Source organism: Aulonocara stuartgranti (assembly GCF_965226115.1).
Source record: "Aulonocara stuartgranti genome assembly, chromosome: 3".
NCBI lineage: Eukaryota > Metazoa > Chordata > Actinopteri > Cichliformes > Cichlidae > Aulonocara > Aulonocara stuartgranti.
Genome location: NC_138941.1, coordinates 45,527,801 through 45,649,696, shown reverse-complemented (window position 1 = coordinate 45,649,696; position 121,896 = coordinate 45,527,801). Strand labels below are relative to the sequence as shown.

Genomic DNA, 121,896 nt, shown 5'->3' with positions numbered 1-121,896 from the left:
TTTGTATATACACCTACATTTACATATGTCCGCACCTTTTATATGTCCTGCTCGTGTTGCAACTTCGAAGTGACAACATACCTCACGTGAACAAAATGGCAGAATGTGATACTGTGACCTTTGTCTTTTGTCATGATTTGGAAACTCTCTGAATCAAATTATTTTACAAGCAGTGACCACAACACACCTGATCAATTACAACACAGTAAAACATAATGTTACATATCAGTAAATACAATTAAATGAATATCACTTTTTAATATATAAAAACTTCACCCAAAGCTGTAACAGCAAAACATAAATGAAAGAGAATAACACGAATTAGAAAAAAACGTTGATGCGTGATCTCCTTAACTAAGCACAATGTGTTCATCCCCTTGGTTTGTTTCCAGTTAGTAAAACAAAATTAGGATATGTAAAAACAACAACAATATATAGGCATTGAATAAATTAATCAATTTAAATCCCAACACAGTGATATATATATTCAAAATACATATTTACAACCTATTAAAATAAAAGAGAGAGAGACAAAAAAAAATAAGTCCTAAAGGGAAAAAGTTTCTTGAATGAATTTTAATTGACTGTTAGCATTTCATGCTGAAAACTTTCACAATGTCCACCTCTTTTCTGAGCTCACTCATATATAATTGTGAATTTTCCATAAATAGACAAGTATTTTAGTAGGCTAAAACTTTTGCAGCATTTAGTAAGTTGATATGCACTTGGTACATGGAAATCCAAATCTGACATCATTTGTGACTGATATGTTAAAATACTATGTGCCGGTGGCTACAAAGGAAAAAGCTAAGGGAAAAGAAAAAAACAAAGCACAAAAACAACAAAAGGGTGCAGCACAGCAACATTTCGGTTGCTGACTATGAATAACCCCAATTAAAACATTTAAATTAAGCTATAATCAGGAGCTAGATCATCAGACAGTTTGATTTTTTTTATTTCAAACTACTAACAAACTACCACATAGTTTTATTTCCATTGCTTACTTAAATTCTGAGAGTGAGGAAAAAAACAAAAGCCACTTAGTCACATACATCTAAATCCACAAACTGCTGTTGAAAAAGCAGTTGAAAAATAAATAAAGAGAAAAAAAAATCTTCTAATCTTCGTTTGCTGACTTTTTTTGAACAACATTGGAAACACATGCCAAAAAAAAAAAAAAAAAGATCTCTTCACAGGAAATGGTAAGTGGCGATTAAACATTCATGGCCGATAATTTCACTCAATTTAACACTGAAAGACCATTACCCACAGGTCATAGCAGTGAGTACAACTGCCTCCCCTTGCCTGACAAAATGCTCATGGTTCAGGTCTGATAGATGCAGTGGTCCCACTTTGTGTTCAACAGGCTAAATCAGGAGGGCAGCCACCGCTTCACTTGGGGTCCGGCCTAGTCTGGACTCTGAGGGGAAAATCCACCCAGAAATACTTTGACACTGTTCAACTAAAATCCATTTGGTGATACTATTCATTTAAGAAAAAGTTTACCAAAAACACGTCTACTTTACTTTCTCCTTGTGTGAAGGTTTGAGTTTAAAGCAATACAACCAGTGAGGGTTTTTTGTTAACTCAGAAACCGGCTGATGTTGTCAAAAAGTCAAAAATGTAGAAGTCACTATCATAAGTTACTGTGCTAATATGGTATGGTCATTCGAGAAGCTTCTTCAGTTCTAGGGTCAAATGGTGGAGAGCCCCAGATTTAAATCCAGACTCTCCACCAGGAGCTTTTCCAGATGCTTTTCTTCCCATGCTCCTTAGATTTAGAGTTTTTTCTTCTGTTTCCTGTTGTCTTCTTGAGTTTCAGTGCATTTGACTGCTCAGGGCCACCATACAAACAGCCATTATCTGTCAATATTGGTTGGCCGATATATCACAGCACTGCACACACAGAGTGAAAACTAAGCAGAATCAATGATTGAAAACTGATTACAAGTTTTAGACAATGTTCATGACCATCCACTGTTGAATAATTATAACCTCCCCCCCCCCCCCAACCAAAAATAAATAAATAAAAAAATTAAAACGTGTTCACAATAATGTCAGTGTCATAAGTTTCATGTTGGAATGGGGCCACAATCCTCGGGTGAACTTGAGTGTGTGCACCAGATTTCCTGTCAATCAGTTCAATAAGTATTGATATACTTTACTATGGACCCAACTGGTGAACGGGACTGAACGCATAAAAGCTAAACCTCAGATCGATTTAACACGTAGCGTATCTATAACAGTGTTAAAGTATTTAAAGGTGGATTATTCCAGTACTATAAAAAGCTTGATCTGCCCTTGATTAGCTGGATGCTTTATATATAAAAAATAAATGTCCAGCGTTGGTGGTTAACCTCAGCATATGATTGCATTCATTAAAGGACTTTTGACTAAGACTTGGCTTGCTAAAGAGCAGAATGAGAGCTTTACAGTATAGTTGGTCTAACAAGGTATAATTCCCCAGTTTCAAACAATGAACATTGGAAAACAAACACTTTTCTTTCCAAACACTGCACAGTTCCTTAAAAGTGCCACTCCATCCAGTACATACATCATGCAATGTCAACACAAGAATATCAGGATCTTTGTCAAACACCCTGACTAGTCACAATTAAAGAGCTCAGTTCCTTAGATTAAGCGGTTTGTTGGGAGGTTATGTTACAGTGCAGTTTTCCTACAGACATAAATGCATAGGATACAAATCAGTCAAACACTACAATAAACGTCAAGCAATACAAAAAGAAAAGGAGAAATAGAACAGAAGCAGATCACAAAAACTGTGATCGAAATAAAAGTCTTGGTCATTGGCACTGGGGGTCGGAGTGGAAGGGAAGCGGGGCGGTAGCGGGGCTGGAATAAATAACTAGTCATACACTGATAAGATTTATATATGGTTGCCTCATTTTTGGATCCTACAGCTGTGAGGACAACAAAGACAGGTGCAGAAACAGACCACAAACATTCTGTACACACTAACACTGAAGTCCTTAGCAAATTTCAGAATAAAAGTAGCGTCACTCTCTAAAAAAAGTGAGAGCCGTTTGGTGATCGACTTGACGTGCGTGCGCCTCGCACACAAACTCTCACAGTTCTGGAAAATTTTTAGGGGTAAACACAAAGTCTGCTAAGGCTTCATCGTGGGGATAAGAGATACACAGTGTTCAAAAGAGCAGTTATTATAGTTTAGTTTCAACAGTCTTGCTAGCGATTGTGTTTGGTGCATGGCAGGAGAGGCATAGTCAGCTTAGGTTAGGTTATGAGCCGCTGTGTGCATTAGAGATCCTTGTCACAATTATGTACACTTAAATAAATGTATGTGTTACTGTCACATGCCATGTTTTTTTGTCTTTCTTTCTGATGCTTTCTGCCATTCTGCACCTTGACTTGAACCTTTATTTTTCCCAGAGGCCTTAACTTGTCTACCAGTCGGAGAGAAATCACATGCGGGTCAGTTATTTCCTGTGCAACAAATGAAACGAAAAAAAATTACTTGTATGTATAAATACCGCATGGGAATCTTTTTACATAGTATATATGATATCTTATATATTCTGTTAAAATATACTTTTCAGTTTTCTAGAGTAGTCCAAAGTTTGTCTTTCATCTTACTTTCAACTCATGATACTGATTACTTAAAATTAGGGTGAAAGTCGGCACAGACAGTGGAAATTTGCTGCTAGTCGAGCTCTCAATATATTATTTCTGCTATATTATATTGTAATATATTATTTGTATATCAACGTCTCTAATCAGCTCATACAAAAGATTTTCATGCTAACAGGTGATGGAAAAAAACTTCAATAATATAGAAATGACTGCTATAGATTTTATATCTAAATAACTCTTGCTATGACTGTGAGCTAAAGGCAGATATTGGCTTTTCCTATGTAAATCAACTTCATAAAGCTTCCTCTAAAATACTAAGACTTCATGAAAAATGATAAATAATGATTTATTTAACAGTATAGCTCCATCCACACAGGAGGCGATTTACTGATGATTAGTCGCTAGCAGTCAGCATGTCAAACAGTGATATCTTGAGCTTGAGCTAAACTGAGACAAGTTTAACTTAAGACCTGCCCACTTTGTGCAGCAAGCACTTTTTCCTCCTTTTTTTCCCACTTTGAGTCTCTGAATGTGACTTTCTATGGTTGTTTCCTGTGTGGACGGGGCTGAAAGGGAATGAATATAAAACCATTAGCTGAATAATAGTCAATTAAGTACTTTTTTCTGGATTTGTTTTTAAAATGGCAACAATGTGGTAACTTGATAACTGTTGTTTTTAATAAACTATGATATATTCAAAGGCAATAGTTACACATCTGTGGAAATACGGTGTTTCGTTTTTCACGGTTTCTTCCCAAATTTTTGAAGCCATTCACAAATCCAGGTTGCAGTGTAGTGTACCTACGAAATGCTAACCAGAAGTGAATTGAGAATTATAATAATAAGATTTTCATTAGCCAGTTTGACAGTAATTAGTATGCAAACGTCTACCTTGATTCCTTGCTTCTTTGAAACAGCACCAGTGCTGCTTATCTACCTAATGTTATTAGGCTAAGATATTGTCTATGGGTTGCCATGGTTGCACAGAATAAATTCAATCACCTTATTATGACATTAGATGACACAATGTTAGCTGCTCTAAATAGAGGTCAACAGTAACAACATACCCAATTTCTGGAAGTGAATTTCTCATTCATTTTCTCCATAGATTTCACTCAAAAAAACCTTCTAGTCTTCTCAAATGTATTCTTATTCATTTTTTGTCGGTTAGCATAGCTTGGAAGAGTACTTTGTTCCTGATTGCAATAACTGTCCTGGTGCTTTCTTAAATTTTGTGTTACTCAGTAAGGAACCTGATGTTCATGGGTTTAAACACCAACAAGTATCTCTTTTCCATGACATCTTGAATAAAGCAGTTTCTATTGAAACAAAGTTGATGTAATACAGACTTCCTGTTCCTACAGGAGCACACACCATCGTTTCATACTTGTACCTCAAGGTAAGCCTCCTTTGGTGTGTTCCATCTTTATGGCTCGTACTCAAACCCACTATGGAGAATATGAATGGGATTTTTACTCCGTGGCCTCACTGTTGTGCTTTATAGAACAACATAAAAACCACAAAGGTAATGCCACAAACAGAATATGTGCAATAAGATCACCCTCTCTATAAGGTACCTTCAGTAGTACCTGAGAACCACTGCTACTATGACTTCTCTAAGGTTGACTTCTCTTGAGCATGGGTTAAAAAAGTCGGCAAATAGAACAAAATAAAACCTGGTATGCACATGCCAAATGTTAAATAACTGGTGCTGCTGATTCATTTGTGTAACATGGAGGCATTTGTAGCAGTGACCTAGCTAGCTGGCGGAACAAATCGGCTGCCGGATTCATGTTTAGCTAACACTGGGTTTGATTAGCTTAACTTATCTTAAAGATCTGAAAGAGACTGAAACATCCAGTCTGACTCTGTCAAAAAGTTCTTCGAAGGATTTTAAATTTAATTTGTTAGGCTATCGACAGGCTGTCCACTCCAGTATTCCCAGTCTTTATGCTAATGCTAATCTTCTTTTAAGCAGCTTAAGCTGCACATTACATGAACCCTGTCACAGAAATGAACCAGAGGAATATGTTATGTATGATTACTTTTAATATTTAATTGCTTTAATCGCTGCAGTTTTGATTTTAAAATTACTTCTGATAATGCAGATTACTGTTTACATTTCTTACATGGTAGTTCAGTAGTTTTTACACAATTGTTTGTGACATTTTGGCTAATTTGCACATTCAAGGCAAAAAAACAATAGAAACATTTAACTAGTGGTTAATTCTGTTAGTCTAAGTATATTGCATTATACCTATAATCCATATACACCTTTAGTATTTCTGTTTCTTCTTCTTTAAAATTAGATTTTGGAAAAAATAAATGAGCCATTGTTTAGTTTAGAGGCAGGGGGTTGTAATTTCTGCTTCCTCTTGGGAGGATGTAGTCTTTGTTTTAAATTTGACAACCTTGACTGTCATGCACACACAGATGGTTGCAATAAACACAGTATCAAAGATCACACTCATTCTGAACTGACCCACTCAGTGCCTTAATCGGGGGCAGACTTTGGCTCTCTCTCTCTCTCTCTCTCTCTCTCTCTCCACACACATACTCTGTTGGTCCGTCTCCAGATTTCTTCATGTAATGTCTTTTTTTCTGCAGCTTCCAGTCTCTCCACAGCTTGGGAAGAGTCTGCGTCACTATGATCGGATTGGTTGCTTGTGTTGGTGGCGGCCTGCGTGGTTCTGGTATGTGGTAATGCAGGGAAAGGGGGTGGGGGTACGTGGCTGGATGTGCGAAGGGGTGAAGAAGGAAGGGCTGGCCAAAGACGGTTGATTGGATAACTGGAGTGCCAGGAGTGAAGAAATCAAGGTGCCAAGATCAGGGCTGGACTTCGTGACCTCATGCTTTTTTAGGGGGTGGGGCCAACTTGATGATCTCATCTTCAGATGGCTGGCGGATGATGTCTTTATTTCACAGCGGAGGGGTGAAATGTTGGAAAAAGAGAGTTGAGAGAAAGAAAGGGTAATCATAAGAAACCTGGTCTTTCAAAAGGTGCAAGACAACAAGTATAAGACAGCACATTAAAAACAAATGATTTAAGTCTTTTCTCACGTAAAGTAAATGCTTCTACAGATATCCGACTCACACAGCTCGATTTATAGCTGTTTATAGCTATTGTTAAGACTAGACTCAGTTTCAGGCATAAGGAACGTTTTCTGCTGCTTCGCGTTAACACAATACACAGCATCAGAATAAACTTTGATTTCTCATCAAAAATGTGCCGACAACGCTAGAAAGATTTTCCACCAGAAACTTGTTAAATGTTATGTTTGAAGTCCAGTGTGCCAGCTCAAATTTGGGCATACGAATGTGAATTCAGTTTGCTATTTGCCTAATGCAAAACAGTATAATTTTTAGTTTTCAACTAATTTTTAAAAAGATTTCTAAAGTATTTGCGTTTTCTTGTGTTTGTGACATGCACCGTCATAAAAACCAGCAAAAACAAGCTGTCCATGTCCTCACATCTGTCTCCCTGTGGGATTGCTCCTCTCTCTGATTCCTGTTCTTCTGTCTCTATTCTCTAGTAATAACACAAGTTAGCAAGCAGCTGTTAAAAGTTAGCAAACAAAAGTTGCTTTTTTCTAAAAGATTCTAATGTGATTTACTTTTTTTTGCAAAGTGCTAAAATTGAAAACTCCCAAATAACAATGTTAGTTATGTTCTATCTTTAAAAATCTAATTTTGTACTTAGTAAATGAGTACTGCCAATTAAGGGCAGCTAATGTCAGTTAGTGTCTTAACATTATGTCCTTACATTATGTGTCAGTTTAATGAATTTGTTCATCACTATACAAACAGCAGGACTAAGAACATTCATGACATTTTTGGTGCCTTTTATTTTTACTAAGTAACATCCAGAAAAGAGAAAAATATTGAATTAAAGGACATATTTGAAGGCAATTGGCAGCAGCTGAAAGCTTTAAATTTTTGTTTTTAATTTAATTTTTTAACTTTTTATTGTAATTTAAAAGTTTCATTACAGCAACGATCTGAAAAGATTACATTTTTCTTCTTCTTTTGCCTGATAAAATCATTAGTTATGTCAGTGTCACATTTTTGTAGCACTTTGATTATTAGTAATTAAACAAGATGAACAAACTTCGATGGAAAGATAAAGAATGATGATGATGACGAGGAAACAACAAGACTTATTTGACCATTGTCCTCACATTTTTATGTTGTTATAACCTCACTCTATTACAAGACAAAAATATTGTAATAAACTAAACAAAAAACTAAATAAATGAATAGGTAGAGAATGGAAATGAACATTTTCAGTTCAACATGAAGCCTCTGAATTAATTTAACCTCTCAAAAGCTGACAGGTTATTGCAGTCTATTGGAAATTGCAGTCTGTTTAATACCAGCAGTATATTTCAACCTCATAATTAAATCTGTGTCTAAAATGTTGAAAGTAAAACATGAGATTTAATTTAAAAATAAAAAAGGGGAAACGGAGGAAACTGAAATGCGGCTGATACGACATAATAGTTACTTTATTTCTCACATATTGGTCTTCCAGTAATGCTGAAGCTTTAGTTGTGACTTTACATATTACTGGTTAATGATTACAACATCAAGTATAACCATGTAAAACACGATTTCTTTTTAATCTATTTTATGAGCAGATCAGCCCGTTTCATACATTTACTGAGAATGAAGATCACTGAAGAAGCTGTTCAGGCAGTTATTCGGTTGAGCCACTAGAGAGCAGAACTAGATCAGATTTGGGAGAACATTAAACCAAACAGGGAACAATCTTTCAAATAAACAAATTCAACTTTCTCAATTTTTAAGACAGAGCGTGCTACCTTTGTATTTCTTGGCCGAAGGGATGCGTGTGAGCTTGGTGTCGATCTCATCATCCTCAGAAATCTTGAGCACTTTGGTGCGATACTCGATCACCCTTGTCAGCAGGTCCGGTCGCCGTGAGATCTCAAAGATGTGTTCGATGTACGACAGGTTATCTGCATTAGGAAGCATTATTAGAGGAGATTTTTTGGCTCATAAAGGTGTTTCTGACATCAATTTAAGCCACATATGAAAAGAACCATAACAAGAAGTGGATCTAATTTATGTCTCTCACCCTGGGCCAGCTTGTCATTCTTCTCCAGGTAGCTGAACCACTCTTTGGAGGAGGTGATGTTGTTGCTCTGGTCCTCAGGGATGTCCTCCTTGCAGGCAGATTTGAGCTGCTCCAAGTCCTCGTTGGTGATGTTTTCAGACAGGTCGCTGAGCAGAGAGCTGTACTCCGCCATGGTCTGGTCACGGGAAGAGGGAAGAGAAAGAAAGGTGAGAATTGAAATAATGTTAAGTTGCAACGATGGCAGCGCGAAAGAACAAAATCTACAGCGATGAGAGAAAGAGGTTCCTAAATTATCTCAATCTAATATTGCTGTGTGCAGCAGCAGCAAGCAGCCCACCTACTTCCCAGACTTCACAATGGAAAACAGCGAGAAAAACTTAGCTGATGACAATAGCATACCGTCAGGGTGGGATGGAAAAGCACAAAGACACAGAGTCATCTCCTTTCTTTAAGGTCATTTGCTGCCAGAGTTTGGTTTTTAGCAGAGAGTTGGAAGAGGAGACTGACTGAAGAGAAAAAACAGGACCAATCTGGACAAAACACAGACTTTTAACCATAACAAGAAGGCCCCAAAGGGAAGATCTTTTAACCCAGAGGAGGATTTTATTTAACATTCAGTCTATTTTTCTCCACCACAAGTCGATGGATTTATTTTGATAATCTTTTTATTTCATATAGGTTTCGCAGATCTCCCATTTGTCCAGAAAACGATTAAAAATACATCAGAGAATATCATAAATGAAGATATCTGACATGTAATGATAACAATGAATATGGGCACTGCATTTTATTCGGGGTCAACACCAGCTTCTTCTTGCAGGGTGTAAAATATGGATGCAAAACAAAAGCACTTCTTACTCCTGCTTATGCAAACCTTTGTGACTGTCTCCCCCTAGTGAAATGACTGAAAATGACAGTTTCTTTGTTTGTTGGCTTTTCTGTGTGTTTCAGTTCAATTCAATTCAATTTTATGAATACATCGCCAAGCCGCAACAGCAGTCACCTCAAGGCACTTTATATTGTAAGGTAAAGACCCTGCACTTATTCAAGGAAAACAGAGAAAACCCAACAATTTCAGGACTTTGAAATTGTTGCGGCTAAACATGTGACTCCTGGTTTCGACTGGGGAGGAGACCAGAGGGGAAAAAAAAAAACAGTTTGTGAGCAGGATTCTACATTCACTGGCCAGAGAAATAGGTACACCTTGCAAATACCACCGTGGTCCTCCTTTTGCCTTCAGAACTGTCCTAACATTTCATGGCAAAGACTCAACAATATGCTGCAAATACTCCTCAGAGTTCGGTCCCAGTTGACATGACAGCATCACAATCTGTTGCAGATTTGTCAGCTGCACATCCATGATGTGGATCTCCTGTTCATGCTTTGATGTTGTACACTAAACTGTGATTCTACCATCTGAACGTCACAGGAGAAACAAATCGAGAATGAGACCGGGCAACGTTTTTTCAGATCATCTGTTGCCTAGTTTTCACGATCCTGTGTTCATTACAGCTTTTGTTTCCTGTTCTGAGCTGACAGGAGTGGCACCTGGGGTCGTCTTCTGCAGAAACTCAGAGAGAAGAGGGGTTGAGCAGGTGTACCTAATATTATGGCTTATAGTGTATACCCAGATTTGAAAGGAAAATGTCCTGGCACTGAAATGACAGCCAGAGCTCCATCCCCCCCACCCAATATAAGATATAAGCTCCAGATCAGAAGTAGAGGACATCATCTTATGAATCGTTTGCTGTGAAATCATGATCCACACACTTTGGGAACAGCTGACACACATTATTATGTAATCCACTGGAGCTACGATGTAATAAATATTCATTCTGGGGGGATAACGTGAAATTCTATAAACAGAGTCAAGACAGTAATTTTTTACATCTCTATTTACACTTAAATAAAGCTGTGTTTCCTTATGTTTTACTTCAATACCAGTTTGAATAACAGATTTTGAGGCTAACAGTTTTGACTCACAATTTTTCCTTCTCCTAACATCTGCTTCTTTTCAGCTTTGACGTGAAATGTAAGCAGTGGTCAGAAGATTCAGTACACAGGCATGCTGTGGTCAGAGATCACACCAGCGGCAAAGGAGCGTGCGTTTTAAGGATTTTAGGGTTAAGGTTGTTCTTACAAAGACATAGTATGAGGGTATTTGTTTTTGTGTGTGTCAGTGTGTAGGAGTGGGTGAAAAAAGGGACACCCCCCCCCCCCCCTACCCCCACACACACACACACAAAGTAAAACAGAGGCATAAACTGACAGTGTGTCAGACATGTTGCGCAGCCTGTTTGCTCCGCTCAGCGCCGCTGGTTTAGAGGAAGCAAAGAAAGTGCACCATGAGGTCAAATGCAAGCTTTTATAGTGAGACTGTAAATCATATCTCGGGTTTATCATATTTGGGTCGAGGGATTTGCACGCACTTTCATATTCAGATGACTGTGTAGCGATGATCTGCATGAGGTGAAGAGAGAGGGAGGAGCAAACAGACATATTTTTGCAGGTGCTATGTTAAATCATTTATATTTATATTCATGAATCTGTTTTTGTGGGAGCACAGTGGTGAAGCGCTTAGCACTTCACCAAGCAGGTCCTCCTATCTGGAGCTTGCATGTTCCCTCCAGATAATCCTCCTGCCTCCCACAGGCAGGTGTGTCTGTAGGTGTGAATGCGGATGTAAATAGTTGTCTGTCTTTAAGTGTTATCCCCACAATAGTTTAGCAGCCAGTCCAGGGTGTAACGTGCCTCTCAGCCTTTGACACCATGGAAGCTCCAGACCTTAAACTGGAAAAGCATTCATTTCACATTATATATATTTTAACATACACGTATTATTTTTGTCCTGATTAAACAAATGATGATTGAGTCATCTTAATTCTTAGGTAAACTAAAGTTGTCACAAGTAAGCTCACTCTTAATTGTTGCAGCTTACTTATAACATGGTTTGACATTTTTAAATGCCACACACACACACACACACACACACACACACACACACACACACACACACACACACACACTTAATTCTCCCTGGTTTGCACTGTGAAGTCTGGTGACAAAGATAGAGGGGCTGAGACATAGTGAGCTGCCAATGCTAATTTTTCCAGCATTTTCCAACCAATCACATGGCTGCCTCAGGATTTCCAAAGTCCTGGAGAGATTCCTTCGTCCCTGAGAGAGTTTACTGAGGCTGCAGATTAGCTTTGTTGAAATGATTAAGGTCACCTAAAAAACAAACCAAAAAAAAGTCTCTCTGGGAACTCGACAGGATCTGTTGTTTTGCTCTGGGACACTTTGGGCAACTTTGGGGAGTTAGACAAGTTGTAGCAGGGCCTTCTATAAATCCTACAAGTGCAACATAATTATACTTAAAATTAAACATGAACTGTTCATTTGATATCTTTCTGTCCCATCCCCCCCGGTCGCTTGTCCCTGGGATACATGCAGCTGGCGAGAAGCAGCAGCTCTGTGCAGTGCATCATGGGCACTGGCACGCAGGTCTGTCTGCCTCTGATCCCCTCAGTCTCATCACAGTGAACACGGCATACAGAGAGCCCAGAAGAGCTCCATGATCAGCGGCGTGACCTATATAACGGTGCTGCTGCCTACCGCTGCCACCAGAGGGCCCCCACTCGCTGTGGAGCGTTACATAGCGTAGAGGCAGCTTTGCTTGCTCAAGCAATAGCATCTCACTGCACAGCAATATCATCCTAGCCTCATCAAAGGGGGCGTTATATTTGTGCCTGAAACTACAACACCACATGCACTACTTTCTAAGCTCGATCATTCAGAAAGTAACCTGTTACCTTTTATGCACACTAGAAGAAAAAAAAGTAGAGTCAACAGCTGGTGACTTGATGAACAGATACTGACAGAGCGACTAAGTCTTCAAATCAGCACTCGATGTGTGGGCCAACGCAGAGCCTCAGAGCAAATATGATGGCTAATGTAATCGTCCCAGAGGCTGATTTAAGGTCACATTTGTTTGTCTGTTCTCTAATGGCTAATGGTTGCATTTGGATTAGAACCCTGATCTCAGCCTCGGGGCGAGAGCACAATGATGACAGAGCATTTCTACAGTGCGTGCATGCTTGTGTGTGTGTGTGTGTGTTATTTCAGTCTTAAATGTCATATTCATCTCCTCTCTAACCAGAGCAACTTGCTCAATCAACACAAAGCTCTGCGTGGGAGAGAGCAGGAATATGCACCTTAACTCCACTGAATACAATGAGGGTCTCAATACTGTGTGTGTGTGTGTATGTCTGTGTGTGTTTGTGTGTGTGTGTGTGTGTGTGTGCTCAAGTGAATGCATGCTTGTATGCTTCAGCTCATGAGCTTGTGAATTGTGCCCATGACAGAGGGAAGCTGATTGAAAGAATGAAGGTTGTAGTTGTGTGTGTGTGTGTGTGTGTGTGTGTGTCTGAGCCTCCTCTCTCGACCCAGGTCGCCCTGCCTGCTCCCTGTTTTGCACCACAATGGACTGGCGCTGCTTTTGTGTACTTTTATATGAGAATGGCAAAACAAAACAAGAATGGATGGAGTGGCTACATTTAGTGTTTCTATCCCATCACCCCGTTTACATTCCTCTGACTCTCTGCTGCCTTTAACTCTTATTCCTACTGAAAATGTGCAGTCTTGGGCTTGCTACAGACAAATAAAGGAATATTGAATATTGTCATTTTATTGATGTGTGCCCTTCTTACTCTCCCTAATTTCTTTTCTTTCTCTTTTTAGCTCCCTCTGTGCTCTCAGCGATCACCACCTTATGTTCGTTCAACTATGGAAGCTCATTTCTTTTACTTTATGCAAGATAGTTAACTTTCCTAATATTGTAAAAATTGTGCCAAATTTATTAAATTTTTGCAGCTGATTATAACAGTATAGTATGCATGACCTATTTTGCACTCTAATTGTTGTATAGGTAGGTCCAGTACTCATGTGAACAGTGGTACATGGGATCTAGACTTCAGGCAGCCATTGCATTAAACATAATTGTTTTTGATTAAAATTTTTGTTAGTTTTTCAAATTATTTTTGAGTGTCTGAAAATGAGGGACTGTATATAAAACACAACTGCTTCAATGCATACATATTGTAACATAAAACTGCTTAAATTGAAGCTGAAAGTCTGCAGATGTCAAATGGTCTCAATTGCATGTTTTTCAGTTGCTGGATAAATAAAAAATAAAAGTCTCAGTGAACATGTTATGCTTTTTTATTAACTAAGGATGACACTGCTTTCTTGGCTCGTTGTTGCCTGACAACTGATACAGAAACCATGACGATGAATGAAACCACCACTACTGAGCTGAATGCCACAAAAGATCAGGTTTCTGCTACTGATGAGTCCCTGATTTCCCTGTAAAAGAGTAAAAGACTGTTTTTCATTTATATATGTGTAGTATTGCAACCATGCTCCAACCACAAGAGTCTGTTAAAGCCTCCCTGACTGCAACCCCTCCCCTTTTTGCTTGGTTTCTCTGGGACGAGCCTGACACTGCTTCCATACATAGAGACCCACTGTGCTTCACATTCTCATGAACACAAACATGCTTTTGTCTGCTCGTTCCTCTGTCTGCTGCCTCTCGCTCGCTCTCGCTCTGCCCGAGTGTTTGCATGTGAAAGCGCGAGCAGGAGGAAGAGCTGTCACTGAAATTATAATTACAAAGTCCAATAGCTCTGTCAGCTTATTTGCTGTGTGCACTGTCACTACACTTAATTGTTAAAGAGGCCTGCAGGCGATCTTGAACAAGAAAAACTGATTTCTGGAACAGAAAGCTAGACATAGGTTGTCTGACGGTATTTTTGGAATTAAAACTCAAGTTATATTGCGAATATATGGAAAGTAATTAGTGGCAAAACATTTGAATGAGCAGCAAATCTAATTTAGCTGTAATCAACTATGCAAAGGGAAGATTTGGACTAGCAAAAGGAGGTTTGGAGCTTATGTTATTAAAAGTTACATTGCATTAATATTGTTTGTTATTACATGAATAGCTGAACATGTTGAGAACGCGTTGCATCAGTATCACTGTCAAGAAATCTGCCTGCCTTCACTTTTATGCTTACTAAGTCACTGCATTCAATTCCCCCGTTTCCAGTCTGAGTTGAGCTAACCTAACTGGCTCCTGGCTCTGTTTTTTTTTTCCGTGGACAGCAAAACAAGCCCGTCACAGGAAATGCAAAACAATCATTTGAGGCATATAAACAAATTACAGGAGCAGTCTGAGATTATTCAGTAGACAGAGCGGATTATTTTACCCTATGGCTGTTCATGTGTGCAATCATCCAAACTAGGCAACTTTGAAAACACTGTGCAAAGGAGGCCCCGGAGCTTAGTCGTATCTAGTGACACAGGCTCTCTTATCCTGTATGCAGACATGTGTAGCCAAAAGTCCAGAGCGTTCAGCCGTCACTGAATTTTGCATGAATTTCAAAACGTTTCACCTTGTTTTGTTTCCAAGTGTCTGGAGAGCGCGACGCACACTGCAGCATCCTAGAGCTGTAGAGAAGAAAGACACTTCTATTTTGAGAGTTGAGGCAAGTCGTGAAGTGAAGCTCATCTACGATACCAGCAGATCAGCTGATCTCTGTGCCGATGACTCAGCTTATACCCTTCTACCCATCCAATTGGCAGATCTCATGCACGTCACCAGATGTAAGTTCCTTTAGAGTGTCTGTGCTGTGCCTGATGTGTGTTCTTTACTTATTTTATAGCTACAATTAAACTTAATTAAAGTCTGTTTCTAAAACGCCAAATCACAACATCAGTTGCCTCAAGGTGCTTTATAGGGTAAGGTAAAGACCCTACAATAATAGAGAGAAAACTCCAACAATCAGATGAACCTACTATGAGTAAGCGCTTTGGCAACAGTGGGAAGGAAAAACGCTAAAAAAACTTAAGAGGAAGAAGCCTCCAGCAGAACCAGGCTCATAGAGGGAAGTAAGGCAGGATAAGAGACACATTTTGGAAGAGAACCAAAGATTAATAATGATTAAATTCAATCACAGCGCACAATATAAATGGCCTCATATGGAAGGATTCTTCTTTTAGCTATAGCAATGGACAAACTTGCAGTCAAGGATGCATTTTTGGCAGCTGATGTCCCTTCTCGGTGTTTACTGAATCTATACAAAAACAATTCAAGCCATAGTTTGGTCCTGACTGCTCTCCCACAGCTCTCAGTGTGAATAGAAACCAAGCAGCAAGGCTTCTTCCACTTCATTACGGTTAACTGTTAACCCCCTCTCCCTGCCCACCTCCCATAGTCTGCTGTGCAATCAGGTCATTATCCATTCAGACACAACATACTGCTCACCCACTACTACTGTTTCTCTTTCTCCCCCCATAAATGTTCGACAACATGCGTGCGCACGATTTGTCCTGGAGTAGACACAGCAGCAGCTGATCGGTATCTTGTACCAAAACACGAGGCAGCATGTGAGAAGACAAAGATAACGACTGATACAAACGCAGAAGACCATGAACTGAAAGCTGCTGCTATGATTTCCATTACAGGCCTCATTTTCTTCCTCTTTCTCTTTTTTACATTTGCTCCCTTTGTTTACACACACACACACACACACACACACACACACACACACACACACACACACACACACACACACACGTATACTGTATATGTATACCACAACCACCCAAACTCCATTCACCAATGACATCACCATGGAAACCAAGCCTGGCTTTGCCTTTAGGCCTGGAGACTGTTACCTAGCGACAGGGCCGAGACCCCCTCTCCCCCTCCTCTGCTTCAACTCAGTTCGTACATTGAATTAAATGTTTTTTTATAGTACCAATTCATAACGATGTCATTTATCCCAAGGCACTTTATATTGGAAGGTAAAGACCTAAAAATATTACAGAGAGACAAAGTCTCTTTCAGAACAAAAGCCTACAAAAACACATGGGTGATCGACTTGTTAAGGAAAAAAACCCTTCAAAAGTTAACGTATTAAAAGTTTCTTTTTTTAGTCCATTTGAAATACAGACAGAGACCAATACAATACAGGGGAAAAAGTTAGCACTATGCATTCAGACACATACAAGTGAGCACAAAGAGACATCGTGAGGATGCTCATCTCTTGACTGTGACCTTGTGACAGTCATACGATCAATAGACATGACACACACGTCTCCTGTGTGGCTCCTTGTATCAAAGGCAAATAAACACACACACACTCTGTCCATCTCCCTTTCAAATACACACGCAGGCACAAACACAGCGCACACACAACTGTGCTGGACTCCAGCTTGGAGACAAGCCTTTAGATTTTACCATAGCAACCGAACCACAAGGATTGCAGCTCAAAATCTTTCTGACAGAGATCTGGAACAAGAAACAGACTCCGCTCTATGCAATTTATTCAAACTGTGCAACTGGTTTATCTTTGCCAGCACTCCATTTCCTCCCCCACCCCTGCTCTCCTGCTCCTTCACACAGATATTGCCTTTTGTCTTTATTGCTGTTAGTCCCCCTACATCTTCATCAGTTGTATGAATTGGTTACCCCTGTACAGAGTGTATTAATATTAAAATACTTCACATTCTTTCGTTTGTTTTTTTCTAATGAATGTTTTTTAATATGTTAACACTAATGAAATCGCGATGACTGCTGGTGTGTAAATGCTGCAATAAACTCACTGTTAGCTTGTGAGTTTGCCAGATGGTAATAAGTTTATGATACATCTCAAACCTTTGGGTTGCAACTAATTAATATTGTCATTATAAAATAACGTGTCCGTTAGTTTCACGAGTCACTTGATCAAATATTTAAATTAAATTTTAACATGAATATTTAAATCTTTTGAATAACCACAACGCCAGTGATATATTAGCTCAACCAGCTCATGGTCCATCGGTTTCCAGGCTTCTTGCAGCTTAAAATAACAAATGTGACCCCAGTTTTGAACACAATTTGGGTAAAGACCCTGACTCCCAAGGCATAAGCTCATTGGCCTTTCAGAAAGATGAGCTCAAAGAAAATTATCGACACTTGCACATCAAAATCTCACAGATCCCAAACAGACATCCTGAACTAGTTTTTTATTAGTATGAGTCATATGAGTCAAGGCACTCTCAGGGCACTACGTGATACACTCATGGTCTGTTTTCTATTGATTTGTATCTCAGAAGTTAGTTTTTCAGTTCATAAATGCTAAATCATGTCCATAAAATTACAAAAAAAAAATCTATTTTACAGTTTTAAAAGGAGAAAACATTCACATTTGGAGGTTGGAGAGGTTGGTGGAGGACTGAATCATTTCAGTGTTCACGCCAAGTCGAACGAGTCATACACATCACGGATTTTTACACACCATTTGTATTATTTTCAATCTGTTATTAATTCAAAACATCTTACATGCCTGCGAGTAGAAAAAGATCGTGGTTTATTTAAATTCTTTTAAAGCTGTTTTCTTGGTTGCCATGATCGTGCATCTCTTTTTGTCTCAATATAAGTGCTGCAGACAATAAATATACGTCCCGTTAAAGTAGTTTACTCATGGTCATGGAGACTGCACAAAAAAAACCACAAACACACAGACAAATATTAGTCTGGGCTGACATGATATCAACTTCAGTTTAACTTGTTGGTGGCAATGCAGTAATTCTAATAATCACTTTGCTCTGCAACCATTCCTGCGCTGGAAAGTGTGGAGATCAGACCACCATCTATGCTCTGGGAAATCTGTTCAACCACAAGATACACAGCCGCAGGTTACACACATGAGATATTTGAAGTGAGTGAAGTGGTTCCACGTTTGTAGATGTTGTTACCTACACCAAGCCAAGAACTTGTTGTCTGCTAGTGTCAAATTCACTGTGCAGACATTACAGTCATCCAACTCTTGGCAACTCTTAGTTGATGTGAAAGATTACTTTTGAATATTAATCTTTCATCTATCAACTAAATATGCTTCTGAAATTACGATACAGTACATTAGCATCTTTCTCTCCAGTTGTAACGTCTATGTTTGCAATTCTTGAGTTAGTTTCCCAAAGATCATATTGCAAAGTAGGTTGTCAGTCATTCCTTGTCAAACTTTAGGCCTCCAGACCAGTTGACGACAAGCTAGCAAGCATCAGCTATTAAGCTGTATTGCCCAACTGAGAGTGGTTGCTGTGAGTCACAAGGTGAACTTAGTTGCAAAGCGATACACAATGCTGTACCAAAAACCTTGTCATCAATAGTTTGCATGGATGCCAAGGAGAAGGTCTGGCTTATAAACACCCACCAGCTACTTATTAAATGGTAGTGAAACAGTGAAAGGTGCAACACAAGTTAGACACAGAGCCCGCTCACCTTCAAAGCTGCCTTTGAATGTGTGTTATTTTCAGCCACAAGGTACAACTTTTACTTTGAAAGTAAAAATTTCCCATTTCCCTAACCATTATTGAGTATTTGCACATAAAATTGTGTTTTCCGCGTAAACAATTGGTGACTGCGGCAATTTGCTAGTGACCAAACCAAGGTCACAAGGAGGTTTTTTGTGTACCGCCCTCTTTATGACCTCCGGCAGCAACAACCAGCAAACTCACCCACCCCTCAGAAACCTCTGGTCCTCTCCTAGAAATCATAGTGGCAGGGACATAAATATAATAAAATAAAATAAAAAAACTAATTGCTATCACTTATCTTATCATCTTGTTTTACTCAGGGAGGCAGAAGAGCTGGTTTCAGTCTTGTTCATTACCCTGACCTTTGAGGACCTCCCCTCATCTCTTTCTCTCTCTCAGGATTTTTTTCTATTTCACTTAGATGCACTGAGAGGCAGAGAGTAGGAGTCCCGCCCACTCTCCATCTTTAAATCTCTCATAAACAACTTTACAAAAATCTCTTCTGCGCTCCACGTAGAGCAGCGCCTATTCTGACAGAGCAACGGCTCTTATTCCAAAAATTATATAATTACATGACGTAATCTCTGTCTAATTTGAGCAATGCTACTTTAAAGCATACCAAGGTTTAAGTGAGCTTAAATGCATTTCTTTCATATTGTCTTTCCCTCTCTGTATATCTTGTTTTGTTTTTTTTTCCACATCTCTCAGTACAGTAAAGCATCTTCCATCTCATATGAGCAGGAGGAGGTAAGGGATCAGGGAGTGGGAGGCAGAAGAGCTCACAGTTGCAGGTCACAGCAAATGTCCGCCTCCAAAATCTACATCTCAGGTCAGAAATCTCCCTCCCACCCAAAACAGATATAAATTAGCATCTCTGAGCACATAGCTAATTACTTTGTCTTTCAAGCATTTCACTTCAACCCACCTGCTTTGGTGTTGGTGTGTTTTTATTCCTATATATCTGCACTCACTAACTATGGATTAAAATGTAAAAACATTAATAAAGAAATATGCAGAGGAATGTGGGCACAATTATTTAATCCGTTGTTTCCGGTGTACAAATTTGCACTCATTCTTATGTTGCCATTGGCTGATTTCCCAGTGCAAATCAACCTATTTACTGAAGTGACGACATATGTTACCAACAATAAGCAGGTGCTAAAGCATGCGCTCATTATTAGGCCTCACACACTGTTTACAATCAGTTTTGATTCTTGTGTTGCATTTATCAAGACAGGGTCCTGTGGGACTGTACAAGTTTAACATTATGTTCAAATATAATAGATGCAGTCATATGAACAAAAACAAAAATAAAAATAAGTAGACCCGATGATTCAGCAGCGTGTAGAACCACCTTTAGCCTGTCACACAGATGGAGCCACTCTTCTTTACAACAGTGCTTCACTTTCTTGAGGTTTGCTGGCATTTGTTTATGCAGGTCCTAATACAGCTTTTGAGTCAGGCTGAAGTTGGTTTTTGATCAGGCCACTGATTCTTTTCTGTTTCAGTCATTCTGTTGTAGATTTGCTGCTGTGCTTGGGATCATTGTCCTGATCACTGGGTCAATTTCAACCAGACAGATGGCCTCACATTTGCTTCTTGGATACTTTAATCTACAGAGATATTTATGGTTGGATGAGTGACTGAAAGGTGTCCAGGTCCAGTGGCTGTAAAACAAGCCAAAATCATCACTCCTCCACCATCATGCTCAGTTTGTGTTGATATGTTGTGTTTGGCTTTCTCCAAAGATGGTGCTGTGCATTATGGCCAAATCTCCACTTTGGTCTCATCCTTCCAAAGGGCATTGTTCCAGAAGTCTTGTGGTTTGTTATCATGCATTTTTGTGAACCTAAGCAGAGCTGATGATCAGTTATTTAAGTGCATTTGATTAGCAGCTACTTATGCTCTCAATTCTTGTGAAAGCAGGTTTTACATATGTATGAAAGATGTTTCCTCATGTGAGCGGAGTGATGAAGTCATTTTGAGTGGAGACAGAAACAAAGTAGCTTTTCTGTTTGTTTTAGTATTTTACTGGATGTGGTTTCTGGTATTTGTCATCACCAGTGGTGCATGCAGAAGCTTTTTAGTAGGGATGGCACAAAAAAACACCCGAAAAACTCAGCTATTCTCCTATGATGTAATTGTGAATCCAATTGAAAACTATCGATTCTCATTTTAGAATTAACATTAATATCTTATATAGAAGATATACAGGGAGTGCAGAATTATTAGGCAAATGAGTGTTTTGTCCACATCATCCTCTTCATGCATGTTGTCTTACTCCAAGCTGTATAGGCTCGAAAGCCTACTACCAATTAAGCATATTAGGTGATGTGCATCTCTGTAATGAGAAGGGGTGTGGTCTAATGACATCAACACCCTATATCAGGTGTGCATAATTATTAGGCAACGTCCTTTCCTTTGGCAAAATGGGTCAAAAGAAGGACTTGACAGGCTCAGAAAAGTCAAAAATAGTGAGATATCTTGCAGAGGGATGCAGCAGTCTCAAAATTGCAAAGCTTCTGAAGCGTGATGATCGAATAATCAAGCGTTTCATTCAAAATAGTCAACAGGGTCGCAAGAAGCGTGTGGAAAAACCAAGGCGCCAAATAACTGCCCATGAACTGAGAAAAGTCAAGCGTGCAGCTGCCAAGATGCCACTTGCCACCAGTTTGGCCATATTTCAGAGCTGCAACATCACTGGAGTGCCCAAAAGCACAAGGTGTGCAATACTTAGAGACATGGCCAAGGTAAGAAAGGCTGAAAGACGACCACCACTGAACAAGACACACAAGCTGAAACGTCAAGACTGGGCCAAGAAATATCTCACGACTGATTTTTCTAAGGTTTTATGGACTGATGAAATGAGAGTGAGTCTTGATGGGCCCGTGGCTGGATTGGTAAAGGGCAGAGAGCTCCAGTCCGACTCAGACGCCAGCAAGGTGGAGGTGGAGTACTGGTTTGGGCTGGTATCACCAAAGATGAGCTTGTGGGGCCTTTTCGGGTTGAGGATGGAGTCAAGCTCAACTCCCAGTCCTACTGCCAGTTCCTGGAAGACACCTTCTTCAAGCAGTGGTACAGGAAGAAGTCTGCATCCTTCAAGAAAAACATGATTTTCATGCAGGACAATGCTCCATCACACGCGTCCAAGTACTCCACAGCGTGGCTGGCAAGAAAGGGTATAGAAGAAGAAAAACTAATGACATGGCCACCTTGTTCACCTGATCTGAACCCCATTGAGAAGCTGTGGTCCATCATCAAATGTAAGATTTACAAGGAGGGAAAACCGTACACCTCTCTGAACAGTGTCTGGGAGGCTGTGGTTGCTGCTGCACGCAATGTTGATGGTGAACTAGGGCTGCTCAATTAATCGAATTTTAATCACGATTCCGATCTGGGCTTTCAACGATCATTAAAAATGACTGAGGCGATTATTAGCCCCTCCCTCATTTATCCGCGACACCTTAAAGGCCGGTCCGTGAAAATATTGTCGGGCATAAACCGGTCCGTGGCGCAAAAAAGGTTGGAGACCGCTGATTAAGAGGACCCGAGGGAAGCTCGGAAAGCTAAGGAGAAGTTATTTGGAGAGGAGAGTGACTGCTGTTGGTTGAAAAGAGAGGTTAAAAAAAAAAAAAAACTTCAGTGGTGTTGCACACTATTTTATATTATTTTTTAAAGTCATTGTTAACCCTTTAAATCCGGTCAGAGCAGCACGCTCCGTTTTGTGTAACTATTTTTAAATCCCTGTAGAACCTGAACCACGTAAGCTAACGCAATAATTTGTTTTGCATATGAAACCGGAGGAGTTGTACTTACATCTGACGCCATCAGCTTGTCCTCGGTCACGGTTTCCTTCCACATATAGCTTTGCAAAAATTGCATAAAAAGCGCTTGCAGGAACAAAAACATAATATTCCAGAAACACGCTTTGCCGATCCGATCAGCTGTTCGTAACACTTCCCACAGTGAAACAGACGTCAGCGCGAACTGTCGCATGTCCGCCATTTCCTGGCCGAAACCGGAAGTGACGTCATTTTTGCGGAAATGTAGTTTTTTACTTGTAGGCCTTAAAAACCTCTACTGGTCATGTTTGACTTTTCTGAATAGTTTCTGGGATGCTTAGAACTCAAATTGCACTGCTGGAAATAGTTTATTTTGATGCACATGCTGTTTTCTTTGCAAATTTGCATCATAGGATTGTTTTTTTTGTTTTTCCTGCAGTAAATAAAAATTGGTGTATCTCCAAAATAAAACTATGAAGACACTCAAAATAAATTTCCTGTTGTTGTAAACTATTTTTTGCAACTTTTTTGTATTTAAAGTTTTGAGGGATAAGCCTCTTAAATTTCTCCAAGTAGAAATATATGTAAAAAAACAAAACAAAAACGATATTAATTTTTTTGTAGTTTATTGCACTTTTTTGCAATTAATGTAGTTACTATGGACTTAATGCATACATATTATTAAAATATGGGCTATAACAGTTATTTAGCAACTTGAAATGCTCCCACAAATGGCACTACAACATGTAAAAAAATAATATAAGCTCTGGCGGACTTGGTTCTATAGTAGGTCTTAAAGGGTTAAATAAATATCGTCAAATAATCGCGATCTCAATTTCAGTGAAAATAATCGTGATTATCATTTTTGCCATAATCGAGCAGCCCTATGGTGAACAGATCAAAACACTGACAGAATCCATGGATGGCAGGCTTTTGAGTGTCCTTGCAAAGAAAGGTGGCTATATTGGTCGCTGATTTGTTTTTGTTTTGTTTTTGAATGTCAGAAATGTATATTTGTGAATGTGGAGATGTTATATTGGTTTCACTGGTAAAAATAAATAATTGAAATGGGTATATATTTGTTTTTTGTTAAGTTGCCTAATAATTATGCACAGTAATAGTCACCTGCACACACAGATATCCCCTAAAATAGCTAAAACTAAAAACAAACTAAAAACTACTTCCAAAAACATTCAGCTTTGATATTAATGAGTTTTTTGGGTTCATTGAGAACATGGTTGTTGTTCAATAATAATTCTGCACTCCCTGTACAAAGCCTACTTTATTCTCCTTTTTTGTCTTTAATCGAGACTGTTATTAACAAAATAAACATAATGTTCTATTTAACAACATTTAAACATGAAGCAATTTGTTGTTTATTGAGTGAGCAGATTTACAATTTGAATTTAGTAACCGCAGGAGACACCCCCTGATGTCCATGAGAGCGAATGCAAGATTAAGATCGGATGCGGTAACTACATCCATCTTTTACATTGAGTCTTACATTTATAGATAAACTATTGTCTGCCTGCAAGAAACTATCACAGTGAGAGACAGGACTAAGCACAACAAGAAAAAAAAAGAGCTCCCAAAATCAGCAAAAATGACTTTAAAGAAAACCAAGGCTGACAAACTGGGCAGCTGAGAGTTCATGTCAGTGGTTACAACTGCTTTTACTGCAGTCATGGCCATACCAACAAAACTTTGTGGCATGGAGAGCTCCAGAACATGCCTTTTTCTCTTTATAAAAACATATATACATATAAACATCCCAAAACATGAAGAAATCAGACACTAAATACTAAGTATGCAAAAAAAAAAACTGTCATTATACAGCTTCATGATTGGAAAGGAAGGCTGCCACTTTATAGCCAACATGACTGTTATGAATCACATAAATACAAACCTAATGACCAGTCTTAAACTTGCTTAAAAAGTTACTCAGGAAGTAACTACAAAGAATGTGCCAGCACACAATAAAAGTCTCATGCTGTAAAGCCTCTATGAGCCACTGCAGAATCTCTATGGCGAGTAAGAAGTCAGAAATTGATCAGTGTTCGATGCCACAGGCATTAAACTGAGCCAGTCTGCCTCTCTGCATGTTTCTTATCCAATATTAAACAACAAACGGCCATCCCCGGCAGATGGCAATCAAATAAGGAGGAAAAGCTGTCCGGTCACTGCAGGGATCACCCAGCATTCGCTTCGCATCGCCATACAACAGCTTGATCCACCGCTGCTACACTGCAGCATCCTGTTGAGCTACAGAATGATACCGTACTGTTAACACGCGGCTGTTCCTCCCTTTATTTCATTTTTACTGAGGTAGTTGTGGGCAACTTTAGTAGTAATTCTCCAACTGTACTCATTTTGGTTCATGTTTGATCAAACAGTTGTTGCAAATCTACTGTTCCCAGTGTTTCCCAATCAGTAATGAACATGTGAGCCACATGTTGCAACATGGAGATAATAAAAAAAGCTGTTGATCAGATGGGTGACACACTGGTAATTCTTTTGCATAGATATCCAATTTCATCACTTTATTCATAATCCCAGCTACTGTCTAAATGATAGTTAAGTATTTACTGAAGCAGAAACAGATTTACCTTTGAAGTTAAAGTACTTGTAAAGGGTCTCAGAACTAGGGGTGGGCGATATAAACGATATACGATAGAAACGATATAAATTTGGCCAACGATAGAGATTTTGACTATACCGCTCTATCGCAATAGCACATGTTGATGGCGTCATCAAGCTGCGCCTGTTTTGGTTGAAAGCATTGCAGCAGCTACAACCATTATCATCCTCAAATTATGGCGGGCGACAGTCATAGCAAAGAGATGAAGCACTGTTGAAATATGGGGAAAGCCAAAAACTGCGCTTCCCCCACTTCAGTAACATTGATTCATTAATGTTGAATTCTCTCTCTATTCCCGTGTTGTTGCAGTATATTAATAACTAACCTAACCTAATAATCTCAGTTGTTCTCCTGACTGACGTTTGCTCCGTGTATGGCATCCTGCTATGCGATTGCATTTGTCCTTAACCACCAGAATCCCTCACGTTAACTTTTATCAAGTGGAAAAAAAGTTGGCGTTCATCCTCCAGCTTCACTGTGCTAATGTTATGCTAACATAGCTGTGTCGCTAGCAATCAGGTAGCACAACATTATATACCAGTAGAGCTGGGCGATAGAACGATAACGATATGTATTGCGAAATAACTTTTTCTTGATAGAAAAATGAAACTATTGCGATAGACCTCATCTCTCTCTCTCTTCCTCTCTTATAAAAAAAAGGTCAGCCAATACAAATTAAGCAGCACAGAGCCGAACCAATCACAGCCGCAGCGTCACGTAACTTGTTACGTACAGCTCAAGTGCCAAGCCGCACGTGTGTATTTGTTTGGGAAGCAGCCAGCCACCGTGTGGCCGGGTAATGGAGGAAATGAGTGTGCTGACTAGAGAAAAATCAACCGAGAGCTTGGGTGACCAGGTTACCGAAGAGAACACAGATGACGGTTCCAATGGCGGAGAGATTGTCGAAAGGAAAGGCCAGAGAAGTTCTGTAGTGTGGAGGTATTTCGGCTATTTGAAGTCTGACAAAAAACAAAGTAACGTGCACTGTAAATTGTGCCGAAAGCATGTTCCCACAAAGTCTGGAAATACAACAAACCTTTTTTATCACCTGAAGCAGTGCCACCCACTAGAGCACGCTCAATCTCTGACTGAAAGTGCTAATTCGTCATCGAAAACAACCAAGGGAATCCCTGTGAAGCAGCAACAGTCAATTGAGTCGGCTTTCTCCAGCGTCTTATCATAGGACAAAAAAGCTAAGAGACATAGCAACATAATGAACGATAATGAAGGATTCAAGCAGCTAATTAAGGTAATGGATCCTCGTTACCAACTCCTTGGACATAAACATTTCTCTCAGACAGGGCTTCCAAAGCAATATTAAATAAGTTAGTCAATTTTGTCTCTTCTTCTGTAAAATAAACTAAGATTTATTTTTAGAATTAATATTTTGTTTCTAAGTGGAATTGACAATTTAGTAGTCTGTTTCGTTTGTTCTATTTTGAAACTTAAACGCTTTAGCGGCTAGCTTTTGTGTAGTTTGTAATATTTGCCTTTATTTATCTGAAACTGAAGCCTCATTTTAAGTACATCTGCCCTGTTGAACTTATTATGGGAAATAAATATTTAAATCAAAACAAGTTGCTGATTATTTCACATTTTACTTGTGAGCAACAGCACATTTAAATCTTACAAATATAGTTATTTGGCTTGTATCGTGATAGATATCGTTATCGCCTGAAATGAAAAAAACATATCGTGATATGAAAAAATCTTATATCGCCCAGCTCTATATACCAGGTAGTCCAACTTCAGTAACCCTGCAAACACCACTGCTGTTTAGTTTTCTGTCTTCATTTATGTTGGAAGTGATAACAGAGCTGTACGTTTTAATTAGTTTCAAAAATCTCTCAGTCAGAACATGGTATGAAATGTTTAGGTGTAAACTAGCGAGCTAACTTCCTCTTAACTTGTAACTCCGTTAAATTTAATAAATTCTGTTTACATGGATGCATGGATGTTAAACTTAATTATTACACCTGGTAAAGCAGCATCGCTGATGATTTTATTAAAGATGAAAGAATTTAGACTGTTTTTAACTCTTAGTGTTCGTTTGACTTTGGGACCTGAAATGGACGGAGTTTTGGATCCAGGTTACTCCACGAAGCTCCTCACTACGGCAGCCGTAATGCTCTGACAATCCATCAAGCAGTGCGGCTTACCAAAGTTGTACTAAAACATTTATTAACAGATTTCTGCACGCAGAAATCGGTTCGAGGTCAGTAAGCACAACCAGAATTCATACATAAGGCACACTCTCGATTTTTGAGAAAATTAAAGGATTTTAAGTGTGCCTTATAGTGTGGAAAATACGTTATACAGAAGAAAAGAATATATCGCGATATATATCGTTACCGCACGTGCTTCAAATTATACCGCAATATGGATTTTAGGCCATATCGCCCAGCCCTATTCAGAACTTTAATCCCACAACCTGACAACATGTATTCTGTGGTTAATATATGTGTGCTAAAGTCTGCTGTCATAGCGTAACCATTCAGCCATTTTCCAAAAGCGGCTAACACCAATCTCAAACAATCAGTTAAGGAAAACACATTTTTCCCTAGCAACAAGAGGTTGCCAGGAAGTCGCTGACTGGTCTCCTGTTCTGTATGACTGAGGATATATAAGCCATGCCGATTCATGACTTTTGCATATGTCAAAGCACAAGCGCATTAGCACACAATGTAAGGTTAACTTGCCAGGTGTCAAATGGCTGATATTATTTCTATGCGACTATCCACTGACAGACTTTGCAGACTGGTCGCTCCAGTTAACTGAAGCTACACTTACTATAGCATGGCCCATGTATATGTACCACAGTTAAACTGCAATGATGTTACGAGATATTCTTCAACCTGCTTTAAAAAAACAACAGAGATATGGGTATCATTTTAAACCTAATACAAGCTATATGTACTCAACTGTATAGATAACTAAATTAATAATAAATAAAATATTTTTTTACAATTAGTGCAATAATACGTGTGCAAAGTTCAATATTTATTCAGGTTAAAGTATATCTCTTGAGTAAAACGTCCGAGCTCTGATAATGTGCCTTTAAAGTCAGCAAATATTATACATTTTGCTGACATGGATTCTGATCACATTTCAAATATGAAATGGATTCAGTAATGGACATATGTTTTATTCATAGCAGACACTGTAAGATAACAGTCTAATGGTGAAGCACCCTGTGTCTCTTAATCCAATTAAAAACTGATTTTTCCTCTTTTCGAAAAGGAAAGCAGATTTTAAACCAAGATGACATTTATGTGGCTTCTACAGAGATTATTCTTTATGGCCAAGAGTGGCACTGCCAACTGATACACACACACACACACACACACACACACACACACACACACACACACACACACACACACACACACACACACACACACACCTTAAATTAAAATACAATCCTTCCACTGAAAGGTCAAACACAGTGCTCCAAGGTTGTGCCATCCATCCCCTTTCTACACCCACATCTTTCTCACCCATCTCTGATTCTTTCTCTGTCCTTGTCTCAGTTTCCCTGTCCTTCGTTGCCACTCTGTCCTTACTTTTCACTTAGCGACTACATACTTTTTTTAGGCCTCCAAGTGCTCTTTATGGCACAGACACATGATAGTCTTTGAAGTCGTCACCATCACAGGAGCATCTTGCTGCCGGGAAACATTAGAATTGATTTCTGACCGTTAATCTTACTTTGATGTCTCTTTTGCTGGGAACATTGCCCATGTACCTCACCAAATAAAACACCTCGTGCACACCATCACTCATGTCTGATCCCTCCTTCAAACGCTTGGCTCGTTTGTTTTTTCTCATCTTGTGCGAGTCCAACTGTTTCTCTCTCAGATGTCCTGTTTGTTTTTGCGTGCTTTGGAGTGAATCCCACCACTTCAACATAAGATTAAGCATCCTCTGGTCAGTCATATTCCCTCATTGCACTCTCACCATTCACAACACAGGTTGGACGGTGAAAACAGGCATGCAGAACTGAAAACGAAGAACGCAAAGACTGATAATGTGAATGGAATTATTGGATGAGAGCGGTAAAAATAAAGAAGGATAGAGAAAAAAGAAGAACACTCGCTTCTCTTCCTCACAGACGGCCTCATGTCCAATGAGGCAGCGGGCACTGCCAGCACTTATCAGTTCAAAAGCCCAGAGCAAGAGAGATGGAGAAAGAAGGGGAGAGAAATGGAGGAAAGGAGGAAGCACTAATCTGGAGAGAAGCAGTGAAACGCCAGAGAATATAGGCCACTGGCCTATTTTCATTGAGGAGAAAAGAAGATTTGCCGAGTGTAAAAATAGCACAGCTGATTTCAATATCTTTTTTTAAACAGTCCGTCAGTTTGTCTTAATGTTTTAACTACCCTTTTCTCACTGATATAAGTTGGTGAATCCACCTGCACTGAGTATTTCTTCTTCAGTCACCTTTCTCACTCACTGTGTTAGTAGACCTCTCTGCACTGAATCATACCTGTTATTAACCTCTGTCTCTCTTCCACAGCATGTGTTTCATCCTGTTTTCCTTCTCTCTACCCAACTGGTCGCAGCAGATGGCCCCGCCCCTCCCTGAGCCTGGTTCTGCCGGAGGTTTCTTCCTGTTAAAAGGGAGTTTTTCCTTCCCACTGTTGCCAAAGTGCTTGCTCATAGGGGGGTCATATGATTGTTGGGTTTTTCTCTGTATGTATTATTGTAGGCTCTACCTTACAATATGAAGGGCTTTGGGGTGACTGTTGTTGTGATTTGGCGCTATATAAATAAAATTGAAATGAATTGAATTGAGACCTGAAGATGATTTTGAACACGTTGTCTTAATTTCAACAAAAATCCTCAGCATTTTCAGGTGGCTTATGAAGCAGGTAGGTCTCAAAATCTTAGGCATTTCTCAGATGCTAGGTTTTTTTTCTACATTTGATACAACATAGTTGATGGATTAGAATGAGTGTCAATAACTTCTCAGCTGATGTGCTTGGTAAAATGTTGCAAATAGGTAACAAAAAGTTTAACATGAGAAGCATTGAGCTGTTTTGTAAGAGAAAAAAAAAGAATTGATAATTTAAAAACCACACCTCTAGCTGTGAGCCTGGCATTGCAGTGTTTTAATTTATCTGTTAAAAAAAAAAAGAGCAGATCTTGGTTTTTAGGCATGAGGTAGACAATATAACTGATGGACATAGCTCCCATGTCTGAAAAGTAAGGCCAAAATATATAGCATATATTCTAGCAAAGTCTGTGGAAAGAAAAGTCCTCAAGTCTCTCGCTCAGTGACGCCAGAAAACAATTTCTTGGTCTCAATTGAAAGTTTTTGATTATATAGAATTAAACATGAAGTTTTGTAAACTAAGGTCATTAATAAGAGTCAGAAAGAAGGACAAAACAGGGAATGATCACTGGCTACCAGCTGATGAGTGTCTCAGTCACACCTGCCCCCCTTCCTTTATCACATACTACCAATGAGTGACGTCCTGGTGGCCATGTACATCTTTTATTTTGTCTCTTCAAGTCAAAATAGACAAAACCTCTGAAAATATGAATGGAAGCTGACTCACAAACTCTTGAATGGTGAGATTGTTACTGTCAAGAAAAATAAAGCCCACTCTCAGCCTTGCATTAAATCCTCAGCTGTTAAGGTTACCACGCAACTGGTCTGTATGTGTTAAAGCCAACAGATTTGATAAAAAATGAGGAAATTGAATCTACAGTGCGCCTCAGAGAACACATTCTCTGATTAAACTGTTGCAAAATCAAACCTTCAAACAACAACATGTCCAACCTGAATGAGACTTCATGACGAGAAGAATATGAAGCTGATTAAAGCTTTTTGCTTCCTGGCCTGATGGTTAAATCTGCTGGAGTGTTATTAAACCTGCTATGTGAAAAAAACAAATCTAACAACAACATTTTACACCCGTTTCCTGGAAGATCTCCTTCCATCTAGCATTTCACCGTTAATAACGGTAATAGGATTAAGAAAGAAGGAGCTTTATTAGTTGTCTGGGCTGGATTGTGCTGAAGTCTAACGAGTCAGTTCCCCGAAAATGCAAATGAAAAAGTATTTAAACAAATATAGTTTTGGTTTTTCTTTGCCCGGATCAACCGACTTTTTGTTCGTGTCCTCCACAACCCTCAAAAATTTCATCTAATACTCCTTAAATAATCCTCCGTTTACTCTGGATAATCCAAAGGGATCACTCCAAACCGCTATTTTGATTTCCCTCTCTCTCTCTCTCTCACTCACTCACACACAGGTTTCCTTTTTTTCACAAAATTTGCACAAACTGATTAAGCTTCACAGAAAATCTAATTTTGCGTCCAGTATTATGATTTACTTCTTAACAACACAAACATTTGCACTTTAGCACGCGTGCTAAGGCTGAACACAACAATTTATCAAAAGCATCCAAACAAAAATCCTTGAACCTTTTTATCCATGTGCAACACAACTTTGTACTTTTTGAATGTACACAAATTTGCATTTGTATCTACACGTATGCATTTATATATTTATGTGTATGTTGGTGTTTTTACTTCCTATTCTTCTACAGAAGAACAGCACTAGAGAGAGTTTGAGTGGGCAGAACCAACAATCAAGCCTCCCAAGTGACACACACACACACTCTGTGGGCACAGTGTGGATGTGTCCTGCATACAGATACTCCTTATTTTTTGGCTCAAGATTGTGTAAAGCCACAGGGTGAAGGTCACCAAACCGAAAAGCACAGGAGACAAATAAACTGAGTTTTTGGTGAGTGAATACTGGGAGAAATTCAGAATGTGAAAATGTGAGAATTGCTGCATGCAGCTGCATTTGTTGTTCACTGGTAAAAGAGACTGACCAGATGCTGTTTTCTCAAACATACACACTGGTAAGTGTACGCATGCAAACCTAATGATAGCAAATGCATACATGCAGACATACACAGCATTATCACAGCACCATATCTGTGAGTGAGGAAATAATTACGGTATATTAGAGCAGACTGACAGGAATCCATTGCCACTTTTCATAAAGTGTCAGAGATGCAAGCGTTAAAGCGGTCTGAGGCTTTCAGATGAATGCGAAAACAAGGCATCTCAAAGAGTTCAAGACAGTGTGTTGTGTGCTGCAGAGACCTGGCTTGGACTGACCAGTCTAAGCTTTACTTCCTGCCATCACCATGGACACACTTCCTGGCCCTGGGTTTGGTGCAATGGAAAAAGAAAACCACTGCCGCCAAGGGAGAGTGCAGACAGAAAAATAAAGAAGGAAAGAATGATGAAGAGAGTGAAAATAGGAGAGTAGAAAAGACATAGGGAGGACAAAAAGAAGAAAAAGCAGCTGCTGGACTTCTCATCGGAATTAAAACTGGAGTTAATCCCATATGTTTGTTCAGTGTCTCCTATTTCCCACCGGCTTGTTTTTTTATGAGGACATATTATGAAGAAGGCGGATCTTGGACCACGCTTGTCACACTGCACTGATGAAGATGCTTCAAAAACATCCAAAGGCACAAGTTTAGGCAGAACATAAGACTTTGAGTGGTAGCAGATTATTTTTAGATAAAGACTGGAAATGAACCTTTAATTCTGTGCAGAGGAAACCATCTACCACATTACATGATATACAGTCTTTTAAAGCCCCCTTTTTACTGCAGGCAATGCTGTATTTCAACAGCTTGTATAAAGTGATCGACACTGCTGTAAAACAGTTGGATGATATATAATATAGACCAGCTTCTATTCATCAGGCCTCTGGTACGTGTGCTACAGACAGTGTGCAGATTGTTTGTGAAGAATGGAGTTGTATAGAGTCTGCTAGACATACACTGTTTCTAAATTGCTGCATGCATCTTTTTCTGTCTTGTTTTAAAACAAGTAGAAAAGGATGTGTATTGGACATCACATAGATCAATAATAAAGTTCAGTACCAAGTTGAAGTGCATCAACAATCAAATGGTAATGAAATTTAAATCCCGACAGCCTAGTGAAATGAGAAACAGAAGTCTATTTTTAATCTCTCTCTCATCTGAGATTGTTAGTCGTCACACTGGAGTAAAAACATGTGACAGACATATAAGTTACAACAACTATACCAGCAAGATTATAAAAATCCAGATATTGTCTATAGTTGTCCATCCATCCATTTTTGTCGCTTCACCAGTTCATGACCTCGGGGGGAGATCTGGAAACCATCATTGGGCAGGTTGCTAGTCTTTTGCAGGGCAAAGACAGACAACTATTCACGCTCACATCCACACACACACAATTTTGAATTGCCAATGAACCAAAGATGTCTTTGGACTGTGGGAAGAAGCCAGATTACCGGGAAGTAACCCAAGTGGGCTAACCTTTATCACAACATGCAAACTCCACACAGAACGGTCCCAGCCAACTATTATTTTCCCTGCTGTGTTAAAATTCACAAAATTAACCAAAAGGTTAAGTGCTAGATCTGCCAAAGACAGTCAGATTATAAATCCACAATGAGTCTGAAAAACTGTGAGTAAGAGCTTTTCCATCCATCAGCTACAACCTGAATGCTAACAGCGTTTTATTGTACGTGCATCACCATCCAACCCCTCCAGGGTGGTCAGGAGTCACAGAAAGACAAAACAGAGTGAGAGAGAGAGAAAGAGGGAGTGCTTCTTCCTGTCAAGGGAGCTGCCTTCCACTTAATCTAAATTCTAAATGGCAAACGTTTCATTGTGGCTGCAGGGAAAGACCAGATGGCCATGACTAAAACCAGAAAGAGAGAGACCAAAAAAAGATGTGGTATGAAGACATGCAAAAAGAGATACAGCCAGTAGGAGTCAACAAGAAATGAAGATGGACGTGATGAGGTAAAGGTAATAATCAGAGCATCTGCAGAAATACCAAGAGTGGATTATCGAGTCCCCACGATCACACAAAGGCACAGTTGTGCTACTTCGAACCAAAGTCAAGACGTACCTCATGACCCAGTGACCCTGCGGCAGGCAGCAGTCATCCAAGCACGGCGACAAAAGCACGATCTCACACGACACACCGCCACAATGCTGAGCCGCCGTCAGCTCTAATTCTCTAATCCATTAAAACCCTGCTTCCATGTGGCTGAGCTACCTTAAGCAAGTCAGTTACCTTCAGCACCCCTTAAGTCGGCACAGTCAACAGTCATTACAAGCCGTTTATGCTTTAGTGTGGTTCTAAGCTGCCGGTAGAGCTGGTAGTAGTGTCATTTTCTTTTGTTGGGTGTGTTGTTAACTGCACCTGTCAGAAGCATTATTCTGAACATGGCTCCTCTGCTTCGGAATATAAATTCTGGTTCTAGTTTTTATTTAAAAAATAAAATAAAATAATGATAATTCAAGTTAGCTTGCTTTAGTTTAGCATAAAAATAGAGACAATAAATTAACTGTTATATGTTATGTGTTTTTCTTATACATTTCTGTATGAATAACATAAAACAACAACAACAAAACACCTACTGGCTTCATAGTTAGCCATCTGGCAGCTAGCAAAAGGGTATATCGGTGGTATCTTCTCTTAAAACTCTTTACAAGAAAACAGATAAATGATAAATCAAAATGTAAAAAAAGGAAAACAAATCAGGTTTGAGGTTAAAAATAGATATTTACGTCCATTTTGTCACAGGTTTGATAAAAAAAAAGCTGCTTATGCCTGACAGCGAGAAAGCTCAGCATCTACTAAAAGAATCAAGGAGGCGCTAAATATTAGCAAAACAAACCACTGTAGATGTAATTTGGCTCTTCTGTTGCATGCGATCAGTGGACTTGACAGACATTATCATTTGAAAATTATTAACATAATTGCGCACATAATGACCTGCATAATGTCATTGGGCTGAGACTCTGTTAGCTGCAGCCAAAGTATGCTAATGGTTTATCATCATCATCTGTTCAGCGAAGCTGGTTTGGAGATGAAGGGGCATTTTGTTTTGCTAATTTCCCGTTCTGTTGACGGTACCAGACAAATCGTCTCTGGTGGAATATTTATTCAAATGGGACCATTAATAGAGCCATTCTCCATATGCAAGATTCAAATTGCATTCACAGGTTTGCTTACATAAAAATACTGAATGTGTCATATGATTATTATGTTTTCTTTATAAAAGCAAATGCAGTGACAAGTCTGTTGACAGAGTTTGAAAATCTGTGCATAATTTGGTGTAGTTTTATGGATCTCTTCATTAATGCAAAGAAGCGCCACGTCAAAGCACATTTTTTTAGAAGTATGTAATCAAAGTTGCAGTATGTGAACAAAAGTATTAGGCAACACCTCTTAATTTATTCAACTGCATTTTATTGTATTTTATTAATATAGCACCAAATCACAACAACAGTCCCTTCAGAATGCTTTATATTGTAATGTAAAGACCCTACAGTAATACATAGAAGATGTAAAGAATCAAACAACGCTCCTGTTGAGCAAGCAGTTGGGAAGGAAAAAAATCGTTTTAACAAGAAGAAACCTCCGGCAGAACCAGACAGCCATCTGCCGTGACCAGTTGGGGGGATGGGAGGAAGTTGGGTGTTTTCAGTCCCATTGCCACAGGTGTATAAAGTGAAGCAACCTAGCCATGCACGTCTGCCTTTACAAACATTTGTGAAAGAATGAGCTCCACTAACATCAGCACAACAACTGTGCACCGGGAGCTTCATGAGGAGCAGTTCCTGTAGGGCTAATGTGTAGGTGGTCCAGTACTGCGATCCATATAGTTTAATAAACAAGACTAAGAATATGGCATATGTTCAATGCCAGCTAATTTTTTGACATTTCTGACAGTTTTCAGCATTTATTAGTACATTATATTATATTGAGACAGCTCTTTATAGGTTATAAAAATGTCATACCTACAATCTTCCAAGTGCCAATGACTTACAAATCCAGCAACATAAAAACAAATGAAAGAACAAATTTGAGTCATATAAGACAGAAAATCAGAACAGCTTCATTTCTGAGAAGCTTGAAATAATAAATATTTGTTCAAATGACTAATAATCATCACTTTGATGTCAGTTTACTTACTTTACTGTTACTGACTGCATAACAATAGAAGCCTTTGTCTATGGCCGATTCTGTCCTGTCTGTCTGTATTAAGCTCTAACAGTCCATCATCTGCAGTCATGTCATCTTGTGTATATCTGAAACTGTCAGCTGTCGAACAAAATAAAAATTCAAGAAAAACAATCTAAGCAAAAGTAATTTAACACTCTTAGTAAGTATAATACTTGAGTTAATTACATTCTACCTTGGAAAATTGTACAGCATTAGGATTAGAAACCACACGGCTTATTAATTCTTACTTTGTAGGAATTAACTGATTCACACAGTAAGAGCAGAGTGAGTAGAAGACTTTTTGGATCCACTGCTTTTAGGTTATCCGTGACCCACTGCACCACACATACTGTATATTTGCAGGAGGGGATTATGATGTTAGATAACCATGTATACCGTATCACTGAATGCGGCATGTGCTGCCAGGATGCCTTAGGTAGGATGAAGCTGTGTGGTCCGGCTACAAGGCCGACGACTTAAACTGCCTCCAAACGTCAGACTTGATGACAGCCTCTTGCATCATGCAGACCGAGAGCACATCCCTCGATAGCAATAACATGATACAGCTCTGAGTTTGTGAGTCTGGGCTTGTGCCTCAGGTGACAAATTTAGGATTTGAGGGCATTTTCAATCTTATAACACAGCAAATAAAGTCAATATTTCCAGATTGTATTGTATTTTTTAGCTGTAGCTAAATTTTCCCCCTTAAACAAGAGCAAATCAGGCACTTGTGTTGGTTACATCCAATTGTCACAATGTGCTGGAAGAACTGTGGGTCTTATTTTCTGACACTGTGAAGTGTTTTATAAAAAAGCTCCAAACGAGTAAATGGACTGGAAATAAGTGGAATAATCTCGCTTCGCTGCCTCTCTCACCTAATGAGGTTTTAGGCCTGAATACACGATTAAATGGCGATTTTTAAATGTAAAATTATCACTGAAATGCAGCAGAACAATCTGGTACGTCACGCGCTGTGACAAGTTCACAGGCACAAATCCTCTGGTGTGTCACGACATCGGCGGCAGAAGCCACATATGAAAAATCATGGAAATGTATTTGTGTCGTCGATGCTTCATTAGCGTTAGGGCTTTACGGGAGATAAAAATATCTCTGTGCCTCTGGGAGGAGAGAGGACGAGGAGGGGAGGGGCAGAGTGTGTGCATCAATGTGTGTGTGTGAGGAGATGAAATCAGGATGCATAGGGGTTTTTTTTCCTCCCCTCCTGCAAATGTCAGTCTGTGTGTTTGTGCACGACCGGGGTTGTAACAGCCACGTCGTTCAGAGCAAAACTTCCAGGCAAAAAAAAAAAATAATGTGACAAAGGGTGCAAAACCACGAGCTGACGTCAGCCACTTCAGACACTCGACTGTGAAGTCAAGTCAGATATATCTCCTCACCTCATCGCCGCCACCTTCACACACACTATCCTCCTCACTTCTTCTTCCTGCTCCTTCATCAAAACAACACTGCAGGCTTTTGTGAGAATGTATGCAGCAGTGCATGAAAACATGCCGGTGAGGATGAAACAGGGGGAAAAAAGCAACTCTGTAGCTAAAATTTGAAAAAAAAAGGTGATTCGGTCTAATCATATCCATATACATTTCAATTTTTATTAAACCATTTAGCTTAAATACCTTCAAATATCCCAGATTTTTAAACCTGTGCAAAAAGCTGTTAAGCACAAATACAGGAAAACTGTATCACACATGCATATTTTAGACCTGTTCTGACTAAATGAAAGGACTAAACTGAGTATCATTACACCAAATTGAACCGGTTTCAGATCCATTCATTTCACTGTGACATGCAGGAAAATTATGGTGTAGAAACCACTTTTTTTACCCACCAGCTTTAATGTCTAAAATTGTTGCTTGAGCTGAAAAGGCTCCAAAATGATGGACTATTTCAGTCCTGGACACTCAAAGAAGAGCAAAATCCTGTTACAAGGTGAGTGATGGGGTGAACAAAACCTCAATCGCATTAAAGGTAAAAATACACAGGTGTGTCAGCAGCAGTCACCTTGCATGAAGTGAAAGGCAGTTGTACGCCTTTCACTTCATTTGTTCAGACTCTTCTTATATATGTAGGGAAAACTCATTTTTAGAAGAATGATTTTGTTTGGTAAAGCCCTTCTCACTGACCTACGAATCACTCTGGCATTAAAAGGCACCTAACTCAACGGATGAACCAGAGTTGTGTCTAAACATAACAGACAATTCTGTACAGAACCAATTTTGAATTGTATTTTTAGGCACTTAGCAGCCTGTTACAAAAGCATGCCATGTGTGCCCAGTGTCCAATATGTGTTTCACTGAATCTATGAAAAATGCCAAAGATAACAGAGTTTGACAGTATAAAATAGTATTTTTTGGACCAACAAAGAGCTGCAAGCTGAAAGCCTGGACAAGTGGAGGACAAAGATGAAGTGGAAGGTATAAAAACTACAGCAGAGGAACAGTATCTGAAAGTCATATCCTTAAGAAATGGAAAAAAAAAAAAATCGAGCAAAGACCTGACACGGGCCCTCAGAGCTAGAGGATACCAAATTACATGAGATTTGGACTCAAAATCAGTGGCAACACTTCTGACTGGGTGTCTACAGCCATCTATAAAACACAGTATGTTTTACAAAGCTTTGGTTCATGTAGTTCAAGAATGATGGAAATATTTGGATCGTATGCTAAGATAAGACATGCAGAAACCACCAGAGGGGTTTCTTGAGGTTCACATCAAATCCAGAAAAATGACAAATAAACAGGATTGTGAATTTTGCCCCAAAAGGTGCAGTTCTTCCTCTGAGAAAGCTAGAGAAACAGGTGGCTGGGTACTCAAGCAGGAAATTTAATTAAGAGCCAGAACTGTTCAGACACAGTCAGCCTGCAGCGAAACACTGTCAGATGTTTTGATTGGTTGTCCAATAATCAAGAAAATCAGACAGAAGTCTGGCTGCTTTCTTACATTCAGCTGCTGATGTGTCTGACTGTGCATTTCTGTGTGTGTGTGTGTGTGTGTGTGTGTGTGTGTGTGTGTGTGTACTGAGTCGTGAGCACAGAATTAAAAAGACAAGCGGAGTAAGACCTGAGGGACAAGAGGATGAAGAGGAAGAGGTAGAGAGGAGGGGATAAAAGAGGGACCAGGCAGTGCTGAGACGCTGTGACTTATGTGTAGGACACGTTTATTGACCAAAGAGGACAGCAGAACGGCTACTTTATTGGTGCCTCATTTCCTCAAGAGGTTAAAGGTCACACAGCATGAACTCATTATTGGAAGAGTTAAGAGGTGAGGAAGAACTAGAAGACTCTAATAATTTTTAAAGTCTCCTTTAATCTTGAAATCCCCACCGAGGACCCCAGATTTCCCAGTAAGTGCAGTTTATAAATTCCAATTGCGATATGAAACACATTATGAACCATCTTGATGTAACAGCTGCGCTCCTGAACCTTTCTTTCTTCTCGGTTATTGAGAAAAGCAGTTGGTAATCTCTTCACACCGCGCCTCATCTCCAAACTGCTGCTCAAGCTCAGCATCAGACAAACACCTCATCGTATTATCTTTGGACTAAAAAAAGTCGACTCATGCCAAGTCCTAATAACAGCTATTTGAGGTGGTACTCAACAGTAGTAGAAGTCCATCAAGGCAGCGTGACAGCTGCTCATACAGGCGTTGTATGAATAATATGGAAACTAACAAAAACACCTCAAATGCATCACCTTGCTGTATGAAACTGGCGCTGACTGCTGCCAGCCCGACTTAGCTCAGTGCCCTTTCGTTGTAAAATATTACTGTTCTGTTGTCGTAGTCTCTCTTTCTCCTAAACTTAAGTTGACCCTAACCATGTGTTGATCTTACCTAACTAATATATATGCTTCAACCCCAAACCATCTCGAACAGTAGGCTAAATGATCAAAGCACTCCAAGGTACTCGCTTTTCAATTAAAATTGAAAATGCCTTTACAGCACGGTCATGTTTCACCTAAAAAACCCTAGCTCCTCATTTTAGCGAGTTAAACAGAGTTCATGAAAACACTGGCTCTTGTTAAGAGGTATTCCATCAATGTTAACTTTCCACTTGTGGTGGACGGTAGGCTTCCCCCTGGGGTGAGAGTGGAATGCTCCATCAATAGCAGGGATCTTTAAAACCTGGACAACAGCCCAAACGGACATCAAGAAAAACAGTATCAACCAAAGATAAAATGAACGCATCTACAGTCAGATGCAGTTGGGGTTTTTTTGGTTTTTGTTTAAAAGGAATAAAATCCGTAATTTATAAAATTTTATAAAAAAGCTTCCCTTTGGTTAAGTCTCCTTTGACTGAAACCTCTTTGTATGGAAAAAAGACATTTGGTCAACTCCAATAAAATAACACAAGTGATTTTTTTCCCTTTTTTTTTTTTTTTTTGATAAAATCAAGTTCTAATATTTGCTTGTATGGTCCTATTCTTTTTATTCTATTTCATTTTTTAATGAAAACATCTGCTTTCACATCATGAACTCCACATAAAGGCTGAAAAAAGGAGGATAACAACAGCCTGGCTCAGACCTGATAATGGACTCACTGTCCTCACATTTTTGTTGCCGTCTCTTCTTATTTCTTTACTTTACCCATTTACACCTTCTCATTCACTCCACCATCACTTTCCTTTTGTTAATGTTGTGCTGCTCATGTATTTTCACCAATTATACTTTTATTTCCTCCTCCAACGTTTTCAAAAACACAGTCTTCGCATTATTTTTACACCTTTGAGAGAAAACAAATCCTTAGGATAGAAATTTGAATACAGAAACTTATGCTTCATATTATGTGTAGGTCTTTTGTTTGTATGGTGATGAACAAATTGACCTTTATGTTTATAAATGTCTGTCCTCCAACATAGTGGCTTTTCTAATAGCTCTACAGTGCAGTGGTTTATGCATACACATTTGATCCTGGTAGAAGACACAAATCTGCCATAGATATCCTGAAAATCAAACATGTGGAGCCTGCTGTGGTCAAGAAGTTGAAACTTGAAGCTTCTTCTATTACTTGACATTTCCTCTAGGTCTTTATGGGAATGGTAAAATTCCTTTCTTGCTCACAGTTCATTCAACTTTATGGAAGCATTTTCAGGCATTGGTCTAAACTGAACATGTTACTGAAAATGTAATGTGATTACTTAAACAAGTTACACCTGACACTGTTTAGGATCTTGCCAAATCCCTTAACTAACCTTTGGAGTAGAAGACAACCTGCTCCAACTCCTGAGCCGTGGCCTGAATTCAGTGAAAGAACAAGACGAATTATTTCTTATGCTTTGTTCACACTTCCTACTTGTTGTTTTAAATGCAGGCTGGTGATCAAAGCCCAACACTTGTGTCTGCATAACGGGCATGAGAGTTTAACTGCCCACAACTTCATTATCACTGCAACAGTGCAGTGAAGTATCAACCAACTGTGCACACATAAAGAAGGCCAGGCAACCCTTCAGGTACAGTGTAGCTATGAAACACACAGCATTGCAGTGCAGGCAGTCAGTGTGTGTCTACTTTAGCATAGCATAAAATATTGCACCTTGTTTTCTTGATTTGCACGAAGACCAAAGTGTAAAAATGTTTTTGTTTTATAGGAAGTGGTGGGCATATTTTTGTCTGAGAGCAGCAACTAGTCAATTCATCACTTTGTCAGTTGTGGCAGTAAAATGTCAACAATGCTGCTACGATGGCTTTGAGCTCTTTATGTTTTAAAAACTTAAGAAGCAAAAGCACCTCTGTCTGCTGGTGAAAACACTTCAAAGGCTGCATCCCACATAATCTACAACAAAGTGGGATGAGATTCTTGCCCTGATATTTCTGTTGTGGAGGCCTTCTAGAACAACAGAAGGCATCTGGAGGCGAGCGCAGCTTTGGACATGATGTGGCTATTCTACCTTTAAAAAGCAACACCAGGCCCTCCGCCACACATACGGTGCACTTCCTCTCTCTCTTCTTTGTGTCTCTCTCAGCAATATGCAAACAGAGGCAGTGAAACAAGCACGGGGGCCAAGCGACACACACGCTGGGTCAGAATCACTTATGCAGACATGCAAAGCAATGCTGATAAAAGGCCCACTCTGACTTTGATGGTGCAGGCTAAGTTCCCCACTCACTTTGCACACTGCACCTTTGCATAAATAACTCCAAGCTGCAGACTGAAAAAAAAAAAGATCAGTTCCTGTTTGGCTCCTGTCTGATCCCAAACGGAGAAACTACATGGAAATATGCTGCTGGAGCATTTGGGCAAGGTAGTAAAGAAAGACAGGAGAGAGAAGCTTGTTGCTCATGTCTTTGCATATAACGAGCTGGCAAATTGTAAGGTTTTTTCTGCTTGGGATTCACTAAAATACATACTGGTTTTCTCCAGCTAGCATCCTACACTTCATCTGCTGCACACTGTCCCACTGTGTGGGTGTATTTGCATGTTTTCGTGTGTGTATTTGACAAACACCTGCACAAACCCACAGTCTCACCTTTATCAGCCCGATATGAATGTGTGAACATTATGCCTTTGTAAAAAAAAAAGTTGGCTTTCCTGTTGTTGGCCTGTTGTATTTATGACTGTGAAGCATATGTCGTGTTTAGACATGAGCATTAGCGTGAGACTCCCGGCGTGTTCAGTGGGCTTTCACTATATTTAACTCAGTTTCTGTCAAACTAGAACGTGTCCGCACAGAGGTGATGAACACATGAATATATCTACTATATTTATAATGAAGTTTCCCTGACCTCGATGGTTTACTACGATAGTTTTTCTTGGATGTCACATAAATACAGTTACAGTGGTGGATGCTTATATTCATCACTATCCATTTTTAGGCTGGAACCTCCTGTCATACATCGAGAGGCAGACAAAACTCAACTGAACTGATTTTAAATCCAGAACCTTCCTGCTGTGATATGCAAGCGCTAACCACTGTACTACTAGTCCTTCTTGAATCACATGTTAATCATATTTATATTATTACAATTAACCTGTTTGAGCCAAGAGCTCCGGATGCTTTAAACACTAGTCTTGGTTTGGCATGATGATGTCATAGACAACTTTGGCTGTGAGCATAGAAGCCCCACCCACTCACTGCTCAAACGTTCTGTTTATGAGGTGCAGCCAATGGAAATAAAACCTAGCTAAAAGCTTGTTTCAGGCAATGAAGTGCAAAAGGTCCGTCCATCCATCCATCCATCCATTCATCCATCCATCCATCCATCCATCCATCTTCTTCCACTTATCCAGTTTAGGCTACTGAGGAACTGGATACTGAGGAACAGTTGGGATAGGCTGGTGCAGACTCACCCTGGCCAGTTTGCCAATATATCACAGGGAAATAACCAGGGACTATTTTGAACTGTGAATCCTGCCAATCAACCTGAGCTCTAGTTGAGTCCAAGCATAAAAAGAGTTTGAGCAGAAGATACAGCTCACCCAAACTCTTTGCATCAACCACCTTAATGTTTAAAGGCTTCAATGGTAGCTCTAAAACATGTGTAGTTTCCTCATTATGAGGAGCTGTGGCTGCTTCATTTGGTTGCTATGATGTTTGCATAGTCCTACGAATCAAAACATGAACCACGCACGATCCGATGCCAGTTCCAGCAGAATAATGACATCTTATTTGTGTTTTTCAAACAGAGAAGGATCACAGATGCCAATTAATTGTTTTAATAACTCAAATACAAGATTTGAAGAGTGGCTAACAGATTTTCAAAATTTTGGGTTGTCGCAGATATAAAACTACAGGAGTGAAAACAACACGCTGGCAGGCACACAAAAGTCATACACATATGCACATAAAGACGTACTCCAGTAAAATAGTTTTTTAAATACAGATTTTTCTGTTAATTTAACTCAAAAGTCTGTCCTCTACACACGAGTTTGCACCCACAAACACAGATGCACAGTTGAACAGCCAGCCTGGGTCCGGATGCTGGCATTCTCCACAGTGATAATGGGGCCGTATCCCACTGTAATGCACAGTTCACTGAGGCTGGCTCTCCTCCAGATGGAGAGGCAGCAAGGAAAAGGAACAGGATGCCATAACCTCGGCTCACACAGTGGACAAGAGCCACAGCTGCAGACGCTCACACACATACACACACCGAAGCGCACAGGCCAGAGCATCATCAACCATCAACCCGCATGGATGCTTGCATGTATGAAACACAGAAACAGACAGCCACAAGCAGGGGCATGCGATTAAAGACACGACAGAAGTGGTGCAAGAGCACGTCAACATCACGTTCATGCGCACGCTCACATGGAGCGCACTTCACGGAGTGTCGGCTGCAATCGTGCAGCTCCACTGTGTGACAGGAGGAGAAAGTAGGGGTGGTGGAGGAGCTGGAAACGGCGGAAAAGTGGGAGGAGGAGAAGCTGCCTTTTGTTATATTTTCAGCATGACAAGAAAGGCAGAGGAGCCGCGATGTGTGAGAGGATTTGTCGCTGAGAAGTAAGAATGTTATTCCGCCCCGTTCTGACCCGTTTAGGCGAGGAAGCCAAAAAGCCTCTTTTTATAGGTCTGTACCAGAGCTGGCTCAATCCTTCAACGCAGCAGGGGAGAAACTGAGGTCCTAATGAGATCTTTTTTAAATTTACATTCAGTTACTAGGATTTATTTTGGTGTTTACCTTCAACCTTCAGCTTTCTCACTGATGCAAGAGCATATTTCCAGAAAATGTTCGTGATCCTCGTGCATTTTTGTTTCTTCTCACAAACATATCTCGCAAGCACAAAAACCAAACACCGATCTGAGAACTTGCGTTACATAATAACAACTGCCACCTTGATTTCCTGCAGGAGCCTTAAGTTTACTGGCTGCGGCATGAATCACATTTTTCATCTGTCTTTTATCTGTTGTAAGAATGCTCTAATCTTAGAGGATACAACAGTGCTGCAAAGCCAACATAACAGGCTTTTCAATTTCAAGGTTTTATTTATGACAGGTTAGATTTTGTTTTTTTGTGTCCATTAAACTGTGTTTTAATTCAGCGATGAAGTTTGTGCATGAGTCTGATAAGGCCTCACTGACACAGGTCTGCAGACTGGTTGGCGAGCCCCTGGTAACCTCTGGTTGCTAGGGAAAAATATGATTTCCCTGGTGAGTGACTTCTGATAGTTGTTTGGTGAAACTGATTGCAAAGTGGTAGCAACAGTTGTACTTGGTAGCAGTTTACCATGGCCCACTGAGCTTGCATGGAAGACAATGGCTTGTCTGCGAACACTTGAGGCATTAAAAAAAAAAAAAAACTCAGATTGAAAGTTGCTCCTTGCCACTGCAACACATTTCAAAAGGTGAAACTTTTACTTTCTCCAACATTCTCCGTTTGTGGTTTGCAGAGTGAGTGTTTGTGGATAAGTTGGCCTCTTCCATTCAATTATGAGCAAGTGACCAAAACAAGCACAAGGACATTTTTGGTCCTCTGCAACTGATTTCACCCAGCAACAGCCAAACTCCAGTTACCAGTTGGTGATTACATATTTTTCCCTAGCAACTGGAGGTTACTGTGGGGGTAGGTGCACATCTGTGTGACTGTGGTGTCACTGAAGAAATACAGATTACTCTTAATCTCGGACAAATCTCGGAAATCCTAATTTAACAGTTACTGTAACTAAAAACACAAAAGCTGCTGCAGCCCTGAATCTTGTAGCAAAAAAGATGTGAACATCAGAGAAGAGGTAAAAAGAAAAGAGAGGATGGAAACTAAAAAGGGCCGGATGAGGTGCAGGTGGAGGAAGGGGAGGAGGTGGGGGATAGTATGAGTCATAGGCCGTTACAACCACAAGCCAAACGGTGGCGAAGAGACAGAGACACGTGCGCACACTCAGAAACACACTGAAGTAGAGGAGAGGAAATCTTTAATGGCAGCTTCCCTGTCTCTTTCACTAACATGGACATGGAGTCAAATGGTCAGGAACTGTGGGGAATGGCTGTCTATATTGGAGTCACTGACCCCTCATGCACACACACACACACACACACACACACACACACACACACACACACACACACACACACACACACACATGCACACCTACACACACACAAATGGGCTGGAGTCCCCAAACAGTCCATTAGAGATTAAACAAGTTGTTCAGTCTATGTTTCAGACTCCAGGCGTGACTCAAAATTTCAAATTACTCTGCCGGCTCGTCTGCCTCCTCTCCTCTTCCCCGCCTCTTTCAGGCTTTCTTTCTATCACTCAGTTCGCTATATTGTTCCATTAGTGGATTAAGCGTGCTGGTACTGGGGAGGAAGATAGGTGCAATTCAGAGAAAATGAAACTCAGTCCATCAACCTGCATCAGGGGAGACGCAAGACTGGGGTACTTTACCTGCCAGCCCTCATCACCTCTTCACATTACTGCGTTATTATAGATTTCTCTAATAAAACAACACAATATATGAATTCACTGCAGAACTCCTGAGTGCAATTCTAGGATTTAGGGTTTCTCATCCGCGTTATTGAGGGAATAACTAACATTTAAATGAGTTGGCAAAGCCAGACTACAGCAGCTACAGAAATATTTAAAATCATGTTGTGCTTGCGACCTGGTAGTTATTGTTGAATACATCATGCTCTGTGAGGGTGGCGATAGATGGGAAATCAGAGGAAATCCACCTTATTGGAAATCTACTAAAAAGTCGTTACGTTAATAAGTCATTATAATTACCATGCATATCACAAGTACACACCCTCCTCTAACTTGTAGCCAACTTAGCAGGCTGTTATCATCCACTGTAATCAGGCAAAAATGCAGGAGACCTCTAGTGGTTTTACAAGGAAATGCATACAATAGCTATTGTTGTAAGCTAGTAAATAGAGCTTTGTGACATGTGCTAACACATGTCCTGTGATCTGGCACATTCAACCCATATCAACTAAATATCACATAAACAAACAAAGAAAAAGTAATGTCATCAAACTTGTGCCCACAGTTGCAAGAGGAAGGTGAAAAATCGTCAACTTATTGCAGAATTTTATTAAGGCAAACAAGTGCTAACACAAACCTAATGCTTTCACTCAGCACACTGAAAAGTCTTTTATTCTGTCTTCCTCTCCTCACTCCTAACCGCCCACTGCAGACAGCAGCACCTTCCTGAGCCTGGTTGTGCCAGAGGCTTCTTCCTGTTAAACGTGAGTTTTTCCTTCCCACAGTCGCCAATTTGATTATTGGGCTTTTCTGTATTATTGTAGGGTCTTATAGTAAAAAGCACCTTGAGGTGGCTGCTGTTGTAATTTGGTGCTATATAAATAAAACTGAATTGAATCAGATGAACCTTACTGACGCCAATGGAGATATGTGTAGGGCTTAGAAAAAACTAGGAACATTGGAAAGGGTTATTTAAATTCATCATCTGATACAAAATTTCATGAAAAAAGGTGAAGCGCTTGAGCTATCTCAATCTGCGCTGACTTATTTGACTGATATTTAAAGTAAAAGTCTTACTTTAAATGGGAACTTTTTTTACAAGCACGATTTTTAAGAAAACTTCTGAATAAAGTAGGCAATTATTTCTTTACTATGTTTAAAAGCTTCATCTTCATCGGCTGTGCTCCCTTTAGTTTTTGGACATAAAGAGCAGCTATGCAGCCATCAAAGCATCCAGAATTACAGTGAAGCAGCTGCTTCAACCCCCTTGATTAAAAAACACATGTTAACTACGATAAGTAGCAGTATTATTATGAAACATTGATAAATAGTCCCTCGGTTACCAAACCGCCTGCTTTAAAGCTCTCAGCTCTTGCTGTAATTATCAGCATCATTGAAATACAACTTTCATCATGGAGACTGCTTGGATTCAATTACTGCTTATGCAATACAACCATTAAAGTTCCATTTGCTCTCCTGCACATGCTTGTTGTCCTCCTAATGTGAGACTAGATGCTGTGTAAGGTCTTTAAAAAGGAACATAGGAGGGTTATTAATCGCCTGTCTCTCATTGGCTGATTGTGTTGATGCTTTCATTCACAGAAACCCAGCAGCAACGACGTGTCTGTGCTTTGCCTTTCCTGCTAATGGTTTAGTAAGATTGACTTTACCGCTCAATAGTTCAACTTCTTTCCAAACGCTGTCTGCCAAGAGCCTGCGCACAACATGAGCAGCAGTGCATGGCGCTGATGACTAAAAGGGTTGTTTGTAATAATGGAGTGCACAGAGAGTAGAGTGTGAGACAAATATTGAACTGCATGTTGGAGGCCAGCTATAAGGTCACTATGGCTGTGAACTACACACAGCGAGAGTCCACTTACACGGCAGTTCTGTTTGAAAACTGAATCGTGGAAAACTTTATTGCAGCCAACACATATCAGATGAGTTAGGGGGCAAACTCACCCACTCCTCATTCCTTACATATTGATGCTTGCAAAAAGACCCCTCGGCGTCATCTTTGAACACACTGGTTCGGCATCAGTTTTCAAGGTTGATGCATAGTTAATGTTGGAAAAGAGCATGCTGTAGCACATGAAACTTAGCAAGTAGTTTAAGTACCAAAACCTTCGCTGCCAGCACCGCAGTCTCCTCACTGACAGAGTTCTGACTAACTTGCTAAACACCCATCAAAAATTCCCCCCTACTGTGAAGTTTATTGGGCCTTATAAAAAAGGCCCGCCATGTCTTGGCTCATGTCAGGCTCACATCTTGGCTCAGTGTATTGAACTGCCAACGCTAAAGGACATCTTGTGCACATCTCTGTGACAACATCTGAAGGCATGGCAACATTTGGGATGACAGCCCAGGGCCTCAAAGTGAAAAGTAAAAAATTACTCTAAACCATTTCACATCCTTTAGTGGCGCGAAAGCAAAGCGGAAACTGATTTTTCTGCAATCAAGAGCATATACAACTAGCAAGATTGCTCAGTTAGTGGGTATAAGTCCTCCGTGAGAAAGAACGTGTAATTGCTTCATTAAATTATATTGCAGCAATTATATTACAAGCAAATACCTGCAGATTTTCTCTAGAGTACCACACAAGGGCAAATATAATATTTACTGTTAGTTGTATTTAAATAAATAATTCATTCAGCGTGTAAGGATATCAACACATTATATTCACTGGACACTTCATTACAAACACCTTGCTAGTACTGGGTTGAACCGTCTTCTGCCTTCAGAAGTGCCTCAAGCCTTCATGACATAGATTCAAGAAGCTGCTGCAAACATTCCTCAAAGAATTTCGTCCATGTTGACATGATGGCAAAACACAGTCGCTGCATATTTGTCGGCTGCACATCCATGATGAGAATCTCCCGTTCGACCACGTACCAAAGGTGCTTTTTTTTGCTGATGGTAGAGGCCATTTGAGTACAGTGAACTGTGACATGGTGTGTTATCCTGCTGGAAGCAGCCTTTAGAAGATAAGTACACTGTGGTCATAAAGGGATGGACATGGACAGCAACAATTTAGGTAGGCTGTGGTGTTTAAATTATGCTCAGTTGGTAATAACGAGTTCAAAGAGACAGGGAAATATCCTGTCCACCATTACACCACCAGCAGCCTGACCTGTTGACACAAGGCAGGATGGATCCATCCTTTCATGTTGTTTCCTGTTTCCTGGTCTACTCATCAGACCAGGAAACATTTTTCTAATCGTCTATTGACCAATTTTTTTAAATTGTAGGCTCAGTTTTCTGTTCTTAGCTGACAGGACTGGCACCCAGTGTGGTCTTCTGCTTCAAGGTTTGACATCTTGTGCATTCAGATATGCTCTTGAGGTACTGTTACAGGGCATTCTCCTCTAACCTCTGACATCAACAAAACGTTTTATCACAGAGAACTGCGGAGATGGTTGTGTGGGAAAATCCCAGCAAATCAGCAGTTTCTCAAATATTCAGGCCAGCCCATGTGCCACTAACAAACAAGTCACGTTCAGTTACTTCAAATTAAATCACCTTTCTTCCTTATTCTGATGCTCAGTTTAAACTTCAGCAGGTCGATTTGACCATCTCTGCATGCCTAAATGCATGAATTGCTGCCATGTGATTGGCTAATTATGTTCAGGAGTTGGACAGGAGTACCTAATGATGTGGCCAGTAAGCGATTACAGCAGCTCTGAGGATTAAACTTATTTTCCAGCAGAAGAATGGCAATAAGTTTTGCAAGGTTGTGCATGTAACTGAAAATAAAAAGCCATAGAGATTTATGCAGCTTTCCTTCTTTTAAATGTGAACTTTTCTGTTTCTATGAAAACATTCTTCCAACTAATAAATAAAAATGTCATGTAACTCACCGATTTGAAGAGGTTGTTAAATTTTGAATAAGTGCTGGGATCAGACCAAAACTAAACAACAAGGGCAGATGTGGCTTGCAGGCAGCACGTTGCTCACCTTGTGTTTATCGGCTCCAAAAAGTCGTGAAAAGGTATTACATAAAAGCTTCTAGCCGGGTCTTTGTGTAATGGTACAATGCATTAGTGCAGACTGCAATACCTCGAGCACTAGGTGGACTCACGGGTCCCCAGAGGGTTACATAAACAACGTACCCAGAACAAGTTTGACGCCTGCATCGCATTTTATCGGTCTCATTTGAAGCGGAGAAAAGCTACATCCATATGTACGCGTGTGTGTGCGCATGTACTCTGAATTTTTTATCTCTGCAGCAAGGAGGTTAACCTGATTCCCGAGGCCTTTTCAACCGCACGTGAAGTATGTGCGCGCACAATGAAGAACACATGCATAACAGCTGACAAGGAGACAGAAGAAACAGCAGTAAGGCATTCAGAGACACGTTCGGGGGGCTCTAACTGATTCATTCAGGAGGCGAACATCCTTTTTGAGACGTGGATGGATGATCAGAGTTGAGACAGCTGTGAGCAGGGGAAACAAGTATGTGAAAAATCACGGTATTTAAAAGTAAAGCAGTATTTCAAAAGCTTGCGAGAGCATGGAGGCGCATAAAGGCAACATTTGGTTCAGTTTATGCCTAGCTCAGGGCAGGATAAAAGGCGGCTGCAGCTCTGAATCACCTCAATAACACAAAGTGTCTCATCAAGCCGCTCATTGCTCATCAGAGCAACTGTTGTACACCCGTGCTTTCCACCCACGCCACAAGCTTCTTCATCATACAGTTAGACGCACACACACAAAGACCCATCATCATCCAACGAGCAGATGAAGAAGCACAAACACAACAGACCCCCCGACGGCCACTGCCAGCTTCTCTACGCGCCACAGGCTGACTCCTCGTCTGTTGCGAGACAAAAACAAAAACTGTCCATAAAAAAGTTAGCTGCTTGTGACACACATAAACACACAGATGAGCTCATTCAGCTAGGTTACTGTGGTTTAGGAATTGTTTTTTATTGTTATTACTTTCACTTTTACCTTAAATGATGAAATAACCGCAGGTGGGATAAAACAGTGAACCTCTTATTTGCTTTTATTGTCTGTAATATTGTAACACGCATGTTCTAAAATCTCCTACTTCAGGGGAGTAGTTTGCCATTTTGAGAAATCCATTTATTCACTTTCTTGCCAAGTCGAGAAGACTGATATCAGTTATAAGTAGACTATATGAGGTGAATGTGAAGCTACAGCCACAACAACGTTAGCTCAGCACAAAGGCAAGCCTGTTGCCCGACCAAAATTAATATAACTGAGCTCTCATCACGTCTAATGAAACAAGCAACATGTTCTTGTTAAATACAGTACTCTGCAAAAGTCTTGAGCCAGCCCACATTTCTTTATATTTTAGGAAAATGGTGAAACAAGTACAAACATGTAAAAACGACATATGAGGCAAAAACACAGTTTGTACAAATCTAATGAGCTTGAAAGTCAATAGTTGTTAGGTCAAGTTTTATTCTCCAACACAGTCTGAACTCTCATAGGCAACTTTCTTGTCATTTCTTTAAGTAGTTTTCGGGTATAGTTCTCCAGGCTTCTTGAAGGACATGAAAAGCTCTTCTTTGGATGTTGACTGCCTTCAGATGATCCCACACTGCTTCAGTAATGTCGAGGTTCGAGCTGTGGTGAGGTCACTCCATGGCTGATGGAGTTCCACTGTGTGTTTTTCTATCTGGGAATATTTTCCCTGCATTGGAAGTGTGTTTGGGATCACTGTCACACTGAAAAATGAAGCCAATGTCAATCTGATGGTTTCCAGATGATGCTGTATGGTGGATGAAATTCTTATGGCACTTTTCTATGTTCAAATTTCCATTAATTTTGACGAGATCCTCAGCACTATTAACATCCCAACCATGACTAAGACGCCATCGTGCTTTATAGGTGGTTGTAGACACAGTTTCAAAATTGGAGTCATCACACTGTCAGACCTGTTGCACAGATGTTCAGTCCAGTTCTTGTGTAATTTGACGTTTTTCTCATTCTCAAGTACATGACTTTTAGATACTAATCATGTGCTCTTCATCTGTCTGTCACTTCTCCACTTCTCCAGTTTCTTAGTTTTTTTGTTAGTTTTTTTAAGGACACAAGGAACAAATTGTGTTTTTGTGACATGCTGCTTATAACAAAGTGCCTGAAGATATCATTTAAAAATAACTCTTGGCTAAGTTTTCTCTTATGTGTAGACACTACACTGGTTCAACCTTGAGTTGGGTGCCTTTTTTATGCTTAAATGGTTCATAGGGGAGTAGCAAGCAAACAAACTTTCAGAAAGGCTGGTCAAGAGCACTTTAAAACATTTACAAGACAGTCGGGCTGCTTCAAATAAAATGCAAAGAAGTGAGAGATGGCTCAAGACTTTTGCACAACACTATTAAAATGCATTCGATCAACAGCAGCAATCAGTTAGAAGGTTTGGAACAAGTATCTGCATGTGAGAGAGAGAAGGGTGGAAACGGGTACAACAATACAAGCTGACCTTTGACATAATATCCTGTAACACCTGAAACACACACACACACACACACACACACACACACACACACACACACACGGGAGAGTTGTTTTTGCTTCTCTTCCTCTCCTGCTTCAATCGAATCAAGTCTTATCAAATCCAATCAGACCCACTGAGGCGTTTCATTTGGAGTCAAGCAGCAGAGGAGATTATACACACGGATGAAGAGGAATGGCTTTAATCAGTGTGTGTTTGTGCATACATGCAAAACAGAGGGATAGAGAGCATTTGTGTTTGTGCATGTGTCAGTCTGTGCTGTTGCTGTCTGTGTGACTCTGGCCCGTCTGTGTAGGCTTAGGTGTACTGTGTGTGTGTGTGTGTGTGTGTGTGTGTGTGTGTGTGTGTGTGTGTGTGTGTATGTGTGTGTGTGTGTGTGTGTGCAGATCATTTTATCCATTACTGTGGCCACTGTGAAACACTGCCAGTCACACAGATTGGGCTTATGAAACACTTCCACAGCTGTGTTAAAGCAGAAAAACACCCCTGCTGTGTTTCTCCCTCTCTCCTTTAACAAATAAATAAAGCGATTAACAGAATCACTCTAGTTTAACCAACAATCATGCTGAAATCACACCATCCTGCTACCAAGCCAGCACGTTTCTGCTCCGCCCTAAAAGAGAAAACTGCGGTGTGTTTTATTTGCATAGCTTCACTTACACAGAGGAGTGCAGAAGAACATTTTCAAAAGTAGCAGCAAGCATTACAAAGTAGCTGTGTAGGCGTCACTTGTAGCACAGCAACCAAACGACCACGCAACCAAGCAGTTGCCAGAGGGATTAAATCTGTGGTGTTTTTTTTTTTCTTTAAATTTTTGGCTGCATCGAGAGCGCTTAACATGTGTGACTTTGAAACACATCACAGCACACATACAGATACACAAGGTAAATCTGTCTTTTAGTTTGAATGCATGATTAATGATGGCCAGCTGCTCGCTTCCTCTTCTTTTCCCTAATAACATATATACAGGATATCGTGCAAAATTTTAAGGTAAACATCAAAATGACAATCTGTCGAGCGCATTAACCTGCAAACACGACAGAACATTAGGATATACTGAAGGCATGTGGGTGGCTTTGAATGACAAAACCCACGTAACCCACGCGTGATCTGCAATGTATCGAGAATTCAAGAGAGCAGGGAGTAAAAACAGACTACATCTGGTGATGTAATTGGAATGCGGACTTCCCCTTCAAGGCATCGCATCCTGTTTGCCAAAGAGTGGCGCGGACGTGCTCGGGGTAAATTTTAAACAATAAACAGTGTTTGACATTTTTTTAAATCAGCGGGGGTGGTAAACTTGGCTGTGGGTTCCGGTTTCACTCATGACCACTGCTCGGCCATGCTGGCGGTATCACTTTCTATGACCCCAATGACTGAAACAGAGACATCTGACCAAGGTTTCATACTGTTTCAGATGATGTGCAGTTATGAGTAATCTTGGGCTCAAGCATTCATGTTAATACGTCAACAACCACCATCTAAAAATTGATGCACAGCAATCACCCCCAGAACGGGAATGACTCTGTCCATCTGCAGCAACCTCGCCCAGAAGGACAATACACCTTGCCACACGACAAACTGGGTGAGCAGCATGACAAATACCTTGGGGTCCTGACCCGGCCTTCAACTTCTCCAGATCCCAGACCCAAGCATCTGTGTTATGCACCAGAAGAAGAGTGACGCATGGAGGCCCCACCCCATTCAAAGAATGGGGTGCTGCTGCAAAACAACACAATCCCAGGTCCATGCCTTGACTTGGCAGAGCTGTCACATCAAGGCATGGACTTGACTATTTCAGCACTCAACGCTCTCTCTTCTACAAGCCTCATACATTTATATAGTGAGGCTTGTGCCTAACCTAACATTCACACACTCTGAACCATGCACATAGCATAAACTCAAGGAAACGTTAACATGAAGCCTAGACGAGATGGGAATTGATCCACCAATTTTCCAACTGGCAGATGACCTGCTCTGCCTTGAGAGCCACAGCTGCCATCCATCCAACCATCTGTTTTCTTACTCACTTATTTAGGCTTGAAGGGAGGCTGGAGCCTAACCGTTTGCAGAGAGAAAACAGTATTTGAAACAGTTTTAGGTTTTAATTATTTTTATTGGATTTTAATGTTGTGTCTGTTTTGTATGAAGATAACACGGTTACTTCAATACAGCTGAAAAGAGATTATTGGATTATTACAAATTAAAAGTTTTACCTGCAAGACTTGCAAAATGAAACATGTTGCTTCTACAAACTTGACCTAAAAACCCAACCACATTGAAAAATACAGGAGTTTGCTAGCAGAGTGCAGAATGACTCATTGGTGTTTAGGTGGTAGGCTTCATAAATCCATCCACGATAAATGGAAAGAAATAGTATTTAAGAGAATTACCCAGTTAAACATTAGTGACATAGATTCAACTTTAATTTGCAGCTGAACTTTGATACTTAACTCGTTAAAAGAAAGTAAAACGGAAAAAATCCTCAAAACTACTTGGATGTGTTTATTTGTTGCAGAAGATTAGTTTGGTTTGGGTTGCAGGCTTCCAGTGCAAATTTTGTTGCATTTTTAAAAAGAAAAAGATTATATTATTTGCTGATTGTATAGACAGAAATATTCCAATTTGGATAGAAAGTGGAATCTGCTCCTAGGGTTTAATCTGTCAGTGGACACCTAAACACAGCTCAGAAAAGTAGGCTGCAGGACGTTGCAAGCTGTAGTGCAGATTACAGGCAGTGATGTAACATGCCATAATACCAGTGACCTTCTGTAACTCATAGCTTCCTGGGGAGCCCTGTGTACACATGGTGAAAATAAATAAATCTGCAGCCGAAGGGTGAGAGGCAATGGGAAACAAAAGGCAGGGATAGTCTGACAGTGAAATATATGTTCCCCTCTGTGAACCGGGAGGCATGTCAGAGGATCTCCTGCTGCAGGAAATGATCCCTCCAGAGTGACGGCGAGGCATCTTCGCTGCGAAACACAGGTTGCTTTTCATGATACCCGAGTCTGTACTTTAAGACCACACACGTCTGTGTTTGTTTTCAGCACAATGTGAGCTTAATTACCCAGCGTAATGCGTTGACATGCACTGTTGTCAGATCAAGCCTATACAAGGTTTTTATTAAATAATGGATGTCACCTGCTGTCAGTGTCATCTGCCACTGAGAAACTGAAGGTTAGCCGAGGTTTTTATCTACTTTGTCAGAGACTTTTAATCACTTAAAAATGCAGTTCTTTAACAACTTCTAAATCTAAGCAATAATAAAATGATATAAAATTTAAAAAAAATATCTGATCGTGGAAACTTTAGTAGCAGAGAAAGCTACAATGAGATGTGAAAAAAATAAATGAAATATCCTAAAGTGTGCTCACAAACAAAAATGAAAATGTTAATAATAACTGATAATTGATACATAAGGCTACGTCACGTTCTACCTTCTTCTAATTTTTTGAAAATGTTCTCATGTTGTTGCTTCATCACGATCTCAATGGTGGATGGAAAAGATTAAATGTCAACTTTTGCATTTTTTCTTTGTTTTTTTTTAGCAGTTTTTTTTGGTTGTAGTTCAATATCTTGGGTAAAGTATGGGGCTGCCTGCTGTACGAGTGGTTAAAGCGTAGCATTCTTCTTCAAAATGTTTGTATTTGACAGGATCTCATGGACCTATATCTTGTTAATAAATAATAATAAAATACTGAAAAGATATGAAATGTTTAAACTGAGAAAATATGTAATTACATTTTTTTTGATTGTTTTGAGTTTGATGGCAGTACCATGTCTCAAAATTTGAGATAGAACAACCAAAGGCTAGCAAAGTAAATGATAATAAAAGAAACAAGTGCAGGAACGTTTTGCTAATTATGTTAATCGGTCAGTAACATGATTGGGTATAAAAAGAGCATTTTAGAGAGGTGGAGTTTCTCAGATGAAAAAATAGGCAGATGTTCATCAATCTGCAAAAAATTTGTAATAATTCAAGAATGATATTGCTTAATCAAACATTTTGAAGACTTGGAATATCTCATCATCGGCAGTAGATATCATGATCAAACAAAGTCAAAAATCAGTTTTGGATGCCCGTGATCATCAGGCACTCAGGAAGTATTGCAGTGAAAACAGGCATGATTCTGTTTATGACTATTAGTTAAAAGAGGATCCCAGACAGTGATAAACATGGCCCTGTCTCAACTGTTTGAAGATGTGTTAATGCCCTGAAATTGAAAATGGGCTAAAATATGCATTAAATAGTTGTAAATTTTCTCAGTTTATACATTTTCTGTTTTCTGTGGGTTCCTTTTCTGCACTGAGAGACACCAACAAAATTCTGAACAAAAATCTGAAGTTTGGCAAACTTAAGGAAACGACTGATGACTAATTAGTGATTGTTCATCAGCAGCTGAAAACACACGATTCGAGTGTGACGAACCACAGAGCTGAAATAAACCTGATCTAAAGGAACTGCAGGTGGACATCTAATTAAATCAGTGCACTCTGTTTTTATTTACATATTAGAGCATCTCCCAACTTTTTTTCAGAACTGGCAGTTAACATTTCTTCGCTCTCGCACTGCAGGCTTACTTGTTGTTCCTAGAGTATTTAAAAGTAGAATGGGAGGCAGAGCCTTCAGTTTTCAGGCCCATCTTCTGTGGAACCAACTCCCAGATTGGATTCGGGAGACAGACACTATCTCTACTTTTAAGATTAGGCTTAAAACCTTCATTTTTGCTAAAGTATAGTTAGGGGTGGATCAGGTGACCCTGAATCCTCCCTTAGTTATGCTGCAACAGGCATAGGCTGCTGGGGGATTCCCATGATGCATTGAGTCTTTCTTCTTCAGTCACCTTTCTCACTCAGCATGTGTTAATAGACCTCTCTGCACTGAATCATACTAGTTATAAACAGAGATGGTAGTAACGCGTCACTTGTAACGCATTACTGTAATCCGATTACTTTTTTAAAGTAACGAGTAAAGTAAGGGATTACTATTGCAAAAACGGTAATTAGATTACTGTTACTTACCTGTAGGAACGCTGCGTTACTGCGTTACTAAAACCGTGATTTTTTTGCGAGAATGTCTCATGACAGTGACGTAAGCAAGTGCGACGTTCGTGGCGACAGCTGTGTGCAGATCAACAATGGTTAATATATCGAGTGCGGGAGAGAGTATGAGCGTGCAGCGTTTAAAGCGTGGAAGTACTGACCTTACTTTGAGTTTGATTCCATAAAAAGTGACAAAAACATTAGTGTCCGTTGTGCGTGGGAAGAAAACTTATTTTTACAGCGAAAAAACCCTAAACTTCCAAGCAAGCACCGAGTGCGCAACGACGTAATGGGAAATTCACAGAGAAACTCGCGGATTCTTCCACTGACCGCGGCACACCTGCACCACCTGCACCAGGGTAAACCTCCGCCTACCCCCACTCCTGCTTTACAGGTGAAAATAGAGCAACAGGACCGCTGAGTCTTTGACTTTATTTATTTTCTGCTGTGTTTTACTTGCATCTATTTGAAAGAGTGAGTGTAAACACAAAAAATATTTTATTTTATGTGCTGGAATGTGTAGAAAATAGGTTTCAATGTTAACCCTTTAAGACCTACCATAGAACCAAGTCCGCCAGAGCTTATATTGAACTGAATTGAACTGAATTGAATAGAATTGAATTGAACATGGATCTTTTTATTAATGTTTGTTGCTATGAGATAAAGCCAAGTTTACTTCTGCAAGAGAATGTGAGGAGGAAATGCACTGCACTTTGTGGTGTCTCATACCAAATGAAACTAAAAGCGGGGACAGAGGAAATGGATCGGATGTTAGTGAGTCCAGATTTGTCTCAGCAAAGTTTCAATTCCTCATTTCCTGTGGTTTGAGACATACCCATACTCAACGCTGGGCTTTCATATAGCCTAAAATGGAGTGCACATTTGGCTTTCGACTTGTGGTGAAGCAATGTTCTACCAAAAATAACAGGTCCTTTTAACACTTTGGCTGTTAGGCTGTGAGCTGTTGCACAAATGGGTTTGTTAGATTTCTATTGTCTGTAATGTGCGACAACCAACAGCTTGTTGAAAAGGAAATTGCGAAGGTGCATGGAAAAAATAAACAAAATCAAAGAGCATATTGTGCCTTTGGTGTTGATTATTTCAAGCGCCAGTTTAACACCGCTTTTCCCAAATACTGTATTTGTCTCGGTGCCTGCAAACAATCGACCACAAACATTCCCCTGTCGGCGGCAGGAGGAAATCCGAAACCACAAACAGACGCACACACACACATATATAGGAAGTGAACCTGAGAGAGGAAGCACATTTCTGCTGTCCCACTTATTTCTTTTCTCTGTGTGCACAACGACAGATCGATGTATACATGTATCAAAAAAGAGAGGAGACCGGCTCCCAAAAAGCCTAGTCAAGGCTCATACACACAGGCCTCTATTTGTATAACTGTGAGGACCCTTAAGCTCTGTTCATAACCTAAAATTAAGCTTTACCTTCAGGCAAAGTTAAAAAAAAAAGTCCTCACAAAGATGTATTATAAGTCCACAGGAATGTTCGACAGCTTGCAAAGATTGGACAGTGTTCAGGGATAAAAATGAGTGGAATGTGACCTAACAGGAAATGGACTGACAGCTGTCACACTGTGCATCTGTTACACGCTAAAGTGCAATGTGCTGTATGAGTGTGGCAGATGGGGTCAGAATGAATGGGAATATGCAGTAATTAATGACAAATAGCTAAAATTAGAGCAGAAGCTACATGTCAACAAAGTTAATCAGGATCTACTTGGCTAATTGTTCATGTCATTTTTTAATAAATATGCTAAATACTGTGCCAGCATCTTTACCGTGATGCGTTTCTAACTTTTGACCATAAAAAAATGACTGCTTGAGTTTATGCTAGCAAGCAAAGCGACCAATGTCGGGCTTAAGAAGTGGCAAAGGGAAACATAAAATGGGTTTAATTTACATACAGCAATAAATGTTTTAGCTTAAAACAGACTTAAAAGTAAACTGGGAGAACAACTGATGGTAAAATGGCATTAAACCGCAAAAATTGCGTTGTTCTTTTTTACTTTTTTTGTATCTCTTTATAGTTCTAATTAATCTTTTTGGCTGTTTTTACATATGTCAAACCTCTATCAAAAACAAAACACATTAGTTAAGGGCTGTAGCTAATAATGGTCCCATTATACCTGCTGTTCTTTCCTCTTATGCCAGCACTGATGTAAAGGTTTTATCTGAGTGGAGACAACTTGATAGTTTTATCCCATCGTTCAGAAGAATATTGAAAAAAAGCACTCGCTTCCTCAGCACTAAACAGGACAGAGCTGTGCAGACGTCACTTTTGACACAAGAAAAACATAATCAATGCGTCGGTAACATGGGCCAGCTATAGATTTAAGAACATATTAGAAATTACACATTATGTATTATAAATGTATAAATAACATTATGAATTTAAAAACAATAGTTTAAATTTTGTCACTGGAGCTTTTTGTTTGTGTGAAGTCTTTTACAGTTAAGTAGAAACTGTTGCAAACATTCAAAGAAAAATGCTGGTGTGACATGTGCAAGCCACCTATAGAAAACAGTCGTGTCAGGAAAGGCATCTGGCTAAAAATCTGCCAAATCAAACATGATCCCTTATTCACAAGTTCACAGGGGAATAAGAAGAGTAGCTTAGTCGAGATAAGTCTGTTACAGTTGGGGAAGAAGACTTCCGCTCACCCCCACCCATGTGCACGCACAAAGTGTTGGCCATCCACCCAAATTCATTCATAAAAGACCCACCCCTTCCCCATCCGCTCACACACACTCTCAGCCATCCGGGACAGTCACAGGTGGTCACCAGTGCTTTATCATCTGCTCCTCTGGTTTAGAGCCAGAATATTCCAGATCATGTGATCCTCATGAATACAAATCTACTAAACCAACACCACAGACTTTTATCACACAGTATAGCTGGGATTCAGTGGGAGAGTGCACTGTAATCGTCCAGCCTATACAAGGAAAACTGTGGGGATATTCAGCAGGGGTGTAATGAAAAGGACACTAGATACATGAATAGCCTGCCCACAGCCACACTCAATCCAATTAGTTTAATCAATGGTGTATTCAGTGCACTCTTGAGAATGAAACATCCATCCATTTGCCATTTAAAAGTCCATGAATGAGTAAAGGACATACACTTATTTCAATTTTAGCTTCTTAAAAGTGTTTATTTTATTGTTAAGAAACAACTGTGACGAACGCCCCGTGGAATCACTTAACTGACCAATGCTGTATGTCCTCCTCACAGGGGTCTCAGGTTTATTTTATAGTTCACAAAAAACAACTCTCATTGACAGCAGGCTGTGAAGTAGGCGAGTCTCCGACACAGCCTCCATGTAACGGTATGCAATGACAGAAATGAGCCGTGTCCATGAATGGAGAGCGGGATGACGGTCAAATGAATGAAGTACACTCTGGGGGAAATGGGTCTTAAAGCAACAATCCCCCACGGGCGTGTGAGAAAAAGCATGATTTTTTTTTAAAAAAAAGAAAAAAGACGGAGACAGGAAGGGAGCGTTAGAAAGAGATGTACTCACCCCGAGGAGCAAAAATGAGTCAGCTACAGGCAGGGAGAGAGACACAGAGATGGAAGTGATGCGTGAGTCTGCGGGACGATTTCCTCTAAAACGCTAAAACTCGTAGAAAGCAGCCCGACAGAGGCGGCAGACGTGGTGCAAGGAGGGAGGAAAAAAGTCCACCTGGTCAGTCCCGCTTGGTTTCGGTTCACTTTTGTGGTTTTAAGGCGCTCAGTGATGAACTTGAGTGTGATTCATCAGCGTGGCAAAACGCGGCAGCGGTGCCTGGGTTAGACGAACTGTCAGCACGAGTTTGGGGTGTATGATGCTCGTGAGGTGTCACTATGTCCGCTTGCTTCGCTATCCGCCTCTGAAACTGGCTGCTCTAACGTGGAAACGCCTTTTGTCTCTCTCTCTGCGCCCTCCTCTCTCTCTCTCGGTCACGGTTAAGCACGCTGTCTGATTCGCCCTGAGATCGTCTGTTGAAAACAACGCCTCACTCTGTCAATAACACGACGCTATATATGGCAGTAATAATACTAATGCTAATACTAGTACTACTACTACTACTAGTAATAATAATAATTCGATTTTTGAAGGGACTTCAGGGGGCTGTGAAGCTTGACAGTGTGTTCCCTGTAACACACTGTCATCTTATCTTCTTAATGTCTCTTCATTTCCTTTCAATTAATGCTTTTGGGGATAAATAAGGGACATCTTTAGCTTGCATTTCTTCAGAGCTTCTGGATAGCACTGATTCAGGCATTCCCTCGATGTCAATTTGTTCGCCATTTGCACAAATTTCAAGTATCCGATGTGTGAATGCTGCTTTATCCTTGGCTCAGCACTCTCGTTTAGGGCACTTATCCAGGACCCTAGCTGAGATGTGATGTTCATATGGACAGGCTAACCACTGAAGTCACATTAACACCACTTTAGATTTACCAGCTAACCTGACAAGAGTCTTTGGACAGCTTCAAACCTGGGAGCTTCTTGCTGTCATGTGACTATTGTGCTAAGCTGTTTTATTGGTTTAGCTTTCTTTTATTGGCTTAGTCATGTAATCAATCTAAAAACACCATTAATGACCCTCAAGCTTCACAGTAGTGATCACTAGTCTCTAATCTTCTTTCCATCCAAATATTTTATGTGTTTTACCTTCTCCTACTTAGCCCATGGTAATATGGACTGTTAAATGTTTAGCACTCACTTAGTCCTCAAAGCACTTTGACACTGCAAGATGAATCCACAGACACGTGCTCAAACCCACACAGATGCATCACTGGGTAACTTGGGGCATTTCTTCAATTGATCTCTTATTAAAATAGGGCCTTTTTGGAGTATAACCCAGAGAAATATTTGTTATACATGTGGGGTTAATTTAAAGTTAAAGAAACAAACAACCAGCAGGAATAACACGACGAGCACACATTCGTGTTCTCTTTAGTTCTCGGTAAAAGGAGCAGAGTGGGAGCTCCTTCCCATTCGCCATTTTCCCTCTGATTCCACACATACTCTCTCAATTCCACACACACATTTTTCGAAGCTGATGTCACTGAGCCGCTATCCGGTCTGCAAATCCCTCCTCCTGTTCCTTTCTCTCTGTCACAAACATCCCCCCCCCCAGCTTCAACTCCATTCTTTTAAAAGTGACAGCGAGCCAACAGAAATTGTGCTTCTGGGTGCTGATCTCTCAAATGAAGTTAAAGCATTCATTAGTTTCTCCCCTCTGGCCTCCGAAAGAAAGGTTTCCCCCTTAGTACAGTGAAAAAGGACACAAGTGGGAAAACAGCTGCAATTATAGAGTTTATGTCTGTATTTCAGATATTTCTGTCACAAAATTGCTTTAAAAACGACCGATGTCTGTTCTTTCAATGGGAATAAAATATTATTTCATTGCTTTCACATTACACATTCTGCAACACAAAGCAACTATGTTAGCGAGATGCATCCATAGATTATAACGAGGCTATTATTTCTCATAGTATTGGAATGATAATTGCATTCAAAGTCAGTCAGAAGTCATCACCATCAGAAACATGGAGATATGTTTAGATTGGTAGTAGATAGTAGCGTCCATGTCTAACACACAGTTACTGTACAGTTGGAACTATTTAACTGCAAACTCTTTTGTAACTCTAAGCGTAATTTTCATGGCTAATAATTTTCAAGAGAAGCTCTACTGCTCACTAGTGTTTTGACAGTAAAACGGTCCAGCAGTGGAAGCACATAAATGCTATAGGCTCTACAATGCCGAAATAAAAATTACTGTAAGCTGTCAAAGCAAAGTTGGCATGCACTACCATTTTTCCCTTGCTTCCCCACAAAACCTTTTTGGAGATTAAACTTTTGTTGCTGCATAAACGGTTGAAGTAGCCCGTTAACTCCAGCTAGTCCTGCATATGTTATTATGAAAAGAACACAAACCCCCTTTTAAGTGTAAAGTAAGGTAAAGTACGTTTTTTGAGCAGTCTTTGCGACCATCAGGAACTTAGAGTAAAACGTCCAGACAACTAAAAATAATGACTATGTGTAGTGGAAATACCTTTATATGTGATGTCACATTTCCTGTTTTTTTAACCATCTTCAGGTTACACCAAGAAAACAAGAATTGCTTCCTGTTAAAAGCTGCTTGAGACATTCTACACTTCACTTTTCAAAGGTCTTCAGAAGTGCGCGTAGCTGGGTGTGAAGCGCACAGCTGTGTTCATTCTTGCAAAGTGTAACTTAAATCCAAAAACAGGTGCCGTACATCAAATGTCCGACGACTAAACTTTAGATCACTCAAAGAAATCATTCTGCTGGAATAAACTGCTAATGGCCTCTTCACACACCTCAGAAGTGCGTGAGTGTGTTTTGACATAATTTTGGAATATGTTATGACGGACATGAAAAAAATGCCCCCAAATTTAAAATAAAACACATTTCATAATATAGAATATAAAAATAACCTTTAAATTACAAAATTTTACAGTGCATCTCATGATTTTGTTGTGTTGTTATGACTTTGCAGTTGCTCTGTAACTCATGGTGATGCAGATCATCAAATCTGGAGGTTATGAATAACGCTTTTCTTCTCAGGTTTTGACCTCGGGCATTGGAAAAAGTCCCCTTTTTTTACTAATACACAAGCATGTACACATGATCACTCACGAGGGTGCAAAAGAACTGGATTAAGAACGCTGATCTTGGGAAAGTTTCCATTTGCTTTTACTTAAAAATCAGAAAAACTGCTGCAATTCAAAGAACCAAAGCATAACATTTACTGAGGTTAAATGCATTTATATTCTTTGTGATGCTGAGTGATGACAGACTGTAATACTACAGTCTTACTAAACAGAGCTGTAGTTGCATTAAGGCCTCACCGGCTATTATTTGAGTAGTTTTTAAGATCACTAGGGTGTAATCATGACTATGTTTACATCTTTATTTATTAATAAAAGTGACTATTTAATGCCTGTAAAAAATCATGATGTTCATGACGCCTGACTTAAAAGTTTGGACTGATGAGGAGACAAATTAAAAAGACACATATATTTTATCCTGTTTTGAGCACTTTTTCCAATGACTTCATCGACTTGTTGGCCTTATTGAATGGAAAACACTGGTTTGTCTTTTCTTTTGCAAAGTTTTCTGGAATGAAAGATGAAGATTAAGCTTTATTTTGCTGAAAACATTGAAAATGATGAATGCCTTCTTATTTCAGATTGCTAAAGATTGTCTTCACTATCAACAACACCCTAAATTGGCATTGATTCAGGGGAAGCATGTGAGTTAGCCCATTACTGTTTCAGTGCACTTCTTTGCTGTCTTTTAAACCCAATGGATGCTTTTTTAAAACACAGATCAGCTGTACATTTTTGAAAGTGCATGTAGCCTTGGAATAAACACTTAAGTTAGTGCTGTAAATTCGCCTTGATGCCAACAGCATTAAATTCCTTACACATCAGCAGAACCTCGCTTTCTCACTTAAATATCAGTGACCACACGACAAGAAAAGAATTGAAAAGTTAAAAATGTTTATTTCAGTGTAATGTTAATTAAATGGGGCAGCATGGTGGTTAGCACTGTTGCCTCACAGCAAGAAGGTCCTGAGTTCAATTCCACGATCAGGCCAGTGTCTTTCTGTGTTGAGTTTGCCGGGTTTTCTCTGGATACTGTGGCTTCCTCCCACATTCGTGCAATTATTGAGGATAGGTTAATTAGTAAGTATTAGCCCTGTAACAGACTGGCGACCTGTCCAGGGTCTACCCTGCCTCTCACCCTAAGTCAGCTGGGATAGGCTTAATATTGATTCAATGAACAAAGAAGCAGTTCATGCAAAAACCTGCTAAAGAAAGGAACACTAATAACATAACATACTCGGACGTAAAAACTGAATGTATATTTAAGCAAAACCATGAAATTTTTGCAAACATCCTGTCGATCGATATATATTTATATATATATATATATATATATATATATAAATATATATATATATATATATTTATATATATATATATATAGTAAACAAAATATTAAATAAAATATAATTATGATCATCATTATATTGCAAACAGCAGTGAATACAGTGACACCAGATTTCCTGTACCTGTCACCACCTCAGTCAGTCGTCTCCGGATCAGGTTTCACTGTAACAATGGGCTTCCTGTTGTTAATGCATGCAAATAAGGACAGAGTCATCTGAAATGGAGAATGAGACAGTGCTCTTTGGACTCAGAGTGATACAGAAAACAGCACAACAAAACTTCTTTTTTATGGGTTTAATCTAAGGTATTTTCTACTTGAAAGAGCTGAGGTTCAACTTCAGCCATTTTTCATGAACAAAAACTGAACACGTCAATGCTTACAAATACAAAAGGAGTGGAAAACAACAGCTTGTGTTTCTAACTCTTGCATCACATGTCAGATATTCAAATAGATCTCAGTGGGTGATGGATGAGTCAGTTGACAATCTTTGGTTGCCTTGGAGGCCATATGTTGATTAGCGCACTGGGATTTATGGAAGCATTCTCAACATGAGCTCCCCAACTTCCTGTAGCGGAACAATAAAGAGTTAACCTTTCAATCATTGCCATGTCAAGAATTCTATAATAATAATGGATTAGATTTATATAGCGCTTTTCTAGGCACCCAAAGCTCATCTCATTTATTCTTAGAAATATCTCTAAAGGACGCGTCAACTCTGTAGCATATAGGAGATTTATTTTTTCTCTAAGGATGCACCACATATATGAAAAACATTAGTGTTAGCACAAACTCACTTGTTTGGGCTTGCCATGGTAACAAAATCCTTTCACAGAGAGTTTGAAGTAAAGAAAAAAAACTGAAGTATTAAAATAACAGTGCTATTACAGTGAAAAAAGGAAAACCCCTGACAAAGGAGAATTGATCCATTAGCCTGTCCTTTACCCCTCAGATATCTGGTAAAAATCTCTCAGTGTTCATTAAAAGCACAAAAAATAAAACTCTGGTTCAACCTTATATCCCTAAAGGATGAGTTCTCACTTACAACACAGCTGAAGAAAAGAAGATGTAGGTGTAAAAATAAGCTGGTTAGATATCAGTGAAGAATATTTAAAAAGCTAAAGTTTTAAGATACATGTATCGACTACGGAGCTCAGAATGAAATAAAATAGAATTAAAATGCAATTTATATTTATGCAAGGAAATAAAAAGAGGCAAGCTTTTAACTTATCTGCCCATTACTCCAGGCTGCAGGTGCACAGTGAGTAAAACTAGACTTTAACAAGATTGGTGAAAACAGTCTGCAGAGTGATTCAGTCATTCTCGGTAGAGATGATAAGATTATCATAATCACTATTTCTGGATTCATAAAAAGCATACACTCACCAGCCAGCTATTAGGATCCCCTTCCTAGTATTGCATTGGATCTCCTTTATATTTAATTCTCCATAGATTCAACAAAGTGCTGTAATCATTTCTCATAGATTCTAGTCCACATTGACATGATTGCATTGCACAGTTGCTGCAGATGTGGCGGCTGCACATCCATGATGAGAATCTCATTTTCCACTACACCCCAAAGGGTCTCTTTTCTTAGATTAAGAATTAATTATTGTGGAGGCCACTTGAGTACAAAGAACTCATTATAATGTTCAAGAAACCAGTGTGAGATGATTTGAGCTTCGTGACATGGTGTGTTATCCTGCAGGAAGCAGGAAGAAGATGGTACAAGATGAGTTTGTCCATCCCTTTAAGTCTTAAAGGGATGGACAAACTCAGGTGGACTGTGGTGTTCAAATGATGCTCAGTTGGTAGTAAAGGGCCCAAAGCCTGCTGATATCCCCCCACATTATTACACCACCTGGACTATTGATACAAAGCAGGATGGATCTATGCTTTCATATAGACTACACTCAATATCCTATAATTCAAATGTTGGAGCAGATTTCGAGACTCCTCAGGCCATTTTTGCAGTCTTCTGTTGTTTCATTTTAGCGAAACTCAGTTTCTTGTTCTCAGCTGATATAAATAGTACCCAGGGCGGTCTTTGCCTTTTCCTAGTCCATGTCCATAGGCTTTGACATGATGTATATTGAGCGATGCTCTTCAGCATACTTTGGTTGAAATGCCTGCTCATTTGAGTTACTGTTGGCTTCCTATCAGCTTGTAGCAGTTTGGCCATTTTGCTCTGACCTCTGACGTTTTCACCCAGCGAACTGCTGCTAACTGAATATTTTCTCCTTTTTGAACAATTCTCTCTCCAGAGACGATTGCGTGTGAAAATCCCAGCAGATCAGCAGTTTTTTAAATACTACGAGAATGTCATGCGATGTGGTAGGACTCAGGCGCAGAGCACAGTTCAGGGAAAAACAACGTTTATTTACACAGTCACCAGGTGCAGATATATACAGTGAGGGGAGCGAGAGTCCTGGGTCCGAAAGGGAAGTCCGGGATAGGAGTCACATACACGCTAGCTCTTCTTCTTTACAACGGTTCAAACAACAGGTTGGTCACGGGTCCGGGGAAACTGTGCACAGAAGAAAAGAGGGTTACACAGAGATCACAGCAGGTCCACAACGCTTAAGGATACCAGGCTGAGGTTTACTGACGTGTCTAGCACAATCATCCAGCGGTGAGGCTGTCTGCGTCCCGGCCTTAAGAGTCGAACCCATAATTAGAGCCTGACGAGACGGAGGTGTGTGTGCCAAGGGCGGGAGCCTGAAGTGAGCTCCGCCCTGGCGGGGAGGAGAGAGGAGAATGTACACCAAACACATGTGGCCTTGTGGAGCCGGCCGGGCAGACAGGGGGACCATGACAGAGAAGCCCATCGGCAATGTTCAGAGTTACTGTAAATCAACTTTCTTCCTCATTTTGATGCTCAGTTTAAATTTCAGCAGGACGTCTTTACCATGTCGACATGTCTGGATGGACTCGGTTGCTAAATAAGTAGTTGCATTAACAAATATTTTTTTTAAAAAGAGGGGGATCTGTTTACTTTTATCTGGATTGAGAAACAATTTCTGGTTGTTAAATTATAACTCAGAGTAGTACTGGTGAGTTTAACAGCAGACTGAACATAATAATATCATCAGCATACAAATGCACAGTCCGGCCACTTCCACATGCCATCAGACAGGCAGGACCCAGATCAAAAACAAAAGGTTCACACACAAGAACACTAATCTGAGGTTTGGGTTAAGCTGCAATTTAACAGAAAAAAATGCATGCAATGTACAGCATGCGTGTGTGAAACTGGGCATTTATGTGCCCATGTGTGTGTGTGTGTGTGTGTTTCTGATTTTGTTTGCATGTGTGTTTTTCCCAGAACAACTAAAATAGGGAAGTTCTTGCTTCCCATCACAAGACTGGCTTGTTTATTTGAGGGGAGACCAAAGCCCAGAAAGGAAGCTTCTCCAAATAAAACAACTGAGGGTTCAGCTGCTGTGAAAAGAAGGAAAGAAGGAAGGAGGAGAAAGATGCAAGAAATATAATTGAATAAACCTGAACTGGATGATAAAAAGGGGGAAAAAGAGCAAAACTCAGATGGAGAAAGGATGGAAAGAAGAGACAACAGACAGAGACAGAGAGAAACAGAGACAGAGAGAGACACAGAGACACAGAGAGAGGGGATATCGAGGGACTTTTGTGTCACTGTGTGTGAATGTGCTTATTGAGAGGGATGATTCAGTAGAAAGGGAAACAATGAAAATGCAGAGTCACAGCACCCCTTTTATTCAGATCTTATATTCTGTTGTTTTCACCCTCCCAAACTTTCTTTTCTGCTGTTTTAAAAGCTTTACTCACCACAGTTTAAAGTGTGTTTTTTTGGATTTTAATGGCAGTATGTTCAGTGTTGTCTGATCTTTGTTAATCACTGAGAGCAAGCTGCACAAACTCATAATTTTGGATCCTTTCGAGGTTATATCCTTTATTTTTGTCACTAAATTGGAACTTATGTCAAGGTCCCTGATTTAAACCCAGTGGGAGTTTCCCCCCAAAGACCCTAAACCCTGGCTGGTTGTGACCCACACCCGCTTTCACACCTTGGCTCATGTGATTAGGTAGAGGATCATCAGGGGGTCCTTTGTCCCTCTTTGGGGGGAAACTCCCACTGGGTTTAAATCTGGGACTCTCCACCATTTGACCTTAGAACTGAAGAAGCTTCTCGGATGAGAGGTGAAACGTCTTCAAGCAACTCAAAGAAGTCCAGACGCTTTTCTTTCCAAGCTCCTTAGACTACAACATGTAACACAGATTCTGTCTGTTTCTTTCAGTCTGCGTTGTCCTCCAGCTTATATCTTTTCCCATTTGTCATGTTGCCAGCTCACCTGCCTTCTCTCATCACTCACTGCCTACCTGCACTCCCTCCTCCTTGTAAACACAGCTTTAAAGAAGCGTCTCCTCCACATTGTCATTATCTTCCTGGTTTAGCATCTGTCCTGTAGTCATCCCTGCCCTCTGTTTTTCATTTCCTCACCCTTCCCCATGATGACACTGCCTCTGTAGCAGAAATTAAAGGCTGAGCTCTAATCGCCAACCGCACTAAGTGCAGGCCGACAGCTCGGGGCATCCAACCCTATTATAAACACAGGCATCCAGATCAGAGTGGTAATGACAAATGCCACAAAGCAGCCAGCAGACAGACAACTCTGCCCTCCCTTGTTAAACCATGACCATTTAATGCTTTCTGCTGGGCTCTTTCCTATGATTAAATAATAATACTAAAAGCTCAGCTATTACAACTGCTACTACAGAAAATCCATCAATAATAGTAATTATTATGCTCTTTTAAATAGTTTCAATTAAGGCTCACACAGATGGACAAGACATAAGAATGTGTAAAAGTCGCTCAGACAGATGATAATTTATATTCTTGTTGAGGCAACTGGTTCAGTTTCATACTTTTTCCTTTTAGCTTTCAATCATGGAGGTAATAATAACGCTTCGTGATTGCAACGCTACTAGAACAAAGTGACATTATTAAACCAGGTAAGAAACAGGCTGGAAATTAAAGGCTACAGTAACCAAACAAAGCCACAGATCAGTCAAACTTATTTAGCAGGGAAAGAGTTTATTTAACTTATCGAATTGTGGTTCAACTTTGAAATAATGTGTCTACCATAGTTATTTTCCTGTACACGCAGAAGTTATTACAGATAATTGAGGTGTGCAGAAAATGGCTTGCAAACAATAACTACAACGTCTGCTGTTCTTCTGCTATGTAATCATTATTATTTCCACCATATGTCAGTTCACTGTTTTGGATTTACACTCAACTCCTTTTTATACCCATTCATAGATATATCTTAGTTTCCCCCTTGGCCCCAGGGTTTAGAGTTTTTCTCTTAAGGAACCATAAATGGTACCTTCAATGGACATCAACACTGGCCTCACCATGCATCTCTGTCAGGTTGTAAAACCAACCGTGAACTTTTCCCAACCAATCAGCATAGCTCACAGAGAGACATAATTGCATCTGACCAATCAGCAGTGGCTTGGAGCATTTTGAACGTCTGTGTTTTTCTGGATTTGGGAAATTTGTTTTTATGGTCCTGCCTATCTATTATCATGGTTCATAACATAGAAAATGACAGTGCTAAGTTGCTGAAACTCTCACATTATGTGGCTGAATTGTTGTTTTAAATGCTGAGATAGGAGTTGTTCATTTCTTGACATACATCAAATGCATCTAGAAAGCTTTACTATTTGTATTTATTTTTGCTGTCTTATTTTTGCTAAAAATGATTAAATAATTCAGTATTTGACATTTATTTAGCTTTAAATTATTCCACATAAGAAAAAAAATGTCACAACCAGTACTTAGTGTGTTTTTTTCTTCACTTAATAATATACATTTACCATTTATACATGAATATTTTTGGTTTTCAGTGGATCTAAACTTCACTTTTACTGTTTATCTTTGAAATGGGCTCAATATTGACCTAAAATATCCGCTTGTATCTTTTGCTGCTGTCTGCTCAACTGCTTCATGGAGAGCGAGACACTGTTGTGATGCCATGCCATCAAATACCATGCCACAGAATAGCAAGACCTGTACTTGGCTGCTCTGTTTAGCCTTAATTGAGTGTTTACAAAAGAGCTTAAATATTTGAAGAAAAATAGTAATGTGTAACTGCAGCAGAACGTTCAGCGGTGTCACCAAGCACTCTGAAGAAGCTGCCTAACTGACTGGACAGGACCGCACTTTGATATTTATGTTATAATTATGAGAAGCATCAAGAAAAATGTAAATGAATAAACATTTTTTTTAAAGCTTATACGTGTTTTCCTTATATTTTTTAATTACCTAATGGCTCTGTTCCTACTGTGCCTGTGATTCACTCCTTGTGAGTAAAGCCAACCAGTTAACATTCCTCATGAGTCAAGCATCAACCTATTCCCCTAAACACCACTCGACCACAGGAACTGTAGGGTGGGCACATCTTTGTAGAATTTCCATAGATTCTTTTCAAAGGAAAGCCATCTAGAGTGTCACACATTGGTTAGTGTCACTTTGTTCTCTCTTATTTTGAAAAGAAACTGAGACTATGTTGCACAGTAACCACCTACTGAAAATTCCTAAAATTCCTAATTTTTCACATTTATGTGAAAGCCTCACAACCACCTAATCTGAATAATATGTTACACAATATATATGCCTATATTGCCTATATATTTGCCTGGCAAACCCTTGACAAAAGACTCAAATGATATTTGTATTGCATAGCAGGACCTATTGCAGAAATGCCCTAATTTTTTATGAAATCAGTCTCCAATTTACTTCTATAACACCATCTTACTATCCCTATTTTCTTGTCTCTGTGTGATTAAGTATAAGTTAACCAACAGAATGAAGAGACAGAGTAATACAGTAACATGCGTATGTACTGTATGCACTAGTTATATAATTATTGAGAGTGAGATTGGTACTTGGATTACAGTTTGTAAAGAAATAAAGACAAGTAGCAAGAAGTGTGCTTCCTCCTCTCGGCTAACAACAACCCAAACCCAGCTATCTCCCACTGAACTTTAGGCACATGTGACAAAAACACAACATCAAATGGATCCTGACGTTCTGTATCGTGTGTGGAAATTTTTGTTTTCCTAAATATTCTCTCTATAATTTTCTGACAGCTTATTGATGTATTTAATGCCTTTGAACCATCCAAGCATCATTAATTCAGCTTTAATTGAGGTGCGACAGATAAGCTCTCCAACATTTGTCATCTACCACTAAAGAAAACGACAGAAAAATATAGCAGGCATCGACCCTAAGCAGAAAAGTAGACATTTTACAATGAATTTTTAAAGTTTCAAAATAAGAAAAAGCAAAGTCTTACAATTAATTCCAGCCACTCTTTCCAATTTTAGCCGATGAGTAAAATTCTAGAGTCTTAAACAATGAGTCAAAAACCTGATCTCCTCAGGGTGACTTGAGTCATTCGGATCTTTGTTTGCGGCGCTCCTGAAATACTCCAGCCCCATCTAAATGTGTCCCGATGTTACAGATGGTCGTGACTCCTCGATGTAGTCTGTTAATTACATCTCACATTGACTGGTGCGATGATGAGTAATGACAGAACAAACCAAAGGCTTTTTTTATTTTTGTACCATGTCACAAAACGGGCTCTTCACACAGGACATTATACAATTGGAAATGGCACATAATATTAACATAAAAATGAGAAACGCTCTAGGGTTTCTCTTTCAGTACATACAATAGGCAAAAGTAAACTCCTGGGATCTTTTCCTCTTTGTATTTGAGACTTTTTAAAATTTTATCTGTTTAGTTAATGTATCAAATAAGTCCCAAAATATCCATAAAGAGCATTTTAAGACAACAAGGGCACGTAAAAATAGTTTTTCATGTATTTCTTTTTGTGCTTCTGCTTTTTGTAACTCTTCTGCCTCCATGTCTCTTCTCGGGAACATTAGGCTAGGTCTGGTTTAGACAACTGTGCACTGAAAACTGGTCTCCATTACCCACCGTTTCTTAATTATACCATCCTCCCAAGGCCCGTTAGTTGAGGCAAAATTACAGCCTAAAGGGGTTGTTACATTAGGTGTTGCTCAGAAACCTGCAGAGGGATTGATTACAGCTCATTAATCACAACACAAAATGCCTGCTGCGCTTTATGGTCTTGTTAGAAAGAGAGGGAGAAATGCTGCAGTGAATGAAATGATGAACATAAACGTATTGTTCATCATGAAATTCGTGACTTTTTGCAGCGCCTTGGGAGATCGACTGTGTGTATCGATATTAACTTTTAAAAATCAAAGCAAAGGCATTCTTTGTTTGTAAAATGAAATAAAAAAATGATCCCAGACAACCAAATAAAAGCATCTGTGAAAATAAATTGATTTTTTTAAACATTTTTTCCTACTAAAACAACATAGCACAAACAACATAAAACCACTACCAGACGAATAACTGATTGACATGGAACATTATGCTATGTTACTAACCAAACAGTGGAAAACTTATCTGCATTATCTTCTGATAGAAAAAAGAAAATGCTTCTTTTACATACTTGAAATGATCTCAGTGTCTGTCAGCATGCAGGTAACAATTCTTCATTTACAAATCTACTTTAGTATTATTGTGTGAACCTTTCTGCAATGAGCAAACTGTTCCTAAACCACCCACAACTACCCATTGCTGTGAACAACTGACTTAAAGTGTCTCCAAGCAACTTGGAAAGATACATGCTAACACAAGCTAACAACTGCATAACATATTTGAAAGATGTGCAAAGTTTTGTTTCCAATAACCAGCAGGTGGCGACTCTGCAAGAAGTTCAGTTGAACTCAGTAAACACTTGACACGTGAACAAGTGAAGTCACAAGTCTTTTTGAAAAAAAATGTCCCTATTTTTTGTAAATATGAGCCTGACTAGAGTTAAAGAAGAAGAAAGATAAAACAAGACTGATATGTCGCTACTGTACATGCAGCGTTTCTCATTTTCTCAGTCAGATCCAGGCCTGGCTCATCACATCTGGTTTGGAAACACTAAGAAAGCAACAGTGAAAGTGCTTAATTGGATGCATCCCAAAACAAAAGCCCTCTATTAATCTTCTTTGGTGCTGGTCATTCTTTACAAACAGTCTACTGGGAACAAGATATCTTCAGACCCAGAGATACCAAAGCTTCGTACATGCCATTACCAAACATGCAGTCAGACGTGGTTTTTCAGCATCTTTTAGGATTACTGCACCATATATGTGCTGAAATCTGTTTCTTTAGTAGCTTAGTTTCTTTACTATCATTGCAATCTAGGAATCTGCTTACAGTTGTGTATTCTTGTGATTATTATTTAGAACTTATTAAGGCTATATGTTGAGGCTAAGTCGTAGATTTCCCACTGTAGCATAACTCGGGCTTTAGAGAGCAGCTGTTTAGTGACTTAGAAACAACAGGAAGTCTAGTTTGAGTAGAAGGGCTGACTGAAAAACAAGACAAAGGAACACTAAGTGCCTGGCTGGTGAACAAAATGGAACATTTCACTGGATTCAAACATCCCTCTGGAGATGATGTAGGCTAAAAAGATAGCTTGAAGACATTGAATATTGGACTTCATTTTGCCAGGTGGCTGGAGACGTGCATGCAAGTGAGTCATGATGTTGTTCCTTGATGTGTAAACAAGAAGCCCTAGACAGTTATTGGATTATTCTTCGTACTTTTATATGTGTATTTTTTGTTTTTGTAAAGATACTTGCATCATCTTGTGGGTGCAGTGCACATATTATTTTTATACAGCATCATATTGTGTTTTATATTGTCATGTCTAAAAAATAGTGGTAGACTTAGTATTAAAAAATATTAAGAAAATAACCATCTGCTTCAGTTTGCTTTCACTCTCTAAACAGGATGAACCCAGTGACCCTGCCTCAGACATTTTAATTCTCCCTTGCAGATTTACACACACACACACACACACACACACACACACACATGCACACTTACTACAGCATGTATGCCCATCCTACACACTCCAACTGTTCGGTCTGAAGCTTGATCTCTTAGTCTGTCAGGTTTTCGGTTACTTAGCAACACTCATCCTCCAGTCATCAGTCAGCTGTCAAAGAGTCTCTTCATATTGACATTTCTTGACAGAGACTAAATGGTCTCACAGTGCATACACACTGGAGTCAGAAATTAACTTCTGCTCTACTGTCAAATATTCATAAAAATGAGCAGCAGTGGCTCCAAAGCACCTCTAATTAGATCTCTGTGTGCATTCTCTGCATTTGACTATGTCGACATTTTATTCGCTGGCTTAAAAGGATTCATGGTGAATATGAATGAGCTTCATTGTGGTCCAACATGACTGATGCTGAAACTGGAGAATTCTGTCTGTTGCTTTTATGGGTGAGAAAAAAAATGAGTAGAAAGTTAGAGCTCGAAGGAGCAGGAAATTATGGCAGCACCCTGGCTATATTTCTTACTGCTTGGAGTTTTTAGTGCTGTGCTACAACTACTGTATCAAAACAACAAAATGGCTGGAGGTCTAGGACCAGTTATGCCATTTTGCTTTTAAAGTCAAACACAATGCAGGAAAAGATTAAATGGAGCTACCTGCTGTAGTGAACAAGGAGGCAGCTGAAAAAGCTTCCTTTTCTTCTGTTTTTATAATGAAGGAAACTGAGTGAGCCACAAAAGGTGTTTTGTTTATTTTCTCTGAACAGGAGTGATGAGCCAAGAGCATTGGCTTATTAGCCTGTGTAACAATCTTTACCTACCAATCCACAGCATGTAGTAGAAACTAGAGTAAGCCAGTGGTGTGGACTTTGGTGGATGGTGGAAAGCCACGAGCACGGATGAATTCTGTTAAAAAAAGAATCAGGTCGAGATAGTGCCTCAAGTTTTCTTTTCTCACATGTAGCACACTGCAGGAAGTAATCCACTTCAAAGGCGTCACTTTCTGGAAATAATTTAGGTGGTTTAGGCGATGCCTGACAAAGCAGGCCACACAAGACAACCATGCAGCGACTGCACTGAGCTATCTGTGCAGAACTTTCAAAGACAACCTTTACTATTGAACAATGTGATGTTAGACCTTTTCCTGAGCAGTTCTTGGCCATTTTTCATAGCTAAAAAAAAATGCATTTCACTAATAACTATTGTAAAATGTATAATTAAAGATGTGTTATTAATAATAATTGTAATAATTCAGGTCATTAAGGTTGTTTTTTGACTTTTGTTGTTCTATTTATGGAACATGGACACGATAAAACGCTGTATTGTTAGTCACATGAATGCATAATGCTCCCTTTGCTCCTTCTCAACCATCTAGAAAAATACACAAGGGTTTTAAAGATTTTTTGCTCAAAACAGCCTGTTGTGCATTTTAGTGCACTCTTTTTCTTAAAGCCTTTTGGGAACATAATGACCTGATTATCTTCTGTTTGGCGCATTCTGTTTTGCCTCTCTGAAGGCTTCAAGGACAGCCTGCAGCCTGTTGTCTAACATGGGAGATTGAGAGTGCAGAATTTCATTGTGTCCCCATAACCGGAGGAAAGACTAGATGTAAAAGGGGTTTTAAATAAGAACGTACTCAAACTAAGCACAGTTGCTTTGTATCGTACCTGAGCATGATTGTCCCTGCTCTCCACTCCACTGCTGGCCTGCACTCACACTGTACTTAATGATCCGGGCCAAGTATGCTTCAGCTTGTCTTAGCATCTCAAATCGCTCCACCTCAGGTTTTCTCTCACTCTTTCATGAAAGGGCACTTTAGAAAACCATTCTTATGGAGAACAAAAAGGATTTGATGCATTTTGTTGTTTAATTAGGGCAGCTTCTGGAAACAGTGTCTTCTGTATGCTCACATAACTTATATTTACTTAACACAATGATTTTCATGGAGGCAGCTGTCATTGGAGGAAGCATTGGAGTTCCCTGGTTAGTGCTCATAATACATGTGCAACATGTCAGAAGAACCTGAAACATGCCTGCGTCCATCATGGTAGGATGCCATCCTCAATAGCACTCGCTGATGACACCAGTCAAATGAGGAGTTTCAGACTTTATTTCTATCTGACCCCCAGTTTCAGACTTGGCTGTAGTTTAACTAGTTGAGTTGTATCATTTGGCTCCATAGACAGAGGTATCAGGTATCATCTGCATAGCAATGAAAAAATATACTCTCTTTTGATAATATTGCCCAACCCAAATAGCAAATAATATAAATAGTACTGGTTCAAGCACAGAATCCCAAAAGGCTCTGTGACTAACATTCATGTGTGAAGAATACTCTGTTTAAATGCACAAATTAAGGTCTAGCTGGCGGATACAATTCAAACCACTGCACCATATTTCCTTTAATAGCAACAGCACATTCTAGTCTCTGTTGAAATGTTACTCAGCATTATCAAGTGTTAGAGACTAATTTTAAAATCATTTCTTGAATAACGTATATGCTTTTTAAGTTGGTGGTGTTTTTGTTAATTCTGGTGACAGAACCGCCCTGTTACCCCTGCTGCCTTTATTTTACTGATAAGATACATATACATTTTTTTATGGTAAAAGTATCTCCATGAAGTGGAAGTAAGTGAGTAAAATTGTGGCTGTTCAGCCCAGAAAGCTCACATCCTTCAGATTCATGAGAGATACACACAGAGGTGATATTTCTTTGTCGGTTCCTTACTTCAAGCCACTCCTCTGACGATGTTCCCCATTATTTTTGGAATTTGAAAATTAAATGTTAATTTCAGTTACTTCTTCCCCTGCAGCATGCCATCACTCTTTCTGTCAGCCTTATTCTGTTTATGAACTACACTTAGATTTGAATCTAAAGTCAAACCTCACGAGCCTTTCTTTCACAGCTGGCTAAGATCCTGGGAGACAGGTGAAACCTGTCAACCACTCAAAGGGCCTCACCTGAAAGACTGTGATTTCTGAACTGTAACAAAAAATAAATGTGGCTCATTCAAGGCCATGTGGCAAACACAATTTCCCTTTACTTCTGGAAATGTCAAGGGCTTAACTCCTAATAATTTAAACTGCACATCGCAGAATCTCTCCTCCTATCAGTCTGTGTGTGTGTGTGTGTGTGTGTGTGTGTGTGTGTGTGTGTGTGTGTGTGTGTGTGTGTGTGCGTGTGTGTGTTTGTGTTTGTGTGTGTTTCTGCCCCCTCTAGTTGCTTGGACACCAGAACACAAAGGCTGGCCAGTGTTTCACGCAGAGAGCCAACCCACTACTTTACCAAAAGAAATGTGTTTGTGTATGTGTGTAATCTCTGGGTGTATAGTTGTTTCATTTTGAGTATTTGTGTTGTACATACATGTCTTGTTAAACTTCTGTTGTTCTGCTTTCATACATCTTGTTGTGTGAATTTCTTAAACTTTGGTCATGTGTGTGCGCGTGTCAGAGAAGGAGAGAGCACCAGCTTTGTGAGGAGACGCTTAGCAACATTTAAACCAGCATACGGACCGTGGGTGTGGGACAGAGAGGGAGTGAGTACCAGGGCCAGACTGGTCCTGGTAGGAGGTGTGTGGAGGGTTGCGACTTGGGTCTGATTTGGAACATTATTTCGATCTGATAGCTTATTAGCCAAAACATGTCTCAGGTCGGCTCTGCTGCTGCATGTTGATGTGACTCACAAATGAATAAATATGACCGCAATCATGCAACAGGTGGATGTCATGAGTTTACGCCCACTTACAATCTCTAAATATCTTCTCCCTGTGGCTGGAAGGCAACACTGAAATACCTTAAAGACGAAATATTTTGTGCTATCTTTTTAAATTTTCTATTATTATAAACCATCTATAACAGAAATAGGGAGGGAAAAAGCCCCAAAGATATCATTTTCCATTCCTTCTACCATTCCCTAGATTTATGATACCATTAAGAATTTTCAGATATTTCACTACTTTGAGTTTTTTCTCCACTTTGTGTTACTGTCAGACATAAAGAGGAATAAAGATGTCCTCATTTTTCAAAACACTACTCCCTCCTGGTTGTTTGGGAAGATCCCAGCACCTTTGGTGCTAATAACCATACCACATTCAGAGTCACTTAAATCACTTTTCTTCCCCATTCTGGTGCTCAGTTTGAACCATTTCTCCATGCCTGATTACACTGAGATGCTACCACATGATTGGCTGATTCAGTATTTTTGTTAATAAGCAGCTGGCCAGGCTTAACGTTTTACTGAGGTGCATCCATCCCAACGGGAACTTATGATGCAGACATAACTTGGGATAATAGATCTTCACAAAACAACTTTCCACTCATCAGTCTCTTGGACAGTGAACCCATTTAATTTTTTTTCACAGACTGTTTTATTGCTTAATTCCTGTTATATTGCACAATTATCCTATAGCAACATAATCCTCAGACAGCATTAAAGATGTGCACTTGTAGACCTTGATATACAGACATGCAAAGCACTCTTACAGATTTTAATTCATTTCTTGTATTCGTTCCTTATTTGCTTCCAAGATCATTTAAGGTCACCAGACAACTCACACAGTTTTTATTTTTGATCCTTTCTTTCTGTCTTTGGCTGTAGGAGCAGTCCTACGTTTATAATATTAAATTCCTCATATTAGTATAGGAGTAGAGTTTGCTCTCCTTGTGCCTGTAATGTGTAGCTTTAAATGTATATTTGTGATTTCTCACCTGGTGCCAACGCGTTACGTTGTATATTTACTATTATAACACGAATTCCTACAATCAAAGTTTGTCAAACCTGACTGTTTTCTAATAACCCTGAGTTAAAGTTTGCAGTAGACTGAGCTTCATTTGGCAGTACCTTGCACTGCTGTTCATTTCCACAGTGTTCATCGTGACATATTTTGACAGAAAAAACATAAAACAAAATCAGCATTTCCCACTCAGAGGTTTTGACATGTGTCGAGTGTGAGGATATGGTATTCTGCACAAAAACATTACCTGCATCTGAAATAACCTGCTGTGGTGGACATATAGCATCACAATAGTGCATCTGAAATGTGCTTAAGTTGACACACTGTGATACTGCCATACAATAAGAAAAAGCCATCTTTGCTTTATGCTTTATTAAGTTTTCACATTCTGCCTTTATTAAACTTTTGGCATTTTTTCTTTCACCTTGTGCATTTAAAATTCTGACGCAATCATGCATGATTAACAACAGTGCTGTTTCTGCCCTCTTAATTCATCTCTACTTGGCTAATTTTCTTTAAATTTTCTTAAAATATCAATTCACACATCATCATTTTCTGACTCTGATCTTCATATAAATCTATGCTTAATGGAGATGTTTTACAAACATAGGGTCTACTGAGTTCGGCTTCCATCATATCCTTTTATTGCATTTCTAATTGAGCCTGCTTTTTGGGCTCCTTCCTATGATTTATGTTACTTGACTGACTGTACACAGCATTACTTTGTCACATTCAAGTGTTGCACTTATTCTTCTTCTTATAAAGTCCTCAGTTTATTTCTTTAAATTTTCCTTTTACAGTCGGTTGACGAGATCACAACAAACTAAATGAAGACTGGATGATGTGTTTCAGGGAGCTGTTACTTATGCCTAAGTGAGGTTTGATTTCCTTGGACAGTGGCTGCCTTTTAAATCACTTTCAGTCCAGCTGTTAAACCTAAAAATTTACAGAGGAATATTTTTTGGTTCGTTAAGCCACTTAACACTGACCTATGAATCATTCAAGCACAAAAAAAAATGCACATAACACATGCTTCAGACACTTTACTTTACTAGCAGCGTGCCGCAAAAACATATGATTCATTTATTATTTGTAGATTCTTCTGAATATGCAAAAAAACACAAAAGATGAGGATAATGATAAATACTATTTTTGCACCAACAAGGTGATTCCCAGAGAGCTATTATCTGAAAACTTGGCATATCTCAGCACGCTGTGTAGTATATACTTAAAATTGAGTGGAAACTCAATAAGTGGAGGACATAAATAGCATTAGCTCACGTAAAAGGCTATCAACAGCAGATGAATAGTGTCTGAAAGTCATGTCCAACAAAGACCTAACACAGGTGGTTAACTTACAGAAGTGCAGTGTGGCTGCACACTAGGTGGCCCTTAGACAGTGATTTGGGCATCTGACTTGGATGCTGTTATGGATGACTATGCCTCAGATGAGTTTGTGCATATTTATTCCATTGTGGTAACTCTTTACATACATTAAATTCTCCCCTGTTATTAGCCCCAATAGCTAATTTTCCTGCTTTCTATATGAGTCAGTGTCCTTATTCTCCTCCATGTGTCATTCATTTCCTCCTCTTTTTGTTACTTACCTTTTTTTCCATCCTTTGATCTCTCACCTAAAATTACCCATCACACCTTTTCACCTCCCTTGTTTCTTCCATTTTCTCTCCTTGTGATCAAGCCTTTAGATCTCATTAGCACCCCAACTCGGATGTGTCATACTTTTCACCCCTTGCCACGGTGGAGGAGGTGACGCACAATATGGAGTTGAAAGTACAAGTACAGCAAAGTCTGTGCTGAAACGATGAAAGTCTTAAATGGGGGACATCGTTACAGCATTTTTTTAATCTGAAAGAGGGAAAATGACTCTTGGTTCTTTGTTTCACAAACAGAGACATATCGGTACAAGAAAATAATTAACTGAAGCTGATGGATTTACTTTAGCTCTGCATGAGCCACATTTGCAGTGATCCTTCTTCATCTCACAAAACAAGCTGTTTGAGTCAGCCTGCCAGTCGCCTTAGCAACAGCACATGCAGAGTTTAATGACCTCGGCACAAACCGTGTGATTGCTTGTTATTACTCGTCCTGTTTGAGACAATCTAAAGAGGGCTGAGAGGGAGAAGATGGACGTAACAAGCCAAAAAAGAGATGAGGGTTATTGGGGCAACCGCCAGAGGAGGGAGCTGTCCTCAGATGTGCAACAGTTAGCAGACACAGTTAGGGCTGAATGAAGGAGGCAGCAGGGGCTAATGGTCTTAGTCACACACCTGTTAATATTTAACAGGAAGCTCTCAGTGACTGCGAGAGTCTCGTTCCTGTTACAGTGCTTGTTCTCCCTGATGATAGATCAGGAAGCCGAATAGGAAGAGGAGACGCTCACTCTGCTTGTGTCTCTGCGTCTGTCGTCGTCTTCTCACATGAATCTTTAGGAAATATAAAATCCTGCAGCTATCTTCCATCAATAATAATGTAACCCAAGCTCATCAACAGACCTTTATGTGCTTCCTGATGAGCATGAAGAGGAAGAATGTACTATTAATAGTAACAGTAATAATATAGTATTATATAGGGTATAGTAATAACTCAGTCTTAGAACAAAGTATTTAGATGAAGACATCAGGCAACATCTCTTGAAGTTAAGGTTGGGTGATTAATTAAGGTTAATCCTGACATGTTTTTAACCTAACTAGTATTCGACCGATCCACTTCAGACTAGGCAGCTGTATTGTTAGGACCTAAAGTGAGTGCAGTGTGAAAAGCAGTCTCACATTAAGAGTGTAAGCAATCAATGTGCAGATGATGATGGCATCATCATTAAATCCTCGCATGCTCTGACATCATCTCTCACCAGTGATCTCACAGAGATGCCAGTGACCAACAGCTGCATATGGCCACACCAGCAGGCGCTGCACTAGTATTACATAACACCTGTTCTAGTTCGTGTGTAGAATATTCCAGTCAGGTGGTATTACTGCGCGTTTTACTGATTATTTACTCTGCTGTCGCGCTACAAATTGGACACGTCTCCCTTTAGCTAAAGTCTGGCATTTTACCGTCCTCGTGGGAACGTTAAAGGATTTTTAATGACTGTGTTGCTTTGTTACTGTGGATCTCTTGTAAGCAGTAATAGACTGCTCATTATGTATTTGGCAGGCGAGGTACCACAGCCAACGAATTTGAAACTGTGGCTTTTACATTTTTGTTAAATTCAACAAAAACACTGGTTAATTGAAAGCAATACTGAAGAGCAGAATGTCTTGAGTCACCCCTCATGTAGTTATGTTTTGCTTCCATTGAGCCAAACTTTGAAGGTCTATCAAAGTTATTCTCTGGACTTTGACTGCTTTTTCAATCATTTGCAGTTCTGAACCTGACCTCACCTATCTCAAAGGTGTACCTCAAGGTTGTGTCTAACCAAACCAAACTAAGAGAAAAGGCTGAGCTATGCTAAATGACACAATAACTGGACTGAAAATCAGTGACAACAGGTCAGATGGAGGTTTGATAATGATTTGGGGCTGCATTTCAGCCAGCGGTGCTGGGTCTTGTTAAATTGATGGAATTTTAAATGGAAAAAGTACTGTCAGATTATAATCAACCATGCAATACTTTCTGGAAAGCATCTGAATGGCAACAGCCTTGTTTTTTTTCAGCATGATAATGATCTCAAACACACTGCCAATGCAGTAAAAGCAGACCTGCATAGAAAAAAACACCACCAGTCATGATTGGCCTCCCCAGAGCCCGGACCTCAACATTACTTAAGGAGTGTGGGATCATTTCAAGGCAGCCGACATCTAAAGAAGAGCTTTGAATGTCCTTGAAGAAGCCTATTCCTGAAGACTACTTAAAGAAATTAGAATAAGGCTGCCTAAGAGACAGAAGGCTGTGTTGAAAAATAAAGGTGGTCATGCTGAATATTGATTTTCAAGCTCATTCAAACTGTACATGTATTTTGCATGCATACTACTTCTATGTTTGTTCAATGTTTCAATAAATCGCTGCACCTGTTCACATTTTCCTCACAAAATATAAAGAAATGAGGGGTGGATCATGACTTTTTACACAGAAATGTACTTACAGATAATGTTAATATCTTCTATGTTAATGTTTTAACATCAATACCTAAGTGTAGTCAGCCTTTTAACAACATTTAAAAATGTCCCTACACCACTCCTTACTTTATAAACTGAAAATCGGGTGTTTCACACACCAATAGATATGAAGTCAAATATATTTACATCTGAAAACTCATTGTGATGATGCCCTAGCTGTGCCAGCACCCCTACGGCGGCCCTCACTGGCATCTAAATAGACACATGCTGCCTGACCCACCATGCTGGCAGAATGAGAAGGGCGATCATATTACAAACTGTTATTAATAGCCACCCTCTCCCCTTTCTCATTGTAAACTAATAGCTGACATGCTCTCACACTGTATCTGAGTCTCTCTGTGCCACTCCTCTATTAAATCTAATTTCTCTGCTCCAATTCAAATATAGCTGACGCACAGGCCAGAGGAGTGTGCTCAGAGCACGCTCATGCGTCAGCCAGTCACTGTAGCTATAATATATCATCTCCGTCTTCAGTCAAACATAAACTGTCATGAATTGTGATGTTTTATTGATGAGAGTTCAGGACTTTTTGCACATGAGCAATCCTGTTACAGTGGGGCAAAAAAGTATTTAGTCAGCCACCGATTGTGCAAGTTCCCCCACTTAAAATGATGACAGAGGTCAGTAATTTGCACCAGAGGTACACTTCAACTGTGAGAGACAGAATGTGAAAAAAAAATCCATGAATTCACATGGTAGGATTTGTAAAGAATTTATTCGTAAATCAGGGTGGAAAATAAGTATTTGGTCACCTCAAACAAGGAAAATCTCTGGCTCTCACAGACCTGTAACGTCTTTTGTAAGAAGCTTTTCTGTCCCCCACTCATTACCTGTATGAATGGCACCTGTTTGAACTCATCATCTGTATAAAAGACACCTGTCCACAGCCTCAAACAGTCAGACTCCAAACTCCGCCATGGCCAAGACCAAAGAGCTTTCGAAGGACACCAGGAAAAGTATTGTAGACCTGCACCAGACTGGGAAGAGTGAATCTACAATAGGCAAGCAGCTTGGTGTGAAAAAATCAACTGTGGGAGCAATCATCAGAAAATGGAAGACATACAAGACCACTGATAATCTCCCTCGATCTGGGGCTCCACGCAAGATCTCATCCCGTGGGGTCAAAATGATCATGAGAACGGTGAGCAAAGATCCCAGAACCACACGGGGGGACCTGGTGAATGACCTGCAGAGAGCCGGGACCAAAGTAACAAAGGTCACCATCAGTAACACACTACAACGGCAGGGAATCAAATCCTGCAGTGCCAGACGTGTTCCGCTGCTGAAGCCTGTGCATGTCCAGGCCCGTCTGAAGTTTGCCAGAGAGCACATGGATGATACAGCAGAGGATTGGGAGAATGTCATGTGGTCAGATGAAACCAAAGTAAAACTTCTTGGTATAAACTCAACTCGTCGTGTTTGGAGGAAGAAGAATACTGAGTTGCATCCCAAGAACACCATACCTACTGTGAAGCATGGGGGTGGAAACATCATGCTATGGGGCTGTTTTTCTGCCAAGGGGACAGGACGACTGATCCGTGTTAAGGACAGAATGAATGGGGCCATGTATCGTGAGATTTTGAGCCAAAAACTCCTTCCATCAGTGAGAACTTTGAAGATGAAACGAGGCTGGGTCTTCCAACATGACAATGATCCAAAACACACCGCCCGGGCAACAAAGGAGTGGCTCCGTAAGAAGCATTTGAAAGTCCTGGAGTGGCCTAGCCAGTCTCCAGACCTCAACCCCATAGAAAATCTGTGGCGGGAGTTGGAAGTCCGTGTTGCTCGGCGACAGCCCCAAAACATCACTGCTCTCAAGAAGATCTGCATGGAGGAATGGGCCAAAATACCAGCTACTGTGTGTGCAAACCTGGTAAAGACCTATAGTAGACGTTTGACCTCTGTTATTGCCAACAAAGGTTATGTTACAAAGTATTGAGTTGTATTTTTGTTATTGACCAAATACTTATTTTCCACCCTAATTTACGAATAAATTCTTTACAAATCCTACCATGTGAATTCATGGATTTTTTTTTCACATTCTGTCTCTCACAGTTGAAGTGTACCTCTGGTGCAAATTACTGACCTCTGTCATCATTTTAAGTGGGGGAACTTGCACAATCGGTGGCTGACTAAATACTTTTTTGCCCCACTGTATGTCAACACTTCCTACAGAGCATCTCTCATATTTGTTTAAATACTAAGGGGTTTCCTGATGTGTGCTGAAGTAATCTTTGCTGATTTAAAGTCAAAGCAGTCATTTTTAGTAGAGCTAACGTGCACAATTCGTTCATTCTGGTGTTTGAACAATGAGAAAAAGCCAGACTTTCCACCTATTGGGAATGGTTGGAAATGAACCAAATAAGTGAACCAAATATAACTGAGACCAGTTGTGGAGGGTGGCTAGAAAATTGGAGAACTATTAAAGGTTATTTTTCTGAGAAACAAACAAGTGTCCCCATTTTCTCTGTTTTTCTAAAGACAACTACTCTCTGACCCTCTATGTGGACTCTGTGGACACCATGTTGTTCAGAGTGTTGTCCAATAGAGCTCTTATTTTTAGAAAGAGTGTCTCTCCTCTGCAAAACTTAATATGGGAAAGGCATCTTAGAGCTCTCCTTTCTACCCACTCTCATCATACATCTATCCATACCTTCAGCCCTCAAAGACACTAGGATGGTATCTGCAGCTCTCCAAACAGCCAGCAACACTGTTTTCCCTTTTCATAGCTCTAGCTCCAAACAGGTGGCTCTACAGCCTAAACATGGCTCCTCCTATGTTGCCCCCCCCTTTGCTATTTTCCTGAGCACTATCCACCCTGACTGACCCCACCACTGTCATTCCTACATTTTAGACAGCCAATGGCTTGCGGATGGGCAGGATCAGTATTGTGCCCCCTTTACTGCCCCAGAAAATGGTACCACCCTCTTTAGCTAGTGACATCAGCAAAACCATGTGCAAATCTGTTTTAAAAGGAGGGTATTAATGTCAGGCCTGCTCTTCTCTAGCCTGCGGGACAAGAAGAAGACACTAAGTTGTGTTTGGGACAACATTAACTTCTTTAAGAGTATTTTAGTTGCCCTTCTACCCCGCTATCACCAGGCATTGAGAAGAAGAGTTCTTACAACGAACAGGTGACAATAACCATGAAATGGTGCTGGGTGTTTTTAGGGGTCTTCGCTTCTTTGGGGACCCTGTGCTGGGGAGAGAAGGGCTTGGAGATCCCTGAGTATGATGGCAAAGACCGGGTCCATGAACTCAGTGCCAAGAACTACAAGTCCATCATGAAGAAGTATGACGTAATGGTGCTTTACTACCACAAAAATGTGGATGGGAATCGCAGTGCCATGAAGCAGTTGCAGATAGAGGAGATTGCCCTGGAGGTGGGTGTCTGCCAAATAATGACACTGAATGAATATGTGGTGCATGGGTGTGAAGGGGCATGGTGGGAGGAGGGGCGTGAGGGAAAGGTTTCAGATGGGCAATTTGGCACCACACTGGGGGTTCCTGGATGCAGTCGCAGCTTTCACACTTAGGGTTATTGATGAGTGGTATTACCCATTTGACATTTAAGAAGAAAGGCAAAAAAGAACAGATTATTCAGTGAGGCCAAGTTGAATAATTAATAGATCATTCAATTGTGGCATCTCACGAGTATGGCTGCCCATGGACGAATGCTTTAGAGAGGCAGCCATAATGGAGAATGTGGGGGAAAAGATGCAGGGGAGTACTCATCTGGAAGTCTAGACTATGGATTAACATGCATTCAGTCACCTGTTATCAGATTATTTTCCAAATTAGGTAATCATACAATGATTCCAGTTTCAATGTTGAGCATAATTGATGTATCTTCACACAAACTCACAGAAATAACTGAAACTTTGAAGACCTTACAGGATAACCTGTCCATGTGGACACTTATGGCATATTTACATTTTATTGTGTCATGCAGCTTGTTCATTTAATCCAGCTACCTTTAGGTATGGTTGATGATAATGATTATTTGTTCATTATTTGTTGAACTTGATTAATTGACCCCTGTAGCTGCCTGCTTACATCATTCAGGAGAGACTTGGACTCTTATTGAAGTTAAACTCAGGTGAAATGATGTTGCAGCCTTCATAGAACTACACCAACCATGCTAACCATTGTAGGAATACGTAAAATATGAGTTTTGCAAAAGTAACAGCAGAACATTGACAAAAAATCTGGTGAAAAAACAACGAGATTTACACATTAAAGTCTCACGAATACTGAATAGTCATGACTGCAAAATATATAATTTTTTCATTGTGCCTCATCCTGTTCTGTATATTTCTTAATTCCCACATGGGAATGAGGCAGGACAGTGGTGCACCGTCACCCCAGGGCTGAAAGGTCTTGGATTGGAATCCGACCTGGCGGAGTTTGCGTGTTCTCCCTGCATCTGTGAAGGTTGCATTGGGATACTGTGGCTTCCTCCCATAGACATGCTTTGGTTTAGGTTTATTGGTGTGTAGTAGTTTGACTCTATGCGTTAGCTCTGTGACAGGTTGCAAGCCCACACATGACCATGATGTGGATGGAAATGGGAAAGAAATGTATATTATTCCTTTATTATCATAAAATATTAATCCTTTTGATCTCATAGTGTTTACACAGTGGCCCATAGGGTAGTGGTTAACACATTGACCTAACACATGACCGCTCCCTGGTTTGAGACTTCGAAGAACTTAACATCTTAGCATAATTGTGTAAAATACGTATGTGGATCTACTGCTTTGTTGACCTCTGATTGAATAAGAGGGTAGCTAAAATAAGCTCTTTTTTAGAACAATAAGTTTTGTATGAATTTCATACAAGGTCATCCAGGCCTTTGTCTTTAAGACATGCTTGTATAGTTGACTTGTATAATCTGGATTAATGGATAAATAAAGCTCGGTATCATCTACATAACAATGACAATGGATGCAGGGACACATGTTCAATATAAAAAGTATCCGTCCCAGCAGAGCACACTCTGGAACTTTGCAATTTTCATGTCTGAGACTCCACATTTCCATACACGTGTTGGAATCAGACAGATACAACTCAAACCTCTGCAGTGCAGTTCCTTTAAAACCAACAGTGTGTTACAATGTCTCTGGTAAAATATTGTGGTTAACCATATTCAATGCTGCACACAGGTTACCTCTAGCTATGTTAAGCCTAAAATGTTGTATACAGTACAAATATAACCTATTACAAATTGCTTTTAGTCTAACAACATCAATTATGGTATAACATGATGTCATGCTCATTTATCTGCATGGCATATGATGTAAGTGCAACAGCAAATGTAGGCAAAGCCAGAATGTTGCGAAAGCAGAAGTAAATGAGCCCTTTCTCCTTTAAGCACCTCTGAGGCAGGCACTTACTCATAGATTATCCAGAGATACTGCTAATCAGCCAAAGGAGGAGGGAGAGTATGTCTGCTCAGAAGACTTTTATTAGGTGAATAAATATGAACAACTCTTTATTAGACAATCCACAGCTGATGCACCTGGGTCCTGCTGTCAGCCAGTATATTCACCATAGCAGCCTTTTGCTTGTCAGAGCAGAAGTGTCTTCTTACAGAAGCGCAGTGTACCTTACACTAGACTGCATAAGTCACCGCTGGAAATAGACTGGGACAGAGCTGCATGCTTAGCAAGAGGCTAAAGCCCTTGTGGGAGTTTAAGGCCATATTTCACATCAACTACATCTCCCTCATTTACTACATGCCCCCCTGGACACAGGCTGAAGTCTTAACCCTCTAAAGGCAGGCGTTGCCGATTTGCAACACTTAAAAACTAACAACTTGATTACCCCACATACATATTTTATGAGTTTTTTTTTACTCAGAAGTACCACTGCAGGACTTGGTTGTGCATTAGCAACAAAAAGTTTAATTTGAGCCTGAGAGGGTTAAACCATCATTTACACACCCAAGTCAATGGATCTGATCAATTTCCTATCTGTGGTGCCAAGTGCTGCTTCTTGGCTGGAGAAAGAGATGCTTAGTGGAGCATGTCCCTGCGGGACTGTTACTCTCTTACTGACTTCCCGCCAGTCGTGACCAATCACAAACCATCCCCTTCTGCTCCAAAGGGGATGTTTAAAATAGCTGGTCATTACCACCTATGAATCTGAAAGTGTGAATTATTAAAGTGGAGAGCTCGGGGGCTCAGATCTTTACTAATTTTGTTTAAAAGCGAGGAATGACACGTATGATGGGATGTATTTATTCATCATTTTTCTTTCTTTCTTTCTTTCTTTCTGCTTTGCAACAAAATAAATATAAATATATTACAACTTTTATTAACATTGACTTGATTATCTTAATTTCAGTAAATGTCAAGCTATAGTTATGTTTAATTTAGGGTTTTCATGCATAGCCTTCATTTAAATAGAAATAGAAATGCAGTTATGTCTTGCAGACACAGTTGGTGTGCTAGCAGATTATATCAATTGAAAAGACCTGCACTCAGAAAATTTTCTATAGATGGTTTTTGCAAGTGGTGACGTATTACATATAACCTGTGCACTCTGGAATGCAAGCAGCAAGTAAAAGTATAACTGAAAATAATCTCAGATAAGACTCAAACTTTGGCTCCTTGATCAAACGGTGTGCATGTTTGTGCATCTGACCACCTGCCCATCGCTTCACACAGACTTTGTAAAGTGAAAACAAAAAGTGTTATTTCCAGGAAGCTCGAATAGACTTCATAGATTTCAGACATTAACACCAAATGAGAAGCATGAAGTTTCACTTTAAGGACTAGAAGTTGGTATCAATCACACTTTAGCTGGTTTCACAGATTTCTATACTCATGCTAGAATTATCTGAATGTCGTAAATGGCATTTAGCTGCATGTGTTTGTGAAGAAGCTCACTCAATTGTACATATATGTGGGAAATTATATGAAGATCATGCTGGCTTGACACAGACACATACACACACATCACAAATCCAGAGAGCAAGTCAAAAAGATATTCACTCACTGGAAACAAACTCTGGTAAAAAATGACCGCACTGGTGAAATACGTTACCAGCAAACTCAGCACTTTCCAGTGTGCTGCAAAGACTTACTCAGTCACTCCAAAAACATGCCCAACATGTCACCTTTGACCACAGCTGTAGTCACATTAGTCTGTGAAAAAGAACCGATGTAATCAAATTACACCCTTTACTTGTAGTAGCTATGGTTTATGAAAACTCAAATTAAAGTGTTTCAATTAGTAAGTTACACTGGCCAAAAACGGGGAAGGCACTTGACACAAAACTCTGCCAACTCTGCCAAATCAAAACCTACTCTTACTGTTACTATTTTTCTTATTGATTATTGTTGCAGTTCCTAGTTGTACTCACAGGTAAATTTCCTTAACCACTCAGTTATTTTCAAGAAACCATATCGTATTTTTGCGAGGCATTTTTGGCTTCACCTACCTAAGTCATTTAAATAAATAATTATACATAACAAATTATATATTATTTATATAAAAAGAGCAACGCCCCCAACCCCTCCCCCCCCCAAAAAAAATCAACTACACAAAAAAACCCCCCACATATAGATGAGTAGCACATGGTGAATTGTCCTTGCTGAATCTTCTACTTTACTGCTATAGTTAATTAGCATGTCAGCAGAATCTGGAAGTGCATTTTTTCCTTGTTGATATGTTGATAAAGAGGTGACAGAAGAATAAAAAGTGATAATTTGATAGAAGTTTTCATGCTTCACCAGGCAACCGAGTATAAATATATCTCTCATACATTTATTTAGTTCCATGCGATATGTGGGCGTTTAATCACACATGTCCAACAGTGCTGCGAAGTGACAGCAACAATCTGTTTAATGGACTTGAAGCAAATTTAGATGGCAGTGGTTAGACTTGAACGACCTAATGTGCTGGTCTTAAAATACAACCTCCACCTGCAGCACCAACAGCTATAAATATATCTCATTATTATGACAGACATTATTATGACAAATATTACAAAGCAGAAGTCATTAGGATATGATTAAAGACTAACGGACGGGAAGCAAAATTAACATCTAAGCGCCAAAAGCAGTGATTAAAATGAGTAAGTACTCAATGTTACGCTGGTTAAACACATGAAAATAATTACATCAGTAATATGAAAACTTAAGATTCATAAGCAATTTTGCAAACATTGATCACAACTTGTTTTTCTGCTTTCTCTCTTCGTCCATCTACAGATCTGAACTCTGATCTATGGTTGCTATGTACTGTAAATGCTCATACTCACCAGTCTCTCCACTGCGCTCAGATTCTTGCCACACTCTTAAGCAACACAACAGCTCTCTGTTTTGCAGACAATGTTGCTATGGTCCCCTTTGTACCATCCAGTAAACTGTAGAAAGTAAACTGTGAAGACAGCAGGAACCACATCAAATTACTCCTTCATTCTTGATTTACTCTACCACAACATCCGAATTTCAGTATGTTCAGAAACCTGTGACATCAATTTATTTATTTTTCTTAAATTGGTATGTTTTTAATCAGTGAGTAACATATTACAAAGCATTTGTCTGGAATAGCTTTAACGCTTTAGAGACTATTTTTCAAAGTTTTGTTTTCATATTGTGTTCTTGTGCTTAAGCCTTTTACGAAGGGATTTGTTCCTGAGCCATCTGGTCTGACTTAATAAGCATTTTCTTTATTAAAAACACGATAAAAAAATATACATGTTGGGTTTAAGTTTTCGTTATCATTCACAAGAACTTTTAATGATGTTGCCTCACTCATGAGTTTCTCTTTTGATCTTTGTGGAGCTGGGACTTTCATTAGTTAAACCTCACTAATACTGGCCTGGACCCACTCGCATTCAGAATTGTCTTATTCTTCGTGGCATAGATTTAAAAAGGTGCTGGAAACTATACACATAGATTTCAGTTCATAATGACATGATTGCAGCATATAGTTAATGTAGATTTGTTGTCCCATTATGCTCTCATCCGTAATGGGAATATCCAGTTCTCCAGGCTGTTTGACTAGACTGAGATCTGGTGACTGTAGAGTTCATAACAAACTTTATCCTGCTGTAAGCAGCTATCAGAAGAGAGTACACTGTTGTCTCCAAGGGATGGACATGGTCAGAAATAATACTAAGGTAAACAATGCTTATTTGGTACTAAGGGGTACAAAGTGTGTCAAGGAAGTATCCCACATCCCATTACACTGATGCAAGCAGCCCGGCCATTGATACAAACCCGGATGGATCCATCCTTCCTGTTTTTTACACCAAATTCTGATCACGCCATGCTAATGTTAAAGCAGAAATCAAAACAGATCAGACCAGGCAACATTTTTAAAGTTTCTTATGCTGTCCAATTTTGCCTTTTTTGCCGTTGCCTACTGGTGGTGGTCAGAGGGCCCGGTGGCGCCAGTGTCCGGCAGCCTCGCCTCTGTCAGTGCGCCCCAGGGTGGCTGTGGCTACAATGTAGCTGCCATCACCAGTGTGTGAATGTGTGTGTGAATGGGTGGATGACTGGATATGTAAAGCGCTTTGGGGTCCTTAGGGACTATTAAAGCGCTATATAAATACAGGCCATTTACCATTTACCATGCAAATTGTAGCCTCAGTTTCTTGTTCTTAGCTGACAGGTGTGGTCTTCTGCTGCTGCTGCCCATCTGCTTCAGGGTTTAATAAATGTTTTCTGAGATGATCATTTGCATACTTTGGTTGTTCTCACTTTAAAAAGGGGGGTTTCACTCTTGCCTGAAGTCATCAAATCAGTCCCCAACAAGCTGTGACATGTTTATTTCACATCACCTGTTCCTGTAGTTGAGTTATATTTAAAGTATAACAAAATGAACTGCTAAAATTGTATATATTTTATATTATAATTTAAAATAAATAAATGCATGATTTTTCCAAGGTCATTGAGTCATGTCATAAACATCCATCCACATAGTGGGCATGTAATGTTGTATATGGAGCTGTCTATCTCCCAGCCAATTTGATACAACTTCCAGACTGAATTTAAGCAACTGTTACATAGATTTGCCACAAAAATGCAAACAGACAGTCATGATTCAAACAGCGTCACACTGTCTGACTTTGGCGATCACCTCAATCTTTATATGTCTTGACAAACACGATGCACTGTCCTCCTGGATTTTACAAATATTCACAACAGCATTAAATAAGACATATAATACCATATTTTATTAACTGAATAATAAAGTGCTGGGCAAGAGTGAATAGACTTACTGTTCATTTCCTTCTATGTTTCTCCAGGGAGAATAGAATTATTAAGTTATAAGTAGTTGTTATATTAATAGCTAAAAAAAAAAGTCACATGGGTGCACACAAGGCACGTTGTCCAATATTGTACAGGAAGTACAGGAAGGAGGCTTCTGAGTTGTCTTGTCTAATCTTCTTCCATCCTCAGAGAGATCCGGGAAAAGGTCACGCTGTCGCTGTGGTAACTGTTATTCAAAGTGACTGCTGAAGCCTTCCCCCAAATATAAATCAGGCTTACACTTGAATGGTCTTAGTTGGTTGGGTTAATAGTACACCACTAATGCATCTTCACCTTAGCTACTACTGAGAAATTATAATTGAAGCTGCTGGTCTCTTATTAACTAGAAATCCCATAAATTCTCCTCAAATACAGGGTGTAGGATGTCAGCTTTTGAAATGAGTCAGTCAAAAAGACAGTACCTTTATTTCTTGTAATTATAATAATGTGAATTTCTTTGTGTATATAAATAGAAATCTGCAATAAATTTCAACAACAGTGAAACAGAAGTTTGCTTTTGCTGCCTACACTGTTTAAAGTTAAGGGCCATGTGTTTAAAAAATACAAATAATCTGAATGGCCAGCTTTAAAAACCAACTGTTGCTGCAGCTGTTGAATAAAAAACAAAATAAGGCGTAACAATTATCAGTAAAAAAATCAGTTAAATACACTCCTCTAAATCAGTGACCATATTATTGACTAGTGACCGAACCTTAACCTGATTGAAATGCTGTGGTGGCACTCCTAGAGAGCTCCTCATCAATGAATGGCAACAAACCTCAGTGAACTGAAACAGCATCTTAAAGACGAGTGGCCAAAAATGCCTCAACAACAGTGGAAAAGACTGACAAAGTCATAGAAAAATTGCTTACACCAAGTTATTGCTGATAAAAGTAATTCTACATTCTACTGAATCATGGGGTGTACTTATAGCCCTTTTAGTACCTTGACTGCAAGCTGAAAGGTCTTTTGCATGTGACAAAACACAGCAATGGAGGATGTTGAGGTGATTTACCTGCTGCTTGGTCTGTGGCTTTTTGTCAGACTTGAGGACCACAGGGTTTTTGTGCAGCCATTTCCTTTGTTTTCCTTAATTTTCTCAAATGAGTCGCTTTAATGACTCATCATTAACTGGCCAATCAGTGGCAAGCAGTCATTTGATGAGTTGGCGTCACATTTTTGGATTGCCTCAGATTGCTAGGAACTCGAGGCCAATAGGTACTAAAAAAGTACCTGGTACCAAGCCAACCAAGAAGGTACTACTGGAAAAGGGCTATTGTTTTTTCACAGGACTGTTAGTCCCGTGTGTCTGTCCATCCTCTTCAATAAATTGCTATGCACACAAGTCTTGAAGATAATCTGACAGCCTCTGAGTCATTCCTCCAAATTCAAGGCTAAATTATAGGGACAAAGGAGAGTGACGAGTAACACACCTGTCAAAATGTAACATAGAATAACACAGCTTTTGAGTTGTGAGAGACCTAATCCTGTCTTATCTTCTTTCCTGGTCCCAAAATTTAAAGTGTGAAAGACATACTAAATTAAGAACAAATTTGTGAGATGTGATATCATTGGATACGACAGGAGTTATGCATACGTGAACTGTCCTTGGTGTTATTCTGCGGCATCATCTCATCTGTGTTGATAGATAAAGATGTTTGTTTGCCAGCGAGACTGGCATTCTGGCTGCTCCAGTTTGTTCCATGTCAAAACCCACCTGTTGTTTATAATAATAGAAGAGTGTACCTCCTTATTTGGTTGGGGTGAAAGAGTTAAAATGATGTTTTTGCAGCCTTGTGTGGTAATATACCATGAAGCTTTTATGCAATGTCTGTTTTTCTATTTTTTTTCTAACTCTTCTCAATAATCCCAGGCGTGACTATGCAGCTCTGTGGTCAGTAATGCATATGGCCCGAGGATCCATGGTACAATATGATACCTGGATAATGTGTTTTTTGTCATGAAAGGTAAATATGATAAACTACTGGTCTCGGGTTGATCGCACTGAAACTCTACCAGGCGTTAAATTATCTGTTTAATCTTTCTGAGGTATAAAAATTCGAGCTAGTTAATGTGATTTCATAAAATATATTCCTGAATATAATCACAGAGACAGCATGCCCTTCTCTGCAGATGAATAGCATTGAGTATTTTCATAAACAGCCTCCACAGATTACATTTGCACATCTGCAATATTGTTCGGTAAAACCACTTGACAGGTTTATCATCGTTATAGGGCTCCATCAAGCAGCTGTCAGCCACAGTGGGCCTGGATATGAAGTGCAGGTGCAACGGAGAGCAATGTCTCATACCAACAAACTCAGTTTTCCCTAATGAAATTCTGCTATTATTGACTTTTGTCGTGTGGCAGGGTTTTTGGGTATTTGCTTGTTCTACCAGATAGCTTAAAATTGGTCATAATAAAAGAAAAACAGTTGCATTCAGATTGCATTCAGTTTTGAGATAACACAACCAGATGTATTTTTCTATGCTTAATTCTTTATTAACTGCTTCCATCCATCTATCCATCCATGTTACAAAGTGTGATGCTACACAGCTTGCCAGTCGCTGACATGGGCAGTGTTTCATGTATGAGTAGTTTTCTCCATGTGTACAATCATCTATAAATTTCCACGCTATCCTCTCTTTCTCCCTCAACATAACACACACACACACACACACACACACACACACACACACACACACGCACATTTTTGCCTTTTCCATCCTCTAAACATTCGTTAACCCACACCTCTTTTATTTGCATGTGCACCTGCCTTCATATCATTTATTCATTGCAGAAGGATGTTAGGGAAATGGGAGGGATCAAGGTGCACTATGAAAAAGTTAAATATGAATTATGTGACTTTGAAACCCCAGCTTACATCTCTATTCCACAACGTGATGGACCTGAAGAAGGACATGTATGAAATTGTTTTCTTGCAGTTTATTGCGGAGATACAACCATAAATTTAACACTGTAGACATAGAAGAAAACATATTTACAGCTAGATATTGATATTTTTCAAGTACAATACAGTGTTTTATTTTTTAGTCTTTGCAGAAATTATGGTAATGTAAAATTTGTCAGGATTCAGTAAGAGAGGCCTGTATGGGAAAAATCCCCTGCTAACTGTGTGAGTGGTTGATGGAGGTTTGTGTAGTCACTAGTGGGAAATTGGTCACAAAGAGGCACTGAATCTCACTTGCAGTTGCTTTGGTTGCTAAAAATTTTGCTGTTCTCACCTGCAGTTCGTATGGAAGACACCAACTTGCCAACACCAAGTGATAGTGAATCAGTTATGAAAACGTGATTTGCACCACATGTTTTCATACAGCCTTTTTAAAATGTCTTGGTTAAGCATCAGGCACATCTTCTGCTTTGAAGGACTGAAGGTTTACTTGGTAAGTCACCACCTTCATGCAAACTATGGACCACATAAATCCACCTGGAATCAATCACAAGGAGAGTTTTGAGACAGCTTTTTTGGGGACAGTTTGGGATGTTTGAGTGCTCCAGGAGAGTAGAAAAGTGTTACATAAGAATCAGTGCATTTACCTTGTTTGTGACTAATTTCACTTGGCAACAGCCGGCAACCTCCAGCAACTATTTGCTGACCAGTCAGGTTAAGTTGAAATCATCAAATTTGAAGTTTTATGATGATGATTGTAGTTCTTTTTTAAGACCTTAATTGATGTGTGTTGCGGTTTTCAGTGTTTGTGTGTGGTGGAGGACAACCTTATGGCAAGGTAGCCTGGGTTAAAATGGCCGTGGTCTTTCTATGCGGACAGCGTGTTCTTCCAGTGCCTGCATGGGTTCTCTCCAGGTACTCAGGCTTCCTCCCACAGTCCAAAGACATGCATGGGGTTAGGTTAATAGGAGAGTCTAAAATTGGCCATAGACCGATTTTAAGTGTGAACTGTTGTCCTGTTTACCCTGCGATAGACTGGCGACATGTCCAGATTGTACCCTGGGTAGATGTTTTGGGTAGATGTTGTTTATCGGGGTTGGAACAGAAATACTAAAACAACATTGTAATGTCAACCAAACAACTGAAAGCACTGTGCTGAGGAGTTCATGATATATAGTAGAGGACATTTTTTAAAAAGTATTAGTGTACAGTCTGCAACAGCATTTCTGGTATTTTAAAGATGGTGCACTGTAAAAAAAAAAAAAAATGCTGGCAAATCTAACTTCCTGCATACTTTAAGGTAACAGAGCAGTTTGTTGCAGCTATTCCATGGTCCATTTTCACTGCATACATTGTGAGTTGCTGGAAACACACACGTACCAATAACTTTAACAAAAGCTCTAATTAGGTCTCCAAGCAGTAAATCAGCATGCTCTGTTAATGCATCAGTTTTTACTTTCCTGTTTTTTTCTTGTGCAAGAATAAATAAATAAAAATGTATATGCTTGCTAATGAATAGTTTGCTGCACCAGTTAAATTGAAAACAGACATCATTTATGCAGATGGTTGCAGGTGTACCATTTTTGCTATAGTTGGTGAAATATATTTTTCAGTAGTACACATCATGGTTCCTAGTATGTGTCTCACTGGAAGGCAATCGTGTGTGCACAGACACTCTTGGCTGCATTGGCACACCTCTTATCTATTAAATGGCTTTAGTAAAATAACACATGTGCAGTTTTTCTCTTTTCTTCTCTAACGCTCCACAGTGGGCCTGACAAATGCAGGAGATTCACAGATGGTCCCAGACATTTCTGTCCTCACAGTGTGCTGTAGGGAATCAGTTTCTGTGCCTCTGAGGTTTCCAAAAGCTTTCCATGCATTTCATCAGCTCTCCTGAGAAAGCACGCTGAGCTGAAGTAAAAAATAGAATAAACTTAAAAAAGAAATCTATAAGATTGTTTAAAATTGTATTAATTAAAATTATTCATTTGAAAAGACAGTAGCTTTGAAAGTCTTATCTCTGTGGAAAATCCTAGACTGTCTCCTTGTGAACAGTGCAGTTACGCTCGCTAGTGGGAAGTCAGAGTGGGTTTTTTATGCGCTGTTGTGTCTGAATCTTTCATGACCACCCCGGTGCAGTGTTATGTAACAGTCTAGTGTAGAACGTCCTGATGTGTTACGGCAGCCATTACTAATTTACTGTCTGGCTGAGAGGAGGAAAACTAGCTGAACTTCTAATTTTGCACAGATCCCAGGACACCAGATTCTACAGGAAAATGGGAAATATTCCTGCTGTGACAAGCTTTTAATGTTTCTTCATTTGAAAGATTAAGCAGTTTTAGAGTTGCAGACCAGAGCCTGGAGAAAATTAGTTTTCTGCCTTTTTATTGTGCATGTTACAGACTGATTTGCAGTATACTATCCTGTTGATTTTACCATCATTTTCTTATTTTTTTTTAAGAATCGTGATATTGTTGCATTGTCAGAATTAATGTTATTTATTTTACTTAAACGTCATTATCATACAACAGCATCCGTTATGACAAAGCCATTATGTATCTTCAGCATATATAACAGAGAGGAAAACAAAACCCTGTAACAATGTATTCACTAAAACATCAACCTTAAGGAACAAACATTGATGTTTTTTTAAAGGAGTAGTGACAAAGCTAACAGCAAATCTGCTACAGGCTGAGATCGGGTTTGTGTTCCTTAGGTTTTCACTGAGTGACTTACATCATAATGTCACACACGCACACACACACACACACACACACACACACACACACACACACACACACACACACACACACACACACACACACACACACACATATGATTCATCAAGTGCTCATGTGTTCACTCAAGGAATAGACCAGAAATGCACTGGTGCAAAGCAAAAATGTCTCAGTCATAGCTAAACCAACGACAGAGAGGGAAACAGCAACTAGGTCAGCTCTTTTCATGAACTTTCACTGGAGGAGGGAATGACATTTATGGTTGAGTTATGGCTGAAGAAGAATGCTGGGTATATGATGTCGAATGTGTTACTGATAACATGTCACGGCTGTGTGCAGACAGGCAGGATGAAGGGCCCAAGTGCAGAACTCACAGAGGCAAAAGTAAACTTAAAGACTCAAACAACTCAGAACAGACAACTTTAATTGGTGATACTAGGAACTGAACTTGAAACGGAACACACAGGCGAGTTTGAGGTTACAACGCGACGACAAGCAGGAGCAGACGCAGACACTAAATACAGAAGGGGAAAAGGGCAAAGAGCAAACACTTGGGAGACACGGCTGACACAACAACGAGACGGAGTACACCAAAACAGAACCTGACGCACACAGACTGAAGACTACCAAAGTAAAACAGGAAGTGCACTGACTGAACTTACAGACACAGACTCACGAGCAGACACTCTGACATCACAGACATGACAACAGAGGGAACACAGAGTAGTGGGACCAGGGTAGGCACAGAACAGAGGAAGGGCTGAAAACACAAAACAGAAACAAAACATAGGATAATAATAATCAGCACAGCACAACTAAAGAATCCGAACATAACCCATAACACAGACTCACATCAAAACATATGAAGCTCAAAATGCTGTGTCAAAAGGACCCAGAATCATGACATAACATATTGTTTACATACCCAGAACAAACCCACAGTACGTGCTGGCATTGTTGCACTGAAACTTAAGTTCAAAGCTTTTTTACTGAAGTCAGTCAGTTATGCATGGTGAACTTTCAGCATGACAAACAACACCTTGTTTTTCTCTTGAAATATAAAGGTGGACATTATAAAAGATCTCAAGAAAGACTCAGTTTTCATATAACATGTCTGACGCTTGCTAAATACTTTGTTTAAACAAGGTGAAAGGATATAGATCTGACACTAAACTGTTTTGCATCCACCTCTCAAAACTATAATAAATCAATTCAACACACTTTTTGTCAGATAATAGAGGACATAACTTCACCTAGCTATTAGTAGGTGAAGATGTGTGATTCTGATTTAGTGGGTGGCTTATTTTTAATATAATTTCACCACTATCATTTTGAAGATCCTCCATTGAAACTTATTATAGAGAAACTTAGAAAAATAAGTAAAAATGGAAATAACTGAAAGAATGGATGTCTGTCTCGATAGATGCTGTGCATATAGTGTTGGTGTATTGATGGAAGATATTCATATTAATATGATTATATTCTTCTAATTTGTGTCTTGAATTGTTTTAGCGATATATGTGAAGTGTCTGGACATGCACACACATACATATACACTGATATGCACACACTCATCCCCCCTTCCTTTCCAAACGCCTCCGATGCTTGTTCCCTCTTGGGAACACGGTGGGTCTGAGCCCGCGCTGGAATGGTAGCGCTGGGCAGGATGGCTGCTGTGTTTGCTTCGGATTACTCCTCACCCCCCACCCGACCCTGTGGCTTGTCACGTGTTCCATAATGTTGTGCTGTGGACATTTATGTGCTTCTTTTGTGCAGAGGAGTTTTTTTTGCTTCCTGTTCTCATGCTGTCCTCCCAGGAGCCCAGCATGAGTAGAGGTCTCTTTTTTTCCTCTTGTACTTTCCCACTGTAGTGTATATTTCAGTGTTTTTTTTTTCTGTAACGCTACCGATCTCCGACCTGTATCCCCATGTGATGTCTTTGTTGTGTGTGTAAGGTTGGGGGGGGGGGCTGGGGTCCTATTTCACTGCAGGGCAACCTGCATGTGGCGAATAAAGCCTTGATTGATTGATTGATTGATTGATTGAGATGTCAGCAAAATTTTCCAGTTCCTTCTTGTGGGGGATGCTAAGGTCAGATGAGATATCTATTTCTCTGGCGAGTTCTCCGTCTGTCCCAGGGTCTGCTTCCACCTGGGCATTTCTGGAAACCCTCCAATGGGATCCTAGCCAGATGCCCAAACCACCATTGGCTGCTTTTGACACAAATGAGTATTTACAAATTTCTTGTGAAATAGGAAATAATTTCATGAATGCATATATAAGCTTTGATGCTAAATTTGTGCAGTAGAGTTTTCCATTATGTACAACTGATGATACTAGCAGGCTAGCCTGCTAGTATCATCAGAGTAGGCAGTGGACAGTTGTATATTGGACGAAATGTGATCCCCTACTGCACTGTACAGTCTATGCTCTCAATCATTTCTCAGCATTTGATGCCACAGCCAAGCGCAGCAGGGAGCCAGAGCATGTTTTTGACAACTCACCTTGGTGCTCTTCCTCATCGGGATCACGTGACAAGCCGACTGTGACTGGGCATTAGCAGATGGAGCCAAGTAATTACGCTGCTGACCTCTAACTTGGCTTGGCGCACTCAGATTTCAGCATGGGTTGGATGATAGCAAGGGAACAGATAAGTAGGGGTGAAGTGAGGTGAGATATATAAAAAATACATATATATCTCAAGATGGAAAAGGTGTGATCTTGACACTAGAAAAGAAATGAGACCCTGAAGACAAAGCTGGTCAGCTTGATTGGATTGGATGATTGAAGTAAATCTTTACTTTTTGTGCATCATCCTCTATTCATCAGCTTCTTCGATTTATCATCTCTACCTGCCTTCTCTCCCCACAGCAAGCACCCAGAATATAATCTATTATACTTCAGGGCCTCTTGTGATAAATGGCTTCTGATACTGTTGTTTATTAAAGCTACTTTAATTCGAATTGCCTTATAAAACTCTATATTTGAATAAAAAAAGTAAAATGTAATATTGTATTATCCTCAAACAGAAGTTTCTCAAATAAAAAACATCAAACGCCACCACTAATTTATGACTTACTATTTTCAAGCCACACGTTTGGCATGTTGGCATTTTTGGAACCAGAAGTAATTGAATTTAAATGTAGGATTCACAAAAAATCAGTTCTTAAAATTTCTTTCCTCTTAGATATTCCACAATCAACTGTAAGCTGTTTTATTCAAGAGTTTCAGTTTTTCAGTTTTCAGTTTTATTTGTCATATGCAAGTTAGCACAGGGTCAACATTGCAATGAAATGTGTTTGACGAGCAGCAGTCACTCAGCAGCATGGTACAGTAGATGAAAATATAATAAAATATAATAAAATAAAATAAAATAGGAAAATAGTAAAGAGCAAAATATTAGAGAGACGTGGTAAAAGAGAAAAGATAACTAAATATATATGTGTCTATAAATATAAATATATGTACACTAGTGATTAAATAAGAAAATCTTGAAAAGAAATATGACGGGAGGGCAGATGGGATATTGCACAGGAATAAGCAGCAGAAAATTACAGTATTGCACTTTTTAAATATAAATATTAATAACAATAAAGTGGAGTGACCAGTGCAGATTAAACAGAGTACTTGTGAAGCTGCAAGGTAGCTTCTGAGTGCGTCCTGTGTACTGTGTTGTGTGTGTTTAAGTGTTGTGGTTGAGGTGTCGTATGGCCTGGTGGTAAAAACGGTTTTTAAGTTTTGCAGTCCGAGCAGACAGACTCCTGTAACGTCTGCCAGATGGTAAAGAGTGGTAAGAGTGGAAGCTGTAAGGAAGTTACAAAGCAGGGTCACTGAGTGCTGAAGTGCATAGTATCTATATACCAAGACTCTGCTGATTCATATAACTGCAGAGTTGCAAACCTCTTCTGGCATTAACATTGTAGCATGCACTGTCATGGCATATATTTCCATGTAGGCGTAATATGTAGGTGTATCTGGAATGGAAAGTAGAGTGTGTAGTTACCTCGAGGAACTAGTTTTGTGCACTTTTGGACTTTTTCAACTCCAGAGGTTGCCACTTGGAATGGAATAAAATAAACCATTCAATAATTGAATGTAGTAGTTCCACTTAGTTATCTTTTTTTTTAATTTGCAGGGTCAGTATTTCAGTACTTGGAGTACATTTGTGCATGAAGTCCTTAGGTCATGATAGTCCTTTGAATAAGCTCAGTGTAAGCCTTCTGTGTGCAGTGAGGGCCTTTCCAATTTGCTGTAAATCAAGACACTGTGCATTCCCCTAAAGCATTACTTCTTCTTGCAGTTGATCACAAGTCAAGCAGCATTTATCTATCAGGTATGTTAAGGTCTGCCTCTTGTGTCAAGTGTTTCAAAGCTGGGCTGTGAAATAAGGATTTCTCTGCTGCTGAAGTATCTGCTGATCGTTCCAATTCTTCTACTCGTTGACTGATCATGTGACGTTACAACATGCACCACAGACCAAAAAAAGTCCAGCAGCAGCAGCAGCAGCTTGGGCTGTGCAAGTTTAACTTCACGTTTCTGAAAAGTAAGTGTATACTCGTTTAAAAGCTTGATCTGTTCATTAAACTCTAACATGTCCATCCATCCTCCTGCCTATTTATCTATACAGCAATGCAACCATCGGCAACAAGGGACTACTTCACCCAAATCATTAAAAAAATAATGTTGTTTAATTTTTCATACAACTCTTTATAGTATTTTTTTTGTGAAGACACATTAAAATTAAAACTAATGAGCTGTACCTCAAAATAGTTAGAAAACAGCATGCAGGTGCAGTGAAGCGTGCAGGTGAGGTTTTATTTAACACAAATTGTTTCAATTGTTCATTGGTGGAGAATATGTCAAATACATTTATTTCTTAAAGAAAAAAAAGCATTTTGAGATGATAATTACTTTCAAACAGATAAAGCCCAGTACCAATTCTATCATGTTTTGCTAGCAGGTGGCTAGTTTAGCCTAGATTAATGCCTGGAAAACTGCTAAAGCTAATATAGCTAAAGCTAACCATGCTGCTTTTCTTCAATATTTATAACAATATCCTCTCAGTATAAATTGTGTAAAATAAAGTGGCAAAAACATGATGCGGTGCTATGGAGGTTTTGTTCTGGGATAATCCCACTTGTGGAAGCTACTTTGAAAACTCTTAGTATCCATAGACTAAGAAAGAGTGCATAAGTGTTTTTGTTTTTACTGATTTGGGAGAAATTAGCCTTGAAAAAAAAAAGACAACTCAGACATAAGCTACTCAGTCTGAACTTGGGAAACCAAAAGAATGGATGGCACTAAAGATTGTCTCTAAAGTGAAGCAGGAGATGCTTTCCACAGTTTACGGCTCTTACTGCTGGTGCTTTGGAGAATTTTGTCACTTATGAATGCTACCCATTTTGCAATGATGCTTTGCAGGCTGCTGTATTATGCTTTTGACTCACTTCATAGTGCAACCTTATATTTAAATGGTCGATCGTTCGGTATTTGAAGTTTTGTTTCAGAAACCAAAACGAAAAAACGATATTTAAAAGAATTTTCATTTTTTAAATTTTTGATAAAGAATAAAATGGGCGAAAATAACTTGTTTTTTCATTCGGTGGTAACAAATAGCCGTCATACACTTAAAATTAGACGTGCTTTTTTGGATTTCTTCGTGATTCAAATAATGAAAGTATACTAGCGCAAAAACAAAAAAATAGACGCATTTTCAATGTCTGAAACGGGAAGTACTTCTTCTGCGCGTTTTTTTATGGCGCGCGCACACCGTCCCCCACACAAGAGATCGACGGCCTTAAAGTTACACTGGAATAAACAGAGGATGGACCATTACGTTGTTTTTAGGAAAACTAAGAGAGTGACACTCCGGGACGAAGACATGACTGCAGAAAAACTGGGTCGCATCTTTCAGGTAGATATGTAAACTTCGCAAACTTTGCTTTCAGCAGTTTTTTTATGAACGTTATTGTTCTTCCTTACTGCGGAACGGCTAACGTTAACATTTGGTGATTTCATGTAGGCCTACTTTTACTAATACTATGTCTAGCCGTCTTCATTGTGCTAATATGTGAATTGTGCACATGTGCTAATGTGTAAATAGTTATTCATTGACTTTTACCGGCTACTAGCTAATAAGTAAGCCTTTAGAGCCTATTAACCGTGTGCACAGGAGTAACACGTTAGCAGAGCAACGTGATTTACGGAAACTTTTCTTAAACAGGTATCCGCGCATACTCTGTACATCACGGATGATTCAAACGTGGCTATGTTCCCCGGTGCGGTCTCTGGTGTTTTCAGCGCATTAGACCTTACACCCAGAGGTCACTATGAAGTCCACGGAGAAGACATGGAGTCAATTCCAACAGCAGGTTCCAGCGGGCAGCGTTTTGCATTTATGCGAGCACCAGCTGTGGCAGCGTCTGCACCTTCACGTTCACAGCAGGCTACTTCAAGTTCCCCTATGTCCTCCAAAACATTTCAGAGGTAGGATGAGTCTGTGTTCTTGAATATTAAATTACAGAACAGGCAAAATAAAAAGAAACATAAGGTGCATGGATAGTTGAATTGTTAAGAATAGCAAAGCTGTTTTAGTACAATTTGCCTATAGCAATCACTGAATGGATTTGTGGCCTGCTGTCTTTTACAAGATATGTAAAATTATTATGTTTTGTTTTACAGATCAGTGTACTTTGCAGATGTAGTTGGTGGGAGGTTGATTCCCAATAGAATGGTGGTTGTACGATTCCTGGAGTCTGAGGCTACGCTTCAAGGGATAGTAGGAAAAGTGCAAGATGCCATTGGTAATTACAACCCAATAATTTTGACAGATGCACAGGGCAATGCAATTCTGGAGTCGGAGGGCACAACAGGTGAGCCATAATATTACAGCTAAAGCCCATATCTTATGGAGAGACATGTCTTACCAGACTCTTTGTAATATTTATTGGGTAATATGGTATTGGCTTCTAAACAGGTTTCTTTGGTTTTGTTTTTCATCTGTAGGGTCACAGTACTGGAGACAAAATGCACGAAAAATTCTTGCTGTGCCTGAACAAGACTTTAATTGCCTCCAGGGAACAAAGAGGAAGAAACTGAGGTATGTGAATAAATATGTATATACTATAGGATGAACATCAATATAGAAGAATTAATTTGATTTAAATCCTATAATAGCAGTAAGACATCACTACATAAATCATCATCTATCAGTAAGTGATGTGATGTTTCTTTAAGCCAGTAAGTAGCTTTGACATCTGATTATCCATTTTTATTTGTAGCAGCCGTAAAGATGATGACAGTGCCAGTTTGGGAGAAGTGAGTGACAAAATAGAAGAGTTGGTGTTGGCATCTCAAAGTCTGCCAGCTGTCACAGCAGCAATCAAAGAGCTCACTGATCTTGCAGTTGCCCAGAAAGTCACAACCCCCAAGCTGCAGACACTCAAGGAGGGATTTAGCTGCGTGGTTTGTATGAGTATGTTCAAATGTTGCTTAGTAAATACATTACATCTACACTAACATTTTAATTACAATTAAAACAATGTCAAACCACATTCAATCATTACTTTGGACAAACATTTTTTTACCAAACATAGGCTCTTTATTCAGCAGTGTCCATTTAAATACTTAGGCACAGACAATCAAGATGCAGGTCTACTGTAACATAACATTCAAAAGTTTACATGCACATTTAATTTGGGTTCTCCTTGCAATCTTGACTATGAAAGTATAGCTTTTCAAATTGATTACAATGTCAGTATGGGTGACGGTACACTGTTCACAGTAATGTAAAACTAAAAAGTTCACATTTAAAATGGGACTGTAGTTGCATATATTGAATCAAGTACCTGTAACTTTTTCATTTTTCTTGCTTGCTAATTGAGAAAATGTACTGATTTTGCCCCTCATCAATTATAGACAAAAATATAGACAGGGACTTTCTCAGAACAGCGTGAACAAGAGGAATTACAGAATAACCAAAAATATTCTGCATGCTGTCTGTAAATTTATGTCAAGACTGACTTTGAACCTATAGTTTGAACTAAATTCAACATAAATGGATAACAGTCTCACTTATCTGATTTACTTTTGCAGACATCATTGAGGATCCAGTGTTCTCACTGTGCTGCAGAAGCATTATTGGCTGCAAGACATGTGTGGAACAGTGGCAAGAGACATCACAGCACTGTGCAAAATGCAGGGAGAGTAACAACGGAGTTCTACAAATTACTGGTCTAACAGCTGCATTTTCTGTATTGAAATCTTTTTTTGCAGAGGAGTAATGTAGTGTGTACACACAAATGTTTACAGTCAGTTGATTTTTTTTTTTGTCTGTTCTGTACAGTTTACAGATGCAGTGGTTCATACATTTCTCTGAGTTATGTTTATGAGACAGAGCAGAGCTTCTTTGTATGGCATAAAGTCACCATTTACGGCTCTAAAAAACAAATGTGAAATATCAGGATATTTTTCTGCAAAATGACTCTCTGTTCTAAGTTTGTCCTGTTCGGTTGTGAAGGGATCAACTCCAAAAGTCGAATATTCTTTGAGTGCAGATCCCAAGTGCTGCCTGTAAAGGTCTGCTGCTTCAAGTGCATTTGGCAAGAGCTCTGGAGAAATTCTTCTTTTACACCCATGTTCTGCAAAGTGATTTGGTATGCCTTTTCCTGTAAAAAATAGAGGAGGTGTTTAAATGTTCATTATCAGGGTTGTAAGCAATCTGACTTTTTTTTTTTTTTTTTTACCTGGGATTCTATGAGCATTCCATGATTCTACCACACTTGCAAGACCAATGTTACACAGCTGACAGGTTAGATTGGACACACAGTATCGCACAAGGTTATCCTCCATACCTATCTCCTCCTGGTCCATCAGCTGGAGTAGGGCAGTTTTTAGTGGGTAGTTGACACGGTTGTTGATTTCAGGCCAAATCCTTTCAACTGTGTGGTTCTAAAAGAGTTAAAAGAAACATGTCTTAAATGTACGTAGTAGTACACGTAATAGTATAAGAATTTCAGCTGATGTTAATGGTACTTAAATCTTACTCTTGTGGATGAGGTCTGTAAATAAGGCAGTCTCTCCTGATTGAAGCGATGATGTGACAGCATCTCTTGCATGAACAGTGTTAAATAAAATTCCTTTCCATGGTCTACTCGCACCTGGTCCCACATACCATAGGTGATCACTGCAGGTCTGGTACAGGAAAAATAAAGAACATTTATTAACTATTTTGCTTTAAGACCAGCAAAGGTGTTATTATTTTGAATGTATTCATTCATGTTTTTTTTGGGTAATATTTTAGTTGTAGTAGGACAACATATATTTCTTAAGTTTCTTTGCAATGTCACTGTCATGCTCAGACTTTAGATGTATGTCAGAACAATTGAAAGATATGTGGAAATCCAAGAACCTTGTTCCATTCATAAATGAACACTGATTAATTGCAATAAAGTAGTTAAATGATTCATGTGCAATTCCATTTTATTTATTTTTACATTAATAGAAAATGTTGATCAAAATGTTTGGTAAGTTCTTAATATATTATATTCAGGAACATAACCAGACCCATCTGTTGCATGTCTAATTTAAATTCAAATATTGTAAATTTGGGTGCAGCTCATGTCCAATATGACTAACATGTCCATCAAAACACTTAAGATGAAATAAATGGTTTGAGAGGTTGTATTACCTGAAAACATATTCATAGATGCTCAAGTTGTTTTTGATTGGCATTGTGGAATGACTCACAATCTTTTTACTGAATCCATCTACAGCTAAAACATGGGTGACTCCAAACATTACAAGTTTCTCGTTTTGGTCCAGGTGAACCTTGTGCCCCATGCATTCAGCATGGTACGGTGTGGGATTAAGATTCCGAGCTCCCTTACAAAAAAATCACAAAAATAAATGACAGCTGACTGGATAAAGGCAGATTTGATCATACGTTTGAGGAAGAGTCAAGTAACTGTTAAAGCAGGGCGTACATCTGTTAAACAGAATTAGGCCCTACCATTACATGATGTATATCACAAATATGACAAAGAACATTGGAATACAGTTCTAGTGGAAGATTAAATAACATAGGCTACCTGGCGTCTTGCTTCATGATAAGGTTGATGCACCTCTCTTAAAATTGACCCAATTCGTCCCTCTGCAGCATGTACCCCTTTTGTGGACAGATAGCCCTTCATCATTTTGCGGCCATATGTTGGGCCCACCTGTTTAAAATAAAAGATCATGCTACTACTAGAACAACAAATGTAAAGTAGCTTATTCTGAAAGCAAATGTGTAAAGCTAAAGTATTGTGCTAATTAACTGTACAAATACCAGTGAGAGACATCTTTAAAATAACTAACGTTACCCACCACCCGCAAGACGCTAAAACGCGCGGGCGCGCGCACACAGTCTAGACTAACCCCCTCACAACCCAGTTAAGACAACCATACACAGTCATAAGGTGAAGGAAGAAAGTACCTTACCTCATTTATAGCTTGTGTCACCTCAAGCTCCAACCGTGTGTCCGAGAGTCGACAGCTAGTGATTTGCTCAGCACAAAACTTTCTAACATTTCTCGCAGAAAATCCTCTCACTTCCCCGTGTTCATATGACAGACGCTCTGATATAATTTCCGATGACAGGCCTTGTTTTGCCATCTCCATGATCACGTCTGAGTATTTTTCCAACGTCATGATGTCCACACTACAGTGTTTGCCATAAGTTTGCGCATCACTTGTACAGGTTGTTGACCTACTAAAACTTCCGGTTCAGACAAAATAAATAAAGGGCCCTTTCTCGTTCTTTTTTCTTGGGTTTTTCGTTTCTGATGTGCGAAAGGACAAAATGAAAAAAACAATTGTTTTACGTTTTTCATTTTAGCTTTTTAAGTTGAGAATTAAATAAGTGTCTCATTTTCTTTTTTAAATTATACTTTCTGAAACGAAACTTCAAATACCGAAAAGTACATGTATGTAATAAAAAATAAGAAGTGAGTACAAATGGAAAAGTGTATATGTTTGAAATGGTTTCTGAACTTGTGTGAAGAGAAAGAATAAGATGTATGTTTACAGTTTGTTTAAATATGTATGTGCATGTATATGCTCAGTAAATATGAGCTGCTCTTATTTCCATCACACCTGTTGCGACGTCTCTTATCCTTGACGTAGTTGGCTCAAGTTCTGCCCCTCTTGTTCTTCTGGAAAGCTTGCTGTCGTTCCTCTTCTCTTGCCAGCTATGAGGGCTGTCAATTGTTGGCTTTGGTTTCACTGAGATTGAGAAAGTGCAAGGCAGCAATCCAAAGCTTTGGCCTTTAAGCCTTGAAAATGAGATGAAATGCCAAGGGTTTACTTGTGTAAATGAAATCAAAAATCTGTTTTCAATGGTGTTCAGGGATTAAAAAATGCCCACTATTGTCAGAGCAATGAATCACAAATATCAGACTGAGGCATAATCAGCTTAGGTATGGCAGTAGATTCACACAACATTCACTTTATTTGCTTTTTTTCCATCCACATGCTCAACTCATTTCTTTTTGTCTTTATCCCTTTATATAGCTTGCAGCCCAAGTTCTGGATGATTTTGATGATGAGGACATTGGGTTTGGCTTGGTGGATGAAAAGAAGGATGCCGCTGTTGCCAAAAAGCTTGGTGAGCATGACAGAAACATTGCTGGAAAATTAAGGGTCTTTGGATCAATGCAAATCTATGAAATCCCACTGTTTCCCACTTTTCTCACAGCCTTTCTTTATGCTGTCACTTTATGTACAGAAAAAAAGGCTCTCATCAAATTGATTCAGTTGATTCTTTTCTTTGTTAATGAAATGTTTTAGTTAGGTATTATTACGTGCTGTAACATAAAACATGGTACACAGTATTGCACTATTGAATAACTGACAGTATTGCTACACCAGAGCAAAAATAAATGTGATTTAAAAATCTATGAAATGAAATATTATTATAATGAAACACTTTTCTTGCACCAGGTCTTGATGAAGTGGAGAGTATCTACATCTTTGCCGATAACGAGATTATTGAGTATGATGGAGAGCTAGCCGCCGACACCCTGGTTGAGTTTCTTTATGATGTAAGCAAATTCTTGTCATTCATTAAGGATGTTTAAATTCAACCGTTGTTAACTTCAGATCTCTTACGATACGTCTGTTGTACATGCATGTTTCAGTTGTATTATCTTTTAAAAGAATTGCTAAATTAATTTTTTTCCATCCAACTTTAAGATGCTAATAAACTGAACTTACAGTTCCATCATTTCATTGTTGTTTTGTCAGGTGATTGAAGACCCCGTGGAGATCATCGGCAACGACCGTGAGCTTAAGGGTTTCTACAACATGGATGAGGTCATCAGGCTTGTCGGCTACTTCAAGAGTGAAAGATCTTCTCGTATGTTAAAAATTAAGACTGAAAGGCTGAGTCTCAAAAAGACCCTAAGCAATTAATACTGCTTTTTTTTTCCATGTGGAAATTTGTTTTCCTTTTGTTTTTACCATGCAGATTTCACTGAGTATAACGATGCTGCTGAGGAGTTCCACCCTTTCGTCAAATTCTATGCCACATTTGACCCCAAGGTTTAAACTGCCTGATTGAGTATTTCTATTATGTTGGGACATTTTAACAATTTTAATTTCAAATTTTAAGGTTATATAATTGAGCTTGGTATCGTATATTTTATAGTATGCATTTACTTTGTATCAAGTGCCTAAAACATTTAAAAATCACTGCTGTGCTACTTTATTTCTACCTTAGTTCATTGTTTTTTTCTTTTCTTTCAGATTGCCAAGAAGCTGAAACTGAAGATCAATGAGGTTGATTTCTATGAGCCATTTATGCATGAACCTATGCCTATTCCAGGAAAGCCCTACATCGAGTCTGAGATTGTTGAATTCATTGAGCAGCATGATAGGTGGGATACTGACATAAAGAGCTTAAGGATATATGTGGCTGTTTGTGTGTTTCCAACATTTTAGATTGGGTTTCTCAGAGAGGACCAAGACATATTACTATAGCAGTAAAGTCCATGTGTGTGTGTGTGGTTTTATATGTAGTATAATGTAGTTTTGTCCTCATGCTGAACACTAATCTAGCAGTTCCATCTAGTGGTCGCTCCTATTACTCTCCTGCACTGTACCGTTGTTGATAGTAACTTTTAAAGCAATTGTTATGCTAGAATATGCATGATCTTTTGCAAAAGTCCATTGTTAACCATAAACATAAACATTTTAAATGTCAAACAATTACAGTTTTTAACTTAATTACAATAATGGTGGTGGTCATGTTTCAATATAGCATCATCTTATTCATATAAGTGATATATGACAAAATACTCTCGTCATTTTTATGTTATACTAAAAAAACTGTTTTGTGTTTATAAACTTTAAGATTGTTTTATGTTTCAGGCCCACTCTGAGGAAACTTGAGCCTTACAGCATGTATGAGATCTGGGTAAGAGATCTGAGATTGCTTTGTAATAAAAAAAAAACAAACCTCCAAAACATTCAACATATCATATTCAGAGTTACTTGTGTTGTTATTTTAGAGCATAAATATTCAAAATGCTTTCATGAACCTCTTTTGCACTTGCAGGAGGATGACATTGACGGAGAACACATTGTTGCCTTTGCTGAGGAGGATGATCCAGGTGATTTTCTGCCTTAGTGTTAGAACTAAACAGGTGAACCGATGTGGACACACTGAGGCAGAGGCTGTAAAAGAGATGAGCCAGTGATAAGAAAGAAGAGGCTAGGGCGTTGGCTAAGAGGTGGAAACCTGGGATGAGGGCTTGGGTTAGTGGCTGCAGCTGGCAGAGCTCTGTTCAGACACCAGAGCACCTCCCATCCACACCAGCACAGGGTGGATGGGAGGAAATGGCTCATGAATTAAATCAGTGCGAAATTCATATATGAACCCCATACTCCAGTATCACTGGTACAATAGCTGACCTTTCTTTATCTCTAGATGGCTTTGAATTCCTGGAGATTCTCAAGGAAGTGGCACGTGATAACACTGATAACCCTAACCTCAGCATCATCTGGATTGATCCTGATAACTTCCCTCTGGTATGAATTTTCTCAGTTAAAGTGCATATCTACTACATTGGAAATTATTTGTGTTCATGATGTAGTCTACTTACAGGATAAAAATTACCCTAATGATTTAAAAAAAAGAGTCTCCATTTAATGCTTTCTTTTCTTTTCCTTTTTTCTGTTTCTCCTTTCAGCTGGTTCCATATTGGGAGAAAACCTTCCGCATTGACCTCTCTTCTCCTCAGATTGGTGTAGTTGATGTTGAGGATGTAAGAAAACTTTCAGCTAACCCATAAAAAAACAGGCTATCTGTACAGCATGAGATACTCAAATGGTCATTACCTCATGCTTTGATAATCAAAAGAGGGAAAAACCCTAAAATTCATGTGTAACTAATCATCCATCCATCCATCCATCCATCCAGGCTCATTTTTAATTGTTTAACAGTATTTGCTCGTCACCATGGTCTATTCTTTGGTGCCATTGCCAAACAGACTCTGAAAGATTAAAGCACTTTGACAGTAACTTTTCTTAAAGTAACTACAATTGTTATTGTCTAACAAAAATGTATCAAATGTGACACATATACAACAGTCCTGATGAGGCCTTCGCTGAATCAGATTCTTAATGGAGCTTAATAGTAAGCTCTTTGTTTAGTTTCATGGTTTCTAAATTTGCCATTTTGATTCACCTCCTGGCACTCGTTAATGACCAAATAGCGTTGAGGGTAGTAGAGGAGATCAAGTAACAAGTTAAAGGAGAGGGAAACTTGCCCATCCAGCAACTGTTAACAAGTAGTCAAATGAACCCTGAAGGCAATCTATATGAAAGAAAGGGAAGACTTTGTGGGTCCTTTATTGTCTAATGTGTGTGGCGAGCACATGCCATTAACACACAACTGTTATATTGTCCTAAAGGAAATGAGTCGCCATGCAGGGCCCATGTGCATAAATGTGAATTTTTCTTTTGAATGTATAAATGTCTGTCACCGGCAGGCTGACAGCGTTTGGATGGAAATGGATGACGATGAAGACATGCCAACAGCTGATGAGCTCGAAAAGTGGATCGAGGATGTTCTGTCTGGAAAGATTGATCCAGATGACGACGATGACGATGATGAAGATGATGAAGATGATGATGACGATGATGATGATGATGATGACGATGATGACGACGACGACGATGACGATGATGACGACGATGATGACGACGACGACGACGACGATGATGATGATGACGACGACGATGACGATGATGACGACGACGATGATGACGATGATGACGACGACGACGACGACGACGACGATGATGACGACGACGATGATGACGACGATGACGAATAAATGTTTTCTACTATGTTTAACTTCACTATGATTAAGCCTCTAGTGACAGAACACAAATGTAGTGCCAGTTTTTTCTATCATCATGTGGGGAACACACCCACAGGTTTCCTACTGGGGACAAATGTTATGACCTTACGGGGAACTTTATAATGTCAGTTAGAAAAGGAGATTTTCAGAAATTACTGTCTTTGCTGATGAACAGGTTGCAGATTAAAATGTTACAGTATTTACTGTATGCCCTTTGACTGCATAAAACTAATGACTCAAAATGTTCACAGTGAATGTGAGTATAGAGTCAACTTAATGTTGTAATGTAATGTAATAGACTGTGGTTCACCCATTTCTCATTTTCTCTAGTATACTGTAAGCCTGTTTCTAATGACATGTTTTCTACTTGAGGACAAGAAACACTTTCTTGTAAAGTTTTTAAAGAAAATAAAGGTAAAGATACTCGACAGTCTTAAGATTGTTGCAGTCCTGTGAAGTTTATGTACACTAAGTTTGAGCAGTTAGAATTAGCAGAAGAATTAGGTTAATCTTTCATATTTAAATGCTTGTTGCAATGCTGAATACAAAACTCCGTGTTTGGTCTGCAAGAAATATAATGGGGTTTGTTTTAGGTTTGCTTGTTAATACTTTAGTTAAATTTATTCAGTTACATCTAAGACAAAATAACAGGACACTCTTTGCTTTAGATTTATAAACAGCATGTATAATGTTTCAAAATAACAAACTAGTGGTAAATAGATATAGAAATCAATGATGGCACTGATAAATGGAAAAAAAAAATTGCTTTTATTTAGTGGAATCTGAACATGATGTCATTGTGATGTATAACTATAAAAACACCATCTTTCTCTCAGACTAACCAGTATCCTAAATATTCAAGGTGTTCCAACCTAAATAGGAATGTTAACACTTTCTCAAAGAAAATCAAATCAAAACAAAAAGAAATAACTTTTTTTATTTACTGACATGGTGAAGAGAGCGTTTGTTGAATTACAAGCTGGTGTTAGTAACTGACTCACAACAGGTACAAAGGTCGGTACTGTTTCTAATCACTGGTATTTTGAGCTGGTGCAACAGCTGCTGCCAGACACAAATGCAAAGTGAAATAGCGTGACATAAATTACTAAGGAAAATCAAAAGTGAGAGAAAGCAACTTGTCATAGCTAGAAAAGGGTTGACAAGATGTTTTTGGAAGAGACTCAGAAGACGGTGCGGTACAGTAAACACTGTAGGATCTTACTATTTATATTTTATTCCTACACAGTTGGTGTGGAGCACCCTCAATTTCATTTTACATGTACAATGACAATAAAGGGCTATTCTATTCCATTCTATCTAGTTCTGGGTAATTGTAGCTGTGTGTGTTAGTGCAGTTGGACAACTTAAAGAAATTCAGAAACATTGGAAAAAATAAACAGTAGGCTTGGGTTTTTTCATTATGTAGGCCTGCTGCAAAAAGCAGAGGTTAAATTAATTCTTCATGTAGCATACAACTACTATATTACTATATAGTAATAATGGAGACAGTAGAAATGCTTTGTAGTAAGTGCACCGTATAACTTGTGGAATTCTCTGAAATGGCTCTAATAACTGGAATGTAGATTCCAGGTCTTGCTGATAAAAGGACAAAGGTACCTGGTAGTGCAGATTCTGAGAACTCCTTCAGCTCCTCGTATTGTTGCCAAAACAACAGTTAGGGAATGTCAGGGTACCACAGCCAGTGAAGCTACTAGATTCATTGTGTGGACACAGTTACAGTAAGATCTTAATGTGAGTGTTACAACTTCACTCTTAGAGAAAAGTCGAATGAGAGGACAGAAGGGCAAGATGAAAGAAGATATTAAGAGGTAAAGGCTGCTGGTAAGTTGTCTTTGATGAACTGGAAATTTAAAGCTGAAATGTTATGTTCTAATTCTTGTTAGATTTTTTTAAATCTATACAACAAATGTACATCAAATTAAATTTGTGATATACGGGATATTTTAAATGTTTCAAGTACTGGCTAAAGTAGATAGTTTACAGCATTTTGATCAAATTCCAAGTAATAGGCTACGATGAATGGTGAATAAATAAATGGTTACTACGAGGTTAAGCAAAGGTTAGCAGTAAGCAATATGAAGTTTATGTATACTGACTTGGCTACGGGATTTGAAGCAGTTATGACAGCTCATGTATTCATACAGAGGTGACCACAGCGGGTAGCTATGCATGTTTGATTTGACAGCTTTTTTACAGCAGCTAATGTTCCTCACACGACCAGGATCAGACCCCAATTTGGTTGATCCACAGTCAAAATCAGAAGGATCAGGCTGATCACAGCCTGTCCAAATATCTACAGCAGTTCACAATTCAAATTATTACGTTATTTTATTTCTATACATGTCATATTCCCAACTGCTCCCATTTGACAAATCTCACTTTAAACTGAATTAACTATTTACTAAACCCGATTTCATAGATGTCAAGGTAATTTGGTGTGGAGCAGAGTGACTGGCAAAGTGTTTATATACGGTAAGGCAAAGTAGGGGAAAGGTCTGCAGCAGAGGGGCTGTGCTACTGGGTATTGGATACTCTCCATGAAAGTAGTTAAGCTAAAATAATATTTTAAACAAATGTAAAATTTAGATCAGATGTTCTTATTTGATCCCTCATAAATAAAGGGATTTGGAACTGAAGAAGCAGCACTATATAAGATTCTTAACTCCTAATAGATTGAGCAGAAGTAAAACACAATGAGAAACTGTGAATAGAGTGAGAGAAGAGTCAAGAGTTTAATAACCAAAAAACTGAAAGGCTTTTCAGACGGTCCCCAGTTTACGGTTACCATTTTGCATCTCTCATAGTTTAGCCTAGACCTTCTTTCAGTGTTTGTTCCAAGTCATCGGTGTAGATATGCCAGAAAGGGCCAGCACTACGAACTGAACTGATTGTAGACACTGCCGTCATTTCTTATCACTGTTATGTGAAATAACATTTTATCTTCGGCTTACTTATACCACTGGTGCACGAAGATACAGCCTTGGTCTTTTTTTAGAGAAAGTCAAAATATTTTAATCATATTATGTAATATACTTCAACACTGCACCAAACCTAACAAATAAACATTAAACCAGATTCTTATAGTGTTCAGTTTGTTTAAAGATTGTCTGGTAATTTTTAACATATAAGATCTGGCTTTGATATCCAAGACTCATTTTCCTGATCCTATCCACACCAGTTCTGCAGATAGATATGGAGGATGGGGAAGTGGAAGATGAAAGTTATAACGTTATATACGCTGTCAGCTTAGAAACTCCTGATATGAGCCACATTAGTTAACTGTACTTACATAATAATTTCCCCCAGGGATCAATAAAGTATTCTGATTCTGATTCTGATTACAAAACATACACCAACTAATAATTTGATCTTTTTCGTCCAGATATCGCTTTTCCCAGCTCTATCTATGTCGCGACTGTTTCAGGTCATCTAGTTTTCTAGGGCTGTGTCACTATTGAATGAATGAAGGGATCTATGTCTCTGCCTCTGCGTGTCTGTCCTTCACTTTCGAGAACTGTTTATCCGATTCAAATTTGAGGCCATATATTGCAAGTTATCTGAGTACAGTAAGTGTTGTGTCAAGGCTTAAGTTTTTGGGATAAGAAGGGTTTTGTTGCCCTGAGCTGATTGTGCTGCTTGGTTGCCTTGTGTGTCATCTTGTTTCAAGGTAGCTGGTATTTGCCTTTCAGGTTTAGTAGCATTTGAAATGTATGTTATTGCAAATCTCATAAAAAGACACTTTTTAAACCATCTTTATAGGGACATGTACATCTTTAAAGTAAACATTTTTTAAAGTGAAAAGGAGAAAAAAAGTGTTTTTTCTCTGTTGTTTATTCTTTAAGTATTTAAATCATGAACACACAGAGGATTATTAGGTACACTTGTTCAGCTGCACATTTAAATGTCTAATCAGCCAATCACATGGCATTAATTCATTACATTTAGGAATGTAGACTGGTCAAGAAGACCAGTTGAAATTGGATGTAAGGATCAGAATGAAACAAAAGCTAAACTCCTCGCAAACTGGTTTCCCACTTTGCCCTTAAGCTTACAGAGTTGCAGTTGTAGATCTCTTTTACTTACTGATTTTTCAGTTTTACTTAATTTTTATTGTTCCTCTCGAGTGAAGTGTAGCATAATACTCAGTAGCTACTCAGACGTAGATTTTTACTTAACCCTTATATTCTCATAGGGACATTTTTTTCCAGTTTTAATATTTGACTGCTTAAAAATATCATTTAATTTAATTTAATTTAATTTAATTAATTTAATTTAATTAACTTAATTTTCATTCTTTTAATCTGAAATTTGGTCAGTTTTCCTAAAAGGATCTGTAAAAAACAACAACAAACAAACAATAAAACCATGTTGAACACTGAGGCTGTCTGGGGTCAAATGTGACTTGACATTTATATTAGATCCACCAAACAGTGATATCAGGGAATCTTGAAACTGTGCATATCATATCTGTGTGTATTTTCTTTGGAACAGTGGTGACGGAGGTCAAAAGGGAAAAAATAGCAAAAAATGACATGGGAGTGATCAAGAGGTCAGAGGTCATAAGATGCCTTGAGAAATGCTGCCCTGACACAAAGGGGAGACATCTTTAATCGAGTGACATGGTGGTGGAGTGGTTTAAATCCTTGCCATTCTCCACAGTCACAGCCTTTCAGGTTCCTCCTATAGTTTAGTTTTAGGAGTGAGTCAAATAAAGTGTTGTATGAATGTATAGGTTATGTGAATTGTAGTAAAAGCACTTTCAGTCATCAGGGAAAAAAGAAAGGTGTAAGTACATTACATTTTCACCTACAAGTGTCTTCAGTGTGACAAAATATAAAAAAAATAGAATCTGCCAACTGTGGGCAAGCCAATGTTACAGTAACTGAGATTAAAACAGAGATAAAAAGAGGGGATTGTAATACAGTAAAGCCACCAGACTTGCCATTTCTGTGACTGTGGGTAGAAAATATTAAAGTCTCACATGCTAAAGTTATTTGTTATTGCTTCTTTGAATTCAGACTAGTGTGTTCCAAGTGTTAATTAAGACTGAATTAATATTGCAATTATAAAAGCTAGTTATAAAGATGTTTTTTGATAGCAGTGAGGACAGCATTTAATATAAATTATTACACATGGCTATAAAAAATCCAAACAATTCCAGGATGTTCTTTCCATTTTCACTTTTAATAAAACATAATTAAACCATCATGACTGTTATATTTCATATCTTTGGTAAGTAAAACAAGGGATATGCTAATCTTTTTTTTTACTTACAAGATGCTGCGTGATAACTGATAGAGGTGGGCAGATCCAAATACTGAGAGCATTGA

At 39.3% G+C, this 121,896-nt stretch overlaps 4 protein-coding genes across 8 annotated transcripts; 2 read left to right on the top strand and 2 right to left on the bottom strand.

The window, feature by feature from the left end:
- Nucleotides 1-558: 558 nt before the first annotated feature.
- Nucleotides 559-62,406, bottom strand: pea15 (proliferation and apoptosis adaptor protein 15). The gene is made up of 4 exons (XM_082519972.1): nucleotides 61,984-62,406; nucleotides 8,705-8,879; nucleotides 8,430-8,585; nucleotides 559-6,521 (listed from the first exon to the last, which is right to left on the bottom strand). Exons 2-4 carry the CDS (start codon nucleotides 8,874-8,876, stop codon nucleotides 6,457-6,459), a joined length of 393 nt encoding a protein of 130 aa, XP_082376098.1. The 5' UTR covers nucleotides 8,877-8,879; nucleotides 61,984-62,406; the 3' UTR covers nucleotides 559-6,456.
- Nucleotides 62,407-88,240: 25,834 nt separating this feature from the next.
- Nucleotides 88,241-116,976, top strand: casq1b (calsequestrin 1b). 2 transcript variants are annotated; one of them, XM_082520180.1, is made up of 12 exons: nucleotides 88,241-88,603; nucleotides 105,442-105,474; nucleotides 112,692-112,785; nucleotides 113,121-113,221; nucleotides 113,424-113,535; nucleotides 113,647-113,720; nucleotides 113,925-114,055; nucleotides 114,549-114,594; nucleotides 114,736-114,790; nucleotides 115,108-115,208; nucleotides 115,370-115,444; nucleotides 116,171-116,976. In XM_082520180.1, the coding sequence occupies exons 1-12, from the start codon at nucleotides 88,367-88,369 to the stop codon at nucleotides 116,516-116,518; spliced, it is 1,407 nt and encodes a 468-aa protein (XP_082376306.1). In that variant the 5' UTR covers nucleotides 88,241-88,366; the 3' UTR covers nucleotides 116,519-116,976. The 2 variants fall into 2 exon arrangements, with proteins under 2 accessions (XP_082376306.1, XP_082376307.1); XM_082520181.1 differs by lacking the exon at nucleotides 105,442-105,474.
- Nucleotides 106,700-109,478, top strand: LOC309697964 (uncharacterized protein; the record flags this gene model as incomplete). 2 transcript variants are annotated; one of them, XM_082520226.1, is made up of 6 exons in its annotated part: nucleotides 106,700-107,055; nucleotides 107,365-107,627; nucleotides 107,823-108,013; nucleotides 108,147-108,240; nucleotides 108,422-108,605; nucleotides 109,236-109,478. In XM_082520226.1, exons 1-6 carry the CDS (start codon nucleotides 106,858-106,860, stop codon nucleotides 109,377-109,379), a joined length of 1,074 nt encoding a protein of 357 aa, XP_082376352.1. In that variant the 5' UTR covers nucleotides 106,700-106,857. The 2 variants fall into 2 exon arrangements, with proteins under 2 accessions (XP_082376352.1, XP_082376351.1); XM_082520225.1 differs by having other exon boundaries at nucleotides 106,767-107,055; nucleotides 108,422-108,615; nucleotides 109,236-109,423.
- Nucleotides 109,503-112,048, bottom strand: LOC309697954 (uncharacterized protein; the record flags this gene model as incomplete). 3 transcript variants are annotated; one of them, XM_082520204.1, is made up of 6 exons in its annotated part: nucleotides 111,621-112,048; nucleotides 111,230-111,358; nucleotides 110,830-111,023; nucleotides 110,186-110,333; nucleotides 109,886-110,090; nucleotides 109,503-109,807 (listed from the first exon to the last, which is right to left on the bottom strand). In XM_082520204.1, the coding sequence occupies exons 1-6, from the start codon at nucleotides 111,828-111,830 to the stop codon at nucleotides 109,503-109,505; spliced, it is 1,191 nt and encodes a 396-aa protein (XP_082376330.1). In that variant the 5' UTR covers nucleotides 111,831-112,048. The 3 variants fall into 3 exon arrangements, 1 of the variants encoding a protein (XP_082376330.1); XR_014273963.1 differs by lacking the exons at nucleotides 109,503-109,807; nucleotides 110,830-111,023; nucleotides 111,230-111,358 and having other exon boundaries at nucleotides 110,000-110,333; nucleotides 111,621-111,693; XR_014273964.1 differs by lacking the exons at nucleotides 109,503-109,807; nucleotides 110,830-111,023; nucleotides 111,621-112,048 and having other exon boundaries at nucleotides 110,000-110,333; nucleotides 111,230-111,554.
- Nucleotides 116,977-121,896: the final 4,920 nt, after the last annotated feature.

Bases quoted from the DNA above. Each gene is read 5' to 3' on its own strand.
- pea15 (XM_082519972.1), bottom strand. From the start codon at position 8,876: ATGGCGGAGTACAGCTCTCTGCTCAGCGACCTGTCTGAAAACATCACC. The intron at 8,586-8,704 runs GTGAGAGACATA...TTCCTAATGCAG, and splicing joins GAATGACAAGCTGGCCCAGG to ATAACCTGTCGTACATCGAA. The intron at 6,522-8,429 runs GTAGCACGCTCT...TGTGAAATAAAG, and splicing joins TTCGGCCAAGAAATACAAAG to ACATCATCCGCCAGCCATCT.
- casq1b (XM_082520180.1), top strand. From the start codon at position 88,367: ATGAAATGGTGCTGGGTGTTTTTAGGGGTCTTCGCTTCTTTGGGGACC. The intron at 112,786-113,120 runs GTGAGCATGACA...TTCTTGCACCAG, and splicing joins CGCTGTTGCCAAAAAGCTTG to GTCTTGATGAAGTGGAGAGT. The intron at 113,536-113,646 runs GTATGTTAAAAA...TTTACCATGCAG, and splicing joins CAAGAGTGAAAGATCTTCTC to ATTTCACTGAGTATAACGAT.